Consider the following 140251-nt stretch of genomic DNA (forward strand, 5'->3'; position numbering starts at 1 on the left):
ACCTAGATGGCTCAGTCGTTTGGACCGCCAACTCTTGATTTCAGCTTAGGTCATGATCTTGGGCTCCTGAGATCAAGCCCCATTTTGGGTTCCACGCTCTGCAGAGAGTCTGCTTGAGGATACTCTCTCCCTCTGCCCTCTCTCTCAAAAAAAAAAAAAAAAAACCTTAAAAAAAATAAAAAATAGGGTGCCTGGGTGGCTCAGTTGGTTAAGCGACTACCTTCGGCTCAGGTCATGATCCTGGAGTCCCGGGATCAAGTCCCGCATCGGGCTCCCTGCTCAGCAGAGAGTCTGCTTCTCCCTCTGACCCTCCCTCCTCTCATGTGCTCTCTCTCTCTCATTCTCTCTCTCAAATAAATAAATATCTAAAAATAAATAAATAAATAAATAAAGTTTTGATGGATATCATACAGTATATGAGTGTATCTGTTTCCCTAGATAATGGCTAACACTGGGTATTACTTTCAACTTTAAAATTTTGTCAGGTTTAGCTATGGCCACCACTGTATTATGTATACCTGTATTCAAATGTTCTGCCATTACCATAATTGATGTTTACAGATCTTTCACTACACTGTTAGCTTCTTGAGGACACAAACTAAAGTGTATTTCTCTTAGCATTATACTTGGCACACAATACTCAGCAAATACTCACACAATACTCACACAAACTCATAAATCTCAAAGTTGAATTTAAGGCTTTGAGATGTCACTCAACCAGGAGTCAGAAGAGCTGGTTCAACCCAAAAAACCTGCCCCTAATTTTTCCCTAATCCTCTCTGGCTTCCATTTCCACATTTACAAAATGCACATGTAATACTAGATTTCTTGGGGCACCTGGGTGACTCAGTCGGTTGACCGTCTGGCTCTTGATCTCAGTTCAGGTCTTGATCTCAGGGTTGGGAGTTCAAGCCCCTCAGCATGGAGACTACTTAAAAAAAAAAAATACTAGGTTTCTTTTTACAGTCCTTTTCAGACTCCAAATTATATGCTTCTAAGAAGGAAATTAATGTTATTCATCTTGTGATCTCTTTACGTACCAATTCAAAATTCAATACTGTATGTAAACTAATCACTAGTCCTAAACCACACATTCACTGTATTTTTAGTACCAACATATGCTTTCCAGTGGAAGTTATTTTTTAAAATATTAAGGTATCAAAGATTTTGAATATCAGTCATAGGTAAATCAATCTTCAGAATTTTTCAGTAGTAAAATCTACAAACACTTCAAGTAAAAGGTATTTGGTTCCAAGATCCTTATTCTCTTAAAATCTAGACCTGAGGTCATCATAGTTTTTTCATCATCTCTTGGGCTAAATTAAATAAGCAAGCTAATTAAAGTACTATGCAATTGTTAAGATATTTTAAAATATTGGTTATTAAAAATTATTACGGAGTTATCAGCTATCTTCATTATTAAACGGTGTCCATATATATGTCTATACACAATTTTTTGTTCCAACAGATCTTTATATTATTTTCATACCCACTTGTTTCCAAACATTGAATCAACCACAAACATGAGGTCTAGCTATGTTGATAGGAGTAACCTCACAAAATGTCCTAAAAAGTAGCTTGTCATACTCATGCATACCTTAATTTCTGCTTGAGCCCTCATTTTCAGGCAAACCAGATCTTAGCTAACAAGGGATTTGCAGTGTTACTAGTGACATCTTAACAGCAGTCATGACATATTAACATTTTAAAAAACACCTCTTAGCATTGTTTTAAGCTGCTTTAGTTCTTCTCTCCTTAGGTGTTGAATAGTGGTAGGGTAATCTGTTTAATAGTAAATCTGACAGTTTATATTAATCAAAAGTTTATGTTGGCAAAAGAATCCACTGGCCCCCTTTGTGCACATCAATAGCTCTAACCCTCTTTCAGTACCCTTTCTATCACTAGCAAATAATCTTCCTCTTCTGATAGCACTGTTTTTATGGTTTTGCTCTTAGAAGTAATCTCTTTTAAGGGTTAGAACCCACCCAACAGACTCAGTAAATCTTCCTACAACTGGTAAAAGTTCCATCAAAATAAGCACAGAGTTCTTTTTTTTAAATTTATTTATTTCAGAGAGAGAGAGAATGAGAGAGAGAAAGCACGAGAGGGAAGAGGGTCAGAGGGAGAAGCAGACTTCCCCCCGAGCAGGGAGCCTGATGCGGGACTCGATCCCGGGACTCCAGGATCATGACCTGAGCCGAAGGCAGTCGCTTAACCAACTGAGCCACCCAGGCACCCAGCACAAGGTTCTGCATAATAAATTTTCACAGCCTTGGTGGATGGTATGTAGTAGCAAGTGTTTCGATTAGGTTGACCTTGGATAAGTCATTTAATTCCTTGGAGCCTTAGGAAAGGAATGCATTTCTTTAGAAAAATAAAAGCTAGAGGTTATATTAGGCCTGACTTTCCCTTACAACCAATGGTTTGAGAGTTTTTCACTTCATTTATAATGGGGACGTTTTAGGATCAAGAACGCCCATGGGGGCACCTGTCTGGTTCAGTCATTAGAGTGACTGTTGATCTCTTGTGAGTTTGAGCCCCATGTTGGGTACAGAGCTTAGTTTAAAAAACAACAAAACTCCCATGGATGGTTAGCTGCAACCTCCTGAAACTGTTAGAAAAATTTTGAATACACACTTCCCTATAATGAGGGTCTTCAGTTATTGAGCACACTGAACATTTACCATTATCAGGAAGTAAGCTAAGAGTTTCATAGGTTTTCTGACCTAATCCTCATAACAACATTATGAGGTAGAGGTAAATACAATTATTCTATTTTTATCCCCATTTTACAAATGAAGAAATAATCTTAAAATTTTTCTTACTAGCCTTTCCAAAGTTCTGACCTGGCAAGAAGTGGTGTTTAAATAACTCAGCAACAAACAATAATAAATGACTGTATACTGGGTATTACTAAGAGGGCATAATACTTTTTATTAATATATTTGTTATAATATAATACAATTCACAATAAATTTGAGAAGCATTTTGTATAGAGCTTAGGCTTTAAGATCTTTCTCGCACATCTATTCCATTTTCATAGCTGTCCAAGCTTTATATTTGAGGCAACATGGGACAATAAAATATCTCTAAGTAAACTCCCTTGCACCTTTAGTCTCTAACTCTGTAGCTTTAGGCAAGTTATTTGATATTTCTTGGGTCTCAATTCCTATTGTTTGCAGGGTTTTTATGAAAATTAGACATAATGTACTTAAAGCTTTAGTGATACATATTTGGGTCCTCTTTAAATGAGAGGGTATTTCCAGACTGCCTTCTTCACCCAAAGGGACCTGGCCCTTGAGCCTTTTTAACCTTCTCATTGTTGACTCTTTCATTACTTAGAATCATAATTCCATCAACCAAGTTATTCTCACCTATATGTATTTTTCTTCTATTTGGGGGCTCTTCTTCAGAAAGCCTTTTTTTCCCCTAGCAACCACCTTTAATGTTTATGTTCACAATAACCTTATTATTTAGCATTATGTGATTAATAAGTGCCCACTAGACACTTTCATGTTTACTTTATGTAAAAACCAGCCAATTTTATTGAGCACTACTTACCCCAGACAAGGTATTCTTTATAAAATTGTAAGTTCAACACATGTTGCCTAGATGGCAGCCGAAGGATTCTGGACCATCGTGGTCATACACCACCTCTTCTCCATTTGAACACAATATTCCCTCACCAACAGGCCTATGAAGTCTACACACATTCACTGAAAAGTACTGTGTAGAATACAAAACTAGAAGCATATGCCCCCTCGAGGTCAGCTACAGTGCTAAGGGGTAAAGAAAGTAGAGGAGGACAGAAAGTTTGTACTGAATTCAAAGACTTTCAGCAAGAATTTGCACAATTTCAGGCAACTTAGAATTTTAAGTACTTTAAGCAAAATACACTTCATAATGTATTGCTAATGAAAAAATAAACAGTTTGGAAAAAACCGTTACAGATGACAAATTCTGTACAATTTATCTTTTTGAAGATAAAGTGACGATGATATACTACTATTTAAAAACTCTTATTGTTGTATCAGGAATATCGCATCCTACAATTGGGCTAAGTCTTTAGTGAAAGCAGGAATAAGGATTACACAACAAAAGGATTCTGACCATAGATTTTGAAAAACATTTAATATGGCTTTAAACTATCTCCTAGATCAATTATAAAATTTTACCTTTTTGTTTTGACATCTGAAAATTATGAAAGCTGTTAGCTTCGTCTTCTATTATTGAAATAGTTTAGTTGACTTAAAAGTGCAGATGGTTAATATAATGAATATGGAACATCAACAAAGACCTAAATTACATCCCTTAACTACATCACTCCAGTGATGCATGTGTGTATAATCTCTTATACAAAGAAAAATGTCACATAAATCACCATGATCTATAAACAGATTCAAGAGAAACCAGAAAAATGTACTATCCATTAAGATTCTCAATGCTAATTCTTAGAAGTAACAACCTATAGGATCTGTATTAATGGGAGGGAATTATGTGTAGCAGGTAAGAACAATGAGCTTTGGAGTCAGAGAGAACTAGGCTGGAGTCCTTGACTATTTTTCTGTGACCTTGGGCAAGCTACCAAATATCCCTAGGCTTCAGTTTCTTCATCTGTAAACTGAGATAACACTACCTCACAGAGTTGTAGCAAGGACAAAACAAGATAATTCATGTAAAACCAGAGTGCTTAGCACACAGAAAAAGCTAAATAATCATTATCTATCATTATTATGATTATTATCATTTATAGTTGTCCAAGATACATGTATGATTATGTTACACATATTTTTTCTATTTACCCAGCTTGACAGAATGCTCAAATCTTTCCTTGAGCACTAGAAACTAACAGTGGGTCCTAATGGAAGCTCTTCTTATTTCATACATTTTACAAACATAAATGATCAATGAAAATAAACAAAAACTCGTATTTTAAGAATTTTCTTTGTATGTGTCACAAAGATTGCCAATACTTTTATGTGAAAGAGCATCTATATACATTGTTTATTAAACAATTTAACGTTTACACACAATACATAAATGTCTTTGAAACCTCAAAGTTCACTGATAATTGCAGTATCATTTTCAAATAAGCAAGGTACGACCTTAAATATTACATCATTCAGATTATTTTTTAAAGAATAAACCTGTAGGAGATCACTCCAACATAACTGTCCATTAATTATTTGTAACAAAATGGGGTTCCTAGTAGAAGTTTCAGCATATGGATGGTTCCTCTACTGCCTGGGCACCCTCTGTGACAGCTTTGACACATTTGGCCATTGTCTGTGAAGCTCTGCTAATTGAGTCTGAAAGAGATTAAGAAAATGTGCATTTTGATAACACAATTTTTAAAAAAGCACACAGTAAAACTTTCTTGTTGCACACATTCAGGAACAACGAAAAAAAAAGACTATAAAATTCTATGTAACTGTATCTAATGTGAGAAGAACTCCAGAAAATAAGCCCCTTACAAGCTAAGTGCTTTTAGTAAGTACTCCTAGGAATGATTAAATAATTACATATAACCATACAATATGCCAGTATGCAACCCTTACAAATATTATAGAGAAGTACTAAAGATAGGACAATATGTGCACAATACTGTTACTGAAAACAAGTTTATAAAATAGTATGTGTACTAAAATGCACTGAATCCAGGGGCGCCTGGGTGGCCCAGGCGGTTTAGCTCATGATCCCCGGGTCTTAGGATCTACTACCATGTTGGGCTCCATGCTCAGTGCGGAGTCTGCTTCTCCCTCTGCTTCTGCCCCTTCATCCCACCCATGTACGCGCACACATGCATGTGCTCTCTCTCTCGCCCTCAAATAAAATCTTAAAAAAAATAAATAAAATAAAATCCACTGAATTCAGTGAATTTTATGGTATGTAAATGCTATTTCAATAAAGCTGTCAACCCCTGCCCCCAGTAAATGAATAATCAAATCTTTTATTTTTTAAGTGAATAATATATATGTATATCCTTGTATGTATGATTGACAAAATGTTAAAAAATTAAAAGTAGTTATTTCTGGATAGTGGGATCACAGTAAATGCTCTTTGCCTTTTGGGCTTAGGTATGTGTTCTACAACAAACATAACTTTTATAACATAACTAAAAAACCAATTAAAAATAATCTTAGATAAACAAGCTTAAAAATTTTTTAAAATATACTATCTGCTTTTAGGTAGAAAATTATTTAAAATCATGTCAACTACCTCATAACACAGATATTATACCAAGTGCTATATCATGTTACATCAAATGTAAAATCTTCAGTAAATAAGTTTCAGTAAATCCACATTCCTTAAAAGCACCACTAACAATGTCCATCAGAAGCACTCTTTAACATACTTCACATTTAACTGTTTTACTGTTTCTACTGTAATTCTCAGAAAAAACCTTCACGGTTGTCACTTAAAAAAAAAAAATTCTCCCTAAATTGCTATATGGTGATTTTATACAAAACAGTAAATTTTATATTTAAAATCTGCTTACATTTCAGAAACAAAAGAAATTAGAGTAAAATCAGAAAATATAAATTACATTACTTCTGATGTTTCAAAGTTTTCAAAAATTAAATAAAAATATCAAATATTCTCAAACAGGTTGGAATCATAATGCTAAATTAGGTGATCTTATTCCTTCCCACCTTTCATATTTGGCAGTCACGCTAACAAATGCATACCTGTCATGTAGAAGTCTTTTATTGTTAGCTGAGGTGGAACAAGCGGATCAGCAAGAAGCTGCTGGTTCACTAGCTGCAAAAAAAAAGGATTATGAGGTCAATAATAGAACTGAAAACTAACATCAGAGGATACACTACTATGAAAACTGAATACAAGCAAGTTTTTACCTTGGAGAGCTCATTTGCTTGCTGGAAATAATTGGCTCCTTCGACATCATCATATCGAACAAGATTAGGAGAGACTTCTTCCAATCTGTTCCTTACTTGATCCAGAGTATCATATGGAAGAGTCATACCTGCAATCTATAAATAACAGGTCCCCAGAATTGACATAAAGCTTTAGTACTTAAAAAAATTCAAATCATACATAACTGCAACTATAGTGAAATAATGTTGTGCTAGTGAAAATTCTATTGGTGTCCATTTGCATGTACATTAAGTGACTAAGAGGAAAACACAATTGTCAAAAATTCTAATTCATAAACAGCTGTCAGTACATTAGTAATTTCTCTTTAGAAATTAGACTGAGTATGAAATGAATGATTAAAGAGATAATACTATGCTAAATCTGAATGCTTCTGCTAACCCGACATTGATCATATACAAAGTTTACAGACAATTGTATATTATTTTAAATCTCATGCTTTTTCTTTTTTTATAATAAAGAGTTAAAAGAAGTGTTTTTAGGCAAAAAACAAGCCAAAAATAAAAATACCAATGTCAAACGCCCATTTTCTGAATACATTTGTCTTACAGAGATTATTCAAATTATCTCTGCACATCAGGCTTGCATCCTTCTTGACTTTGAAAATCATTTTGAGAAGCTATCAAGTCAAACATCCCATTAGCAGCATCACTAAGAACAAATACCTCAGAGAGGGCTCTTAGAATTTTCCAGTCTTCTCTTGCCAAGCCAGGAGGTGTCACTGCTACTTTAGTCTGCTGAGCTCGGCCCTCAGTATTGACATAAGTAGCAGATTTCTCTGTGTAAGCGGCACCTGGGAGAATAACATCAGCTATAGGAGCGCCAACGTCACCATGATGTCCTGAGAAAAGATGGAAAGGACAAACCATATTTTAGCAAAAAACTGATTAGGTATCATACATGAACACACAAGATATTCTTTTTAAATCCCATTAGGAATTACGAAAGTGTTTGTAAAATTGTAACATACAAAACAATATAAAAAAATTTTAGAATAAAAAGCCCACCTTGCCCACAATTCAACTCCCTTCCCAAAGAAAATTACTGATAAGCATTTGCTATCTTCCCAGATTATTTTTTGTAAATACAGAAATATGTATAATATCATACAAACATGTATCACTGGCAACTAGGTACATTATTTCTCTTGATTACAAAGTGGAAATGCTCAGATGTATGTTAGTGAAATTCAGTAAAACAGACTGAAATGGTGGAGGAACAAAAAATGTAGAACAGGAATGACGGTGGTAATACTGAAAAGAACATAAACAGGGTATTACAGAAAACAGTATAATGAAAGACTGAAATAGTATAATGAAAGTTTTAATAGTTTAACAAAACTGTTAGAAGGAAAAAAAAACCTTGAGTTGAATGAAAGTAAGTTATAGAACAATATATAAAGTCTAATGACCTCATTTGTGTTTATTTTCGTATATAACAAAAAAATATATGAAGCATACATTTCCAAAGCCATCAATGATTATTTCTGGATAGGACTAGGAACCGGATGTAAATTATGCATTTTGATTTAACTTTATCAAACTAAAGATACTAAATATTCTATAATGCTCTTTATGTGCCATGGCAATAAAAAGCCCATTATAAATTTATGGCGTTTATTTAAAATGGAGAGTTATGTAATACTTTTCTCTGTAAAATATCCAGGAATACTCTGGACTCCATTTATTCCAGGGAAACTTAATTATATCTACAATGAGTGAGAGTTCAAGAAAATGAATCAAAAACAAAAAAGCCAAAGATGTACTATCAAATGTATTTCATTAAACGTCCTGTAACTCAGCACTCATGATTTTTATTTTATTTTTTTATTTTTTAAAGATTTTATTTATTTGAGAGAGAGAGAGAGACAGTGAGAGAGGGAACACAAGCAGGGGGAGCAGGAGAGGGAGAAGCAGGCTTCCCACGGAACAGGGAGCCCGATGTGGGGCTCGATCCCAGGACCCCTGGGATCACGACCTGAGCCGATGGGCAGACGCTTAACGACTGAGCCACCCAGGTGCCCCAGCATTCATGATTTTTAAACTTTTTACACTGTTTATGTACAAGTGCTTTCCTCTGATTATATAATAATGCTAAATATTCTTTGAAAAGCTGAATTTTAATGTTACATATTTAATTGTATAAATAAACCATAATTTAACCATTCCTATTAGTGAGGCATTTAGGTTTCTTCTAATTTTTTGTTATTAAATATCATCAGGTAATAATTCTTTTTTTTCCCAGGCAATAACCTTTTTTTTTTTAAGATTTTATTTATTTATTTGAGAGAGAAAGAGAGTGAGTGAGCATGCACAAGTGGTGGGGGGGGCAGAGGGAGAAGTAGGCTCCTGGGGAGCATGATGTGGGGCTAGATCCCAGGACCCTGGGATCATGACCTGAGCTGAAGGCAGATGCTTAAAACTGACTGACCCACCCAGGTGCCCCACCAGGTAATAATTCTTAATAGTATCAACTATATAACGAATAAAACCTATGATTTGGTTTAAAAAAATACTGAGGTGTGTGTGTTGGGGGAAAATTCCTGAATGGAAAATATTCAATCCACTAAATATATTGCCATATAGTTTCTAATAGACATAGCATAGGATTCTTTTCTGTTTCTGGTGTCACAGATGCTACTTACCTTGATAAATAATGAAACAATCCTTTGGCAAATCCTGTCGAGTGATACAACCTCCATCTGCGCCCAGGAGAAACAGCACTTTGGGAGGGTTCTTACGAATTGCTTCCACCCCAGGTTTATACCCAAGATCCAAAGCAGCTACCTGGCTTGCAATCCTGTAAAACAATTATGGATTTTTAGCACACGTGCAGTGTTATCATTATAAAAAATTAAATGTGACTCCTGAAATGATACTTAATCTTTTCTTTTTGTCAATGCTGACAAAAACCTTCCTTCATCTTCTTGACCCATTTTAAAATAGATGTCAAAACCAGAAATGGCAATATTTTACTGTTTTAAGGGTGTCAAACAAAGAAATAAGACGCTTAGAACACTGTCTCTTCATGAGATATTTATTTATTGTTATTTATTAGGGGGAGGGGAGGAAGGGCCAGGGAGAGAAAGAATCCTAACCATGCCCAGCATAGAGCCCGACGCGGGGCTCAATCTCACGATGACATCATGACCTGAGCCAAAATCAAGAGTCAGATGTTTAACCAACTGAGCCACTCAGGCACTCCACTTCATGAGATAATAGTTAATGGAGTAATTCTGGAAACTTTATGCTAATTGAAACTGTCCTAAATTGATTCTTACTCAATAAAGCAAGATATAAAACACGATAAGCCAAAAGCAGTCATTAGAGAAAAGTCGTATGATTTTGAAAACCAAAAGGGAGAAATTAAAACAGCACTCATAAAACTGTAACTTGGAGAAAACAATATAATTAGTACATCTATGTTCTATGAGCATATATTACTCTTATAAGCAGAAAATAATCCTTTAAAAAAAGAGGTCTGCAGGTGCCTGGGTGGCTCAGTTGGTTAAGCATCTGCCTTTGGCTCAGGTCATGATCCCATCATCCCAGGATTGAGCCCTGCATCAGGCTCCCTGCTCAGTGGGGAGTCTGCTGTCTCCCTCTGCCCCTCAGCCCACTCATGCTCTCTCTCTCTCCCAAATAAATAAGTAAAATCTTAAAAAAATAATAAATAAATAAATAAATAAAGGAGTCCAGAATAACTATACTCTGAATAACTGGGAGTCTGGTCCAGTTTGCTATTACTAACTTTCTTTCTAGAAATAGCCATTCTCAGGACCTACTGTATATAAAGCAAGTTGGTGTTTTACCTATTTGTTAGGGGAGGAGATCAGGTCAAACCAACTCCTACTAGATGCTGCTACTCTGTCAAACTCTGGATAACATCAAAAGCATAAAATACTTAAAAAAAACTTAACAATAAATGTAAGATTTATATAATGAAAAGTACAAAACAACTTGAAAGAAATTAAAGACCTTACTAAATGGAAAGACATCCCACATTCATGGATTAGAGCACTTAATGCTGTTAATATGGCAATACTCCCCAACTGAGTTTACAAATTCAGTGCGATCCCTATCAAAAATCCAGATTAATAATTTACAGAAATGGACAAGCTGATCCTAAAATTCATATGGAATGCAAAGGACCCAAAATAGCCAAACCTATCATAAAAGTGAACAAAGTTGGAGGACTCATACTTCCCCATTTCAAAACAAATCCCTCTGCCCCCAACAGTTTTTTTTTTTTAAGCGATTTTTTAAAAAGATTTTATTTATTTATTTATTTATTTGAGAGAGAGAGAGCGAGCGAGAGCACATGAGAGGGGGGAGGGTCAGAGGGGGAAGCAGACTCCCTGCCAAGCAGGGAGCCCGATGCGGGACTCGATCCAGGGACTCCAGGATCATGACCTGAGCCGAAGGCAGTCGCTTAACCAACTGAGCCACCCAGGCGCCCTGTCCCCAACAGTTCTTTCTTAACTTCCCTCAGTTTAAGTTTTGACATGTCTCAAAAAACTGGGCAGAGACTCACATTAACTTAAGACACAGTCTACCTCATCCTGGAAAACAAACTGAGTAAGCTTACGTCTACCTTTACAATAAAAGATATGTGCAGGAACACCTGGGTGGTTCAGTTCATTGAGTGTCTGACTCTTGGTTTGGGCTCAGGTCATGATCTCAGGTTTGTGGGATCAAGCCCTGTGTCGGGCTATGCTCTCAGCGTGGAGTCTGCTTATCTCTCTCCCTCTGCTCCTCCCTCTGCTCATGTGCCCTCTTCTCTCTCTCAAGTAAATGAATAAAAAAAAAAATCTTAAAAAAAAAAAGATAGGTCCTAATAAACTAAAATGAACTTTCATAAAAAGGAAATCTTGTAAGAATGAAATGACAAAAGAAGGTTAATAAATTAAAAATTGTAACAATATCAGTGTTCTCCAGAATGAAAACTCACAAAATGATGGAACAAAATGTAAGAAATTTTCTCTAAACCCAGAGAAAAAGGATATGAGAAAAATTATGAGAGAAAAGAGCCAAAAGTCTGAAGGCCAATCAATGCATAACAAAAGAGGCTTCTGCAGGAGAGCAAATAATTAAGTAAAAATAAACCAATAACCTTTTTCTGAGCTTAAAAGGAAAAAAAAAATCAAAACATTTCAATTTGATAATGGAGAGTCTCTATGATATTCCCAGGCAAAACTAATGACATCTGAGTGTCACCTGCTTAAAATCTGGTAGAATTTTTTTTTAACATCAAAAATAAGGAGCCCAAAGGGTGAGGAGGCAGACATACATATACAAAGTCAGGTCATCCTCAGTGACAAAACAGAGATTACATTAGATCTTCCCTAAAATATTAAATGAAAGTGTGCAGAAATACTTAGTATTAAAGGAAAAAAGACTGTCATCTTTGTACCTACCCAAGTAGTCATTTGTGAGAAGGAATCAGAAATACAATGTTAGACAACTGGGAATTTTAAAAAAAGTTTAATTAATTTTGGTACCCATTCAGAAAAACAAAACTGTATAAATAAAGACATAGATGGAAAAGTGAACTAAAAATAACAAGTAAAAATTGTGGCTAGAAAGGATCCAGAGGTGAACAATGTAAATAAATTCTACCTAAAAAATATAAAGTTTTTAAAAATGTTTACATGATGGAGCACCTGGGTGGCTCAGATGGTTAAGCGTCTGCCTTCGGCTCAGCTCATGATCCCAGGGTCCTGGGATCGAGTCCCGCATAGGGCTCCCTGCTCCTTGGGAGCCTGCTTCTCCTTCTGCCTCTCTCTCTGTCTCTCATGAATAAATAAATAAAATCTTTAAAAAAAAAAAAAATGTTTACATGATGATCTACAATGCCAAATTAAACCAAACAGAAATATAACATTGAAACTGAAATTAATGTTTAAGAATTTACTCAAGGGTGCCTAGGTGGCTCAGTTGGTTAAGCGTCGGCCTTCAGCTCAGGTCATTATCCCAGGGTCCTGGGATCAAGTCCCACATTGGGCTCCCTGCTCAGTGAGGAATTTGCTTCTCCCTCTCCCTCTGCCCCTCCCCCACGCTCTCTCTTTCTCTCTCAAATAAAATCTTAAAAAAAAAAAACCACAATGTATTCAAATACTTTTAAATTTAAAAAATTTGCCTATCATATTTATTTTTTTTAAAGATTTTATTTATTTATTTGAGAGAGAGAATGACAGATAGAGAGCACGAGAGAGAAGAGGATCAGAGGGAGAAGCAGACTCTCTGCTGAGCAGGGAGCCCTACATGGGGCTTGATCCCAGGATCCCGGGATCATGACCTAAGCCAACGGCAGACACTTAACCAACTGAGCCACCCAGGCACCCCTCAAATATTTTAAATATTATTTATCTTCGGTTCTTCTCACACAGAAAATAAAGGTATCTCTTTCACGTCTACTACTGAGACATTGCTAAATATTAAGCTATTAGTAAATCTAAATGTGACAGTATAACAGTAACACATGTACACAAAATTACTTGAATCTTACAGTATATAGAACAATCACTCAACATACCTATGAAGGATATTCATAACTTTCCAATCACCAGCAATACCACTACTCGTCTGAATCTTCTGAGCAATGTTGGAAACAGCTGCAAGAATTGCTGCCCCATCACTTCTCTGGAGTGCAGAACTGCCTACAACCACCATTGGTTTTTTAGCTTCATGTAATACCTATTTAAAAAAAGAACTTTGATTAAAAAAATTTTTTAATTTGCATCTACGTTATCCCAAGTTTTAGTTTTAATGCAGAATGTCTTTGATTTTTAAGAGTCAACATATAGACATATATATAACCAGATTTAACCAAAAACACCTCGCCAATGTTACTATGAAATGGCTAAATGAGTTATCAGATAAAACAGATTTTCTAAAAGTACTGGGAATGAAAGCCTTTTCTAAACATCCTTTGGTCAGAATGATTATGGGTATGTTCCAGAAAAACTGGGCAATGTCACTACAGACATTGAGTTGGTACTAACAGAAAAAGCCACATTCAAGTATCATGTCTACAGTCTTCTATCTACTCACCATGCTCTAGAAAAGGACAAAGAGGTAGGGAAAACAATGAACCCTAGGATTACAATGCAGAATACCTAAAACTTTAAGGGCTCTGCTTTAAAACACAGTAACTTCCTGAATGCCAAAACCGGAGGGGAGTGCCTCCCAAAAGCAAAGGAAACTACAGATTTAGTGGAGGATGGAAAGTTAAAAGTAAAGCAGAAGAGTATAGAGCTCACTCTCCTAACCACCCTCTGTATTATTTAATAAATAACTGGCCCAGGGGCCCCTGGGTGGCTCAGTTGTTAAGCGTCTGCCTTTGGCTCAGGTCATGATCCCAGGGTCCTGGGACTGAGCTCCGCGTCTGGCTCCCTGCTCAGCAGGAAGCCTGCTTCTCCCCTCTCCCATTCCCCTGCTTGTGTTCCCTCTCCCGCTGTGTCTCTCTCTGTCAAATAAATAAATAAAATCTTTAAAAATAAATAAATAACTGGCCCAAATCAAAGAATCAGCATGAGAATTATGCCTACATACTAGAGGAGAATAAATGTCCTCCTTGGGAATTTCCCTAGAATATGTGAAAAGTTCAGAAAAATAGTTCTCTTTTTTTAATAAAACATTTTATTTATTTATTTGACAGAGAGAGACAGCACAAGCAGGGGGAGCAGGAGAGGGAGAGGCAGGCTCCCCACTGAGCAGGGAGCCCAATGCTGGGCTCCATCCCAGGACCCCGAGATCATGACCTGAACCAAAGGCAGACGCTTAACAGACTGAGCCACCCAGGCGCCCCAGAAAAATAGTTTTCAATAGACTCAGAGAAAATAAAAAACACACTTTTTCTCACATGAAAAAAAAAAGCATAAAAAAGTGACACAACAGAGAGTATTATACAATAGAAAGAGCTTTTTGTCACAGAACTCAGGAAAGAACTGGAAGAGAAACAAATTAGAAATGAATACCATTCCAGAAACAATAAAAAACAAAATAAAACATGACCTTAAATACAGGGACAAGGCAGGCTACAGGAAATCATATAAAACAAACTGAAAAAGAACAAAAGAACAAAGTAAAAATGACAGAAAAGTTACAAAAGGGGAACCAATATCTCTGTTTTTTTTTTTTTTTTGATTAGGAGTTCTTTTTGTTTTTTTTTTAAAGATTTTATTTATTTATTTGACAGAGAGAGAGAGCACAAGCGTGGGGAGCAGTGAGCCTGATGCAGGGCTCAATCCCAAGACTCTAGGATCATGACCTGAGTCAAAGGCAGACACTTAACTGACAGGGCCACCTAGGCGCCCCTTGTTAGGAGTTCTTAATGAAGGGAACACCACTAACAGAAAATATATTTAAATCTAGTATAGAAAAAAACTTGTGAAAAACACTGATCATGTTCTGGGGCATGGAGATGGGAATTAGAAAAGAGGAATAGTTTTCAATAACTATTTCTTTTGTATTTTTGATCACTGCAATCATGATAATGTTTTTCCTATTCAAAACAAAGGAATTGGGCTTAGCTGCTTTGTACCACTTGATTACACCTAAGGCCACACCATCTTGGAACCATGAGAAGTTCACTCAAACACACATGAGTAAGCAAAGGCACTGAGGTAGTAAAGCAGGAAGGAATGTCCTTCCTTGATGACATCCTTGGACATTTGCCTACCCTCCAGAACTGTTACGTGAAAAACAGAAACCTCTTACATTTTTTAATAATCAGCATTCCACCACACATGCACAAATACTAACTAAAAAGAGCCTTAAATTTTCACAATGAAAGGTGCTCCATGTCCCATAAAAAAGTGAAGAGAACCACCGTTAATTCTGAAGTTATTAAATTTCAAAGATAAAGAACCCACTATAAAGGTTCAAAAAAAGTATCTAGACAGTTAAAAAAAAAATTAGGACAGGGTTGGGAGGAAATATGACTGACATCAGGCTTCTCCACAGTAACAAAAGGCAGTGTCTATATAAAGTTCAGAGAGGAAAAAAGTGTGACCCCAGAACTTTGTATTCTTCCAAGGCTCTCTTCAGGAATAAAATAGACATTCGCAAGCAAGCAAGAACTCAACGAATAGGGTACTTATGAGCCCCTCTTGGAAAAGTAAATAAAAACCTATTAATACCAGAAAGCAATGAAATGAATGTAAATAAAGTACTCAGTAATGAAAATGTCATTAAAAGGACTCATGAAATTTAAGAATAACTCTTGCAGTAAAGAAAGATTTCCTTTAACTTCAGTTTAATTGCTTCAGTTTCACTTCAACTTGGAGGGGCTTGAACTCACAAACCTGAAATCATGACCTGAGCTGAGATCAAGAGTCAGACACCTAACGGATTGAGCCACCCAGGCACCCCTTACGTCAATTTCTTTTCTGATAATTTCAAGTAAAATTAAACTCTGGTACATAAATATAGCACATATAATATGAGCTCATTTTTGTCAGCTTATCTGTTCATCCATCTTGCTCTATATATGAATAGAGATATGATTATGTTTCATCAATATTTGTTTGGGGGTGCCTGGGTGGCTAAGTTGGTTAAGCATCTGCCTTTGGCTCAGGTCATGATCCCAGGGTTCTAGGATGGAGCCCTGCATCGAGCTCCCTGCTTTGCAGGGAGCCTGCTTCTCCCTCTCTCTGCCGGCCACTCCCCCTGCTTGTGCACACACTCTCTGTCAAATAAATAAATAAAATCTTTAAAAAAATAAAAAATTGTTTGGGTTGGTGGAACCTGGGGTAATGTTTTACTTTTTTCCATTTTTCTTTTCTATATTGCTATAATTTTTAATAGTAATCACGTATCATTACAACAAGAACAATAACTCTTAAAAATAATACTCAAATATCAACAAAAGTAGATATGTATAACTTGAGAGCACCTGGCTGAATGGATGGCTACCGAAAGCAATGTCTTGAAGAATTTTGGGAGAATCTCCCAGATGGTCATATCTATAAGTGAGATCCACTGGGCTGCCAATAAGGGCCACTTTTAAGTCATTGTGAAGCCAGCTGAAATAAAAACGACAGTTTTTAGAGCTAAATTACTAAATTAGCATAGTCACCAGTCTCATCAATGCTAAGGGCTACACCTACTTATGTTACAAATGTTAAAAGCACAAAGCAGTCACAGAACATGTGGCCTTAACAGATATAATTTATTGTGTACCTTTCAAAATAAGAGTGTTGTAAAAATGCACACCAAGGTAAGTCAGTGAATTAATTTCCTGTGAAGAATGCAAACCCTAAGCAAGCTATAAAAACTTTAATTTTAGAATACATGATGTGTAATTTTTATTTTACCATATTTACACAGCAGAGTCAATTATCTCCTAATTATCCATTAAGGTGATTTAAATATAGTTAATGAAAATAAACTACATGACTTTATTCTCTTTGATAGGGAAGTATGGATCCAGCTCTTCTAAAACTAGTTATAAACGTGGTGGCCATATATTCTGTTTGTCTGAGACAGTGCTGGTTTTCATCTGTATCCTGCAGCATTAACAATTCCCCCTTTCACTCTCAACAGTGTCACAGTATAGACAATAAATTATATCAACCTATTCATAAGTCTCGAAGATATGAAAAAATGGAATTATTCTACACAATAACTGCCGGTGCTCTTCAAAAAAATGTCAAAAAAGAAAACTGAAGAGTCATGACACTAACTGCAATGTGTGACTTGAGACTGACTCCTGAGCAGGAAAAAAAAATCATTATAAAAAAATCATTATAAAAGAAATTATGGAAAAACTGGTGCATCGTGAATTATGTCAAGGTAAGAGGACAAAGTATAAAGACCAGCAGGGGGAGAGGGAGGAAATGGACCTGTTAGAAGCTGCACTGCAATTATCTTTTGAGTCTCATTCTCACTAACACTATTAGGAATTAGCTAAAACAGTCATTTTTCAGACATAAAATAAATTATTATATAAACATTTTTAAAATCCTGAATATTACTACTAACCTCTTTCGAATTCTAGCATTAAATAGTGGTGCCTCAAAACGTGGATTTGTACCAACCAGAAGGACAACATCTGCCTCTTCCACACCAGCAATTGTAGTATTAAGAAGATAATTGGAACGCAAATCTGTGCTAGAAATACAAAATAAAAAATGCAGGTTTACTTCAAAACTAATACACAATGATAACCCATGCAATATTCTCATGTCAACAAGCCCATGGTATTCTCAGACAAAAAATTCTTATGAAGTATTTCTAAGTTACATCAAAGTTTCAGATTTTTTTTTTAAGATTTATTTATGTGAAAGACAGAAACACCATGCGCATGCAAGCAGGGGGAGGGGCAGAGAGAGAGAGAGAGAGAGAGAGAGAGAGACAAGCAGATCCCCCGCTGAGTAGGGAGCCTACTCGGGGCTCGATCCCAGGACCCTGAGATCATGACCTGAGCCGAAATCAAGAGCTGGATGCTTAACAAACTGAGCCACCCAGGCGCCATTCAGATACTTATTAATAACTGGGATTCTCCAATAGTTCCTGGCTTGACTTTGGTCTCTAAGTGAAAAGAAACTGGTGGGTATGATGGAGAATCCAAGCTGTCACGTATCACTTATTGATGCCACAGATGTACTTATTTATTTAGGTAAACTCTACCACCAATGTGGGATCGAACTTAGGACCCCGAGATTAAGTTACCCACTCTACCAATGGAGCCAGCCAGGTGCACCAGATGTATTGATTTATACACAACTTGTACAAAAACAACAAAGCAGGCCTAGTTGCTAGCTTCATAGTTCTCACCCAGCTCCTGCAGTGGGGAAGACCTCTTCTGTGCACAAGGTGTCAGAGTCCACTCTATTAAGCAAATCTTTGAGAGCTACTAGGGCTTCGGCATCCACCAAGCCACCTGCAATTGCTGCCACATCATTGCCTTGAAAACTCTGCAACTAGAAATGGATAAAAAGGGCATCACCAAAACACCTCCATTCAGCAAAGACCACTGCTCAGAAAACAAAACAATAGTCATTTTAAAGTATAAAAAAAGCAACAAACTTTTGACTAAAAAGGCTTACACTAATTATTAATCTAAAAGTGAGAAGAAAGGTGTATATGAGGCCAAGGTTAGTAATACCACCAGCTTGGAGGGAAGGTATTTGTTTTAAATTAGAAACAAAGGGGCCTCATGATGAGGTTTGGAGGATGAAGACTTCTTCAGAAGTATCTACCATTCCCTCAAGCCCTTTATGTACATTGCCTTTCTCTGACTAGAAAGCTACTCCCTCCATTTTTGCTCTGGCAAGTTTGCATTCATTCTTAGACTTTGCCTAATTCACCTTATGTGAATTAGGCATCCTTGATATGTTAGCCTGGTTAGGCACTCCTCCCAGGTGCTCTCTCATACATCATTTCTTGCACAACTACCCAAGCACATGATACCTGACTATAGGTCTTACCCTACTACAAGATTGTGGGAAGTAGGTACCCTGTGTTAGTGGTGTCTACATCACTACTTCAAGCATGATATCTGGCATATGGTTCTTAATAAATGTTAAATGGAAGGCAATCTTGGTAAGAGAAAAAAAGAGAGGAGACACACATCCCCCACTCTGCTACAAAGATGTTCCCTGAAAATCACAAATACTATTTATTCTATATTTCAATGTTTTACCATTCCAGCTACACGAGAGAGTGCATCCTCCCAGGAGGTATAGGTTAAAAGCCCCTTTTCGTTTCTGACCATCGGCTCGGTAAGTCTTTGACGTTTTAGCCCATCATAGGCAAATCTAGATAACAGAAATTATACCATTTGTGGAATCCTGCTTAAGAGGCAACTATAGTTTTCAAGTTTAACATCTAAAAAAATGTTATTTAAATATAGTACCAGTTAAAGTGTCAAATAGACTGATAAATACTTGGATACAAATAATTATTCCAGGTTTTTTGAAAGATGAATAAATATTTTATGCACATGATCCAAAACTAAAACATTATCTAAAAAGTTTGAGCTTTTATCATTTGTTTTCAGCTACCTGAATAATCTTAAAATTACAACACAAAAAAATCTGAGAGCTGAAGAAGGCAAATCATTTTTATTTATAAAACTTGAATACTTTTAGATATTTTATCAAAATTATGATGTACAAGCTCTAAGTTACATTTAGCTTTTCTCTAATGAACAAACTGGAATAGATTAAACATCTTAATCCACTTCAAAACTGTAGGATGGATATTTGTCAAAGTTTATATGAAAGCCAGCGATATGCCTAGACTGTTAATTTTGTCCAATTCTCCATATAAAGTCTAGATTTTCAATAGTCTCTATTTATTAACTAATTTGCAAGTATAAAAACGGTGTTTTAAAATTAAAATTACCATAAAATGTACTTCAAATCAATTGCAAAAGTTAAGGAAAACGATGCAGCATATACCTGGTTTTATCAGAGATCCACTCTTCATTGACGTCCTCATGCATCCTCGGTAAAATCCTCATCACCTCTCCCGTTCTTGTGCTTACCACAATATTACTTCCAACCGCATCCATGACATCAATGGATTCTGTCTTTCTAAGAAAATAAACACATACATTTACTATGCTGAGTTTGGCAATAAGGACAAAGTTTCTGTCACCTGATTTATCCAAAACTAAAAAATTTTACAATGACTTGCCTGTCTGAATTTCTAAAAATAGTGGGAACCAGAGAAATTGCAATAAACAAAATTATCCTCATATTTGACTACTTCACACAAATTTCTACTGTAAAAATAAAGCTTTAGGGGTGCCTGGGTGGATCGGTCGGTTGGGTATCTGTTGATTTCGGCTCAGGTCATAATCTCAAGGTAGTGAGATTGAGCCCTGTGTAGTGTGCAGAGTCTGCTCTCCTTCTGCTCCTCCCTGCAATCGCACATGCATGAGCTCACATGCTCTCTCAAGTAAATAAATAAAATCTTAAAAAAAAAAAGCTTTAGAGATTATCTAATACAAAAGCCAATGGTAAGGGTTCTAAATGGCCAAATTTGGGAAATATGATTATCAAAATAAATAGCAACAGGGTAAGATTTCTGGGTATGGGTGATTAAAAAAGCCTGACAAATCCTCCCCACAAAAAGCAAAAATAAAGCTAGACAAAATTAACAAAAACAACCACTTTGGAAATCTACCAAAGGCATACACTATCATGAGAAGCTTTTATGCAGGGAAAAACTACTGAACTTCAAGTAAGAAGGCTGGATATCAGTGGTGGTGTGGCTTGGGGCCTGTTCTCATCTCCTTCCCTACCACCTTGAACAGATTCTGCCAGGCTGAGGCAGGCTGTGGAGATGGAAGTTTCTTTTCTGCTCGCATTATGGGAGTCTCAGAAGAAAAAGAGAAAAATCTCTACTTACATCTCAGCTATGTACTGTGCCCTATCCCCCTAATCCTTTTATACACATAAATACATGGTTTAAAACCTAGAATTGTAAGATACTCCCATATACTCTAGTGGAAGTTTAAAAATGGGAGGGAAATTTAATGGTATGTTTCTAGAACCTTAAATATATTCAGGGGTGCCTGGGTGGCTCAGTTGTTAAGCGTCTGCCTTCGGCTCAGGTCATGATCTCAGGGTCCTGGGATCGAGCCCCGCATCGGGCTCCTTGCTCAGCGGGAAGCCTGCTTCTCCCTCTCCCACTCCCCCTGCTTGTGTTCCCTCTCTCGCTGTGTCTCTCTCTGTCAAATAAATAAATAAAATCTTTAAAAAAATATATTCAAACTTATTGCAACTACCTACTCCATTTCCCGGTTTAGTAAAAAGAATCAGAGATATACAAGAAAATCTATGAATAACAATTTTTAAAAGAAGATATTATTCATTCACTTGAAGGATGGGGAGAGAGAGAGAGAAAGCATAAGCTGGGGGTGGGGGGAGAGAGAGAATCTGAGGCAGACTCTGCCCTGAGCACAGAGCTGTAGGTGGGGCTTGATCTCATGACTCTGAGATCATGATCCAAGCCAAAACCAAGAGTTGGACACTTAAGTAACTGAGCCACCCAGGCACCCCAATAACAATTTTTATCATAGATTTACAACTATACAGAAACAACCTAAATGTCTAATAACAGGAACTGACTAAATAAAATATGATATAGCCACATGGTTGAAAACTTAATATACAATGAGAGGAGACTATAAATCTTAAAAAATCAAGACAATTTTACTCTTTGGAAGAACGAGTGAATAAAATAATTATGTGGTTAGGTACTTTGGAATTAATTTCCAAGAAAACTGTAATTAATTTCCACAGGTTCATCCTATCCTTTAATCTATCTTCTTACCTTCCAGTAAGAAGGTTTTACCTAAAGCAAATCATAAAAACTTAGCAGACCAAAACAATTAGAATACAGGAAAAACATGAATCAAATTTTTTTGAACCGTAGCCAACTAAAGGACAAAAAACAAATTGTCAAAAAATAAAACAATGAATACCTAGTTTCCCAAGGGCGGGCAGTAAAAGCATAGGGCTTAGAGGTCAGGGCACCTACAGGGCAGATATCAATGATATTTCCAGACAGTTCAGACATGAACATCTTTTCAATGTATGTGCCAACTTGCATATCATTTCCTCTGCCTGTTGTTCCCAAATCATCTACTCCTGCAATCTCACTTGCAAACCTGCAAGATAAAAATGTACTGTCAAATGGTCAAATACAGCAAAATTATCTCCCTTCCTAACTATGATCACAAGGAGATAGGATGTATACAATGGGTATATTTTCAATGGTGAGCATAGTCATGAATAAAAAAGAGTTCAATAAATGTTTGCTTATAAGTTAATTGCAGTGTAACACACATATAGAAAATTGCACAAATCATGTATAGCTCAACAAGTTATCACAGAGTTAATGCTTGTAGAGTTTGATTTGTAAACTCAACGGAAGTTGATATTCACTGTAAGTGAACAATTCATTTCACTGGCTTATGCAGAAAACATTAAAAACATCCCTCTTCTACAACCAAAAAAAAGTTGCCATTTTTTCTAGTGTTATTTCACCAAATTTGTGAGTATTAACTAAGTATGTGAATGATAATCCAGAAGAGAGAAGGAAAAGCATTACCTGATGCAGCGAGTACATTGTATACATCTAGTCATGATGGTCTTTACCAATGGCCCAATATTCTTGTCCTCCACAGCACGTTTCCCCTCTAAAAATCGGCTCCTATCACTTCCGAACATCATGGACTGGTCCTTAAGTAGATTGAGAGTTACTCTAATGCTGCTAGTGAAATTAAAACTTGAGACAACCAAAAAAGATTTATGAAGTTAGATGACATACCTGCAGATCACATTCACCTCCCTGGTCACAAATAGGACAGTCCAGTGGGTGATTTGCTAACAAGAACTCCATCACACCTTCTCTGTATGGAAAATTTTAATATACAAAATGATATAAATTTTTGGCACTCAAAATGGTTTGGATATAGGCTATCTAAATAACCTTCAGAGATGTATCCTTTCTTAAAGTATTAATTTTACATTTATTATGAGAAATGCCAATGCAGCCATTATTCTAGTATTAGACACACTATCTAAAAAAAATGTTTATATAAGTCTAGGAATAAAATATCATTACAGAACCTAGAAAATTATGACTTTCAACAATACAAAATTACCAAAAATTGCTAAATGGTCTTCAGAAAACATTCACATTAACTCAAAACAAAAACAAACATATAAATGCACAGCAAAAACAAATAACAGTGTAATATGTTCCTAAAATAATCTCAGTTCAATAAGCCCCAGATTCACTATTCATCACAAGTTTAACAAGTTTTTAAAGAAGAGCTTTTAGGGGCGCCTGGGTGGCTCAGTCATTGGGCATCTGCCTTCGGCTCGGGTCATGATCCCAGGATCCTGGGATCGAGCCCTGCGTCGGGCTCCCTGCTCAGCGGGGAGTCTGCTTCTCCCTCTCCCATTCCCCCTGCTTGTGTTCCCTCTCTTGCTGTGTCTCTCTCTGTCAAATAAATAAAATAAAAAATCTTTAAAAAATAAAAATAAAAAATAAAGAAGAGCTTTTAGTGCTAATTCCATTCTAGGCTCAAAACCATAAACGCCTGACTTCACCTCCTCAATGTGCACTTATTTCCACTGCTCCTATGAACTGAACATGTCAACTTTTTCAGAGCTTGCTATTGAATTTCTCATCTATGAGAGGTCTAAATACTGAAATGAGCAATTTTCTGCTCTAAGAAAAGTTACTATGTTAAGTAGCATTAAAGTACCTGGCTTTCTTAGATTTCTCTGAGTTTGTCAGGATATTCCAACCTTTCATTACTGGCATGGCACAAGCAGCTACAACCTGGAATTTCAATAGAAAAATCTTTTAAGTACTTATATTTACTTGTAATTATAAGCAACCCAACATATAAAAACATTAAGTCATACATCTGAAAAGAAACAAAACAGTATTTTTGAACACTCAATTTTTCAGTTTTCATATTCACAATATGATAACCTGACACTTATATTTCTCTTAGAAAAAAATAAGACATCATACTTTTAAATTCTATTCTCATAGTTAAAGCTACTTTATAAAGAGACTCTGAAACAGAACATCAAATAACTATGTTTTGATTAGCAGGTGCTACTGAATTAAAACTGTATGAAACAAAGTGAAATTAAACTGAAAGTGAACCTCTTCACTGCAATCCCCTTCTCTACCGAAAATGGAACAGCAGAAGCACTTTCAATGTGCTGCTTGGCAATTCCACATCCTAGCTGTGTCATATAGCCATGTGGAAATACTGGCAAGTACAGGAACTCACCTTTAACTTCTAAATCTGTTACAGTTATATAGTGCTTGCATTTATAAAGCACTTTCATCACTGCATTTCCAGTTTTGAAATGAACAGACTTAACTGCACACAAAAAAATAAATTTCCAGATACAATTAAACAGGGCTAGGTTTCTCCACTACAACAATGATTCTAAATAAAGTTTGCTGCAAGATTTAAAGTTTTCTACCTTCTACAGCATGGTGTGGAATTTTAGGTATCAAGTACCTTAGGAGCTTTCTCAATTTCAACCAGGCACATCCTGCAGTTTCCAGCAACAGACAATCTTTCATGATAACAGAATCGAGGGATCTGCATGCCAACCTTCTCACAAGCCTAGAAGACAAAGTAAACATTTTTTTGCATTAGAATAACCTAACCTCATCCTCGTCTTGCCTAAAACACAGAAAGAAAAAAAGTCATCCCCACCTACTTTATTACTCCTATCTGTAAATATCTATACCTTCATTCATTCTTACTTCATTCCTGAAGAGACTTCCCGCCTTCTCTGCTCTTGATTCCTACCTCTGTTTGCTCCAAAGCTGCGTCTTTAAGAATCCTCAGCATACCTACACCTTATGTGGAAGAAACTGAATTAACCAACCTCTCAGATTGTGCTGAAGGTTTGACTCCCCATTTCCACTCTGAACCACTGTCCACAAAGACACCCTTCAAACCCTGTCCCAGTGGTTTCATACTGGCATTTCCTCTTTGCTTAGCTCTCCTCCTTTGGTTTAGACTCCATCTCACAGTGTCTAGTTGGCTATGATCTGCTTCTATATTTGGCTCCATATACCCTACCTAGGACTCATACTCCCACTGTGGTTGAAGCTCTCCTCAGTTACCATTTGCCTACTAAGGGGGATTAGTCCAGCTCTCCTAATTATCACTCCTCCTTCTCGAGGCCTACAAACCTATTCAAATTTCCACTGGGGTTAGTTCTTCCATCTTTAGCCCTTACTCTAAAGCAATTTCCTCAAATTCCAATGTTTTAATTACTTAGCAAAAATGTATTGAGTCTTCCTATGTGCTAGATGCAGAGGGCATAGTAAGTAGCAAGCAAGATCTGGTCCCAACCTTCATACTAGCTCACATTCCAGATGATGATTATATCTAAATCCTCATCTGTAGCCCTGACAGTCCACCACTTCTCCAAGTTTTAGCCTTAATTGGCATGCACATGTGTATGCTCTATAGAGAGTTAAAATTCAACCTATTTCTGTCTCCTATGATACATCCCCAAATAAACTAACAAAGCCAGAAACCACAAAAATTCCCCTGCTCTTCACTGTTCCTAAAAGGCCTGTCTATCTACATCTCACTCTCCCTGAATCTATCCTCTTACTTTCCTTCCCACTGCCACTATCTGTTTTAGGGCTTTCATTTTCTGCTCTACTAATGCAAGATACTTCTCCTTTGTCTCTCACACCAGTCTTGTTATTCTCCAAACCAACATCCTCTATAGTCACTGTCATCTTGCCTAATTGCCATGAAAACTGTTGATGGGTCAAACTCTAAGCTCTTTAGCATGACATATATCTTCTTTCATCATGGATCTATCAGAGTAATTTGATTTCCTGTTATCTCATCTTCTACATACACCTTAAGTCCGAATGATACCAAACTATTTGAAGCTTCTCTGTCCAAATATAAACACTTATTTATCCTTTAAAATCTCCTCAGGGATCACTTGAGATACCCCTACCATCTCTATCACCTCCTATACCTGGCAAAAATACTCTCTACTGTACCTTGAACATATACCTGTTATATACTTATTGTTTACATGTCTGTGCCTGGCAGATAGTCTAGAAATGACTGCTAACATGAATAAAGAGCATTTTAGCTTTTGATAACTCGCAGGTAGAATGAAGCATCACTTGTCCATGACCAACTCTGTTAGGTCTGAAGGAATCTGGAGAAATTATGTATTCAGGGCATGAATTCAAGAACGGACTACCCTCCATTTACCTGCTTTGTAGGACACATTCTTAGAAATGTTATAAAAATTGAGAAGTTATATGAAGTGAAAAGCATCAAGCAGGATCACAACAAAGATTACCTTTTCTCCAAACTTACCTATATTAACTTATAATTAGTTATTCTTGGTAACTTCAAATTTCTAGTAGGTATTTACTTGGAAAGCAGAAGTGAAACGAAATAACTACCATAATTCACCAAGAAAGTCAGAAAAAGATAAATGATATCTCACTTTGAAATGCCAACATTTTAAATCCAACTTATTTTCATATAATTTTACTATCTATAGTTTTTTTATGAGCATGTATCAAGGAATCTTAAAGTTTTTAGAAGTAAACAGTATTAAGGAAATAAATTGATATTCCTTAAAAAAACAGAACAAAAATAAAGAATTAGAACATATGCCTACTTGAAGGACGGTAGTTCCTGGTTCCACCATGACAGGTTGACCATCAACAAATACTTCAATTAAGTTGCTTGCTGCTGTGGCAGTTGTTCGAACTGACCATTAAAAATATTGAGATGAGAAATAAATTAACAGAGTTAAATTTATTATAGCAGAGGATAGTGGATTAACTCTAACCTACAAGCCTAAGATTTTTCCTAATTTTATACCATTTCCCTCTATTTCTCTAGATGCAAACCTATAAAATATAGAATTAGACAAATGCTTTTCCAATCCTGAATACCAGATAGAATATGGCTATCCACTTTTAATGGTAGTTTAAGTTGAAACTTTTAATACCACTGAAAATATGTTCATGAGAATACCACTTTCCAAAAGCAGCATGACTGCTTTTCCATTCTGGCAATGATAGGCAGTTCCTACTACTTTTTATTTCATGACACCTTCTATAAATTGTTTAGTTATATTTTAAAAATTACTCTAGGTCGCCTGGGTGGCTCAGTCAGTTAAGTGGCCTACTCTTGATTTTGGTTCAGGTCATGATCTCAGGGTTGTGAGATCAAGCCCTGGGTCAGGCTTCCAGCTCAGTGGGGAGTCTGCTTGAGATTCTCTCCCTCTGCCCCTCCCCCTGCCTGTGTGCTCTTTCTCTCCAAAATATATAAATAAATCTTTTTTGTAAAGATTTTATTTATTTATTTGACAGAGAGAGACACAGCGAGAAAGGGAACACAAGCAGGCAGAGTGTGAGAGGGAGAGGCAGGCCTCCCGCTGAGCAGGGAGCCCAATGTGGGGCTCGATCCCAGGACCCTGGGATCATGACCTGAGCTGAAGGCAGACGCTTAACGACTGAGCCACCCAGGCGCCCCGTATATAAATAAATCTTTAAAAAAATTATTCTATTCCACTACGATCACTTGTTTCTATTTTATTTAAAACAAATTACAGTTTAGAGTCCTTCAAGAAACATTCCATAAACCAGTAAATTTACAAAGATAGAAAATCTAGTACCACAAGTGCAAAATAAAAATAAAATACTCACCACATCCTTTAGAAGACTTAGAAAGGCCGACTAAGGCCCTTCTTAGAGGTATCCTTAACATACTGCTAAGAATAAAACAAAGAAGAGTTATATTATCATAGGAAAAAAAAAAACCCTAATTACAAACTTTTTGGTAATAGTTCATAAGTATTAAACACTTCACAAACATTATTACATTGAACATTCATGAGTCCTGATGTTTTCCCCCAAATTCTAGAGATGAGAATATTCAGTCTCAGGAGATTAACTGACTTGTACAATGTCAAGGAGCTAAGGAGCAGCTAGTATATAAATCTATGTAAAGGGCAGTGTTGTGTTGTTTTTCACTATCAACAAATGATCAAATGTAAAACATTATGTAGTAAAATAAACTCGAAGAACAACAATGAGCTTACCATTAATACTATGTAAAATAACGACATCTACCTTTTTGCCTTCATTCCTACCAATACGCATTCTAACATTCTATGTTCTCAGCAGTTACCTACTAAATGTTCCTGAGACTCTGAGCTGGCTCACAAGTCCAAGCCTTTTAAGTATCTGGGGTGCCATTTTCTGTGCTTAGTACATTTATCTTACAGATTTGCAATTATAAGTCTGTTCTACCCTCACTGTATTATGAACTTCTTCAATTTTTCCATCTTCAGTGCCTATTTCCAAGGCTGGTACACAGTAAGCTCTAAAATAGTGGTTCTCAACCAGGGACAGTTTCGCTTCCCAGGGAACATTTGTCAACATTTCGACACATCGTTGTCGCAACTGGGGGAAAGCTACTGGCATCCAGTGGGTAGAGGCCAGGGTGCTGTTAAACATCCTGTAATGCACAAGGACAGTCTCCCATAATAAACGTTTGTTGTAGTACTAAAAGAAATGGGAGTGAATTATATAAATAATACTAATTAAAGATACACACAAGCAAACAGAAAAGTTACCTGAACTTTTAGTTTTTATGCGTTCACTTGAACATAAGGACTAAGCATCTGAACTTTCTGTCCACTCACTTGATCAAATGGGCTAAGCATCTGAATTGTAATTTTTCACTTAAAACTTCTAAAAATGGAAATTATGTGATCAGAATGTATCAACGTAGTGACTTTCAAAGTTAGAGAGTGGAAAACAGTCTTACACCTTTTAAGCATGAAGTTTCACATACCAACTACAGAAGAGGTATAACAGAAAATTTCATTAATGCAGACTTTAGTTAATTCATAACATTCATTAATTCAGAACCTGTGATACTAAATTTGCAGACATGAAGTCTATCACCTACAAGTGAGTGATTTTTGGTAAATCGAGTTCCTGCTTCTCTATCTATTGGTCAGGAAGAAAACAATACTTCCTAGGCTATGCATTATTAGTAAAAGTTCAATAAATGTCAATTAAGCCTAAATTCAGTTCAGACAGTACTAGCCTCCGGAGATCAGCTCCGTATCCCCTCTGTACCATCAGCACACGCCGTGTATCCAGCTTTACTATTCTACCTACTAAATTATGTTAGTAATCAATTTTAGTACCTACTAACATGTAAGTTCCTTGAAGAGTAATGGTGCAATTTGGTCATTTCCCTTCTCTGAAGACTTAGCCCTTGAAAAAATAACCACCAAATAATCTTATGACCAAGTTCCAAAATGCGTAGCATCCGTCTTACTAAATTCTTTTGATGATATAAAGGTAAATCTGAATTTGCTGAATTAGAGTAATGACAGACTGAAAATCAACAATCAATATTTCATACAACAATGTAAACACTTTCTATTATTTTGTCTCCAATACAATCTAAAAGTATTGTCCACTTTAGCTAGGAAATCAACGAGAACTAGACTGTCTCTTGAAAATCCAGCATCAAATGGAAGAGTGTGTAGCCCCAACAGAAGACAGTTTTACAAAACTTTAAAATGTACTTTATACGTATTTATCTACCACACAGGAATGGAAATAGTCATCTCTAAATGGGAAAATGTTAATGACCAGAGTGGACACTTTTTAGTATAAGAACAGTACTATTCCACATTCCCCACCGTATATCCTGCATCCATGCACTTCTCTCCTTCCAAGGTACCACTCTACTGTAGACCACCATCATCTTGCCTGGACCATTACAACAGCCCCCCCAGCAGGTCTCCTAGCTTCCACACTGTCCCTACAGCCCCTCCCCTCTCCCCCACAGGCTGTGGCCTCAGACTGAAATGCTCTTCCTTTAGATCTCTCTGGCTTCTTGTCCTTCAGATCGGGGCTTAACACATTCCTCAGGGAGGCTTTCCTTGATCAGCCTACCTTAAATTTCCTAACTACTCCCCAGTCAAATCACCCATTTTATTCTTCTTCATGGACTCATCTTTAGTTTATAATAGACATTCAACACTATTTGCGAAATGAATTCTATCTCAAATTTCTGGCCGAAACTTCCACTTCCCTGGAATTAAAAAGTGCAGGTGCTCTGACAGCCTTTTAACACCCTGCTCAACAATGCACCTGCAATTCGGTGTAAAAAAGAACATTCCCTAAGGAAACAACCTGGATGTTTATTCATCAGAAACAGTTCACGATACATTTTCAATGCCCTCAAACCGTTCTGGAGCAGAGTTGTGTCTGATCCACGGTCTTAAACGGTACATGCATTAGATCTCAACATAGCTAAACAACGTAGCCATGCCGTTCGCAGTGCGACCTTGGGCAAATTTTTAAGTATCATTTTCTTCAGTTTTCCCACCAGGGAAAGGAATAAGAAATATTGTCCAATGCACTCAACGGACAAAAACAAAACAACAACAACAACAAAAACCCAGAGGTGTGGATGGTTGCTAAGGCAACAGCGGCCGGTGTACTACACCAAGTATATGTTAATTTGGGGGGGAGGACGCTCAGTCTTAGGCCTAAGTCACTTGACATACATCCTCTACCAGGGAACAAAACGGCCTCCTCTCCACAAAGGGGAATGTCCTGCATTTCCCTTGCAGAATGAAGGTCACCCACAAACCTGCCTCCGGGCCAGCGCTCCCAGAGCCTCCAGGTTCTACACCTGCTTTTCGCTCCAGAGACCGGAGACCACCGCCAACAGTCCTCACCTGCCGGCCCTAGGGGCTTCCGGGGGAGGCGGGGTGGGACGAAGCGCCCACTCAAGGACAAGAGTAGAATGAGTCACCTGGGCCAGAAGAAACAGTGTCGTCAAGAAATCAACTGCTACGGCAAGGGGAACCTCAGCTTTCTCACGCTCTCACGGCCTCACCTTCTCCCTGGAGCCGCCGAAGCCGCTCTGCAGAACTGCCTGTACCTCACCAACCCCCTCAGAGGCCGGATTGCTTATTCAATATGGCGGCCTTGGCTAACCTCGCCCGCCGGGCCTGAAGAACGGGAAGCCAGGAGGGACTAGAAACTCCAGATTCGACAATTTCCGCTCAGCTTGAGTTCGGCAATTTCCGAACAGGGGGACAGCCTGGACAGGGGGCGGGGCGGAGGGCGGGCAGCCTGGAGGGGGCGGGGGCGGGGAGACGGTTTGGAACCGCAGTTCCGCCGGAAGTGGGCAGGTGCCTGAGGCCGAGCGTCTTCGGTCATCTCCGGCGCTTCGAGGGGCGGTTCCTGTAGTGTTCCGGAGCCGCGGAGGTACTAAGTTAAGAAATACCCCTTTTATTAATTTATTTCTAAACACATAGAGGCCCGCAGATAATTTGTGGGGCGTTCAATTCAGAGCCCCCGAGTTTTTCGTGGAGTAATGAGGGTATTAACGTACTTTGACCTTTAACCTTCGACCCTGTGCGGCCGAGGGAAACGCCTCCGTCTCTATATAAGGCATTTTCCGGCCTTTTGCGGCCCCTTTTTTTTCCCTAGCGCTAGGCGCCGACTACGTCCGCTCCTCTTTTCCTTCGCTGCCGCCCGCTTCGTGGGATCAGCCGACGCCATGGGTTTTGGAGACCTGAAAAGCCCCGCCGGTCTCCAGGTGCTCAACGACTACCTAGCGGACAAGAGCTACATCGAGGGGTGAGGACGGGCCCGGGCTTGGGGCCGGGCCACGTGGCGCGGCCTCTGCCGCCGCCGCTGGGGGAAAGGTAGCGGGGCTGCGAGGGGCGAAGGGTTAAACATGTGCTTTCTTTCCACTGACTTGATTCAGCCAGGGTTTTCCCCTTGTTCACTCAGTTTGTGGAAGTAAGCTTGTAGGTCTCCCGTTAGAGATTGCAAGCTTTGAGGTCCACGAAGTGGCCGGGATTCTCAGGGTAGGGCGGAAAACCAAACGCATGGACCCCGATCTTGAGTTTATTTTAAAAAATAAATACAGCAGCTTAGGTTGCCCAGTAGCAAATGGGCCAGTTCACAGTAGTTTGACGGATGTGCCGTTTGTCATTTATTTGCTGATATTTGTAGATTTTTTTCTTAAAGGCGTGTGTAATTTTTGTATCCTTGGCAGGTATGTGCCGTCACAAGCAGACGTGGCAGTATTTGAAGCAGTCTCCGGTCCCCCACCTGCCGACTTGTATCATGCCCTCCGTTGGTATAATCACATCAAGTCTTATGAAAAGGAGAAGGCCAGGTAAAATTACCTTTGTATTTATCTGAAGAACAGAACGCTTTCTAAGCTTAAATTCAGGATTTTCACATGACAAAATTGGAGCCAGGCTACTTCAGTTTTGTTTGGGATATTGTAAGCTAAATTATCTTTGTGACTTTAGAAGGCCAAGAGACTGAAGTCCTCCGTTTTTTCACAGAACAGGTAGAACATGGACAACAGCAGTTCAACTTTTCCCCACAATGCCCTGACAATGTGCCTCCACCCTGACCCGGGGGGCCCACCTCTGGGGTGAGAGGGTGGCTCATTCATTCAGTCCTTGGCCATTCTTCTGAAACTGCCAACAAGGGTGGAAGTTTGGGGAAGTGGACTCCAGTTCACTAAGAATGGAACTGAGCATACTTAATGAAATCTCAAACAGAAATACTCATACTGAAAGAGTAAATCATAGTGAGTATTGAATATAATGTCTCAACATGCTACTAATGTTTGTTGGGTGAGGAGTTAAACATACAAAAGTATTTACATAAGTATTTACTGTTTAAGGGTAAATTCTTAATACAAAAATGATCTCTTGGTAAATTGTGATGGAAACAAGTTCTCATGTGCTGTCTGCAAAAGAACATACCGACCTAGTGGTGGTGGAACTTAAGTTCTTTTTTTTTTTCAAGCCTTCCAGGAGTGAAGAAAGCTTTGGGCAAGTATGGCCCTGCTAATGTGGAAGACACCACAGGAAGTGGAGCTACAGATAGTAAAGATGATGATGACATTGATCTCTTTGGATCTGATGATGAGGAGGTATGGCATAAATTAATACATACATCAGTGAGCTTAATCATAGGCTCTGTGGTGAAATTGCCTGGATTTGAATTCCGGTTTCACCACTTTATTACCCGACTTAAAAATTCTCATTGGTTACATGATGAATAAAATCAAATCACCATCTTTCGGCTGAGCTTGTGATGGATTTGCTTTTTTCTGAAAAAACTTGGTCTGTTGTGATGGTTCCACTAGCATTAAGCTGAGGAACAACCAGCTTTGTGAAACATACTTAATTTTTCTCTATAGGAAAGTGAAGAAGCGAAGAGGCTAAGAGAGGAACGCCTTGCACAGTATGAGTCAAAGAAAGCCAAAAGTAGGTCATTTTATAATTTGTGCTGATTTAACTTCATTTCATGGTAATGTGAGTAATCTTTTTCTGAAGCTTGATTTCCAAAGTAATTGCCTCTGCATTTGTTAACTAGGTCAGTATTTAAAAACCTGTATAGGTGGTTCTTCATAAAACTTCCACAGCTACTGGTCTGCAGCTGTTCTTATGGTAGCAGTTGTGGCATTCCTCTGTGGGAAAGAAACTGTTAACACAATTAAATACCTCTTTCTTAGCACAACAGAAAGCGGCCATGTGCGTAACAAACATAAGATGTATTCTGTAGTTTTGTTTGGCTGAGGAGATGATCCGTTAGGAAACAGATTAAGATTCTAAAGGTGTCCTCAACTAAAATGAAAAAACATAACTGAGTGTCTGAATAATGCTGGTTGTACCTTTTTTTAGAACCTGCACTTGTTGCCAAGTCTTCCATATTACTAGATGTGAAACCTTGGGACGATGAGACAGATATGGCAAAACTAGAGGAGTGCGTCCGAAGCATTCAGGCGGATGGCTTGGTCTGGGGCTCTTGTGAGTTCAATCTTTGCTTTTAGGAAGTGGCATCTGGAAGTTGCATATTTACAATGTTTGTCAATCAACAGGACTTTGCTAACTAAGATTTTTTTAATGTTCTTTCCAGCTAAACTAGTTCCAGTGGGATATGGAATTAAAAAACTTCAAATACAGTGTGTAGTGGAAGATGATAAAGTTGGAACAGATATGCTGGAGGAGCGGATTACTGCTTTTGAGGACTATGTGCAGTCCATGGATGTGGCTGCTTTTAATAAGATCTAAAATCTACATCATAGATCATTACCCTTAAATAAAAGCTTAAAAGACAGCTGCTGGCTCTTGACTCTTATGTAGGGTGGTTTCCATTTTGAGGGAAGAAATTGAATGGGCATATAATTCATAAAAATAAATTCGGGTCAGCATTGTTAGATATTTAGCCCAAAAAGGAGGAAAATATCTATCATAAATACTATGAATACAGGTAGGTGTTGAGTAGATTTTATAAACAAATTAATAGAAATGGACTCAGTCGTAGTATAGTTTCTGTACCCAATGCACAAGGATGCTGCTCTTAATACCACAGTGTTGCAAGTTTCATATTTGCTTTGTTTTCAAAAGAAATCAGGTAAGCTTCACTTGGGGAAATTTTGGGTTAAGAGTTTCAACTAGATTTTTAGCCCTGTAGATTATAATGGTTCAAACCTTGGGCTTTTTGCAGGGAGTTTTAATGTAATACTGGTTTTCCGCAATGGAAATGTTGGAAGTACCTTGATGAGAAGTGGATCAATACATACAAAGTGCTTAAGACGATAATTGGGCACAGTGTATGTCCTTTGTTTGCTGGAATAGTTAATGAAATACTTGGAAAAAAATGTCGAGATGGATCAATGACTTAAATGACTGATGAAGTAATTTGTTGTTACATAGGATCTTCCATGTAACAACATGGAAGTAACCATGTTACTTCCCAACCCTCTAGTTGGGGGTTACTCCAGATTGAAAAATCACACAATTAAAAATCCCACTTGAAAGCAATATGATACAGGATGGGGTGTGCAACTTCACTAAAGGACACCTAACCCAGAGGAGGGAAGTTAGGTCCAAGGAGGGATTCCCAAAATTTCCAAATTACAAATTTGTCAAGGCAAATACTGCAAATTGAAGATAATGCCTCATTTACTGTTAAGGGAGAACTTGTTTAAGATTTTGTATTTGAGAGCCAGAGCACAAGCAGGGGGGAGGGGTAGAGGGAGAAGCCGACTCCCTGCTGACCCACGAGGGATTCAATCCCAGGACACTGAGATGACCTGAACAGAAGGCAGATGCTTAACCAGCTCAGGCCCCCTGATGGAGAGCTTGATTTGTGCTTTGGGGAATGTGATTTTGAGTAGCACTGTGTCACGGGAAGGAGGTTATACAGGTAACTGATTCCCAGGCTGTGGTTCATAAACCTGGCTTTGGTGTGGAGGTGGGGACTGAGTGGGACATTTTTTTGGATTTGGATAGAAACCTATTGGGGTGAAGGGACTTCAACAATGAGGTAGTGCAGGGTGCCTGGGTGGCTCAATCGGTTGAGCGTCTGCCTTCAGCTCAGGTCATGGTCCTGGAGTCCCAGAATTGAGCCCCACATTGGGCTCCCTGCTCAGTGGGCAGTCTGCTTCTCCCTCTGCCCCTCCCTACTGCTTACGTTCGCTCTTCTCAAAGTTTTAAAAATCTTAAAAAAATGAGGTAGTGCTGTAGCTAAGTAGGTGAAGGCAGCTTTTGGTTCTTAAAGGTCTTGAACTCACGACCTTGAGATCAAGACCTGAGCTAAAATCAAGAGTTGGATGCTTAACCGACTGAGCCACTCAGGCACCCCAGGAATTACTGACTTCTAAAAGTCTTATTTTGTGTTCTCTAATCTGTAGACCAAAAAAGAATAAATGGTTTGTTTGAGGTCAGAATTTTCCTAGCCAAACCAGACAGTTCTATTCTTTTCCTCTCAATCTGATTTTCTTTATATGGGAGACTGCCTTAAATGTGGGAAATTATTAAATTTGAGAGGTAATTTATTTAATTGGTACGAGTATGTACCAATGACTACGATCATCTTCACCAAGTATTTCCAACGTCATGAGAAATTTTCTGGTTGTCAGTGTCATAAGAGCCAGCAGAGGGCAGCACTTAATTTTCTGTAGAACCGGAGCCTGGGGATTCTGGAAATGTTGCCATGGAAAGATCGAGATGTAGCAACTAGTGAATAGTAGCCCCAGATCACTCACAATCATCGACATGTAGCAACTAGTGAATAGTAGCCCCAGATCACTCACAATCATCAACATGTTAAAGGGATTGAGCACCAAATAGCTGGAAGAAGAAGTATTAACAAAAATGATAAAAACTATTGATTAAAAATGTGGTTAAAAGTAAAAAGAGTTAAAAAATTTAGAATGGTTATTTCAAACCACAGCTGTCTTGTAAATCTTAAAATGACAAATGAAGCACATGACTTTAAAAATCTTGACTCTAGGGGTGCCTGGGTGGCTCAGTCGTTAAGCGTCTGCCTTGGGCTCAGGTCATGGTCCCAGGGTCCTGGGATCGAGCCCCGTATTGGGCTCCCTGCTCGGCTCGGCGGGAAGCCTGCTTCTCCCTCTCCCACTCCCACTGCTTGTGTTCCTTCTCTCACTGTGTCTCTATGAAATAAATAAAAAATCTTAAAAAATCCTGACTCCACAGCCTCACATAAATATATTTAGTGGTATCTTTTAATTTTGTATTTAAAAAAATAGATAATACAGTAACATAGTTCAAAACAAGAAGTTATACAATGAAGTCTCTGTGTGTGTCCCCCCCGCCCACTGCCCCCTCTCCCAGGCCTCCCATTTAGCTCCATAAAAGCAACCAATGTCAACAGGTTCTTAGCTCTTTCCAGAACTAGTGTGAGCATATGCATGAAGTAATTATAGCATACAATGCAAACTGTTCTGCACCTTTTACTTTGTCCATAAAAATAGACTTGGATGTCTTGGAAATTATATCTTGAATATTCCATGTCAGTACTTCTAAAGCTTTCTCATTTTCTAACAGTTACATAATCCATTGTCTCATATCTTATTTAACCAGTCTATTTATTGGAGTTTTAGATTGCTTCAGCTTTCTGCTGTTACAAGCAATGCTCACATTTGCATGTGAGCCTGTGTACTGAATAACCTGTTTTTGAACCAATGGGTTCAGAAGGCATAGGTGGACATAGAGAAAGAGAGATTTTTTAGTTTGTTTCTGGCTTTGGAGTATTAACAGAAGATAAAAGAGGCCAGCTTTTTTTTGTATGCCCATAAATGATTACAGTAACTCAGACCATACTTATTTTTCATATTTGGCATCCCTCATACAGGCTGAGAACAGTGTGGGACTTAAAAATGATTCAGTGTCACCATGTTAGAAGCTATAAAAATACAAAAGAAGAGTTAAGAAAATTACAATAGGGAGGTGGCTTGAACACACATAAAATTGTTAAAAATTAGTCATTTTGTGATTAAGCAAGTAATCCAAAAGTTCAGAGGGTCAGGGAAGGCTAGAATCGAAAAATTTTTTGGAGAAATTGGGACTTGAGCTGGGTGGACCTTGATCAGTAATTTGTTAAAAAAAAAAAAAAAAAAAAGGAAAGAAAAAGAGTATTCCAGGAGGGGATAAAACACAGGAATAGAATAGACAAAGCAACATTTACAAGGCAATTAGATCAACTTGGCTGGATTTTGCAGTGTCTGTTTGGGATTAGATAGGGTGGGGTCAGGTGGCACATCCAGGCTGGCTCCTTCTGTGAAAGCAGTGTGTGTATGGGGGGCTGGCGGGGAGAGCCTTGAAGTTTCTGAGCCAGAAAATGACAAAGGCAGACAGCTCTGACCTGGAGGTGGTATGGATGGAAGCAAGTGAATAAAAGGATTGTCACAGTCCTAACATGAATGGAAACGGCTAAATTATGGCATATATACTCAAGGAAATACTTTATAAACAATATAATTAAAAAGTTACAGACTAGAGCAACACTGAAAAATGCTGGAGTTTTTTTCCCTATTATGAAAAGATAAGCTTATGGACAAAGACAAATAAAAAAGTTGCATTCATGTTTTGGGATCTGTATGTATTCCCCCCAACCCCGAACAAATCCAATTTGGCAATGGCAATTATTGTCCTTAGATTAAAAAACTAAAAAAATACAAAAATACATGCCTCATACACATTGTCCATTTTGGACCCCATTATAAGCTATGAGATAAGCAAAACAGACACTTTTATCACCATTTAGATGAGGAAACAACTCTGAAAGATGACTTGCCCGATTATTCACTTAGTGAGAGACAACTGAAACCGGGGTCCTTGGCCAGGTAATGTGTTGGCAATAGAATAAAGAAAGTTCTTCATCCCTGCTTTTAGACAATTTAATCCTATTTCATTGGTGTAACCCTTGCTTCATAGCCTCAATTAGGGAGAGTGAGACGATAAAGTCACATAAGGGTAAATTTAAAATGGAACCGAGACTGATAAACACATTTTGTCATTACACGCTCTGTATGGATGGTAATAGATGCATTCAAGAAATGACCCAAATGAGCATCTGTTGTTTGGAATGCCATTGGCCTGCATAGCTTTCAGTAAAGTAAAAATCAAAGGAAAATGTTCATGGGCTTCTTAAATTCATTCCCCCAAAGAACTGCCCATATGTAAGAATATTGAGGAACTATGGATTACTATTCAAGCTGGACACCAACTTGTGAATCTTCTATCCTCACTCTGTCCCTAGAAAATGGGACTTTTTTTTTTCACTATTTTTTCTGATCATAGCCTGTTTTCCTCTGTACGTTTGCCCCTACTGTGTCACCTACCTGAAAAGGCTCTTTTCTCATCTGCACTTGTTAAAATTGGAGTCATTCTTCAAGATGCACTCCAAATACATCTTTCAACTTTTAATCTGCTTCTTGCCCTTTACCACCTCTAGGCATATAGTCTTTTTTTTTTTTTTAAAGATTTTATTTATTTATTTATTTGACAGAGAGAGACAGCGAGAGCTGGAACACAAGCAGGGGGAGTGGGAGAGGGAAAAGCGGGCCTCCCGCCGAGCGGGGAGCGCGATGTGGGACTCGATCCCAGAACCCTGGGATCATGACCCGAGCCGAAGGCAGACGCCCAACGACTGAGCCACCCAGGCGCCCTAGGCACATAGTCTTTTATACGTACTTACAAACTATCTTGTTTTAAAGTTCTCTGTGTAGCTCCCTTATTCTTCCTATGAAATGTTTATATTCATCCAAGAGGAAAGGATCTAACATTTACTAAGCAGTTACTAGGTCGGAAGATGCCAAGAATTCACTGATTAATACCAGCTAAGTTTGATCGAGTTATTTATAGGTCTAAGTACCCCTCTAAGTGCTTTACCTGCATCACCTCATTTAATTTCAACAACAGCCCTGTAGCGCATACTACTATTGTTATCCCCATTTTGCAGATGGGAGAAACAGGTCTAGAAATTTGAATTAATTTAGCCAAGGACACAGACACAGCATGTGTTCGCGCCTTAGTTCAAATCCAGATATCCTGCCTCTGGAGGCCCTGGGACTTGCCCTCTTCAAAGAGATGCTTTCCATTAAAGAGGCAGGTCTGTCTCCTGGTGTCTATGCCCCTGTCCCTGAGAGCCTGGGATTCTTTACTCTTCTGCCAACTCTGGGCACTGAGCTCCCTCACTTCCTTCCCTAATTGCTCCAGCGCTTGTCCTCTCCTCCAGCCTCTGTCCTTTTAGTCATTCATCCTGCTTTTAATCAGGAGACCCCTGGAAAGCCCCACTAACCAAATTCCAACTGTTAGGGAAGGAGGCTTGGAGTCCCCAGGCCCAGGGCCAGTGCCACTCTTCAGATCTTCCCTCAAACTGAGAATAAAACATTAAGTACTTGTACTGGCTGCTACTTTCCACTAGCAGATTTCTGTTACATCCCCACTATCAGCTATTTTAAAAGCCACTAAAACTAGAGTCTTTAGCCCAGGATCTAAGGACTCTCTGATATTTTATTTAAAAGCATGTTTCTAGGGAGGGGTACCTACCTGGCAGTCACATGCGACTTGAGTCTTGATCTTGGGATTGTGAGTTTAAGCTCCACGTTTGGGCAGAGACTGATTAAAAAAAAAAAAGAAAAAAAGCATGTTTCTAGGGAAAGTACCCATAACCTTCCTTAGGTTCTCAAATGAATTCAGAGTTCCTTTAAGACCTTTGTAGACCTTGGGGCGCCTGGGTGGCTCAGTCATTAAGTATCTGCCTTCAGCTCAGGTCATGATCCCGGGGTCCTGGGATGGAGCCCCACTCCCTGCTGAGCAGGGAGCCTGCTTCTCCCTCTCCCTCTGCCTGCCACTCCCCTTGCTTGTGCTCTCTCTCCCTTGCTCCCTCTCTGTCAAATAAATTAATAAAATCTTTAAAAAAAAGACTTTTATAGACCTTCCTTAAAGCATTTTTTTTCGAAGTTTCTCTCCTCATATCAAACACTGAAACATATTGAAAGTCCATATTAAATATGTTTTTATATAACTGAAATATTTCATTTGACTCATTGACATAAAGGCGTATTTTATAGACATGTGATTAAGTATTTATTAATTTTGACTTTTCAAGTTTCCTTTTTTATATTCTAGAGTCAATAACATTTTTTTAAAGATCTCAAATATTTTCATAGGCCTTTGGTAAGCTCCTGCTTCTTAGGTGGTAACACCATCTGCTCCATTTCCTTCTGCCCTTGGTTGCTTAATCCCCTTCCTGCTCTTCAGCCTTCCTCTTTCTCCCACAGCCTTGAGAATCCCTCCATCTGCTCAAACTAAGGATGAGCCTAAGGAATTCTCTTTGTCTTTGATCCTCCAGCTTTTCTCCTGATCCTGGGAAATCAGGGCCTGTCCCTTGAAGGTGACGGGGAACCCAGAATGGAGTATCTTAAACTCCGGTTGTGGAGGGGACAGACACTCACAATGAGCCTTTCTCTTCTTGCCTTCCCTCCATACTGGGTGGCAGAAATCATGAAATTGGGGGATGACAGAAGTTTGGGATGTGCTGAGCTATGCCACACATTTTTGAGGAATAATTTCCAAAACCAGATCTGATTGTTGCTATGGGCTAATGGGCATTTCCAGAAGCTGAGAGATGAAATAAAAAAGGATATTGATTCAAGAAATAACACAGCCCCCCTCCCAACTTTCAAAATAAAGAAATTACAAAAAATTAAATGCTTTTTAAAATTGAAGAGGTTACTAACTTAAAGGTATTACTTTATTGGTCTTGTACTGGTGTCTATAGAGTTATGGGAATAGAAGGTAGAAATATATCAATGTCATACATGCTTTCTTTTTCTGAAATCATTCTGAAATTAGGCTGGCCTATCTACCATCTATATGTCAGTGTTTTATGTTTACAGCAATCTTATACATATTTGCACATACCCAGAATTTTCCAAGAATATTAATATTTATAGTGATTTCATGAGGGATTAAAGATAGGAGCATATCCACACTGGCAGGTGGAGTTTATGTTGCCTCCCCTTGAACCTGAGCTGGTCCAGGACTACTTTGACCAAGAGAGTACAGTGGATGTGATACTGTGTCAGGGGTGGGCATAGGCTTAAAGAGGACTAGAAATGTCCACTTTGGTCTCTTAGAGCCCTACACTGCCATATAAGAAGTCTGGCCACCCTGAGCTACCATACTGGATGAGCTGTATGAAAAAAAAAAAAGATGAAGAGAAGGGACAGTAGGGCAGAGGAGACAAGCTGTTCCAAAATTCTACCATTTGGGTCATCCCAGTCCAGCTGATGCTCCAGACCTCGTGAAGCGGAGAGATGAACATCCCTTCTGGGCCTTGTTTGAGTTTCTGACTCAGAATTGTGAGACATTATAATAATAAATTGTCATTTCAAGCAACTAGATTCTGGGACACTTCACTAAGCATGAATAGTTCATAATGTTTTAAACTACTATAACCAACTATTACTTTAATTTATAAATGTACATACATAGATTTCATGAAATAAAGAAATGAAGTACATGTTGCATTTGAAAAATATGTCTAATAGGTTACTGGTGCAAAATTAAAGTGAGCTTAAGCACATATGTTAACATTTTTGAAATGAATTTATCATCTATTTAATATTAAGATTTAGGACTTCAAAGTCATTAGGACTTAAAAAATAATAGCTGATACTGCATCCACAGTGGTGACTAATCCACAACGGTATAATTAGCAAGAATGACAGATAATTTAATTTGCAGGGAGAAAAAATGAAGATCTTTCCTACGTTTTATACCCACACAAAAATGTAATGCCACTAAACTGATTGACAGAAAGAGATGGTTATTACCATACCTTGGAACCAAATAATCTGAAAGCATTTGTCAGGGCCCCCCCGCAAAAGCCTTCTACTGATAACTCACTGAGCTGTTTCCAGAAGACATGGGTTCTTGGTCTCAGAGTTCCTGAGCTGTTCGCTCACTGTGCCAGAACAGCTGACCTCCCACAGTGTGTGCTTTAGGATCTCAGCAACTGAGGCCCGAAAGCGAGTTTGGAACTTCTTACTAATTAGGACGTAAAGGATGGGGTTCAAGCAACTATTGAGGAATGCCAAGCCAGTGGAGAGGGGGATGCCGGCCTGAAGCACCTGGTGGAAATAGCTACTGTGGTGGATTGTGAGCTCCCAAATGCTAAACAGGTGATAAGGAGTCCAGCAAATCAAAAAGGCCATGACCACAGCCAGGATGGTCCAGAAATGCTTACTGGAGACCAGGATGCTGCGCTTCTTCACCTTGAAGATGAGACACAAGTAGCAAATGCTCATTGCTAGCAAGGGGAAGAGGTACCCGACAATAAATTTCACCCAGGTCAGAACATGGTGCCTCATCAAAGTAAGGTCAGGATCATGCTCATGGAAATTGTTATAGCAAAGAGTTTGGTTATTGAACTCCAGAGTGTCCCGGAAGTAGAGGGCAGGACCACCCATTAGAGCAGCCACAAACCAAACGGATATAATAACAATCAGGGAGTTCCTTAGGGTTCGGTGCCGATGAGATATGACAGGATGGATCAAGTGGATATAGCGGTCCAGGCTGATCACTGTCAGGAAGAAAACACTAGCAAACATGTTCAACTGGGCAATGAAGGAATTGGCCTTGCACAACCAGATGCCAAAGGGCCAGTGGAAATTCATGGCCACATAGGAGATGTACAGAGGTAGGAAGAGAAGAAAAATAAAATCTGCAATAGCCAGATTGAGGAACCAGAGAGTGGTGACTGTCTTCTTCCACTTGAACCCCGTGAACCAAATGACAGTGGCATTTCCTGGAATGCCCAGAATAAATGCTAAACAGTATAACACCAGGGAGACCCAATGAACAACTCCCAGTTGGACTTTCTCCTTCAAATCAGACTCTGAGGAGTAATATTCCAGGTTATAGGAGTAGTTCTCGAATTCTTCAAATAATGTTTCCTCTAGATCTTCCATGACCTTGTCAAGTGGAGAATGAGGATATCTATAGAAGCAAATTTGAAAAGAAAGAGAACAATTTTTAAAAGAGGAAATGTTCAGTGAACAGGAACATTAGGATAAAAATGTTTCATCTGATGAACTGGATAGAAATAGTACAATTTTTGGTAAGGTCTGTGATTATATTCTAGACATCCAAATCTTGGGGTACCTCGGTTTTGCTCTGATTACTCTCAAAGCCGTGATAGCTCATTTTTGCATAGTATTCAGTAAGTGCTAAATTAAAATGATTGACTCTACAGGTGCAAATCCTCTATCCATAAGGCTTATAGGCCTGACTAGAGAGAATTTAACATTCAACAGGCATTTATTAGGTTCTGACTCTGCATTATTATTTTATGGAAGATACAAAAGAAAACAGAGGAATACTTACGTGGTGATGACTTCAAAGCCCTTAGTTATACCCTGACTTTCTAAGCTCAGACAGAGAGTTCTAACTGCTTCATCAATCCACAAATCCGGATGTCACAGGCAAGACCTGGAGATTTTGACACACTATTTTGCACCCATGGATGTTTTGAATCTATGTTTATGAATGCAAACATGTTCATAAGAATTATATCAGTGTGGAAGACTTTTTAACCAAAAGGTATCTTTTGGAATAAAGTTGACTATGACCGTTTAATTTCTATACCAATTTTCTATAGAGTGCCCTAAATTGTACTGAAATTTTTATTTTATTGAAATTCCTTTGTTTTGAATTAATTTGGATTAATTATCTTATACATTTACAACAAAAATGTGATTTGTTCAGTTTTATTTTATTTTTGCCCATATCAAAATTTATCTATTATAAATTCACCCAAAGTTAAGTTTTCTTTTGTGATCTTTTTTTTTTCCTTCCTGTCAAGACCAGTTTTTCTGGGTTAAGAAGAGGTAAAAATCATTTTTACAATCAAAACAAAGTTTACTGGGTACAATTTTAACTACATCAATTTTATTTTGTGTTATTTCTGTTTGTTAGTATTCAAAATCAAGAAGAAAGAAAATTAATAGTTGTATTCATTTCATGGAGCTACAGTAATTAATGGGGTAAACATATAAGATATGGGATTATAGAGGTGCCTGGGTGGCTCAGTCAGTTAAGTGTCTGCCTTCAGCTCAGGTCATGATCCCAGGGTGCTAGGATCCAGTCCTGCATCGGGCTCCCTGCTCAGCAGGGAGTCTGCTTCTCCCTCTCCCTCTGCCCCTCCCCCTGCTCATGTGCTCTCTCTCTCTCTCTCTCAAATAAATAAATAAGATCTTTAAAAGAAAAAACAGTATGGGATTATAGTAGGGTTAGAATGAAGAGGTCAAAGCATGAGTGTTGCTCAGAGATATCTCACATTAAATTCTACTAACACTGAATTCATCAACCTATCTCAAATTGTTTGAGGAGCCTGGCAGGACATAATTAAAAAATAAAAGCCATTCAATAGCCCCCTCCCAATCCCAGGCCCAGCCACCTTCTCTTTGTTTTTCCAATATTCCCCTTAAGTGCCGCCTTTTCCTGGAAACATTTCCTGACATTACCTTCTCCCAGATAATTACAATAATAATCACTATTATTATATAAAAAAAGGTCAATGTTATTGGGAATTGTCTAGGTGCCAGGCATGTATGGACTAATTTGATCCTCACGAGAATCTTATAAAGTAGGTAAGTAGTACTATTATTCCCATTTATAAGAAAAGATACTGAAGTTTAGGAAGCTTGGTGACTTGCTCAGGATCACACAACCTGTAACTGGAGAATCAGGATCTAGACTCAGATCTATTGGACCCAGAGCCTGAGCTCTTAGTTACCATGATTTTGTATGACACTGTACTCTTATTGTACTCAATGCACTAATAAATTGTCATTGGTTTATCTTCAATTTCTGCCCTACCAAACTCTTAACTCCTTGAGAACAATGCCTGTCATCTCTGATCCTCATGGTGCCTAGTACACGTCTTAACATATCACAGGTGCTTAACATGGGCTAGAGAAATGATTGACTCGGCTACAGATCCTGTTCAGAACCAAATGTAACCGGAGAGTTTGTTTGTTCACCCCTATGTCACCGTCATTGCCAGAATCTCTCTGACCTTGACCCACAATGCCATTCCCAGGATCTTGGCTTTTTTCTTGACACCAAGTCTTGTCCTTCATGTATCCTACTTCACTGAGCAAGAATTGGCTTCCTTCTTGCTGCCCTTTTCTTGCAGGTCTGGGGATCTTACTCTGCCCACTGCTTCTGGTGGCTGAACCTCCTCAATGTCAAATCTTTTCTAGCCTAGCGTCTAACTCCCTGTCTCCGTTTTCTCCTGTGTACTGGGACACCCTTCCTTCCTCGTGCCTATGACCTTTCAGGCTATTAGGAATTCTGAAGCCAAATGCCCCAGGTGGCAGTCTAAATCACCTTACAAAATCCTAAGCAGTAAGTAGAAGGACCTTCATTCTTCAAACACAGAAAGCCAATGGAAGACCCCTAATTGCACTAGAACCATTATCCTCACCAAAAGTCAGAAACCACCCCCTTCTAATGCCGTTACTGAAATGATCACAGGGCCTGCTGAAGGACACCAACCACCTCTCTTCCCAGTTCTCTTGGTGGGGGGGGAGGGGAGGTACCTTGAGGATGAGTGATCTAGCTCATCTGTTTCAGAATCCCTTCAAACAGAAAACCCTGTATCAGAGAGGTCCCCAATCTTCCAGAAAGCAGATGAGTTGATTAGACACAAGGTCCAGTTAGTTAAAGCTTGGAGAAAGATCTTCGAGAGTTGCTGAATGCTGCCCAGCTGAAACCTTCACAGGAAGTATAATCTAGGAATTCCCCTGTGACTTAGAGCAGATGTTTTTGTGTGGTGGCGATGGTGAGGGATATGGGTAGGATGGGAAAAGACAGAAGTAAGGCAGAATGCAGCAACTGTCCCCCTGAGTCCTTGTACAATCACAGTTAACCCTTAGGGACATATTCTTGTTTAATTATTACAGCTTGTTTATATGTTGCTTTGCAGTTTATAGGCACCTCCGGATCTAATTAGGTTTCCAAATCTCACGCCTACGCACATATCTCGTGACTAACTATATGAGTTTCATAGGGCTGATGTGACAAAGTGCTCTAAACTTAAAATTTTTAAATAACAGAAATTTATTGTCTCACAGTCTGGAGGCTAGAAGTCTGAAGTCAGGTGTAGGTGGGGTGGTTTCCTCGTGAGGGATGTCTGTGAGGGAGAATCTGTCCCGTGCCTCTTCCCTAGTTTCTGGTGACTTGCTGGCAAACTTTGGCCTTTCTTGGCTTGTGCACGTGTCATCCTAATATCGGCCTTCATCACCTCATGGTGCTCTCCCTGCATGTCTGTCTCCATGTCCAAATTTCGCCCTTCCATAAGGACACGAGTCATACTGGATTACAACCCACCCTCATGTCCTCGTTTTAACTTGATCACCTCTGTAAAAACCCTAATTCCAAATGAGATCACATCGTGAGATGCTGAGGGTTAAGACTTCAACGGACCTTTTTGGAAGGGCACAATTCAACCCACAGCATTAGCCCAGAGCTGGCAGCCACCATTTCTGAATCATAATCACTCATTCATTTAGCACATATTCAGTAAGTGCCTCCATTTCTCAGGCACTATTCTAGTTAATTGTGCTTCTTCACTAAATGAGACAATTATTTCTTCCCTTTTAGATTTTAGATTCCAGCCAGAGAGAGTAAAAAATAAACATAATAGAAAAGCAAATTACATAGTGTGTTAAAGTGTGTTAAAAGCTGGTAAGTGCTGCAGGAAAACTGGGGAGGGGGGAGAATGGAATAAAGGGAAAAGGAGAGGGGGCTCTAACTTTCAGTAAGGTGGTCAGAGAAGGACTCATTGGGAAGGCAGCAACCACAAAGTCCGAGGGAGGTAAGGGAGTTAGTCGTGTGGATATTGCAGGCAAGAGTGGTCTAGGCAGAAGAACAGCCAGTGCCTTATGGCAGAAGTGCCTCTAACGTATTCCAGAAATAGGAAGGATACCAGTGTGTCTAGAACAGGGTGAGCAAGGTGAACAAGGGAAGAGTAGAAGAAAAGAAGCAACAAGGATGTGTGGGAGGTCAGATATGCAGACACTTGCAGGCCATTGGAGGACTGTGCTTTTTACTCTAAGGGAAACGGGATGCCCTTGAAGGATCTGAGCCGAGCAGAAAAGGAATCTGTTTCTATCATGGTGCAATCCCTCCTTCTGCTACGCTGAGAACAGACCGCTGTGGGTAGTGGTGGCTGTGGCGGTGGGCAAGCAAGTGTACAAGTAGCAAGACCAATTCGAAGATTATTGGAATAATCACGGCCGGAGAGGAGGGTGGCTTGGATCAGGGGGGTAGCAGAAGTGATGAGAAAGGACCGAATTTGGGGTTCCTGGGTGGCTCAGTTGGTTTAGCATCTGACTCTCGATTCCCGCTCAGGTCGTGATCTCAGAGTCGTGGGACTGAGCCCTTCCTTAGTCGGGCTCTGCGCCCAGCGGGGAGTCTTTCCCTCGGCCCCTCCCTCCACTCACATGCATGCTCTCTACCTCTCTCTCTCAAATAAATAAAGAAATCTTAAAAAAAAAAAAAGGACAGACTGAATTCTAATTTATATGTTGAAGACAGAATCAATAGGTTTCTTAGTGGATCAGATGTGAAAGAGAAGAGTAAAAAATGACCCCCAGGCTTTGGGCCCTTGTGTACCAGGGTCTAAGGCCCTCTACTACCCCTTGTTCCCTCTTGTCATTGTCTAGAATATGGATGCAGTGAGGAGCTGTCTTGCACCACATGGATGAGGAAAACATGTGTCTTCGTAAGCTATAAGAAGTGTGGGCCCTCCTGTGACCTCGTGGAGTACAGCTGCCCTGCTTCTCTGGCCTTCCTCCTTCTGGAGGAAGTGAGAACATATTTTCTCTGCTATTCTTTTGGGCTTTTGTTAGAGCAGCAGGACCTGTATCCTAACTCACTTAGCTCCCCTGGGCCTTGCCTTTAAGCACTGTGGTGGAGACCTGGCCATGCCCACGTCCTGTGAAAAGATGCTGCCAGAAACCCTTGAGGAAGCGGCTACTCCTACCAATGGCCATGGCTTCTGGAAGATTCCTGGGAGAAAGGGAGTGGGGGAGCTTCCCTTTGGGGACAACAGAAAGAGAAAGAAGCTGACCTTGTAAGGGGCATCTCTCTACCCCAGCAAGAGTCATTTAAGGAACACCCTTTTCAACCATGGGGACTCGAATATGAGGGAGTGTTTGAAATTGACCATGGTAAGCTGATAAGACTCCTACTTTATAAGGAAATGAGGGGCAGATCTTGAGTTGTGACAATATTAGACCTATACTCTTTTGGCAGAGGTTAAACATCCTCTACCCTCTATTTCAAATTCAAATGTCCCAGGGGCAGGTAACCATAAGAGGTGTGGTAGTTCAGGTTGGGGAGACAATGGGATTTGAGGGAACTGAAGAACAATGGACTCGCCCACAGTGGTCAGCAGCTACTGTACCGTCCTAGCCAAATGTCTCCATGTGAGAAATAAGGGCTTAGTGTTGTCAGAGTTTTTGAAGAATGGCTGGATTTCTATGTTACTAATGTGAAAAGCTTCCAGCTTCCAAACTACTACTTCAGAACAAAACGGCTGCGGACTGCATTCAGACCATCTACAAATTTGTGACCCCGGGGGTGGGCCAACTCTTGAAAACTTTGCGCTTTTAACAGTGAAGGAGGAGGCTATACCTTAACATGGAAATAGAAACTCTGAACTGGCCTCTGCAAATGACTTGCCCCTTGGTCTCAGGGAGGCGACCGTAGATTTAAGACTACTCAACGCCTCTCCAGAGACCCTCACATTAACTTTCTACCAATTAATACAGCAGACTAGCTGTGAGTTGGGACAAAGGAAGGGGAGAGGGACAAGCAGACTCTGTGCTGAGCATGGAGCCCGACATGGGGCTCAATCTCACAATCCATGAGATCATATGACCTGAGCTAAAATCACAAAGTTGGATGCTCAGGTGACTGAGCCACCCCGGCGCCCCTAAAGACGACTTTTTTATTTATTTATTTTTTAGAGATGACTTTTTCAACTTTTAAAAATTGATATTCTGCTGTATCATCAATCGGGTTGTGTTTATCTGTGGTGGGATAAGAGAGAAAGGGCAGAAGGAGATACAGAAAGGAAACACGAGAAAATGTGTCCTCAGTTTAATCATGTGGATACAGCACACACGTGCTTCTGTACACATGCACATATGGCTTAAAAAGTGATGGAAGGATGAGAATCAGACGCAGCGGTGAAACTAGAGAAACATCTGGGCAAGAGAAATGAGCCTTGCTGGGCAGTCACCCGAAATGAAGGTGAAAAGCAAGCTAAGTAAGTCTTTAAACCCAGGCCTAAAGGAAACACTGTCTCTTATTTAACAAGCAGCGTCCATCCATGTTGGCCGGCAGTGACTTTCCATTGGGACCTCGTACAGCTTTCTCGATGTGGAAATGCTTCGAAGAGCACAATAATAACAATGCCAGGATGAGACTTTCGGACTTGACTGAAAAGAGGAAAGAGCTACTGTATTTGTCTTAGGCCATATGTGCTGCTGAAAGGCAAATAAATTATTCCGACTGAGATGAAGACTAACAAAGGTATACGTGACCATAACAGCTTTTGAGGGGCCACTTAAGTGAGTGCTAGGCTGCGCCGTGTGTGAGAACAGACGCAGGCTCCCCCAAGTCGGTTGGAAACGCGTGCAAAACACTCGGCGTGGAGCAGAGATCAGGGAACTGTCCCTGAAGGGTATGGTTTGGTTTCCAAAGAATGTGAAGAGGTTTGTTTACCGCGGGGAATCAGATTCTGGGAGGACCCACGTTATCACATTCCTGGGTGACATTTACCCAGAGACTCAAGTGGCAAATGTCTAGTCCTGGAGCAGAGAACTGTTTTTAAAATTAAATAAATTGGTTTCTGATCTATTCAGATTTAAAAGATCGCAAAGCCTGAACTTTTCTCTGAATAAAGAGATTTCACTGCAAGAGTCCTGGCAGAAAGCGTAGTGATAAATCGTCTGCAAAACCCAGATGATTTTGGGGAAGGACATCTGGTAGAAATGTGTATCATTTTACTTTTAAAGGTGATTTTCAACTTTTCAACTTTTTTTTTTTAAAGATTTTATTTATTTGACAGAGAGAGACACAGCAAGAGAGGGAACACAAGCAGGGGGAGTGGGAGAGGGAGAAGCAGGCTTCTCACTGAGCAGGGAGCCCCATGCGGGCCTCGATCCCAGGACCCCGGGATCATGACCTGAGCCGAAGGCAGACGCTTAACCGACTGAGCCACCCAGGCGCCCCTCGACTTTTAAACTTTTAAATGTGGTTCGGCTATAGAGGGAAGCATTTTGTTTATCTATCCTGACAAAACACAAAGATTCCTTCTGGCAGAACATTTGGTGAATGCAAAGGGGTTTAATTTAGTTCCATAGTGATGAGTTAGATGGATTTTTATGGACAATTGCAAAAGTCTTAAGAAAAGTTAGTCTCTAATCTACTTGGAACAGAGAGAAAGATTTGATGTTGCTGATCTTTGTCTATGAGGATTGCCCTTGTAGAGTTCCCCCATCAACCCTGGTAAAAAATGGACCTGAGAGCTGAATGTGCCACCTGTGAAAACCTTGAGGGAACATGTATTTTGCTTCTGAATGAATGACAAGAATGAGTAGAAAGAATCAACTGACATGACAGAGAAACTCTGGTGAATACCAGAGATCTGTGACCCAGCAAACTTTATTTTCCAAGGGTTGTCTTCTTAGGGAAGAGAGATTTTTTTTTTTTTTTAAAGAATGTGTGTGTGTGTGTGTGTGTGTGTGTGTGTGTGTGTCTGTGTCTGTGTGTCTGTGTGTGTCTGTGTGTCTGTGTGTCTGTGTGTGTCTGTGTGTGTCTGTGTGTGTGTGTGTCTGTGTGTCTCTGTGTGTGTCTGTGTGTGTGTGTCTGTGTGTGTGTGTGTGTGTGTGTCTGTGTGTCTGTGTGTGTGTGTGTGTGGAGGGGGGGTTATTTGGAGGCATTGCTCAGTATTTTCCACTAGCTATCAAATATAAACTCTATACCACACCCCAGGTTGTACTCAGGATGTTTGACACCGGCAGAATATTTTGCTGCCCTTTGGGTGAACAGTCTCTACTTGGAAGATGCTGTAGTATCGCAATGTTTTATAAAGATACTCTGTTGATTCGGTCAAAGGAAGCAAAGGAGGTGTAAATTGGAACAAAATGTTGGGTGGTTCCAGTGGGAGGTGATGGAGCAGTGATTTTCATATCACTTCTCCCACCCCAAGCCCTGGCATCACATAGCCATTAATAGAGAAACATCTCACTTATCTGTAGCTCTTATGTCGTTTATTACTTAATGTCAGACATTAAGATAAATAACAACTGTCCTTGGCATATTAGGAAGATGGAAGTATTTTGGTTTGGCTCAAAAAAGACAACAAAAAAAGGGGAGTGTTCTGGTAATGAAGCTCTTGAATGTCATGTTTAGTTATTTGGATTTTATTCCATTGCCAGTTGGGAGCAAATAAAAATGTTTGTAGCAGGGAGTGATACCACTGAACCTTTGTTTTTGTAAAGATCATCTGGCAGTGGTTTGGGAGAATGTCACCATGACTGAAGCCAAAGATGGAAGGGCCTTAGGCATGAGAGTGAGAATAAAGATGAGGGAGACATCTTTGATAGACTTTCACCTGGGAAATTAATAGACACTTTCAGGAAGCTAAGCTAAACTGAGTATAAACTTCACAATAATTTTTTTATTGAGTTGGCATTAAAATGAACTTCAGATAGGAAAGCTAACTAATTTTAGGCATACAAATGTTTTATTCACTTTTAAAGGCAGTGGGGTTGGGAGAAATTTCTTCCTTTATGTGAAAAAAAAAAAAAGAAAATTGAATTAAGTGGAAACGAAATGATACCTATTTTCACTCTGTTGGGGTCCAGGTCTTTTCATAAAAAGGCACCTGCAAGCTGATTGTAAGTCTAAACCCCAGGTTTCGCTTGAACAGTTGAAGAGGACACAGCACATATTTGCAAAGTCAACACCTACTTACGTCTCCGTTGTTTCAACGCTTCACCGAGAAATTCGTGTCCGGAGTCGTACAATCCGTATGGCTCTGTGGATTGCTCAGAGAAAACAGTGAACGATTAATTTTGGGTCAGGGAGAAACCTGCAGGCTTAATTTGTTTATGAGACTTTGAGCTAAGGAACACACAGGTATAACTGAAATACTCAGCAATAAAGTGGTCCCTGAGCTCTGGAATCACAATGCTTGTTATCTGATCCCAGTCCTACCTCATTCTGGCTCTGGAATCTTGGACAAATCACCTCCTACCTCAAAACTTCAGCTTCCTCGCTTGTAAAATGGTATAGGAATAGCACTAACTCACAGGGTGGCTGCAATCATCACGTAAGGAAATCCTCAAAAAGAGGTCTACTCAGGATCTGGCACATAAAGCATATTCATGATTTGATTATTGATTATTGCCAGTTCAGGACTAAATCCAGCACACAGTGGAGGGGGAGGTAGAATGGAAGAGGACCTGTTTGTGTTACTTCATGAAAAATGTGAGAAGAGGGCCTCGGGGGTGGCTCAGTCGTTAAGTGTCTACCTTCGGTTCAGGTCATGATCTCAGGGTCCTGGGATCAAGTCCCACATGGGACTTCCTGCTCAACAGGGAGCCTGCTTCTCCCTCTCCTCCCAGCTTGTGCTCTCTCTCGCTATCTCTCTCTCTCAAATAAATAAATAAAATCTTAATAAAAAAAGAAAAGTGTGAGAAGATTTTAAGCAGAGATTTAAAAACTTGTTTTGGCAGAGGAGACCCTGGGTGGCTCAGTCTGTTAAATGTCCGACTCTTGATTTTGGCTCCAGTCATGATCTCAGAGGGCCTGCTTAAGAGTCTCCCCCTCCCTCTCCCTCTGTCTCTGTCTCTCTCTCTCTCTCTAAAAAATTAAATAAATAAAATTAAAAAAAAACTTGTTTTGGGGGTGCCTGGCTGGCTTAGTCAGAAGAGCAAGCCACTCTTGGTCTTGGGGTCATGAGTTCAAGCCCCACGTTGGGAGTAGAGATTACCTAAATAACTTTTAAAAGTATAAATAAATAAATACTTGCTTTGTTTTGGGGCACCTGGGGGGCTCAGTCTGTTAAGTGTCTGCCTTCGGCTCAGGTCATGATCTTAAGGTCCTGGGATTGAGCCCCACATCCAAGCCCCACAACCAGCTCCCTGCTCAGTGGGAAGCCTACTTCTCCCTCTGCCGCTCCCCCTGCTTATTCTCACACACTCGCACTCTCTCTCTCAAAGAAACAAATAAAATCTTTTTTAAAAAATTTGTTTTGTTTTGTGGGCTTCATATTTTTAAAAAATATTAAATCTGTATGGAGTTCACACATTGTTAGATGCACGCCTTCTGAAGGTGTTTGAGTTGGGGGCCCCCCTGTGTCTAGCCCTCAGATACCACTATTGTCCCCATATCTGGCCAAGAGTGGTGAAAAATGGATACTATAGAGCATTATATTCCTCTTACTTCTCTCTTTTAAATAAGCTACCTATTTACTTTTGAATAAGGATATGGTCTAGGCCTTTTTACTTTTTTCATTCTTTTTAAATGTAAGCTCTACGCCCAACATGGGGTTTGGACCCATGACACCGAGATAAAGAGTCATGACCAAGACTCACATGTTCTACCAACTGAGCCAGCCAGGCACCCCAACACAGCCTAGGTCTTTACCTCACTTCTTTCCAAATTTTACCCAGAGTCTGGGAGAATCACCACCATCAATAATGTAATGTTTCAAAACCTTGGTCATAGCAAAGAGAAAACCCCAAATCAGTATTTCCTTGAAAAGGGATTTTTCAAGTAATTTCTTAGCAGAAGGAATGCGGGTACTGAATTTGAAAACCTCGATGGCACAGGACTTGTGTAACTTTATTTTTGTAGGGCATATGACTACACAGCTGCTAGAGATCCGAATTTTCCCAATTTATGTTTTGGATATTTTCATTCACATAAATGGTCAACACTAAAGCTTTCATCTTTTTAAATGTCTTCTGACAGTGTTATGTCTCCTGAAGAATTGATTTTGGAAGCAGGAGTCACAACAGGGCACCTCACCGATTACAAGACCTCTCATAAGTAGACACCACCCATGGTTTAAATTCCGAAAAGTCAGGGGCACCCAGTATAACTCCGTGCAGCCTACCATAACATACCGGTTTTCTATTTCATCATTACTCGGCACTGAAGATGTCTTGCTTCTCAGTCACATATTGTCAATGACATTTACAGAAGTCCAAGGGGAATACCCGATTTAGGGTGGAAATTGAATGGGCAGCCACTGGAGTCTTACTTTAATTTATACTAAGACATTTCCTTTCTTAAGGAGAGAGAAGGCCAGGGTGCCTGGGTTGCTCAGTCAGTTAAGCGTCAGACTCTTGGATTCGGCTCAGCTCGGGATCTTATAGGTCCTGAGATGGAGCCTCGTGTCAGGCTCTGCTCTCAGTGGGGAGTCTGCTTGAGATTCTCTCCCTTTGCCCCTGTCCCCACTCGCATGCTCTCATGCTCCCTCGCTCGCTCTCTAAAATCAATCAATCAATCAATCTTAAAAAATAGTTTAAAAAGGAGAGAGAAGGCTATTCTAAAGGAGAAGGAACAAAAATCAAGGGACTTGCAGAATAGACTGAATTTGTAGCCACTTCACAAAACAATACTGTGTATCACTGGGAGAGGTAGTAAGTGAACTTGGTCAAGGAGTTGGAAAGGAAACTTGTTTTGGTTGCAACAGTAAAGTTTTTTCAACAGCCAGCAAAAATGTGGGGGCTGGAGGGAAGGGCAACAATTCTAGAACTTCCGCCCATTCATGTAAGATTATGCCTGACAATATTTTTGCCTTTTTCCCTCCCTGGGAGGACATGGGAGGGGGTGTGGGATAAAATGTAGTTGCAGAAGATAAAATAAAGCCTAAGTTGAAAGTCTTGCAACTGATCATTATCAAACAGTTGGGCTCCAGAACCGTTATTTTGGTGGTTTAGAGCCGTTCGTCATGAACATTTAAAATTATTTTATGGCAGTGAAAACAAAGCTGGCAGCCTCAGCCCCATCTTGTCATGGTCAATCCGCCTTAGGAGGAGTTTGTTAAGGTTGGCAAAACAGATTTCGAGAAGACCATTGGAAAGCGAAGGCAGCGTAAAAGGAAGGACTCAGGAGACTGAGGGGACTCAAAGTTATGTCTTTGTTGGCATGTTTGAAGCAAGCTAGTGAGAAAGGAAAACTGAAGGAGTCTGATAGCTGTCTGCAGATACTCGAAGATGAGGAAAAAGTGAGACATTTACTCTCTGTGTTTCTCATGTTGGAGCTAGGGCAAAAAAATGTTGGCGTAACAGCCAGGAAAATTTTGGCTTAGTAGAAACAAGAATTTATAGCTGTTCAAAACGGAGAATGTTAAAAACCTACCAGCCAACAAATCGAGCAAACAGATGCATAGCATTGGGTGGGCACTGAGGAGAGGGTTCGGGCACAGGCTGACTGCCTGATGGGGAGGCTGCAGAAGGCACAGAGGCATGCACGAAGGGGGGGTCTTTAATTTCATCTTTTAAGAGCAAGAATCTATGACAACTGTTCTTGAGATTATTTTTGAGCCCTTATTTTCTATCTACTGATTAGGACACTGAAGATGAGGAAAATTGCTGAACTTGGAAAAACCATCAGCCAGCAAGCTGGCATGGTTCAAATTCTTATCCAAATTTGTGAATGTACATGTTCTTAACCTTTAGGCACCCAAGGCACAAGAAGACTTTCTCAGGCAGGAGAGATTCTGAGAATGACACTGACTTTAGAGAATAATTCTACTTTCCTTTACTAGAGCTATACCTGTGGCTAAATGAAAAAAACGAAACAAAACAAAACAAAAAATGAAGCAGGCTTCCCTACAAACGAGGATTACTAGATAGGAGGAAGTTGAGAATGACATGAGAGCTGCTTGGGTTCTTTCTTAGACTTCCTCACCACTCACCACCTGCCACCCCCACCCCTAGGCCCAGGGGACCAGCCTGGGCACACAGGTTGTAACTCTGAGCTCCTGTTGCAGATGCATATTAATCCTGTGTCATAGGCCCCCGTCTACCCAGAAGCTATTCTGTTCCCGGGGCTGGTTCTGACTCTGCTGTTAAAGTCCCTGAAAAATATGGAAAAGTGAAGAACCAAACTGTCTGACCAGGAACCTAAACCAACTCCCACATAGCTCCGTGGCTGGATGTCTGAGGACATTCAGGCAAGTGCATTAGTCTTCACGGCTCTGTAGCAGGTGAAGTCTCTCTTGGTGAACTGGACCAGGTATGAACCTAGAGGACTGAATGTGCCAAAGGCTTCTCCTTTCCTCCTGGATTCACTGGGATTTCTTCTTGGCTTCCTAAGGGCAAGGGTACTTTCAAATGGCATGTACCCAGGTCCTAGCTTACCGCTTCGGGCATAGGACATGGATGAGAGAGAAGAAAATCAAAAAAGGGGAGGAAAACTTTTTTTAAAAAGATTTATTTATTTATTTGAGAGTGAGAGAGAGAGAGACAGAGACAGTACAAGAGGCAGAGGGAGAGGGAGAAGCAGACTGCCCGCTCAGCTGGGAGCCTGATGCAGGGCTCGATCCCAGGACCTGGAGATCATGACCTGAGCTGGAGGCAGACGCTTAACCATCTGAGCCACCCAGGCGCCCAGGGAAGAAAACTTTTAACCCAGTTTCTACTTCTGATCAAAGCCCTCCAACCAAACCTCACTGTGAGGCTCCATTTTTTTCCAGAACCTTTGAAGGGAACTAGGTTCATTATGGAAACAGTGTTCCCTAGATGTTAGCAAGACCCACTGTCACATCTCGAGTTTTCTTGTTTCTTTCTTTTTTCTCTTTTTAAAAGATTTTATTCGGGGTGCCTGGGTGGCTCAGTTGGTTAAGCACCTGCCTTCGGCTCAGGTCATGATCCCAGGGTCCTGGGATCGAGCCCCAAGTTGGGCTTCTTACTCAGCAGGGAGCCTGCCTCTCCCTCTGCCTGCTGCTTCCCCTGCTTGTGCATGCTCTCTCTCTCTCTGACAAATAAATAAATAAAATCTTAAAAAAAATAATAAAACAATTGTGAGCCATTTTACATCAATACACTACTGTGGATAGTTTGTGATCTATCTCCGAACTTTGGGGCATCTCACTCTATACATTCAAGGATTCCATTACAACTTACAATATAATAATAATTTACTACTATCCCAGCCATGGGAATATTTCCTTATTGTTTGCCCCCTTAGCTCACCCAAGAGTTCAGCCTGCATGATGTAGGGCCAAGATCAGAGTAAGGCAAGTGAGGCAGGGTCATATAAGAGCAGGGCCAGATCCTGACTTCGCTTACAATTTTGATATTTTTTTGTTCAGCAGATGTTTTGCATTCATTTTGATTAATGAGATTTTTGGTACCTATGACAATTTTGTGTCAATTGCTTCATCCTATAGTGTTGGCCCTGCCATAACACTTGACCCCATTTAAGTCCACAGGTACCAAGTAGCCTGGTGTGTTGAAAAAGCTTTGGAACCAAGGAGAGATGATTGTAAGTTTTAGTTCTGCATGTTACTAGCTTCATGACTCTGGATGAGTCACCTTCCCACTGGGGACCCCAGGGGTCTCCTCTGGAAAATACAGGGGACATTTAATTTTAAACTTTTATGAGAAGCGCAAAGATGGCAGGACAACAATGTATTCTAGCTCTTTTAACTACCCTCCATGCCTCCAAGTAGCACCAAATCTGGTGCTTTGCACAGAGTGGGCATTCAAAAAATGTCTTCTAGTCAATGTTTTTTGCACACTGAAACAAAATTATAGACCAAGGTCCAACAGGAAAAGCCCACACAAATTAGAAACATTCCGCAAATAAAACCGAAACCTCCCCGAACAAGAACATTGTCCCTCCCTCTTTCTTCCCAGAAAAAAAAAAATTAAAATAATTGCTCTCTGATTTATTTAATTACGGCAAATTATTTTTTTTCCGGGAAATAGTCTATTGAAATATTTCAGGTTTTGAGTGAAGCAGACTTGCATAATCATCCAGCCCTCAGGGATTTCCTTCCATCTAAAGATACTAGTACCACCCTAATGAGTCAGATTTCATAAAATGTAACATCTGTGAGAAAAGGTTATAAACATGCAGTAGTGCCCAAAACAGCTGTGGGACCGCCAAAGAAATAGAATCTCCACTGCCTAAGTAGTTCTTCATATTTGCGTTTGCATAACTAGAAGGTAAGCTGAGAGAGCATTTACATATTCCCCTCTTCCTTCCTTGACTAAGAAAGAAAAAAAACATAAATGAAGAAGGAAGGAAGAAAGGAAGGAAGGGGGAAGGAAGGAATATCATCAGATCCTGGTCCAGTGGTAAAACCTAGGACTGTATTTTAAGAGCTTTCTTTTTTTCTTAGTTCATCTTACAAGAGGCAGCTTTGCCATTTATTTACTGTCTATAGTGGTAGAAATGAGAGGGATGAACCACTTCTGAGGCCTCTTAACTATATTATTTTGTAAATTGGTTCTAGACACAGTAACTATACAATAAAATAGTCTGCATTTATTTAATATCTTTCTTTCATCTTTGATATGATTCACCTTGTCCCAGAGATGGAGGTCTGGTACTTGAGGGAAAGAAAAGGGATCTTGTGAAAGTCATTAAATACAGTGGTATGGGAGAAAGAATGGACGTATGCATATATCTGCACTGTTCCTATCGACTCAGTACTTGGAGAACTCAAAAGCTAAGTGCTTCACCTGGTACTCAAATCAGAAAATATCTTGGCACCTATACAAGTCCTATAATATATCTTCAAAGAAACATAATATAAGCAGTTTGTTTCCTGGCAAGGAACTTAGAAGGAACTCCGTAACAAACCACTTGGTACAATTAAAAAAAAATTTTTTTTTTAATTTTACTTTTAGCAAAAGTTCCTGTAACTTTTCTGTTCATCATAGATTTCCTCTAACAAGGCAAAGGTAGACAAACCGTTTTAACCTGAAGTCCAATTACAGAAAGTTATTAAAAGCAGAAAAAGCAGGCGCCTGGGTGGCTCAGTCAGTTAAGCATCTGCCTTTGGTTCAGGTCGTGGTCTCAGGGTCCTGGGATCGAGTTCAGTGAGGAGTCTGCTTCTCCCTCTGCCCCTCGCCCAGCTTGTGCTTTCTCCCTCCCTCTCCCTCTAATAAATAAGTAAAATCTAAAGCATGGCAATTCTAAGTTCATCTTTAAAACCACCATACAAGAGTGCCTGGGTGGCTCATTCAACTAAGTGGCTGCCTTCGGCTCAGGTCATGATCCCAGGGTCCTGGGATGGAGCCCCGCATGGGGCTCGCATCGGGCTCCCTGCTCAGAGGGGAGCCTGCTTCTCTGCCTCTGCCACTCCCCCTGCTTGTGCTCTCTCTCTCTCAAATCTCTCACATTAATAAATAAAATATTTAAAAAAATAAAACCACCATACAGAGTCATATTAATAGTAACCACAGAGGGTTTGAGTTGAAGACACTTTAGTTTTGCTTACATTCAAGATAGTCAAGTTTTGAAGGTTCTGAGAAGAGATATTCAGAATGGCCTTCCTATTACTTCTTAAAAAAATCTAATTTCAGGGGGGCCTGGGTGGCTCAGTTGTTAAGTGGCTGCCTTCGGCTCAGGTCATGATCCTAGGCTCCTGGGATCGAGCCCCGCATTGGGGTCCCTGCTCCGCAGGAAGCCTGCTTCTCCCTCTCCACTCCCCCTGCTTGTGTTCCCTCTCTCGCTGTGTCTCTCTCTGTCAAATAAATAAAATCTTTAAAAAAAAAAATCTAATTTCACCATACTGACCTGGAAAATAGGACTTCAAGGCAGTGTCCAGAATGTTCGTTAGAAACTACCTGACTTCTCTCACTTCAGAATTCACTTGCTAAGCAAAACCTGCGTTGAACTTCGTGCCAGTTACTGTATAAAACAAATCATCTCCTGACAGGTTTTCCTAGTTGGTAATGTGCTTAGGCAGCAATTACAGGCCCTGAATTTTTTTCCTAAGATGGGTTTGTTAAGCCTACATCAAAGAGATAAGAGAAGATGGGCTAATGGCTTGTTCAGTGCCTTTTTATCATCCAACAGAAGGGAATTGATGTGGTCTGCCTGGGCGGGGTCCCAGCCCACTACCTCCACTCACATTTCCACGATATGCACCATTCACCAAAGGCACTGTGACTAGTGTCCTGTGGCAATCTGTTCTGACGTTTAGACGTGCTAAATTTCTGCACCAAACTAACGCTTCTCCTTGACCGTGAGCTCTACGTGAGCCCACAAAGGGATGTGACTGCTTTAAAAAAAGGGGGAAAAAAGGTGAATTTGTCCTTGAAATGTTCTAATAGAATTAAGGGAGTGTTGTCCAACTCTGCTTGAACTGGTCAGGTTGCACCTGGGAGTACTGTATTCTTTTCTGCGAATTACAGTTTCAGAGGAACAATGATAAACTGGAGCATGTCCAGAAAAGAGACAACAGGACAGAGAGAAAGCTTAAAGTTACACCATGTGAGGAACTGAATGAATTGGTGGAAGGGATTCATTCTAGAAAAGAAAGGAGAGGATAATTTTTTTTTAATTTATTTTTTTGGTAATCTCTGTACCCAACATGGGGCTCAAACTCACAACCCTGAGATCAAAAGTCCCATGCTCTTCCGACTGAGCCAGCCGGGTGCCTCAGAGCAGGGTAACTTTTTTCAGAAGGTTCAAGGTCTGGTATGCAGATGAGAAAACTTTTATCTGACCAGAGAGCAAAACTAAGGACATGAGAAAAAGATACATTTTAGCTCAACATAAGGCAAAACTTTCTAAAGATGATGGTTGTTAAGATGTTTATTCATTTTAACAATATTTGTCAAAAAACATTTTAGAAAATATTTATTGAGCATCTACTATATGTTCTAGGCCCTGAACAAATAGTAGTGAATAGCAGTGAATAGAACCCCTGGAGCTTTCATTCTAGTGCAAAGCTGTGTCAGATGATGGCACATTTCTCATGCGTGGAAGTGTTTAATGCGGCAACCACGAATTGAGAGTTTTGTAGGAGGAAACCAGGAATTAAGTGTGACCGGGCTTGATGCTGTCTAAAGTTCTGCCAACCTTGAAACTCTAATGCTATACCTGATGCAGTTTGCTGGCTCTCCTGGCCATCGGTCAGGATGTACAGTTTTGATTCTGTGGCTTAGCCATAATCTCCTGCCAGTACATGCGTAAATGCAGTGCCTCCTTCACTAAGTGGTTTTGGAGGGATGGGGTGCCAGGAAGGATAAAAGTATGCCATGTAATGTACCATGATGGGAAACAATTTTCTTATATCTCATTTTCACCCCCAAAGATGTAGCTGCCATTTCTCTTTGTTTTCATCTTTTTCAACTTGCCCTTATTAGTTGGAGAAAGGGAGTTCTCCCTTTACAAACCAATTTCTGTTCTTTAATCTCTTTGAAAGAGGGTGAAGTTAGTATGGCCAAAGATTATAGAATTATTGGAGTGCCTGCATGGCTTAGTCTGTTAAGTGCCTGACTTTTGATTTCGGCTCAGGTCATGCATGGAACTTAACCAACTAAGCCACCCAGGCATCCCAATATTAGTGCTTCTGTCTGACTTTTGATTTTGGCTCAGGTCATGCATGGTCTCAGGGTTGTGGGATTGAGCCCTGCATCGGGCTCCGTGCTCAGGGGGAGTCTGCTTGAGATTCCCTCGCTCCCTCTCCTTCTGCCCCTCCCCCTGCTCACACGCGAGCACTTGCTCTCTCAAGTAAATAAATAAATCTTTAAAGATCACAGAATTATTGTCTGGTAAAGATTGAAATGAGATGTCAGAGACAATTTAATCTAGTCCCTTCATTTTATATGTGAGAAAGAGAGTTAGTAGAACACATAAATACCTGAATATGGAGTGGTGGGGGTAGAAAAAAAAATCCCTGAATACCTAAGACAGAAGCACTAATAATTACTAGGATTTTAGGCAAAATATCTACTTTGGGTCCAGAAAGTTTTATAAAGAATCATGCAGAGCTTCTAGAAATTACACAGTTAATATTTAAATTTATTTTACTGGATGCATAAAGTAGTAGCTTAGACCCAGTCAAAGGGAGAATGTAAACTAGAAGATATATCTGAAGAGGGTACCTAAAATGTAGCACAGCGAGACAACGAGATGGAAAATGGGAAAGAAAGGCTAAAATATAAAGGACAGAGAGTAAAGCGGTCTAACATATTATCAAATCAACGTGGCAGAAGGGAATAAAGCCTTGTGCTAACAGAGAGTAAAGCGGTCTAACATATTATCAAATCAACGTGGCAGAAGGGAATAAAGCCTTGTGCTAACCAGGGGGTTAAAAGTAGGACCACGGTCAAAGTCTAGTTGATATGTGGGTGTTTTGAGCATCTAAAAATAGGATTATAAAATAATGCCCATAATATTCCTTTTTAAAAAAAAGATTTTATTTATTCATCAGAGAGAGAGAGGGCACAAGCAGGGGAAGTGGCAGGCCGGGGAAGAAGCAAGATTTCCGCTGGGTAAGGAGCCCGAGGCGGGGCTCGATCCCAGGACCCTGGGATCGTGACCTGAGCTGAAGGCAGACCCTTAACCGACTGAGCCACCCAGATGCCCCCATAATATTCCTGATCAGGACAGAGGATGACTGATTTGGGGATCATTCAATCTGGCGATTCTGGAGAAGGACAGGGACACCTTTGTTCTGCCCTGATAGCATCCATAGGCCCTTCCATCTTCAATTTAGGAAGAAGGGTCATGTTTGAAGACAGGATCCCTTTGGCCTTCCCCAAATATGGAACAACTCCCTAAGACAATAAAATTGGAAGACAAAAACTCATTCTAGAAGGAAATCAGGACCATGATTCTAAGACCTTTTGTAAAATTATGAAATGCTTGGAAATTTCTTATACAGATCATGTTTTTGGTATCTACTATTCTCCTCTAGTAATTAACAGTAAAAAATTTAAGGTAAAAATAAATGTTTGTGGAGCAAAGAATACAGCAGTTGGACAGATGTGCAACAAGAAAAGTGGGTAGAGTCAGCTGCTGAGGGAGAGGGAGGTGTCTGAGTTGCTGGGACCCCTCATAGATAAGGAGAGAAAACAGGAGCTGCTTTGAGCCTGGCTCTGAGACTGAACAGCAGAAAAAGACAAGTGGGATCCTCCAGCAAGGCAATCAGTGAAATCTACAGGATTTCTTGTGCCTTTATAGATACATTCAGATGTGAAATGACGGGGTATGCAGATCCCTCCTAATAGCTCAAAAGCTGGGTGGAGTTATGTTTCTGGCAATATGGTACTCTAGATACTCTAGGTATTTTTTAAACACTTTTCACTACAACACCTTGAAAAACACTGGATTAAACATAACGAAATCATCTTTTTAAATGTATGGCTGAGCTGGCAAGAAAGTAAGGAAATTTCTTAGTGGCCTGAACTGAAATGGGGGGAATCAAGAATGCAGAGAAACATCAAAGCCATGGCTTATGCAACCTTTCCTTTGTTGTTACCACCATGCAAAGCTCAGAAGGTATAATGTAGGACCCAGAAATTTCCTTAAATGCCTGGAACCAATAAGTCTCTTAGTTTTTAGTGAGGGGCACTGATGCATCTTGGGGGCATACTTTCAACTCTGCCTTAGCCTTCATTTTCTGCTTGCAGAACCTTCAATTTCATCCAAGGTGAAAGCTTAGGGCCTTTTCATGGCTTTCTTGGAAATGCACAGAACCCTGGGCACGAGCACAACCCTATATTTGCATGTGGCCTTCTTGATTCTCAGGTATATGTCAGAGCTTATCAAAGCCTCTCGGTATGTCTCATTCCTCAAGTCTTTATTTTAAAGCTTTTGGTTAGGGGTGCCTGGGTGGCTCAGTCAGTTAAGCATCGACTCTTTGTTTGGGCCCAGGTCATGGTCTCAGCATCTTGAATGGAGCCCTGGATTCAGGGAATCAGCTTCCTCCTTCTCCCTCTCCCTCTGCCCCTCCCCCCCTCATGTGCCCATGCACTCTTTCTCAAATAAATGAATAAATAAATATTAAATTTTTTTTAATAAAGCTTTTGGTTAGTCTAATGCTTTCCCTCAACTGGTATCCGTCTCCTCAGGCAGCTGCAAAGCTAAATAACTGCCTGTTATTATTTTCGATAAATGCTTATGGGAAAAAGCTTTCCACCGTAGGTGAGCTGACTTGTATCAAATATGGATAGTCTTGCAAGTGAGGCTTTGCAGGGAGCCACCAGACAGGTACATAATAATTCTCTGGGAATGAAGCTCTTAAGGAGCTCCCAAACGACTTTCTGTTCCTTTCAGTTGCTACCAGGCTGCTGGTCTTCAGAGTTCTGAAAAAGTCAATTCAGACCATTTTGCCAGTTTCTTATTGCTTTGTGGAGGACAGAGTTTTCTGAGGTCCTTACTCTGCTAGTTTTGCTCATGTCACCTGGATAGGGAGTTTGAATAGGCGTATTTTGTGCATATGGAAACCACGTGGCTCAAAAAGCATGGTGTTCTTTTAAAAATTAGGCTTAGGGGTGCCTAGGTTAAGTGTCCAAATCTTGGTTTCAGCTCAGGTCATGATCTCAGGGTCATGAGATCAAGCCCCGAGTCAGGCTCTGTGCTCAGTTCCGAGTCTGCTTGAGATTCTCTCTCTCCCTCTACCCTCCTGCTCACCCTTGCTCTCTCTCCCTCTCTCTGAAATACATAAATCTTTAAAAAGAGTTAAAAAGCAAAAAATTAGGCTTATTAAGTCTAAGAATAGTAATATAGCCCACTTACTAGTTAAACTCCTATGGAAACATGTATATTTTCCCACCACCTTCTTCTCCTTCCTAAACTTGCGTTAGTTGTAGAGACTATAAAAGTGAATGAATGAGTGAATGAGTGAATGAGTCAAATTTGTGACTCATCAAAGGGTCCAGTACAGGGACTTAAACACAAAGAATATTCAAGGAATGGTGCTGAATCAAAACATATGGGCTCAAAATAGGCAAAATCGACCAATTCTCTATTATACTTTATCCTCACATAACACTAAATCTTTATCTTTAAAAGTTGTAAATTTTATGTTGATGATTTCCCACTTCCTTTAATGTTTATGGGATAGATCTTTGGGTGGAAAATGAGTACTATGATATAGTTTTAGCAGTAATTCTTTCCATAAAACAAGGGAAAAAAAGAGAGAGGAGGGATGGAGGGAAGGAGCGGGGAGAGAGGAAGATACTCCTGTCCCTTGTCAAGGTGGTGGCCACTGACAAATTTTGAAAGTATTTGACTAATACCTAGCAGAGATAATTATTTTCCATCAGAAAACTTATAACTTGTTCAATTGAAGGACATTAGTTAAAGAAGCCTGTCTGGAAATAATCTGAAAAGATCTTTGTGTCTCATGTCTTCCTTAATTTGTTATAATGAATGAGTCATAATATTTTAAGAGGATTAGAGCTGCTTATAATGAGTGCTACATTTAAAGGACTAAAGAAGCTTTAGTAACAATATAATATAATATGATTATGGTACAACATAATATGATGGGACAAGATAATATGATTATTTCATTTCCTGTTTTCACTAGCAAATTACAGAAAAAACACAAAGCAGCTTTTTGTTTCGTTCTTTGCTAGAGAAGAAAATATGAAGGTTAAGTAGTATCTGGCTATATATACACACTCAGGCACAAATACTGAGTTAACTCGATTTTATAAATATGTAATAAAATTGGTGTCATAAATCATTTTATCTCTTCTCTATGATTCTCCTTTATTAACAATGAATATAAAAGTGGGTCTTCAATGACTCTGCTAGCAAAGATAGTCTACATCTTTGAAAATTGTTTCATCTGTATTAATACTTAAATCATTGAAGTAAAAGCCAATCGTATTTTCCTCAGTTCTTGTGACTTAATTGTGTGTCAAAACACTGAAAATTTGAAAAAACAGGAAGATTCTTCAAGACATCAGACCTGTTCTGTTTAGCCTTTGTCAAGGAAAAACAAAAAGAAGGGTAGTTCCAGATTAAAAGAGAAAAGAGGGGTGCCTGACTGGCTGTGAGTGCAACTCTGGATCTGGGGTCACGAGTTCAAGACCCACATTACATGTAGAGCTTTCTTTCTTTCTTTTTCTTTTTTAAAGCTTTTATTTATTTATTTGAGAGAGAGAGAGCACAAGGGAGAACACGAGCTGGAGGGAGAGACAGAGGGAGAAGCAGGCTTCCTGCTGAGCAGGGAGCCCACATGGGGCTGGATCTCAGGACCCTGAGATCATGACCTGAGCCGAAGGCAGATGCTTAACCCACTGAGCCACCCAGGGGCCCCTAGAGTTTTCTTTAAAAAAAGAAAAAAAATGTAATCTGTGACAATTTGTTAGATATTGATTTTTTGCCTTTATCTTTTTTTTTTTAATGAGGTACAGTTACTACATAGTCTAGATCCCAAACTTGTTGCCTGAGCTTGTGGGAGAGCCATCAAGAGACAGAGTCCAATTAGCAGCCCTTCAGAGGCTGCTGATACTACATAGAGCTCCTTTCTGGGGCCATGCCCTTCTAGAGTAGCTCACCTCCAGTGAGGATTGGAACGGAAGTAGAAAGACCTGGCCATGGTGGCCCGGTGGGGGGAAATTCTGATGGGTCCATTTTAGCTTCACAGGTCCACCTCTGGCTATGGTTGCCAGTCCTACCTTGCAGCTCAATTTCTCCCCCTGCGCAATTGTCTTTCCACCTTCCACACACAGGTGTTGATCCTAAGGACACAATCTAACATCCAATCATTAAACTCTTCTCTGAGTTTTCTTCTAGAAGAACTCAACCTGTGACACGAGATGGATATCAGACAACCTCTAGGAGCGCCTGGGTGGCTCAGTCGTTAAGCGGCTGCCTTTGGCTCAGGTCATGGTCCCAGGGTCCTGGGATGGAGCCCCGCACCAGGCTCCCTGCTCCGCGGGAGGCCTGCTTCTCCCTCTCCCACTCCCCCTGCTTGTGTTCCCTCTCTCGCTGTGTCTCTCTCTGTCTGTCAAATAAATAAATAAAATCCTTTAAAAAAAAAAAAAGGCAACCTCTAAATGAGGAACTTTTTTTTTTTTTTAAAGTGTTGTTTTCTTTAAAAATGCCAGTGTCATCAAAGACAAAGAAAGGCTATGGATAGGTTCCAGATTAAAAGAGACTAAAGACACATGGCAACTAAATGTAATATATGATTCTGGACTGCATCCTATCTCAGAGGAGAATAAAACGCCAAAAAGGACATTATTGAAGCAATTGACAGTACTGGGACATGGATTAGGGATTGGCTAAAAGTACTGAATCAACTTAAAATTTCCCGTGATTATTAAGTATACAGCGATTAAGTAGAAGAATGTCCTTGCTCTTAGGAAATAGACACTAAAATATATAGGGAGAAGGGAGCTGGGAGGTATGCAACTTCCTTCCAAATGATTCAGAAAAACTACATACACACATTATACAGACAGAACATAAACACAAATGGAGCAAAAATTTAACAATTGGTGAATAGAGGTAAAAAGGGATTTGAGAGGATTCTTTGAATTTTTCTTGTAACTCTTTTGCAAACTCGAGATTATCTTCAAATAATAAGTTGAAAATATATAAATAATTACAGGTCAACCAGATATGACAAAATATTAATAATTGATCTAGATTATAAGTATGTAATTGTTCTCTGTACTAGTCTTTTGACTTTTCTGAATGTTTGGAATTTTCATAATAAAAAGTTGGCAAGAAACACGGGCCAGGATATTTGCTATGTCTCAACTCTTTAAGGCGTGCAAGACTATACCTTTTGGAACACTGTGCCCTGATTTCAGGTAGGGGCCACAGATTTAATGGTTACTTTATCTGTGATTAACTGAGAGCATATATTAGCATACCAATTAGACGCTGAAAGTTCTCCCCTCTCTAAAGTAGAGCTCTTTAAATCATTATTTACCTCCTCTCTCTAAGAAACCCCATTAGATGTACACTGTAAGCTCTGAGTACCCAAACTTAGTCTTTTTTTAGTCTCTGCTATATCCTTAGTTGCTAGAACAATTCCCAGAACATGAAATATGCTCAATAAATACCTGTTGAAAAAACAAGTGAGGAAGATCTTAGATAAATATAGACTTGGGTGTAAGTCAATAATTTTACCTATGAAACATCAACCTCTATCATTATCGTCAAAATTTGCTTACTTTCTCCTTCTTATTGCAAGTTGGGACCATCAGAATTCTGGAATTATCTCAGCAGCCAAGTCGTTTATCTGGATAAACCTGAGCCAGGAAATAGCTTGAGGTAGTGCTGCTGGGCTCCTGGAGGGACAGCAGAGCCTTGAGGAAGCAAGCCCGTTGGGGCAGGAAGTGTAGAGTGACCTTGAGGAAGGAGGTGCAGCCGCCGCCACTGCTGGGGACCTGCCAGGGGAGAACTCACCACACAGGACAGAGCTGACTCGGAGCCCAGAGAACCGATGTTGCACCACATGTGGAGGAATGAAGGCAGCCAGCTAAAGGAAGCTGCGCGTCGGAGAATGTAGCTTATTTATTAGCCAAGGATGGACACTCACTCAGTAAGACCAGAAACAAAGAAAGCTGCAGGAGCCGGATCAGCCAGGAGTCAGAATGCAGAAATCATGACTGGAGCAAGAACCAAGAGGAACCTAAACAGATGTGGAAATAGCAGTAGCCTGGCCATCAGTTTTGTCTAATTTGGATGTTTGCCCGCATGGAGCTGGGTGGAAGTGTTAACCACGGAACAACAGCCTTCCCCTGATCACGTCCTCCTGGCAAACCACTGGTGCTCGCTGATGGTCCTGGTGGCTAAGGGGCTCGGTCCCAGCTGGCAAGGGTCACCCTGGGACGCATGCTGCTGTTGTTTCGGGGCACCCTTTAGATTCTACTTGACTATAATGTATGGACTATTTCTACTCCCAGCTCAGAGTTAGAGCACTTGGAGAAAAGTATAACCAAAAGCCTTCGACTTTTCATCCTTTATCCCCCTGTCAGTACCCACCTTCTCATTTTCAAATCTAGAAAGCTGCTTGCTTCCTAGGCAAATTTTATTTAAAATAATTTGTTCAGGGGCACCTGGGTGGCTCAGTCGTTAAGCGCCTGCATTCGACTCAGGTCATGATCTCAGGGTCCTGGGATCCAGCCCCCCATTGGGCTCCCTGCTCGATGGGAGGCCTGCTTCTCCCTCCCCCGCTCCCCCTGCTTGTGTTCCCTCTCTCGCTCTGTCTCTGTCAAATAAATAAATAAAATCTTTAAAAAAATAAAATAATTTGTTCAGGGGCGCCTGGGTGGCTCAGTCATTAAGCGTCTGCCTTCAGCTCAGGTCATGATCCCAGGGTCCTGGGATCGAGCCCCACATTGGGCTCCCTGCTCCACGGGAAGCCTGCTCCTCCCTCTCCCACTCTCCCTGCTTGTGTTCCTGCTCTCGCTGTCTCTCTCTGTCAAATAAATAAATAAAATCTTTTAAAAAATAAATAAATAAAACAATTTGTTCAGGGGCGCCTGGGTGGCTCAGTCAGTTAAACATCTGCCTTCAGCTCAGGTCATGATCCCAGGGTCCGGGGCCCCAGCCCTGTGTCAGACTCCCTGTTCAGCAGGGAGTCTGCTTCTCACTCTCCCTCTGCCCCCTCCCCTCAAATAAATAAAATCTCTAAAAAAATAAAATAAATAATTTGTTTAAATTTGTAATTAGTTATTTTACACTGAATAATAAAAAATTATCCATTTAACTAACAGACCCAACAAATATCTAAAGTGTTTTCCAGGTGACATCTTATCATACTGTTTACAAACACACACACACACACACACACACTCCTTAACCTCTTGACACATTAAGTGGAACATTAGAATTAAAATCAGTACAGTGGTCTTAATACAGAAGTATACTGTAAGACATGATTTGTGATATGTAGGTGTCCTGAAAAATACGATTTATGGTTGTTGTGGTTTTTCAAAGATTTTTTAAAAATGTAAAGTAATCTCTACACCCAACATGGGGCTTGAACTCACAACCCCAAGATCAAGAGTCGCATGTTCTTCCAACCAAGCCAGCCAGGCCCCGCTGTGGTCGGCTTTTATTTCAGAGATTTTACCCATTTACAGTGACAGTACTACATGTTTCTTCCATTTTTGTTTTCCTTTGATCTATTTCATTAGAAAATACTCAGCCTGCTCTTTTCCGTCTCCGGCTATCGTAGCGAGAGGAGCAGCCGCCATGTCCGCCCACCTGCAGTGGATGGTCGTGCGGAACTGCTCCAGCTTCCTGATCAAGAGGAACAAGCAGACCTACAGCACTGAGCCCAACAACCTGAAGGCTCGCAACTCGTTCCGCTACAACGGGCTGATTCACCGCAAGACCCTGGGTGTGCAGCCGGCGGCCGACGGTAAAGCCGTAGTGGTGGTCATGAAGCGGAGATCCGGCCAGCGGAAACCCGCCACCTCCTACGCTCGAACCACCATTAACAAGAATGCCCGGGCCACCCTCAGCAGCATCCGGCACATGATCCGCAAGAACAAGTACCGCCCAGATCTGCGCATGGCTGCCATTCGCAGAGCCAGCGCCACCCTGCGCAGCCAGAAGCCTGTGATGGTGAAGAGGAAGGGGGCCCGCCCCACCAAGAGCTCCTGAGCACCTGCCCCTGCCTCCAAAGCAATAAAGATGTCAGCCTCCTCCTCAAAAAAAAAAAAAAAAAAAAAAAAAGGAAAATACTCAGCCTATTGGCCTATAAGAGGACTTTACTAAAGATGTCACCAGTGTGGCCAAAAGCTGAGTTGTCATGGGAGGAGTTATTACTCCAAAAGCGGACTAAGTTAGTATACCTGTAAAGCAGAGGCAGTAAAACAACAAAAAGGTTTAACTTCCATGGATTAATGTGTCATTTTGCAGTAAGAAAATTCTGGAAAAAAATTATTTCACTTTCATTACGAAATTTATGAGTTTGGCTTAGTGTATATATATATATATATATACACTATATATATATATATATACACTATATATATATATATATATATATATAATGTTGAATTACATATGAAGAGGGATATAAGTTTTTCAGCATTTAGGGCCTGTCAGGAAAAATTGTGAAGGATACTGAAATGGGAAGACAGATTCTGAGTATCCTACCTCGTGTGTGTTTTCGGGTTCTCTGCCTGTTACTGTCTGAATATTTCACAATTGTTCACATTGTCGACAACTTATAATAATGCAAATGATCCTTGTCCACAGAAATATGAATGGTGTCCAGTGGAACGCAACTGATTATTGCCCTGTGAATTACTAACCAGTTTTGCCAATTTTTGCAACTGTTTATAAACTCATTTCAACACTCCTGATGGCCTATATATGTGTGATACTTTGAAATTTCCTTTTAACCCATGGCAACATCTTACTGATTCTATCATGCATTAATGAGTTAAATAAAACATTTGAGACATGTTAATTTTATATTTGTATATGAGTCATGATTTATCTGTTTAAAAAATTATCTTTTAATAGATCTGTAGTGCAAAAGTGTTGTTCTGACCTTGAGAGGACAATGAAGAGGGAGAGGAAGATGAGGGGGAGGCAAGGTTTTTAAAAAATGTATATGAAGTTTCTGTCTGGTCCACTCAATTTCCAAAACCTAAATTTACCTCCCACTCCTAGGATAATGATGGAACTGAACATCAAGACGGGGAAGCAGTCCCTCAGAGGAAAGGAGGGCTAAGTGGAATTCCAGCCAAGCAGGGAAAGGCTTCAGGAGAGAAAATTCTGATAGCACCCCAGGTTTGGTATCGTGGATGCAAATTCTTTCTTTAGGGAGTCCCACACTCTCTTCCCTGCACCCCAACCTGTCCTCTTCAAAGACTGTGTGTTGGAAGCCAGGTCCCTAATAGGACTGTTGGAATCGAGAGACCAATAAGCAAGATTAATAGAATTGCTTTGCACAGCCAGAACATTAACACAGTATTCAAATATGTACAGCTTTCCGTTTATCTCTCTCTCTCTCTGTCTCTCTCTCTCTTTTTTTTTTTGCAGTCAGACTGAGGCTACTTGAATCGCTGCTGCAGCTACCCTAACCAAGGAAGGGAGCCAAGCCCAGGCTCTAGCCGCCCCCAAACTACAGATAATTGGTTAGATGTGGCGTTTTGCCTGATCAACGCTGCAGTTCCAGAACACAGAATGTCTTCCTCGGCCCGAGGACACGAATCTGGCTCACCAGTGTGGGATGAAGAGAAGTCATGGCAGCCCCCAAAGACACTCCAGTTATGTCTCATCTGTCACTGCCCTTGCTCCCAACTCTCTCTTGAGATATCTAAATATATCTAGGATGTTTAAATAGAGTTGAATTTTATTTTATTTTTATTATTATTTTTTAAGATTTTATTTATTTATTTTTGCGCACACGCGAGAAAGCAAGAGAGCGAGAATGAGCCGGGGGGGGGGGAGGGGCAAAGGGAGAAGCAGACTCCCCGCTGAGCAAGAAGCCCCATGTGGAACTCGATCCCAGAACTCTGGGATCATGACCCGAGCTGAAGACAGATGCTTAACCGACTGAGGCACTCAGGCGCCCCGAGTTGAATTTTAGTTCTCCGTTTCCTTTCCAGTCTTCCATGTCTGTCTTCTCTCTCTGTCACCCTCATCTCTTCGGTGGTTAAACTGCCCTCTTTCCCACCAGCCCATCCTCACCACATGCTTTGATGAAATCCACAATCACAAGCATTTCTGGGCAGTATTTTATGGTAGTGAAGGATTAGGGCCCTGGAGTCAGGCAGACCCTGTGGCTTCAAATTGCAGTTCCACTTATTACCTACCTGAGTGGCCTTGCGAAGTTAATCAAAAGTTTCAAGCCTCAATTTCTCCATCTGGAAAAGAGGGATAATAATAATATCTACTTGACTGGGTTGCTGCGGGGGGGGGGGGGATGAAATGAGGCAGTCAAGTGACGCTCACTGTCTGATACAGAGTCATCTGCTACTATTACAATTTTTTTTCCTGCCTCCAGACTCCTGTTTCCCATTTTCCCTCTATTTCTAATGTACTTCTATTTCCCATGGGCTTATTTGTAGGTACTATTTCACATTTTTTTCTCTATCCACCAGAGATACTGATAAGGTACAGGACATGCTACCCCAATATATGGCCCCTTGATATAATGAATAGCTTAAGCAGAAGGAGTTTGAGAAACAGCAGGTTCAGGAAGGACTCTGACTTTCCTGGTCTCCTTGGAGCAGGTCATCTGAGTCTCACGTGAGAGGTGCCTTCCGTATACCCTGAGGGAAGCATCCTTACCTCTGAAGAAGGAGGGACTCTGAGAAGAATCTGAATATATTTCCCCCACTGTACTACTGTCTGCTCCTAACCCTTTGACCTAGCACATTTTCCACGACTCCCCATTTTTGGTCAAACGTAGTATAAAAACACTCAGGTTTAACTGTTTCCTCAGGTCATTTCCTTATGAAGGCTCCCATGTCAGGTAAAGTTTACATTAAAAAATCTGTATGCTTTTCTCTGGATACTCTGTCCTTGGTTACAGGGGCCCCAGCTGAGAATTTAGAAGAGGAGGAGGCAAAGATTTTTTTTCGTCCCCTATATTGGCAAATCAAAGACAGTGGTCATATGTATCACATCATTTTTTTTTTATTACAATCAGCTTGAGTTTCTTCATCTGTGATCTGGGGAGAAAGCCCATCAGTAAACCGTTGTTGGGTTGTTTTAAGAATTATACAAGATACATTTCACACAGATAGCACTCTCACAAACACGGTGACCATTCCTAAAACTGCCAGACTTTCTGTAAGAAGTGTGGCAAACACCAACCCCAGAAAGTGACACATTACAAGAAGGGCAAGGATTCTCTGTATGCCAGGGAAAGCAGTGTTGTGACAGGAAGCAAAGTGGCTACGGTGGGCAGATGGATTTTCTGGAAAAAGGTTAAATCTATAAAGAAGATTGTGCTGAGGCTTGAATGTGTTGATCCCAACTGTGGATCTAAGAGAATGCTGACTATTAAGAGAAGCAAGCATTTTGATAAGAAGAGAAAGGGCCAAATGATCCAGTTCTAAGTGTCATATTTTGTTTTATTAGAAGACAATATAATCTTGAGTTTATGTTTCACTTAAAAAAATCATATAAGATATGTATGTGTCTCTCACAGCACCTGGCTTATAGGAGGAGCTCAAGAATTGTGAGCTATTATTATTATCTTACTTCAATTAATCTTTTTATTAGGGTGTATTATGAAATAATTCACATAACATGACTCTTGAAAGGTAGCAAATTCGTAGGCTTCCAGCTAATGTAATGATCACTGGCTATAATCAGAGAGCTCGTTTGGTATTATTCGTGATTAGTTTAGCTAACATTTTGGATTTATGTTTCCTTCTAAGAAAACATGGGCTGAAACATACCACTGTGAGCAACAAAATAATGGTTTCCTGCTGTTACTGTAAAGCTACATTGTGTTCATTCCTTCCTTTCCAAAGTAGGACATTCTGATCCTGTGATAATGTTCTACTGAAGGAATTTATTTATTTTGCACCAAATGATTCGTGTAGATGAGTTCATTTCTTATGATAAAAACGGGTACAACATAGCTGGACTTCTTGCTGTGATCTCACTGACTTGCTGTAATCCAACTGGCTAGAAAACACAGTAATTGTCTGGCTCAGCAAGAAGAAAACCAGCTTTTCCAAAGAAATTCTTTTGGGGCATTCTCTCAAGTTTGATGAATAAGTTATTTACCGATTGCTTGAGAAAAATGTAAAATGGATGAAGTGGTATTTCTTTAGGAAATTACTGAAGACCACTCAGTGGATTTGAGCAGATTCCATTGGACATGGCAAAAAATAGATCTAGTTTTTTTAAATCAAGCTTTTGTTTATTTGAGGCTGAAATAAATGAATGTGAATATTCTTTTTTTAAATTTTATTTATTTTAAGTAATCTCTATATGCAACATGGGACTCGAACCCAAGACCCTGAGATCAAGAGTCTTATGCTCTTCCAACTGAGCCAGCCAGGTGCCCCAGGATGTGAAGATTCTTGTAAATTTTTTTTTTTTTTTGAGAGAGAGAGAGAGAGAGAGTGGGGAGGGGCAGAGGGAGAGGGAGAAAGAATCTGAAGCAGAATCTGCACTGAGCACAGAGCCAGATGTGGGGCTCGATCCCACAATCTGGAGATCATGACCTTAGCGGAAACCAAGAGTCAGCTGCTCAATTGACTGAGCCACCCAGGTGCCCCTGTAAATATTCTAATAAAAAGTTAAAATGGACAGGCACTCTCTGCAATCATTCCCCCCACCCCGACCCCATGTTCTGGGAGACACAATGCCTTTCTGAGGAAATCTTTTATACAGTGGTTGGTATGTTATAATCCTTCCTATGAGATAAGCAATTTTAAGTGTGTGCTGATGTTCCCCCTTCCTTATTCAATCTCTCAAAAAAAAAAAAAAAAGGCAAACCATGGAGAAATGGCATGTTTATACATTAAATACCACTCCAGAGCAAGGCATCTCTCCCAGATAAGGTAAGAAGAACTTAGTCATTTTACTGTCTTCTAAATTTTCCCCATCTTCTTGGTTAGTTTATGTGAAGGACTGTACTGAAGTACACATTTTGCGTGTGAGCGTGTTGATAATGAGAAAATCACCTCAGAGGTGAAGGGCTTTATTTTGAATACGGTTAATGAATTGAAACCTATGTGGGACAAAATGTCAATCAAACAGAAAAGTCATGTTTAACATTAGGTATCTGATTGGCTAAGAGTAAATAATTTATATCAGCTTAGTATTTTTCGTAAATGTAGCCAGAAAATTGATTTGACTAAGCTTTTATTTCCTTATAACATAAGAATAAAACAGGTAATTATATATATAAATATCTTATTTAGTTTTGGAATTTGGGAGAAAATTGCCAGCTCTACTCAAGGGTAAGCGGTATTTTCAGATGTTACTTTTTTTTAAAGATTTATTTATTCATTTGAGAGAGAGAGGGAGAGAGAGAGCGTGCACAAGGCGGGCGGTGCAGAGGGAGAGGGAAAGAGAGAATCCCAAGCAAACTCCCGGCTGAGCACAGAGCCTGACGTGGGGCTCGATCTCACAACCCTGAGACCACAGCCTGAGCCAAAATAAAGAAGTCGGACGCTTAACCCACCGAGCCCCCAGATGTTACTTTCCTAAATGAACTCTTCCCTGACCACCACCAGCCTGTCCCTCAGTCTCAATCAAGGTCACTGGTCTCTACACTTTACTTACAATTTTTAGTTATATATTTGCATACTTATTTTATAAATGTCTCTCCTCCAGCAGGCTGTAGTTTTTGCTTGCTTTTATACCCTCAGATCCTAGCACAGCGCCTGGCAAATAGTAGAGCTCAATAATATTTACTGACTGGCAGGAAGACGACTTAGTGTCTTTTGATAGAAGGCATTTATGACCGTGGCATCTCAAAAATAACTAAGAATAATTTTTATCTGAGAAGGCAAAGGTGAGTTTGAGGTGAGGATGTAAGTTTTTGATTATCATCAAATTCATTAGTTCCTGTGTTCAGGTCCTCTTTTTTATTACAGATATTAAAAGAATGTCGAGTACTTAGGAAAGATAGCCTCTCTCCTGAGGGATGTGTTACATCTGTTCAGCCAGTTAATTAGACAAGGACTTTTGGTTGACAGTGGGTCTTACTTCCAGGGAAAGGTGATGAAAATCTTACCAAGAGCAAACTAGTTCACTATTAACCATATGGTTGTCTAATCATGTATTACTCATAATTAAAACCAGTTCACCTAACCACATGCAAAAGGAAGCAAATCCCAGGCACACCTAATTATATAATAGCATTTAACACAGTATGGCAATACCTAACATTTCGCACAGACTTGTTAACTACAACACAATACTAAGCAATTTTTACATGCATTTTCACATTTAATTCTCACAACAATCCTGTGAAGTACTATTATTATTTCCATGAGGCAAAGTGAGGTTGGCTATTTAGCAATAGTGTTGAAACTTAGACAAGACTCCTGGGTCTGTCTGACTTCAGAGACTTCCTTCTTAACCCTATACACCACCTCGGTAGTAATTATCTGTGGATGTGTTTATCTCCTCTACTAAACTGGGAGAGCCTCAAGGGCAAGGAATATGCTTTTCTCATCATGTGTCAAGCACAGAGCAGAGTGCAGAAAACATAACAGGTGCTCAATAAAGGTTTAGTGAATGAAGGAGAAAGTGCTTTCTCAGTCTATACAAAACTATAGTATGTTTAAATGTTAAATATAGTTAACTATATGTATATAAATAAAATACACAAATCAAATATTTACATAATAAAACAAGTAACTATATATGTATATAAACATCTTACTGTTCTTATTAAATGAGTAATCCATGTTTTCTGTTAAAGCATAAGAAACTGCCATTTTGTTAGGTCAAAAATGGTCAAGTCAACTAATAGGATTTTATAGGGTATAACCTAATTAAAAAAACAACTATGTCGACTCTACATAATTAAGCAGAATATTCCATTACCATATTTTTTCTATTCAAAGTTTGTCACTATAAACCACCAAAGAGAAAGTTTTATGAAAAATTAAGCACTTCGTTCCAGCTCCAGTGATACAACTTTATATACAAATCATTTTTCATGCCATTGGGGACAGCGTGGTCCTAATGAAAACTGAACTGCAAACGCATTTATTAGACTTGGTTTGAATTTTTTTCCAAGCTGCCAGGTTGCATACCTCCTTTCAAAATCCTTCTCCATGAAGTCCTCCCTTTTTTAATAGCAACTCTGCCTTTATCCCAAGCCCTGATACACCCCCTAGTGTTCCTCAAACACTTTTGTAATGATTACATTACATGTGTTTGTAATGATCACTTTTTGTTGAGTAAGGAGGTCTGTTACATGCAATTATGTAAAACATTTGAAATGGCAGAACTAAACCCAACTGATTCAGTTTTTATACTAGATGACTGACTGGTTGACCATAGATAGTTCTTTAATAACATATTTGTTGTTGTTGGCATATTAAGAAACACAAAATTAGAGCTTCAGAGAGTAACCCTGGAGGCCATTTTAAGCACGAGTGAAATCTGCTTCCGCGATTCCTAAGGGAACACTATGACCTCTCCTCACTGAATTCTTTGTGTTAAACTTTATGAAATGAATTACTTTCTTGACTTTATCTTACTTGGAACTTTGTAATCATGAGATTGCCTTTTTGACAGTAATACCAACAAAGCCTCCAGTTTTTTGGTGTTCTAAAATGTCCGCCTAATGCACTGATGGGCCTGAATCCTTTTCCTACTCTACTTCTGTCTTCAGTTTAGAAAGTACACTCAAGGGGCACCTGGCTGGCTCAGTCGGTAGAGCCAACGACTCTTGATCTCAGGGGTGTGAGTTGGAGCCCCACGTTGGCGGTAGAGAGGACTTAAACAAAATAAAATTTTAAAATAAATAAAAAGTAGGGGCGCCTGGGTGGCTCAGTCGTTAAGCATCTGCCTTCAGCTCGGGTCATGATCCCAGGATCCTGGGATCCAGCACCTCATCAGGCTCCTGCTCGGCGGGAAGCCTGCTTCTCCCTCTCCCATTCCCCCTGCTTGTGTTCCCTCTCTCGCTGTGTCTCTCTCTGTCAAATAAAGAAATAAAATCTTAAAAATAAATAAATAAATAAAATAAAATAAATAAAAAGTATAAATAAATAAATAAATAAATAAATAAACACTCAAAACAAAGTCCGCTCTGGAATTTCCTGTTCCCAGTTGGGTTAGCCTGACTTTGAGCCCAGCTGTATTACCAGATTGGTTAAATTCTGAAATACTTCACACAGCTCAGCCACACTGGTAATACAGGTTTTCAGGACTTACGTGAGAACCTTCAATGCAGAATTGAGTTAGATGCGCGGATTCCCGAGGACAGTAGTCAGAAGTATTGCTGAAAATAGCAGAGAAAAAAATCACGTGTTCTAAAAATATATTTCTACTGTAACCTGAAAACTTCCCCAGTTGACAGTGGGCACAAACGGGGTGGTATTGAGCTTTAATTCAGGACTCATTGGGGTGTCTCCATTGGCTGATGTGGTACTCACTGTGTTTGCCCAATAAATACATCACACGTGAGAAGAGGTCACAAAAAGTATTTCCGGGACCTCCAGGAAGTGAATTGCCTGTGTTTGTGTACAAGTTTTCGCCTCCTGGGCGCCACGATTCCATCAGGTGCGTGGCTGGAGCCCTGGGATGCTTGCCCTGTCAAAGCTGGGTGGAGCTTCGCGATGAAGTGAGGGTAGTGGAATGGAGAATTCTCTTTCGTGGATATTTTTTTTCTTAGAGGAGATCCCAGATGGGGCTTCTGTGCCCTGATGTCTTAGTGGAAACAGCTCTTTGCTTTTCACTTGCATGCTCTCTCAAACCCCTTCTCCTCTTGAGGGTCAAAGGTTTGTGCTCCTCCCTCCTAGCAGGTTCTTCCACAAGCTCCTCAGGCTGAGGAGGACTTCTGGTGGGTAAACCCATCAGTTCCTCAGTCAAGTCCAAATCTTGTCATCTCACTTTGACTCATGGTGGGACGCTGATATCCACCTATCTCACTGTCTCACTTCCTCCATCAACGGTTAAGTTGCATACTCCTGTTCATATCCCTCCCTCCCTTTTGTGAACCACCTTCTCTAGGAACTCCACACTTCTAAACCTTTTTTTAAAAAAAGATTTTATTTATTTATTTGAGAGAGAGAGAGCAGGAGCAGGTGAGGGGCAAAGGGAGAGGGAGAAGCAGACTCTCCTCTGGGTGCAGAGCTGGACTCCTGAGCTTGATCTCAGGACTCAGAGATCATGACCTGAGCTGAAGGCAGACCCCTAACCTACTGAGCCACCCAGGCGTCCCAATTCTAAACTTTTCTAGTTTAGGGCACCTGGCTGGCTCAGTCAGTAGAGCAGGCAACTCTTGATCTCAGGGTTGTGAGTTTGAGCCCCATTGAACATAGAGATTACTAAAAAAATACAACAAATAAATATTTTTAGTTGAATGACTTCATTCTGTCCCCCAAGCAGCACAGCTTTAAGCTTACCAAGGGCAGGGATCTTCCTTTAAAAATCTTGTGCCTTCCACCACAGGAGCCGAGGGTTCTGTTGGTATCTGCTTGACTGAATAGGACATGTACAGGCAGCTTCTCTTAATGATAAACAAATAACCCCTCTCTCCTCCACAAAATGAAAAATAGTAGACTTCCAAATAAATAACCAAAATTTCCAATCTCCAACCTTTTTTTTTTTTTCAGATTAAGTAATCTCTACACCCAACGTGGGGCTCAAACTTACAACCCTGAAATCAAGATCCTGGAATCATGAGATGGATCCCTACAATGCTTCTGTCCTCAGCAAGGAGTCTGCTTGTCCCCCTTGCTCCCCCTCTGCCCCACCCCCTCTACTCGAGGGTGCACTCTCTCTCATATAAATACATACATACATACATACATACATACATAAAACCTTTTAAAAAAATTTAAAGAAGAGTCACATGCTCTATCAGCTGAGCCAGCTAGGTGCCCCCCATCTTCCATCTTCCACATGGAGGTGACACAGAGTAAGACACAACAAAAGTATATTTAAACCATTCGGAAAGTCTTAATAGACTTTATTTATTTGATCTGGTGAATTCCTTTGTCACAAACCAAGTCTTTATTTGCACACATCCTGCAGAGAGCTGCTGTATGCAATATTGCACATACTCTACACTCAAGTTCACATGGGCTAGTTGATTGTTGTTTTCACAATGAACAAAGGCCAATGAGACCAAGATCAACAGGTTGGCTCTCCCCTGGGTCAGTTTCCTTCATGGAGAGAAACTCTTCCACAGTCAAAGCCAAGCCCTATTTAACCTCTGCCCTCCACCCTCTAATTAATCATCTGACCAATATATTAATTTAGCTGAAGGGACAACTGCATAATTTCTAACAAAATGTTTGTGCCTGAATCATGTATACTTGGTTCCAACTGACACTATTGTCTTTAACAATGAAGAGCATTTTTCATCTTATTTGAGTATCAGTGGAATAATCAAAACATACTATAATAATTGAAGAATATGAAAAAACGGTTTGAATGAAAGGGTTGTCTCAACTAATATTTATTAGGTACCTACTGTTTGTGCTAGGTACCCATTATACATGTCAGATTGAGCAATGACTTAACCAAAAATTCAAGAAGAGAGGGAGGTAGGGTACTTGGGTAGGCTCAGCTGGTTGAACATCTGAGTCTGAGTGACAGGCAAAGTCAAAATAGCAAGGTAAAGATATTGTGCAATCATAGATTTGGACATTGTCTGATTTCAGAGAATGCTGTTAGTAATCTTCATTTAACTAGTTATGTTTTTTCTACCAAGTTTTATACTATAAGTTTTTATTGTATTGTCACTACTTTCATCAGAAGTTTTATGAGGCAGGGCACCTGGGTGGCTCAGTTGTTAAGCATCTGCCTTCAGCTCAGGTCATAGTCCCAGGGTCCGGGGATCGAGCCCCACACTTCCCTGCTCGGTGGGAAGCCTGCTTCTCCCTCTCCCACTCTCTCTGCTCATGTTCCTGCTCTTGCTATCTCTCTCTCTGTGTCAAATAAATAAAATCTTTAAAAAAAAGAAGAAGTTTTATGAGGCAGAAACCTTTACTAAAGTCAATGTCATCAAAGAAACCAGGTGAATTAGAACTGAAGAGCTCCCATGAGATCAAAGGATTTAACTTTTTGTGGGTTTTATGAAAATTGAAGACTAAAGAAAAAATAGGAATTTTCAATATGATAGAGTTTTTAAATGATAAAAGTAATAGACTATTAGAGAAAGTTTAGGAAAAAAAGAAGAGATGTATTATATAAAGGGTCCGGCATACACCACTGTGGCATAAAAATTATTTTGAGCAGAGGCATTTGACGTCCCCAAATAACTCAATTGTCATAAAGCCCTTCCTCAAAAGCAACCAGAGAAGATTGACTCCTCACCAGAGGCGAGAAGTCTACACACCACACCTAAAGAGACAACAGTCGCATCTATTCTTTTAAGGGCCGATCTTTCTAAAAAGTCATTTGTTTTCCCATAAGTGGCCTTTCTTCCCTTCCCCTTCCTTTATTAAGATGATACATAAACCCAAAATTCTAACCATCTCTTTCAGTCACATTTTTCTCTGAACTCCTCTATAAATGTTAATACAAATACGTAATTAAATTTGTTATTTTTTCTTACTAATCTGTCTCTAGTAAGTTTAATTCGCAGAGCCTCAGAACTGAACCTAAGAGGATAGAGGGAAAGTTTTCTCTCCCTAACATACCATCGGCACATCATCACATCATAACCTCAGTTTTGGCTTAACACAACTATTTCAATTTTTCATATTTTCTTCAGTTTTCTCAGCTGCATTTACTTTTTACTAATTATAATCATTGTTAATATTATAAGCACCCATTCATGATGCAACATAATCCTCCAAATTATGATTTCCTGATGACTGCAAAATATTTCAGTGAGATGATATATAAGAAGTTCCTTAACTAGCCTCTTACCATTGGATATTTGCTTCTGATTTTTTAAAAATTATAAATAATTTTGAAAAAAAATGTTGAGCATAAAGCTTTTCTCCTTTCAAAATTACTTCCATGGGTTATCTCCAACTGCTGTGGCCTTCGAAAAGGGAATGTTGACTTAAATATCCATCTCTGACAGATGACAATTAGTAGTAAAGTAACACAAAATATGTGACATTGTTATAAATTAAATGCCTAAAGTCTCAGGTAAAAGTCATAAAGGCCATGAAAAAACTTAAAAGGCATTTAGCATTTAGTGTCTGGAAGATGTGCAAACGTGATGAGAATTTATTCAGTAAGAGGAATTACTTGAACTAGAATTAGAGACCCGGAGAAAGGTCCCTTGGCCTTTTTTTTTCTTCCCCCCACAAAACAAACAAAAAATAGTGGTGGATTCATTGAGCAACAAGTCTGTGGAAGCTTGGACAAAAGAGTTTGTTTTAAGTGAAAATGGCCAATCTGAAAGAATAATTGCTGGTGAAAGTTATCAACTTTTCATTCGGTTTTCATTAGCTTTCACTCGCAGGGAAGGATCAACTATTAGACAGAAAGCAATTGGTGCTCACAGTTATCTGCCTCCCAAAAGAACAATCAAGTTTGCTGAACCTTTTCTCCCAGCGATTTCCTTGCATTTAGCCATTTGTCCTTCATTAGGGGAGCCCAGGTACCAATTATTCTCACAGGCAATTGATTATGAGATTTCAAAAATGCAGCAACAACAAAGAAATGTTTGCTTTGATGAACCACAAGCTATTCATCTTTAAAAGAGAGGGAAAAAACCAACCAAACCACATTACAGCTCCATTTAGAACTTTTCCCCTACCTTGTCATCTAAGGAGGGCAAAATCAATTTTCATTTGAGAGCACCATTTCCTCCTACCAGTTTTCTCTAAGTGGCCTTTCCACAAATGATGTTTGATTATTTCTGAGTCACAACTACTTAAAGTCCACATTTATGAGCCGTAATTTCCTAGGTAAAAGCTGAGGGAATTACTGAAAGTTCTCTGTGCCCTCCCCCTCTCCCCCCAGCAACATCCTCATGTTCTCTCTTTTGGTGTTTGAGGTTTTAATCAGCAGCTGTAGCAAGCCCGGGAATGACCTTCCCTAAACGCTCTGACAGGACTAAAAATATGAATCAGCACACAGAGCTTTCCCTAAACTATCAGGAGTCCTTTTTCTTGTTTGCCAGCTGGTAGTTTGTCATAGTACTGTTTTGTAAATAAATCACCTGCAGAAAATCCTCATCAGGTCAGCTGCAAATGTGTCAGTCTAAGGAAAACAAACAAGAAAGCACTTACCAGTTAATTTACTTTGAGGAGAGAAGCTATTCTGATGCCTGGGTGTGACCTCCCGGCTCCAGAATGAAATGGAGGGTGGTTTTCAGAACGGCTACATTGGACACTTTTTCCCAGCCTCCTCATTTGGCTTTTAATCTGGCTTTTGAAATGACACTGTAGAAGGAGAGTGATGTTGGGTTTCGTTTGAATGTGGTTCTTCCCTTCCTCCACCACCCTCCATAAAAATTCATCATGTATTCCAGGAGAAAAGTAAGCAATGAACATACTGCACAAATTAATTCTTTTGCTCAGCGTGTATGTGCGTATAACTGAGTTTGTGTTTTGAATGGAAATCTTTGCTATTGGCTGCAGTACTGCAGGCTGCAAAGTGAAGGGGGGGCACTGATCCTTCCTTTGTTTGGTGGGCTTTTGCTTATGAAAAGTCAAGTTAAATTTCTTTCCAACGAGGGAATGAAAAGAACCTTAGAATGTCAAAGGAGAGCTCTTCAATTGCACAGCAAACTCTGTGGGGCTCATTAGGAGAGAGATTTCACTCACTGGGTTTCAGTGTGTTTCTGAGAGTGAAGAATGGTAATCACACATTAATTACGTGTTTTAGTTTTCATTTCTTTGCCTAGGTAGGTTGAGAGAGAACTCTCTAGGATCTGAGGCAATTAAAGGATTGATTTTTTTTTTTTTTTTTTAATCCCTCATCTCCTTCTGGGGTTCTGGCAGATGTGAGCACATCTGCGCATCTGAGGCAGGGCTCAGAATTCAGAAATTCACAGGATGAGAAACATGGAGGCTGAAGGTAAACAAGCCTTGATGTGGTTAGCTTCTCACTGCAGAGCTAACTTGATTTTTGTAAGCTCTAACATCAGCTCTATCATGTGATATTGGAAATTGAACATTATTAGGTCATAAAACATTGTTAGGCCGGCTAATTGAACATCGTTAGGTGAGCTGCCAGAGAAGCAAACGATTTTGTATTTGACTGGAGGGTAGCTGAATATGCCACCCCAAAATATGCCTCTTCGACATAACGATTATTTTGAGCTGATTATTTCTAAGAAACTGCAGACACAGAACAGAAGTTACCCTTTTGTGAGGGAAATCTATATTTATACAGGGAATTTACATTAGAAAGGGGGCCTGTATCAGGAAGGGAGCTATTACCAGAGATGACTTTTTCACCTGGGAGACTTAGCTGCTTGGCCAGGCAACCTTTGTTTACCAAACATTTCCTCTTCTCACCTTCCCGTGAATTGCCTTCCGGTAAATGGCCTTCCCATGCTTTCAGCCCCAGGCCCCTATCCCTTTCCTTAGTTCTGGATGGTACGTAATCCTCCATCTTCTGGGCTTCTGAGTCTCATATTCTAGTGGGGCTCCTGTACTTATGTAATTAAAATAGGTTTTTTTCCCTCCTCCTGTTAATCTTTTGCTGTTGTTGTTTAACAGGAGGGGGTCTTAGCCAAGAACAGAGAAAGGTAGAGGGAAAATTATTTTCCTCCCCTACAAGACCAAATCTAGAAAATCTAAAGCAGTCATCCTCGTGTGGGGGTGGGGTGGGCTGGGGTGGGAGCATATCAGAATAACCCCGGGGGATCGTGTGCCCACACCTTTTCAAAATACAAATATCCCTCAGCCCCATAAGGACGTACACTCTCCTGCATTTGCCCCCTAGCCCTTGACTCCACAGAAAATAACCACAATTAACAATCTTTCCATATTTCTTTTCAGTATTATCTGAGCATAGAGATGGTCATTGAAGGAGGTAGTAGCCGAGTGCTCTGTGGGAGACTCCTGTCTGCTCACCAGTTCCTACTCCTTTGCATCAGCAATATTACTATTTGTTAATAATCATATGTAATCGGGGCACCTGGGTGGCTCAGTTGTTAAGCGTCTGCCTTCGGCTCAGGTCATGGTCCCAGGGTCCTGGGATCGAGCCCCGCATCGGGCTCCCTGCTCCGCGGGAAGCCTGCTTCTCCCTCTCCCACTCCCCCTGCTTGTGTTCCCTCTCTCGCTGTGTCTCTCTCTGTCAAATAAAGAAATAAAATCTTAAAAAAAATAATCATATGTAATCTTCTGTAATCACACCAAAGCACAGTTTCATCCACAAAGATATTTTGAGGAGAATTTCAGGAAGTTCGGGTTACTTTACATAGTTTTGACTTAATTTTTGGTGGTAGAGCAGGAAGCATTGAGTAGCAAGGGGGAGAGAAAGAAGACAAAAGAAATGACAGCAAGCATTTACTATGTACCAAGTGTAGTTTAAGCATTGAAACCCAGGGCATTTTTTAAAAAAGATTTATTTTGGGGGCGCCTGGGTGGCTCAGTTGGCTAGGCATCTGCCTCTGGCTCGGGTCATGATCCCAGGGTCCTGGGATCGAGTCCCACATCGGGTTCCCTGATGGGTGGGAAGTCTGCTTCTCCCTCTCACCCTGCCCCTCTCCCTGCTTGTGTTTGCTTGCTCTCTCTCTCCCTCAAATAAATAAATAAATAAATAAATAAATAAATAAATAAATAAAATCTCTTAAAAAAAGATTTTATGGGTGCCTGGGTGGCCCAGTTGGTTAAGCAAGTGCCTTCGGCTCAGGTCATGATCCTGGAGTCCCGGGATCGAGTCCTGCAACGGGCTCCCTGCTCAGCAGGGAGTCTGCTTCTCCCTCTGACCTTCCTCCCTCTCATGCTCTCTCTCTACCATTCTCTCTCTCTCTCAATAAATAAATAAAAATCTTTAAAAAAAAGATTTTATTTTTAAGTAATCTTTACCCAACATGGGGCTTCAACTCACAACAGAGATTAAGAGTTGCACACTCCACTGACTGAGCCAGCCAGGTGCCCCAGTGTAACCATTTTTAGTTTAATGTTTTAGTTAGCACCCAAAACAACAGAATTGAAACATATGCTTACTTATCTTTGAAATTGGTCCCCAAAACTCAGGAACAATAGATAAAATCCCTTAGCTAATGAACCTTATAGTTTGCCGTGCATTTGAAGACCTCCCCTTGAACACTGTAAGGTATGCCTTATAGTTGATCTGTTATTTTAAAGTAGTTGAAACTGAAATGCTCAGATGTAGTAGAGATAACTTACTTGCCACCCTAGCTTACAATAGGGGCAGTGGACATCAGCCAGGCCCCTGGGTGCGTTGGTTAAGTGGGTGACTCAGTTCACTGGAGACGGGTCAAGAAAGCCTCTACTGTAAGTTGCATTGTTGTTCAGTCCTGGGCATTCTGACTCCAAACACCATGCTCTTAAGAGACTTGACCATTAGAAGGGAAGCTGGCTGGTTCAGTCGCTAGATTATGTGACTCTTGATGTCAAGGTAACAGTATGGCTCTCTCTAAAAGTAGCTTTTTGGGGAGCCTGGGTGGCTCAGTCGGTTAAGCATCTGCCTTTGGCTCACGTCATGATCCCAGGGTTCTGGGATCCAGCCCCGCGTCTGACTCCCTGCTCAGTGGGGAGTCTGCTTCTCCCTCTGCCCCTCCCCACCGCTCAGGTGTGTGCTCTCTCTCTCTCAAATAAATAAATAACATCTTAAAAGTAAAATAAAATAAAAGTAGCTTTTCTTCACTGATGCTTGAAATTTCACTGTTAGGGAGTTGTTCTTTGGAAAAGATGACATTTTAAAAGAAAAGCTTTGGGGTGCCTGGGTGGCTCAGTCAGTTGAGTGTCTGCCTTCTGCTCAGGTCACGATCCCATGAGTCATGGGTCAGACTTCCTGTTGGGAGGAGAGTCTGCTTCTCCCTCTCCCACTGCCCCTCCATCCCCCAGCTTGTGCTCTCTCTCTCTCACTCACTCTCAAATAAATAAAATCTTTTAAAAAATTTTAAAACAGAAAAGCTTTGTATTAAGCTAGTGAAGCTCTAATAGTTAGAATGGATTGGGCAGTTTTAAGATAGTCATCCCCTCTTCCCACCTCAACGCCACCAGAAAAAAAATTGGGATCAGCAGCTTAGTCTCCCCTGTTTTGATATGATCAAAATCATTATTCTTTTCCTTTCCTGTTTGTTGCTAAAATAGCTTACTTGCCCCAAACACCTGAATACTCCTGATGATGGAACTTTTAGAAAGAGACATTTGGGAAAACACAGTCAGGTCACATTGATTTTTATTAATGATCATTTCTAATCTTTTTGCTATCACTTGTTTATTTAAAAGAAAAAAGAAAAAGAAGAATTCAGCCTAGAACACTGGAAAAGAGATAATATGCAAGCAGACATTTTCTTATTCAAGAAGCTGATGTGCGAACAATGGGAAAACTTCACTTCTTTTCACTTTTTTCCCCCTCTTGTCATACAGGGAGACTACAGTTGCTTTGTGGAAGTGCCTTTCTTAGGCCAGTCTCTTCAGGGTCAGAGATTAAACTTTGGGGCTTTATTGGGTTGAACGGTGTGGCTGGAACCATGCAAAGCTTTTCCTAGACACTGAAAAGGACTCCCAGGCGCAGACTGGGTGGCTCTAGGAGGTCGCAGGGAGGAGCCAGGCTCACCAGCCCGGACAGGGCAGCTTGCCTGCCACTTAAAGCAGACAATTCTGAAAGGCCATTGAGGACAAAGCCCTTCTCCAAATTCTTGCTTTTAATTCTCTATGGCCCCTGCAAGCCTTGAGGATGCTCAGGAAGTCTGTTAGAGGATTTAGCTATACATCTTTTTAATTAAAACACACAAAGCTCTAATTACCTGCGGAAATGTGGGGAACAGCTTCCATTGTTATCTCTAATGTGAATGAACCTTCTCTTTTAATATGGCAAATGCCACATCAAATGAGAGCTCATCAGAAGGATTTAGACTGGTTTTCTTAACTACAAATCTCGGATGCTCAAGGCCTGAAAGCTTTTGGAGGGCAGAGCAAACACCTTTCCAAAGGTACCTGTGTCCTGCAGCTGCAGGGAGGCAAGTGGGCCAAGGCAGGGCTCTGTGCTCTCAATCATCTTTATGGTTCCTAATTTCTCTGGCAGAACTGGTCGCAGCACCCCTGATTCTTGGAAGAAGTATTTCCTCTTTTTGTAACCAAGGGAAGTAAATAACCTTTTAACTTATTGCCCTGGAAAAAGAAATGTGGTTTGCCAGTGGTTAACTAAATCTGTTGTATATCACTTAGTCAACAGGCATCTGGGTGACACCATCCTTGGTACTCATTCAAGAGAAAGGACCGCTCTGGGAATTCAGGCCACTCCCAGCTATCTACTCTAATTATGCTACTTTGCTCGTTAAACTGCTGATTATGGGTATGATGTAAGTACATCTGTATTTTTCTAAAATGTCACATTTTTGGGAAAGGGAAAGGATCAGAGAATAAAGCATATTTTCTCGACTTCTGTAACTGGTTCAATCCCTATTTGCATTTTTCATTAGGAAATTGGTAGCCTAGGGGCGTACTGCAGCTGGAGACGTGTTTTGTTTGTGCTGCACAGTGTTTTCTAGAGTTTGAATTAATTTCCATCATTTAAAAATCAGGAGATCTTACACAGCCATCCTGATTATCATCTCCTCATGAAAAAATGGACAGATCTGGGTAACAATGGGCCTGCGTCCCGAAAGGATGCAGTTGCAGGAGGCTGAGTAGTGGCTGCTCCCAGAACCATCCACTCACTTTGGGCAGAGCGTTGCTGCCCGTTCCGTCCCTTTCTCTGCTGCCCTCCTAACTCCTGGACAATAGCCCATCTGACCCTCCAGGAATTTGCCCTTTCAACCCTTGTGCTCCTTTCTAATTCTTTTCCTGTTGAATTTCTTCAATTTAGGAAAATTGAGTACACAGAGAGAGAAGTCATTGGGCAGACATTTTTTTGCATGAGGAATTTTTGTTTTTTTTTTTTAAATAAAAAACTAATCCTCCGCATTTCCCTAGCAAAACCTGAAAGCATTATAAAATATGATGAAATTAACAAAACCAACTTTAGCCAGCTTAACTGTGGAACAGCGGTATGCCAAAGGAGGTGCATTGGGGCACCATCTGCCCAGGTGCAGGCAATAAAGGAGTGCCCTGTCTGTAGGGAATTTAAAAACAATAATAAAACCAATTAAAGCCCTTCTGCTTTTTTGTGTGATCACCACGTGCCAGCAATTCTAAACAAGGTCAGTGATGAAATACTCCTCCCCTCAAAAAATCTTTTGTTGGCTTGAGGTCTAAACAGTTGCTTTGAAAACTGAGTTTTAATGTATATATATATATATATATATATATATATAAAACATATTATATGATTATATATATACACATACATTTTATTTTACAAGGTGTTTTACATGAAACTTATTCTTAGTTATTCTCATTTTAATTTTTGTTACTTATTTTTTAATAGACAATGTAGTTTACATGGAAGTTAACTGAAAAAAACTCCCTATTGTAGAGACGCCCCGTGTCATGCATGCACTCAGTGCTTGCTTTAGAGATTAAGTTGGTAATGCTTCCAAATCATTGGTAGCTCGTGTTTCCCCACTGTGATACTACAATGCTTATATTTCAGTATAAACACACAGCGATAGCACATGGTAAAAATGAAGAAACGAAGCTTAAGTCATTTCAGTTTCTTCATTCCAGGGTACCACTTGAATCTGTCATTCTATTTAAAATGTGAAACAGTAAGACAAAAGGAGAGCTGCAAGGTGTGCTATTTTTTTATTTGGCAAATGTAAATTTTAGTCCACAAACTTTTTTTTTCTTTACTGAATTTGGATAGTATTTCTAAAATTGAAAATCATTTTTTAAAAATATTTTATTCATTTATTTGGGAGAAAGCACGAAAGGGGTGAGGGGCAGAGGGAGAAGCAGGCTCTTCACTGAGCAGGAGCCTGATGTGGGGCTCCATCCCAGGACCCTGGGATCATGACCTGAGCTGCAGGCAGATGCTTAACTGACTGAGCCACCCAGGAGCCCCTTGAAAATCATTTTTTTAAAAAAGATTTTATTTATTTATTTATTTGACAGAGAGAGAGAGAGATAGTGAGAGCAGGAACACAAGCAGGGGGCAGTGGGAGAGGGAGAAGCAGGCTTCCCTGCGAGCAGGGAGCCGGATGCGGGGCTCAATCCCAGGACCCTGGGATCATGACCTGAGCCGAAGGCAGACACTTAACGACTGAGCCATCCAGGCACCCCGAAAATCAATTTTTTTGAAAATCATTTTTAAAAATTGTTTTGAGGGGCGCCTGGCTGGCTCAGTCAGTGGAGCATGTGACTCTTGATGGCGGGGTTGTGAGTTTGAGCCCCACATTGGGTGTAGAGATTACTTAAAAATAAAATCTGGGGCGCCTGGGTGGCTCAGTTGGTTAAGCGACTGCCTTCGGCTCAGGTCATGATCCTGGAGTCCCGGGATCGAGTCCCGCATCGGGCTCTCTGCTCAGTGGGGAGTCTGCTTCTCCCTCTGACCCTCTTCCGTCTCGTGCTATCTCTCATTCTCTCTCTCTCTCTCAAATAAATAAATAAAATCTTTAAAAAAAATAAAAATAAAATAAAATCTGAAAAAAAAATAAAACATTAGAAAAATTGTTTTAAAACAATTTTTGAAAGACTGATTCAAGAAGTAAAAGCATTACAGCAATGATGTGATTTAATTGTACCCTCTGTAGACATATCGGTTTCATTGAAATTCAATTATTAATTGCTGCTGTAGGAGAGGAAAAGTATTGTTTTCTCCTATCCTTGTAAGTGGAGCCCCTGTAAGAAAAGACAGATTAACAAGAGAAAAGCATACACATTTATTTAACATAAGTTTTACGTGACCATGGAAGCCTTCATAAGGAAATGAAAACCTGAAGAATGTTTTATGCCAGGTTTGATGAAGAATGAAAAGTTGTTAATAAATGTGGTAGGACAAAGAAGGGTATGAGCTAAGTGTATAAACTGGGGGAACAGCCAGGCCTGTTTGTTCAATTTCCTCCTGGTGTCATGGGTATAAGGATGCTCCTTTCCTCAGGTGTAGTAGGGAGGGCACCTCACACATGAGGGTTTTAGGACAGCTTCAGGAGAAGTTCAGAAGGCTCTTCCTGCACATGCTCTTTCTCAAATCCCTTCATGATTAAAATATTCAATATGTCCAGGTGCCATATTTAGGGGTAGCATGTCCTGAGCCTTGTCACTGGACAATTATTTGCATAAAATACTATTATATCAGACTGCAACCAAGGACTCTACAGTCAAACTGTTAATTAGATATAAAAAGAAGCAGGGGCACCCCAGTGGCTCAGCTGGTTAAGCGTCTGACTCTTGATTTCAGCTCCAGTCATGATCTCAGGTTTCTGGGATCAAGCCCTGCGTTGGGCTCTGCACTCAGCGTGAAGTCAGCTTGGGTTTCTCTCTCCATCTCCCTCTGCACTCTCTCTCTCTCTACCTCTCTCTAAAATAAATAAAATCTTAAAAAAAAAAAAAGAAGCCATTAGGCCTGGGAACTTATATACCATTTTAACAAAGGGTGTTACATTGAAGAGAAGCAATGGACAAAAGAAGAGGGGGAGGTGGGCTTCTAGGGGTGATAAGTCTGGGGAAGCCGACCAGGAAACACATGGTAGATAAGGGTTGTTTAGTAAGTGCTATGGTCTGAATGTCTGTGTCCCCGCCAAGAGTCATGTGTTAGTATGAAGTGATAGTATGGGGGGGACTTTGGGAGGTGATCGGGTCATGAGGCAGAGCCCTCATAAATGGGATTCGTGCTCTTATAAAAGAGCCCCAATGAGCTCCCTTGCCCCTGCCACCACATGAGGACACAGCAGAAAGTTCCCGTTGTGAATCAAGAAGAGGGCCCTCGCCAGAACACAGCCAGGTTGGCGCCTACCTTGGGCATCCCAGCCTCCAGAACTGTGAGAAATAAATTTCCATTGTTTATACACTACCCAGTCTGTGGTATTTTCTTACAGCAGCCTGAAGGGACTAAGACAGTAAGGTTTGTGAATGCAGACTCAAGTCAGTACCATTGCTAGTGATAATGGGCATGCTCCTCTTGGTGGTACATGAAGGGGGAAGTTCACTTATGCCCTGCTTTTAGGCAGGAGGGAGAGCAGAGAATTCCTTCTGGGTCTGCTGTTTCTTTTTTTCTTTTTTTAAAGATTTATTTATTTATTTATTTGACAGAGAGAGGCACAGTGAGAGAGGGAACACAAGCAGGGGGAGTGGGAGAGGGAGAAGCAGGCTTCCTGCGGAGCAGGGAGCCTGATGCGGGGCTCGATCCCAGGACCCTGGGACCATGACCCGAGCCGAAGGCAATCGCTTAACGACTCAGCCACCCAGGCACCCAAGGGTCTGCTGTTTCTTAATTGCCTTCAGGTCAAAATAATCCTTATGCCAAAGTGACATATTTTGGGGTGGCATAAGTTTCACTAACCTCATGGACTCAGCAAGATGTGTTCAGAATCACTGGGCTTTCTGTTGTTGTTGGAGCTGTTTGTACTGATTTTTTAACAATTTTTTTTAAATTGTGGTTAAAAAACCACATAGCATAAAATTTACCAGATTAACCATTTTTAAATACACAATTCAACAGTTCAATATTCACACTGTCATGAAATAGATCTCCAGAACTTTTTCCACTGTGTGTGTTTCTTTTTTAATTGAAATGTAGTTGACACATAGTGTTACGTTAGTTTCAGGTGTACAACACAGTGATTCAAGTCTATGCCCTATGCTCTGCTCAGCTCAAGTGTCGCTCCCATCTGTCACCAGGTAACACTATGACAGTGCCGTCGACTATGTTCCCTATGCTCGGCCTTTCATCCCCCTGACTTCATTCCATAACTGGAAGCCTCGACCTCCCAGTCCCCTTCACTCCTCTTTGCCCCTCTTCTCACCTCCCTCCTCTCCGGCAACCACCAGTTCTCCGGATTTATGGGTCTGTTTCCGCTTTTTTGTTTGTTTGTTCGTTTGTCATGTTTTTTAGATTTCACATGTAAGTGAAATCCGATGGTATTTGTCTTTCTCTTCTGACTTATTTCACTTAGCATAAAAACCTCAGGCCCATCCATGTTGTCACAAATGGTAAGATCTCATTCTTTTTTTATGGCTGAGTAATATTACATTGTGTGTGTGTGTGTGTGTGTGTGTGTGTGTGTGTGTGTGTGTGTGTACCACATCTTCTTTATCCATTCATCTGTGGATGGACACTTGGGTTTCTCCCATATCTTGGTTATTGTAAATAATATGGCCCTAAGCATAGGGGTGCATATATCTTTTCAAATTTGTCTTTTCATTTTCTTTGGTTAAATACCCAGTGGTGGAAAAGAACTTTTAAAGCTTCCAAATGTGCAACTCTATACCCGCAAACGGCATTTCAGTGGACAGGTTAGGCAGAGAAGGGACCTCAGGCTAAGTAACCAGCATGAAGAAAGGCAGGGGGAGGGGCGAGGGTACCAACCTCAGCAGCAAGGTGCATAGAAAGGACGATATGAGCAGGTCCTGCCAGGACAACCTGACTTGCTGGGAGAGGCGGAGGTCCGGGTGGAGTTCCTGGAGAGGCCAGAAAGGGGCCCAGGCCATTATTTTTACCATAGTCTTTGAAGATGCTTGGTATCCTTGGACTGAAACTGTCCATGGAATGAGGTATCAGCTGCTTTGTTTAGGCTTTATTGCTCTGTAGTCAGGGTCATGCCACAATACCTTCCACCCACCTATTCGAAGTAACTGCCAAGCTAATTAACTTTTTTTTTTCAATTAAAGAAGCGGAACGCTGGGGTGCCTGGGTGGCTCAATCGGTTGAGTGTCTGACTCTAGATCTCGACTCAGGTCACAATCTCAGGGTTGTGAGTTGGAGCCCCACGGCTGGCAGCTGGCGCCCCACGGCGGCAGCTGGCTGGTGGGCTCTGGGCTCAGCAGGGAGTCTGCTTCTTTCCTTCACCCTCTCCCTCTGCTCTTCCCCCCCTCACACGTGCACCCTCATGCTCTCCCTCTCAAATAAATAAATAAATCTTAAATAAAAAGTAGAATGCTTACCATAGTATTTTCAGAGAATAGAAAAGAGCATAAAATGACAATTAAAATCATCCCAATATCCATCATTGACGGAAGCAAACCCATGATGTTTTGTCATAATTCTATACTTTAATTAATTATTGTAAGTAATCTCTACCCCCAATGTGGGGCTTGACCTCACCACCCTGAGACAAGAACTTAGCTGAGATTAAGAGTTGGATGCTTAACTGACTGAGCCACCCAGGGGCCCCCCAAAATGTATTTTTAATGACTGCATGATATCACAGATGTTCTTTAAGGCATTTTAAAAAGTGGCAATCTTATTGCCATCCTAGAACACAAAAGTTGTGGTGCTGTCCTCAAAGCAATTCCTGGTATCTTATGCTGAAATAAAGCACTATCAAACTGGATCCCAAAGATAGGCATATACTGAAGTGAAATATAAAATCCTAGCATAGGGGAAAAATAAAACCCCACAAAACCCTAACATAGGCTGCAATTTAAGCAAATAGAAACGGAATCTGGTACTTTCGCTGTCAACAAATAACTTAGAAAGCTTTTCCATAAAATTAAATAATGATGTGATGTGTTATCCACTACATTTGTAGCAGCATAATTACAATAATGAGACACATTTAATATAATGAGGCTCTGTATTTTAAAAATGCTAAGTCACGCCAAGCATGCTATTTGGTGTTGCCCAGTTATTAAACCATTTAATATTTCCATTTAAATTTTATGAGGTCCAGGAAGCAAAGTGAGAAGAAATTTTGTTGAATTATAAGCATATTAGATGGAAAAATGAAAGCTTCTCCTGCATCCTCCAGAGTCAGTTAGCAACAGAGTTGCAAGTTTATAGCTTCAGTTAGAGGTCCAGGAACCCTCGCCAATGAATACAAATTTATGGCATTTTAAAGAGTATACTTAATGTTTTATTTTCTTTCCTGTCACTTCAGTTATCAAAGTGTTGCAGTAAATGTCACACTTGGAAACTTACCTGGAAAACTTCCCCCAAATCATTATGGTACCAATACACGTGAGGGTGGTAAATGCAAAGAGCAGGGCACTTATAGCCAAAACAGAATGTGGAAATGGTGTTGACAAAATTGCTCGCTGGGAGAAAAAGCAGAGTCAGATTGATCAAGTAACATTGCACTTTGAGATAAAGGGTCCTGCGAAACGCTTTTCTAGGAGAGGTCTCTGCTCTTTAGAACAGCGCCTCTCGATTCTGTGATTGGCCACTTGGTTCAGGGCAAGAGGGGAAACGACCACATACTGACGGCAAAATCTGGGCTTTAGGAGAACCTGGATTCTAGTTCTGGCTGTTTTCCCACTGACTGGCTGAATGGCTTTAAGCAAGTTCCTGAAATTCTCCAAGCCCTGCTTTTCTTATCTGGAGAATGATAACGGCATCACCTACATCCTTGTAGGGAATGATCACAACATCATTGTTATGAGGTCTCCATAAGACAGTATACATAAAGCACAGAACGAGTAAGGTCTCCATACATGTTTATGTTATGATTACCTGCCATGAATCGTCCCAGGTACTTTCTAGTTATATTATCTGTTGATGAGGTGCTTTACCATCTATTTACTTTGTAGCAGTGACCACAATTGCCTTCTCAAAATCCATTCCTTCCTTCTTTCTCATCATCAGAACCACTATTTTATTTAGGACAGCAGTGTATCCAGATAAAACACTACCCTTCCCAGCTCCCACTGAAGCTGAGAATGGCCACAAGGATTTAGGTGGAAAACTTTGGCTGGGGCTTCAAGGAAAGCCCCTCTCCTTTGGAGGTATGCCTGGAAGGTCAACGAGATGACTGAAGCTTCAGCAACGTTTTGGAACTGTAAAGGAATGAGAAATGCAGGGCAGAAGTTTAAAAAGTCCAAAATCCTAGAGATCTCAGCCTTGAAATTCTTGAGGCACTAAAGTGAAGCCAGCAACATCCTACCTCCAAGCTTACTGTTTCGTGAGAGATATAAGCCTTTAATGAGTTTGGGTCACTATTACTTTGAGTTTGTTGTTGTATGTCACCAAATCAGATTGTGACTCACATAAACCACGCCGTATTAGACTCCTTGAAAAATGATGACACCTTCATCATTCAAGGTATCATTATAACAAAGTCTCATTGTATAAGGTAACCCAGGTAGGTTTGTTTGTGAAACAAAGAAAAAGCATAACTGACTGAAAATCTATCTCCCAATGCTGTTGTAGGAATGGAAGGAAAGGGAGAAAAGCACGTAAACTGACTGTCTAATACAGTCCCTGGCATGTAGTGATTATTTGGCTTATATGGGCTACCACTATAGGGCTATCGCAAAAGAAAACAAACTAGACAAAAATCTTGCTTTGTCTTTGGAATAGAAACCAAGGATGATCATTTTTATAGCTCATCAGTTGATATTCTATATTATTATTATTTTCCTAAACTCATTGTCTGATGAATTCATTATTCAAGGAAGATTTCAGCTCAAAAGCGACTGAGAAGGCAAAGCATGAAGGAAAGTCGGGGAACTTTCCTCTTGAGACTAGAAGCACAAAAGGAATAACGTCTACTTGCCAGGCAACAACGTGTAATCTCCCGATGTTGTTTCTGGGATATGAGAGAAATCATATAATTGTACCCTATCTCTAAGTTCTAAACTGTTGATGTCAGGTAGGATGTATATTTAGAAAAGTGCAGCTGTGCCCAGTCCTGCTGGCTTGGCTCATCATTTCCTGATTCTCTACTCCTATTTGCTGGTGTTACAACTACAGTGTCACAACACAAAATCGGGATGAACTCAGTGGCTCTGGGTGAAATTTTTGAGTGGTGGAAACACACACAAGGACCTTCACCCGAACAGTCAATGTTACTAAATCGGTGACTCTGAAACCTTCAGGTGGGTATCACTGCCAAGAGCCCTGAGTGAGGTCCCAGTTCATATGCTGAGGAGCATTTCTGTATTGGCCCAGTCTGTGTTAACATCAACTTTCTTTTAGTTAAACTGTCAAAGAGCAATAAAATGTCAGAGACAGCTCCCAGACAATGTATATTTATCTCATCTTAAGTTTAGTCTCGCTGGACTTTGGAGAGAGGCTTCTCCGAAAATTCTTGGCAGGGTCCTAAGACATCTTATTGTGCAGCCCCAGTGTCCTAGATGATGGACAAGACACATACAGGATAAGAGTACTGCTTTCCCAGCATTTTGCCTTGCTTATCCAAACTATGACCTAATTTAAGTGGAAGGAAACATTTTCTATGGCAGTCATTCATAGAAACGTCATACATACATAGTGTAGGATTGGTAACCACTAAAATTATAAATCATTTCGTGACATTTTACAAGCTAACTCAATGCTATGCTATATATGAGACACACCTATATCAAAGAGATGATGCTACTTTTGCACAATGGAGTCTTCTGCGGGTGAAAAAGGATTAAAGATTATCTCTATATAGTGACAGAGAGTGTTCAGCAAGATAGATTTGAATATGAAAAGATGGGTCCAGAACTGCATTAGAGTATGCTATCTTTTGAGTAAGACAGGGGATGCGTGTATGTATGTATGTATATATTGACAAAGATTCTTTGCTTGACTAAACTTTACTCAGGCTCCCCTGAACCTTCTCCTCAATACAGATTCTTCTTTGTAGAAGCCAGGTTTAGCAAGAATCCTGCTGAATCAACTCCGGAGAATTCTCCACCATGATAAATAGCTAGTACTATATGTGAAACTAACAAACTCTTCTCCAACCATTCAAGAAACCCAAGCAGTTTCCAAGCCTTGGGACTATGCCCCTAGGTCCCATTTCAAGGCCCTAGACCCTTGGCGGTATTATTCACCCTCCTCAAGGAAGAGAACTTCTTTAGGATGACTCTTAGGGAAGTCATAAAAGAGATCTGCAAGGCCCAGATAACAACTTCCTATCCATTCAGAAAGAATTGGGTAGGAAAAAGCTGGATGTTTAATCCACTTAGATGGACTTCGGACACACCAGGACGTCTGCTTGGTTGCTTCTAAGTCTACCTCTCAATTCCTTGTGTATGGTTTACCAGCATGACTCACCATGGAAAGGACAAATTACAGGATATACTAGACAAATAGCGGTTTGGACCCTTCCCATGGAGGTTGAGGCACTCTCACCAAGCTGATTTAGCAGGGTTCTTGCTAATACCAGATTTTATAAGGAAAGACACAGAGGGTCTAGGAAAAGTTTCAGGAGTCTGACTAAAGTTTGATCAAAGAATCTTTGTTAATAACTGTTTTTTATAATGAATTGAATGGAATCAAATGAAAAGAATATTTGGGGAGGAAAAACTATCTTTTTTGGGTCTCGAGCTGTGTCTAAGAATTAAACTGACAGAATCCTGAAAGATTAAGAAGAGAAAAGTATAAAATTTTATTAAGTTTTTGCACTTACATGGGAGCCTTCCCAAGGGAATGACGACTGGATGTGACCAGAACAGGAAATTTTTATACCTTTTAGACAACATAGCTAGAAATTTATGAAAAACTGGCAAGACAAAGGGTTTGGGCCAAGGGTAGGAAATGGTAAAGAATTAACTAGGAAGACAAGAGTTAGTTTAATAAGGTTTGTCTGTACAGATTCTTGGCCCCAAATTCCCTGCCTCTGGTAGGAATGTCTTCTCTTCTTCCCGGCACAGGGAGGGCATCTTTCACATGAGAGAGAGACCTCCTGCTTTTAGGAGGACATAGGAGAGTCAGAGAGTTTTTCTTGCACTGGCTCTTATATGCCTTTAATTCAAATTATTCAATATGTCCACAAGGCCTATTTTGGGGTGGCATATTCTAGTTTCCTTCAAGAACAATCCTTAAAGGGATGCTTAGGTGGCTCAGTAGTTAAGCGTCTGCCTTCGGCTCAGGTCATGATCCCAGGGTCCTGGGATCGAGCCCCACATCGGGTTCCCTGCTCTGCGGGAAGCCTGCTTCTCCCTCTCCTACTGCCACTCCCCCTGCTTGTGTTCCCTCTCTCGCTGTCTCTCTCTCTGTCAAATAAATAAATAAAATCCTTAAAAAAAAAAAGAACAATCCTTAAAAACTGGAAACAAACCGGGGTGCCTGGTGGACTCAGTTGGCAGAACATGTGACTCTTGATCTCGGGGTTGTGAGTTCACATTGGGCATAGAACTTACTAAAAAAAAAAAATTGAAAACACACTAACACTAATGAACCTAACTACATATCAAGTTTGTAGCATATCCATACAGAGAAAAAAAGTACAGTACTTTAAGAGACTTTAAAATACAATATTTTGCCTGTACATCCTTGTGGAATATAATTTAAGAACTGTGAAGAAGGCTTATTTTTTTTTTAATTTTTTTATTTTTAAGGATTTTATTTATTTATTTGACACAGAGAGAGAGAGATCACAAGTAGGCAGACAGGCAGGCAGAGGGAGAGGGAGAAGCAGGCTCCCTGCTGAGCAGGGAGCCCCATGTGGGGCTCGATCCCAGGACTCTGGGATCATGACCTGAGCTGAAGGCAGACGCTTAACCGACTGAGCCACCCAGGCACCCCCAAACCTTTCCTGTTTCAAGTCACTGACATTTTTGAGGTTTCTTGTTATTGTAGCAGAACTCAGCCCATTTGACTTAGGAATGCTTTTCTTCTTTTTTTTAAAGTAAATTCTACATCCAAGGTGGGCCTTTAACTCACAACCCTATCAAGAGCCACGTGCTGTATGGATTGAGCCAGTCTGGTGGCTCATGGGATACTTTATAATACACTAAAATATAAAAGATGCTTAATGGATTTTGACAGCAGCTTTTCTCAGTGAGACATTGGTGACAACACCTTCCCAACGTGGCTGGGGGAGGAGTTGCTCTGGTCCACTGTGCATCCTCCGTCTCTGTGTCCCCTAGTTGTCTGTGTCTCCTGTGGCAGGAACAGTGGCAGGTAATTGTTGACTTGTGTTTGTTGACTCCGGGAACAGCTCTATTTGTTCCTTGAGTATCTGCACCACTGTTCTATGTTTTCAGAGAAGGTTTCTACATATCTGTTCACAAGAATGAAAACAATCGCTGGATGAGGCACTCCAAATTTTAGGAAGTCAATAGAGGACTTGGGAAATATTCAAAGAACATGATTAACAAAAGGAAATATTGGAAAATCTGACCCAGTCCAGGCCTGGAATCTCTGAGAACCAAGCAGGATGGAATATTAGGAACTCCTTCCCCATCTTCAGGCCGGATCTGGAATTTGTGACCTGCCTTAATCTTGCTGACGTCATTCAGGCACTGCAGTGGTAACTTAGCAACTCTCCTCAGAGCCCACTGCGCAGGAATGTGATTAAGTTGCCCATGGCACAAAATCCTAGCTAATGCTTCAGAGGACCAGGCTTTGTCTTAGAAATATTTTCCAGTGCATAGAAAAACAGCTCCTTCTGGCTCACTGCAGGGTCTGTCTCTGAGCACTGACGGAAGTGCTGATCGTGTGGCCCCGCCAGAGGCTGAGCCTGTTTGCCCCACAGGCAGGTTTGCAGGCAGGTAGCAGGGAGTCCTCCTCAACAGCCTAAACTGGTTTCATCCAGGATTTGGACTTGCTGTGGCCTGATCTGGGGGGCTGACCTGTGCCAGGCCAGGAGGCTGGTCTTTGCATTAGGAGCCTCATGGAAAAGAAATTCATGGATTCAGTTCAAAGACAGGGAGAGGGCAAGTGTTGGGGGACAGGGGCTTCTGAGGACAGCATGGGGGCGCTGCCACTCAGATTGTCCTCTGTGGCTGCTCCCTGGGCTGCACTCCTGGGTCCTGGGAGGAGAAGTAGCTGCGATAGACATCAAGTGCACATGCAAAGAGCTGTCCCATTTCTAACATCTGGAAGGTGCGTGAAGGGTTGGGAGAAATAACCTCGAAGCCTCATCTGAGAGCACCTGCTCTTTTGATGTCCGTGGGCTGTTCCCACGGCCCCCTCTGACTCCTGCTCCCATAGCACTCCCTATCCACCCTCCGCTTTGGTGGCCCGTCACCCAGCAGGCCCTGCGCTCTACCTCAAGGCCCCAAGTGCTTTGCTGCCTAAAAGGCTTTCTCAGGTCCAGGACTGGGGTGGAGGGGACCTAATTCACCAGTGCCAACCCCCAACTAATGAAAGGCACAAACAGGTAGGTAAATGCTCTAGCTTCCCAATCCTGCGGTGGGACAATTCCGGGGCAGTTCTGCACAGCTCCTCAGGGGTCCCCAGCGGGACTGGGACGAATTTGCCCATGCCGGTAATGCCCTCATTAGCATATCTTTCATTGGCTCTCACTTAACTCCAGCCTTCTCTTCTGCTTCCTAGCAACACCTCCCAAACAAACTGCCTGCACCTACGCCGCTCCCCAGGGGCTGCTTTTTGGGAAAATGTAAACCAAGACACCCACTCTCTGTATTTTCCTGCCTTGCCACCCATTTAAATTCTCTAACCTCTCTTCACTCTCCAAGCGTTTCTTCTTGGAGCTGATGTCGCATTCATACCTCCGCTAAAGCCATGCACCACCTACTTGGTAACACGCTGCTTAGCAACCTAGAGATGCTGTGTCTTTGAAATTTCAGTGTTGCTTTTCCTCTTTCCCCCACCAGCGTCTGCACGTACAAAGAGGCAGTGAAGACATTCCTTTGTCTCTTGACAGGAACTGTGCACGTACACAGCCCCTTGAAAGGCAGAAGTCACTGCTTTAAGCTTGCTTTTAACTATTTTGACTCCCACCCAAAAGGATATTTTTTCCTCATTGGATGCTGTTGGAGCAGGCAGTGGACACAGTGACTCACGGGGTGAGAGCGGGAAGGACGTCAGGCCTTGGCAACATCGTGGTGGCTTCAGAGGCCCTGGACCCCGATATAACTGCTGCACGTGGACGGTTGCTCTGAGGGTACATGCAAGGCACCCACCAGAGATGAGCAGCACCCTTTGGAAGGAATTTGAGGGAGGGCTGGAATTCCCACAGCATCGGCGAGAATGGAATCAGGGCTATTCTTCTAGACCATGTCTGTTTTGACTGGTGAGGGCTGGAGAATGATGCATTATACTAAGACCGCTGTGATTATTCCCCATGTACTCTAAATTGCTTCATTTGGCTGAGTGGATACACGTGAATACATTCACTGGTGAAGCAGACACAAAGGGATAGTTCCCCATAAAGCAAAACATGATAACAGGTATTAATGGGAGATTGGAGATTCCCTTGTACTTGAACTTGGGTAGAACCTTGTAAGTCGGAATGCCACAGAAGTAAGGGTTCCCTGGAGTCTTGAAGAAAGCCTAGAATTGCGAATGATTTGAAGAGGTAAATCTGCTAAGAAAAATTCATCCAGGAGATAGTGTGACTTAATTCTTTAAAGGAATCAAATTCATGGAGAGCTACTCTAAGACCATGCAAGCTCCTAGAACCTTAGGTCTCAGTGAAACACAAAGAAATAACATTTGTTGAATGTGTTCTTGATGTGGGGACATAAACTCCCTAAAATTGAATGCAACTTTTTCATAGGAAAAGATCTGTAGTGAAGGGAGCCTGACTGGCTCAGTCAATGGAGCATGCGACTCTTGATCTTGGGGTCGTGAGCTCAAGCCCCATGTTGGGAATAGAGATTACTTTAAAAAAATAATAAATATAAATCAAATAAGAAAGAATTTGTAGTATCATCAGATTCTCATTGGGGGATCTGACCCCCAAAAGACTAAAAACTATTGGTGTATTTTAAGAAGAGAAATACCGTGAGTCATATATAGCTACCTACATGCAACCTCTATCTTGTTACTATTCTTGCATGGATTTGTACTTAAAACAACCATGATAACAGCAACAAGCCTCACCACTACCTCCTAGGGAGCCTGAGAATCATGACTGCCAAGCAGACTTACATGCTACTGTATGTATGGAAAGCATGGGTTTGTACTCAAATGGTAATGGGCTCACATTCCAGTTCTGCTATTTAGTAATTAAATGACCTTAACCCAGTAACTTCATCCCCTTTTGCCTGTTTTCTTTTCTCTCAAATGGAAATGCTACCTCATGTGTAGCTGTGAGTATGAATATATTTGACCTCCCTGGAATTCCTTCTTTACTCTCAGAGCCCTTTTTTATGGGATGTAGATAGGTTGCTGTAACGATTGGGGTTCATTGATAGAGCACAGAATCTACTCCAGCTGATTTACATAGAAAAGTAGTCACAATTCGGAGGGCTGGGGAAACAGGTTCTATGCTGAACCTTTAGAAGGGAATCTCAAAACCACACTGGAGAACCAGGACACCAGGGAAGCTGCTGGAGATTCTAGTCAGGAAGCCATTTACCAAACTGGGAAGCCGCCACAATGATTGTTAACCATGAAGTCATACCACCACGAATTCCTTTGGGAAGGCATCATGAATAGACATCTGCCTCCACAGCTACCAGCTTCAGAACCACACCACACCCGTGATAGTAAACCCTGCCTTTTGTCAGCACTGCCTGGATGCTGGGACCTTTGCTCATGTGCCTGCAGATAAGCCACATCCCTTTGCAACCATTTTATTATTTTATTTTATTTATTTATTTTTAAGATTTTCTTATTCATTTATTAGAGAGCGAGAGAGCGCACACAAGCAGGGGCAGAGGGAGAGGGAGAGAGAGAATATTAAGCAGGCTTCCGCCTGAGTGTAGAGCCTGATGCGGGGTTCCATACAGGACTCTATGTGGGGCTCAATCTCATGACCCTGAGATCGTGACCTGAGCCGAAACCAGGAGTTGCACACTTAACAGACTGAGCCACCCAAGTGCCCCCTTAGTGACCATTTTCAAAACACAAACAGAGAGGGGCACCTGGGTAGCTCAGTCAGGTAAGCGTCTGCCTTTGGCTCAGGTCATGATCCCAGGGTCCTGGGATGGAGCCCCACGTCTGGCTCCTTGTTCATTGGGGAGCCTTCTTCTCGCTCTCCCACTCCCCCTGCTTGTGCTCTCTCTCTCTCTGTCAAATAAATAAATAAAATCTTTAAAAAAAAACAAAAACCAAAAAACCAAAAAAACAAAACAAAAACCAAAAAAACCCAGAAACATAGAAAGAACAAAAGCAGGACTCTTACCTCATGATCTGATTTGAGGAATCTAAACCATATCCAGGGTTTTAGCTGCAAGGGGGCTTGGAAATGTGGGATTTTTCTTTTCCTTTAATCTTTTTATTGTCTGATATAGGAGGGCACGCTAGAGATTAGAATGTGTCCAGAGCACTAATCTGCCATATGCACTCCGGTATGTTTTGTCAAGGTAGTATTATTTTTTTTTAAGATTTTATTTATTTATTTGAGAGAAAGAATGAGATAGAGAGAGAGCATGAGAGGGGGGAGGGTCAGAGGGAGAAGCAGACTCCCCGCCGAGCAGGGGGCCCGATGCGGGACTCGATCCCGGGACTCCAGGATCATGACCTGAGCCGAAGGCAGTCGCTTAACCAACTGAGCCACCCAGGCGCCCAAGGTAGTATTATTTTTTATCCTTTTATTGTTTTAAATTATAAAAGTAATACATCAGTATATTCACTTTGCAGAAGATAAAACAACACAGAAATTTACAGAGTAAAAAGTGAATGTCCATCTCAGTTCCCACCTTATTTCCCAGAGGAAATTACTCACGCCAGTTTACCTTCTGTCTGCCTAATCTTTTGTATCTATATGTATCTCTCTGTGTAGGTACACAAAGATCTGAGATTGAAAAAAAACATAAGTATGGTAACTGCAGTCCATAACTTTGCTTGGAAATCTTTCCATGTCAGGACATAAAAATCTTAAGGGTTGGGAAACGTTTTGTGAAGGACCAGATAGTAATAATTTTAGGCCTTATGGGCCACATGAGGTCTCTGTCACTTCTTTTTTGTTGTTGTTATTGCTTTTTAAAAATTTTTAATTTTTTTTACAATCATTACAAAATATGAAAAACCTTCTTAGCTTAGAGGCCACACGAAACAGGCCACATAAAAAAGATGGCTTGTGGGTCATAGTTTGCTGACCCCTGAGCTAACCTCATTCTTTTTAATGGCTGAATAGTGCCCTGTGGTATGAATACACCACAGTTTTGGGTAGGGGGTCAATTTTCTTACTGAAATTATTGAGAGACTTTATAGTTGTTGTTTTTTTTAAAGTTTTTTTTTATTGGGGTGCCTGGGTGACTTGGTTGAGAGTCTGGTTGGTTGAGTTGTCTGACTCTTGGTTGACAATCTGACTCTTGGTTGAGAGTCTGACTCTTGATTTTGGCTCAGGTCGTGATCTGGGGTTGTGGGATCAAGTCCCTCGGCAGGTCTGCTCTCAGCGTGGAGTCCTTCTCCCTCTGCTTCTCCCCTAACGCACTCTTTCTCTCAAATAAGTAAATAAATAAAACCTTAAAAAAAGAAAAATATTTTTCTATTTATCTGAGACGGAGAGAAAGAGAGAGCAAGAGGGGGGAAGGGCAGAGAGAGAGGGAGAGAGAGTCTCAGGCAGATTCCCCGCTGAGCATGGAGTTGGATGCAGCGCTCGATCTCATGAGCCTGAGATCACAACCCTGAGATCAGGACTTGAGCTGAAACGAAGAGTCAGACGCTTAACCGACTGCACCGCCCAGGTGCCCCTACCGTTTCTTTCTTTTTTTTAATTGCAATGTTTTAGAGAGAAACACCAGCATAAATTTCTCAGTGCATGTGTGTGTAAATGTTTGTACCTAGGTCTCAGAAGTGGAATTTCTTGTTCAAAAGGTGTACACAGCCTAAAGTTTCACATACATCACCAAATTCCCCTTCAGGAAAGCTTTTCTAATTTAGACTGACACCAGCATTATATGAGAATGCTTGTTTTCTACCACTCTTCCCAGTCCTCAGTATTATTCTGTTAAATTTTCATTAATTGGATGGGAAATAAATCACACAGAAAGAGTATTCTTTTTCTCAGTAGTGCATTGAATTCTTTTTTCTTTTTATTTTTTCTTTATTTTTTTAAAAGATTTTATTTATTTATCTGAGAGAGAGAGAACGCACAAGCAGGGGGAGGGACAGAGGGAGAGGGGGAAGCAGGCTCCCTGCTGAGCAAGGAGCCCGATGCGGGGCTCGATCCCAGGACCCTGAGATCATGACCTGAGCCGAAGGCAGCTGTTTAACTGACTGAGCCACCCAGGTGCCCCTTGAATTTTTGTAAAGACAGCTTTAGGAGCGCCTGGGTGGCTCAGTCGGTTAAGCAGCTGCCTTCGGTTCAGGTCATGATCACAGGGTCCTGGCTCCCTGCTCAGCGAGGAGTCTGTTGCTTCTTCCGGCCGCTCCCCCTGCTTGTGCTCTCTCTCTCTCTGTCAAATAAATAAATAAAATCTTAAAAAAAAAGAAGACAGCTTTATTGAGGTGTAATTGATATACAAAAAATTGCAAATATTTAGTATATATAATTTGATGAGTTTGGACATACGAACACACCTATGCACCATAGTAAAGGTACCTAACATACCCATCACCTCTAAGTTTCCTCATGCCCCCTGCCTTTTTTTTTTTTTGTGATGCAAACATTTGACATGACATTTACTCCACGTTTAAATGCACAATACAGTGTTTTTAACCATAGGATGTTGTACGGCAGATCTTAGAACTTACTCATCTCGCGTAACTCAAATTTTTCTATTCAACAACATCCATCCCTGCCTATCCCCAGCCCCTGACAACTACCCTCTGCCTCTATAAATTAAATGATTTTAGGTACCTCACATAAGTGGAAGCATATAATATTTGTCCTTCTGTAAGAGAATTATTTCATGTGGCATAATGTTCTCCGGGTTCATCCATACTGTTACATATTTTGAAATTTCCTTCTTTTTTAATGCTGAAAAATATTTCTTGGTATGTACATACCACATTTCTTTATCTACTCATCTGTCAATGAACATTTAAGTTGTTTCCATATCTGACTATTGTGAGTAATGCTGCAATGAACACGGGGGTGTACATACCTCTTCAAGATCTTGATTTCAACTCTTGGATATATACCCAGAAGTGGGATTACTGGATCACATGGTAGTTCTATTTTTATTTTTTTTAATTTTTAAAAAAGATTTTATTTATTTATTTGACAGAGAGAGACAGCGAGAGCAGGAACACAAGCAGGGGGAGTGGGAGAGGGAGAAGCAGGCTTCCTGCTGAGCAGGGAGCCCGTTGTGGGGCTCCATCCCAGGACCCTGGGATCATGACCTGAGTCGAAGGCAGACGCTTAACGACTGAGCCATCCAGGCGCCCATGGTAGTTCTTATTTCTAATTTTTTGAGGAACGTCGATACTGTTTTCCATAGTGGCTGCACCATTTGACAGTGTTCAAGGGTTCTAATTTCTCCAAATCCTTGTCAACACTTGTTATCTTTTGTTATTTTGATAACAGCCATCCTGACAAATGTGAGGTGCTATTCCATTGTGGCTCTGATTTGTGATGATTGAGCATCTTTTCATATACTTGTTGATGTTGAGCATTTTTTCATATACTTGTTGGCCATTTGTACGCTTTCTTTGGAGAAATGTGTATTCAAGTCCTTTGCGCATTTTAAAATCAGGTTATTTGTTTCTTTTGCTATTGAGCTGTGGGAGTTCCTTATATATTTTTGATATTAACCCTTTCTCAGATGGATGGTTTGCAAATATTTTCTCCCATTCCATAGGCTGCCTTTTCATTCTGTTGATTTTATCTTTTGCTGTGCAGAAGCTTTTTAGTTTGATGTTAGCCCCATTTGTTTATTTTTGCTTTTGTTTCTTGTGCTTTTGGTGTCATATCCAAGACGAACGTCAAGGAGCTTTTTTCCTATGTTCTCTTCTAGAAGTGTTATTGCTTCAAGTCTTACGTTTAAGTCTTTCATCCATTTTAAGTTAAGTTTTGTGACTGCTGTAAGATGGTGCAATTTCATTCTTTTATGTGAATATCCAGTGTTCCTGACACCATTTATTAAAAAGCTTATCTTTTCCCTATTCAGTTCTGGACTCCATTGTCAAATATTAATTGACCGTATATGCCTGGATTGATTACAGTGCTCTTGAATTTATTCTATTGGTCTATGTATCGGTTTTTATGCCAGTACCATATGATTTTCATAGCTTTGTGGCATAGTTTAAATCAGGACGTGTGATGCCTCCAGCTTTGTTCTTTCTCAAGATTGCTTTGGCTATCCGAGGTCTTTTGTTCTAAAATCCTAAAATGAATTTTAGGATTGCTTACCCTGTGAAAAATAAAATTGGAATTTTGATCAGGATTTCATTAAATCTTTGGATGATTTGGGGGTGCCTGGCTGGCTCAGTTGGTAGAACAAGTGACTCTTGATCTTGGGATCATGAGTTCAAGCCCCATGTTGGGTGTGGAGATTACTTAATAAAATCTTAAAGGGGCATCTGGGTAGCACAGTTGGTTAAGCGTCTGCCTCTTGATCTCAGTTCAAGGTTATGAGTTCAAGCCCCTCATTGGGCTCCATGCTGGCTGTGGAGCCTACTTAAAAAGAATATTTATTTAGCGAGAAAAAAATCTTAAAAAAATGGGAGGCACCTGGGTGGCTCAATCAGTTAAGCATCTGCCTTTGGCTCAGGTCATGATCCCAGGGTCCTGGGATTGAGCCCCACATCTGGCTCCTTGCTCAGTGGGGAGCCTGTTTCTCCCTCTTCCTCTGTCTGCAGCTCCCTCTGCTTGTGCTCTCTCTTTCTCTGTCAAAAAAAGAAAAAAATCTTAGCGAGAGTATGAGCAGGGGGAGGGGCAGAGGGAAAGGGAGAGAGAGAGAACCCCAAGCAGACCACGTTGAGCCTGAAGCCTGACTTGAGGCTTGATCCTGTGACCCTGAGATCATGACCTGAGGAGAATCCAAGAGTCAGATGCTTAACTGACTGAACCACACAGGTGCACCTAAAATAAAATCAAATCTCAAAAATGTAAATTAAAGTCATAGATGATTTTGGGTAGTATGGACATTTTAATAATATTATTTCTTTCTATCTATGAACATGGGATGTTTTCCCATTAATTTGCATTTTTTCTCAATTTCTTTTATCAGTATCTTATGGTTTTCATTGTACAGATATTTCACCTCCTTGGTTAAATTTATTCATAAATATGTTATTCTTTTTTAAAAAATATTTTATTCCTTTCGAATCTATTGTAAATGAGATTGTTTATTTTTCTTTTAGATATTTTATTGTTGGGGCACCTGGGTGGCTCAGTGGTTAAGTGTCTGCTTTTGGCACAGGTCGTGATCTTAGGGCATGGGTTTGAGTCCTACATTGGGCTCTCCTTTCAGTGGGGAGTCTGCTTCTCCCTCTTCCCCGGCCCTGCTTGTGCTCTCTCACTCTCTCTCTCTCCCTCCTTCTCTCTCAAATAAATAAATAAAATCTTTTTAAAAAGATATTTCATTGTCAGTGTATAGAAATGCAAAAAATTTTCATACATTGATTTTGTATCATGCAACTTTACTGAATATGTTGATTAGTTCTGACCGTTTTTTCAATGGAGTCTTTGCAGTTTTCTGTGTATAAGACCATGTCATCTGCAAACAGAGACAATCTAACTTCTTCCTTTCTGACTTGGACGCCACTGATTGATCTATCTATCTCTCATCCATCTATTTATTTTTGCCTCATTACTCTGGCTAGGACTTCTAGTACTATGCTGAATATGAGTAGTGAGAGTGGGCACCCTTGTCTTGTTCCTTATTTTTGAGGAAATCTTTCATTGTTGAGTATGAGGTTAGTTGTGGGTTTGTCATTGGGGTCTTTATTATGTTGAAATATGTTCATTCTATACCCAGTTTTTAAGAGCTTTTATCATGAAAAGGTGTTGAAGTTTTGTGAAATTTGTTCTTCTCTTTTGAGAGGATATGATTTTCATCCTTCATTCTATTACTGTGGTGCATCATGTTAACTGATTTGCATATGTTGAAACATCCTTTTATCCCAAGGATAAATCCCACTTGATCTTAGTGTATGATCCCTTTAATGTGTAGTTAAATTTGGTTCAGTAGAATTTTGTTGAGAATTTTTACATCTATATTCATCAGGGATATTGGCCTCTAGTTTCCTTTTCTCATAGTGAGAACTGGCTTTGGAATCGTGATAATGCTGGCCTCATTAAATGAGTTTGAGAGTGTTCCCTCTTCTTCAAATTTTTGGAGGAGTTTAAGAAGAACTGGTGTTAATTCTTCTTTAGATGTTTGGTTGAATTCACCAGTGAAACCATTTGGTTTGTGCTTGTCTTGGTTGGAAGGTTGGGGATTATTTCTTCAATCACCTGAGTCATTATTAGTTGTTCAGGGTTTTGATTTCATCATGATTCAGTCTTGAGAGACTATTTTTCTAGGAATTTATCCATTTCTTCTAGATTATCCAATTTGTTGGCATATAATTGTTCATAGTCACCTCTTAAGACCCTTTATATTTCTGTGGTGTCAGTTGCAATGTCTCCTCTTTCATCTATAACTTTGAGTCCTGTCTTTTTCTTGGTTAGTCTAGCTAAAGGTTGATAAATTTTGTTTATCTCTTTGAAACTTCAACTCCAAGTTTCATTCTTATTTTCTGTTGTCTTTCTAGTCTCCATTTTATTTATTTCCCAGTAAGGCAGGACTATCACTCCGGTGGATCCAGTTGGCCTCGTGGGCAGAGCATGGAGCCAAAGATTATTCACGAGCCTTCAGTTTTAATGTTGTTTGCCCTGTTGGATTTTGCACTTCCTTGGAAACCATCACTCCTTCCTTCTTTCCTATTTCTCCCTTTTGGAATGGGAATATCTACCCTATGCCTGTCTCACCATTGTATTTTAGCAACACTCAACATGTTTGATTTCACAAGTTCACAGTTGGAGAGGAATTTGCCTCACGCTGATTTAGATGGTATTTAGAGGAAATTTTGGATTTAGACTTTGGACCTAACATTTGGTAAGGATACGAATCTTTGGAGTCCAGAGGCAGAATGCTATGGATTGAATTTTTGTGGCCCCCCCAAATTCATATGTTGAAACCTAACTCCCATTGAGATGGTACTTGGAGGTGGGACCTTTGGGAGGTGATTAGATCATGAGAGCTGAACGCTCATTAATGGGGTTAACGCCCTTAAAATTGTTGCCCCAAGAGAGCTCCTCTGCCCCATCTCTGACATGTGAGAACACAGAGAAAAGATGACTGTCCAAGAACCAGGAAGTGGGCTCTCATCAGACACCTAATTAGCCAGCACCTTGATCTGGACTCCCCAGATTCCACAACTGTGAAAAATACATTTCTGTTGTTTACAAGCCACCCAGTCTGTGATTCTGTGACCACAGCCTGATTGGACTAAGACAGGAATTACAATGTTTTCCAGCCCAAGCTTCCACTTCCATTCTCCCCTGGGATGCTAAACTGTGCCAGACTGGTCAGAGCCTCAAGACTGGCAGACAGAAGCTGGTCTTTGGGGAACCCCCTTGGGAAACTTGGGAGCTGGGCAAAACTGGGAGCTAAGGGGTTTCTTTCTGATCATATGGCACTGTACAGGGGGCAGTGTCTCTGTCCTGAATCTCCTCACCAGCTTTGAGGAGAGTGGCTTTATTCTCTCCAGGGGTGGGAGCCTTTCCACTAGTTTCTGATTTCTCACAAAGGGGATTATTGATGAACCAGTGTGTTTTGGGGGGAAGGAGGTTCCAGAGCTTCTTACTCCTCCATGTTGCTGCCTCCATGTGACTTCCTCATTTAATTTTTTAATTGTGTTATGAATTTGGCAAGTTCTTGATCCTCTTTGAGCCTCATTTCTTTTTATAAACCTACAAAGGGGAGGTGGGGTTGTTGCAAATATTAAGTGAGGTAATACACGTATTTCCTGTGGGTTTTACTGGTTCCCATTCCCAATGGGGCAGAAGCCCAACTCGACTTCATGGAGCGGCCAAGAGTGTCAACATCTGCTTAACAACCAAACTGATTAATTAAAACTTGGCTTAAGGGTATGTCCATCGACAGATGAATGGATAAAGAAGATGTGGTATATATACACAATGGAATATTATGCAGCCATCAAAAGGAATGAGATCTTGCCATTTGCAATGACGTGGATGGAACTGGAGGGTGTTATGCTGAGTGAAATAAGTCAATCAGAGAAAGACATGTATCATATGACCTCACTGATATGAGGAATTCTTAATCTCAGGAAACAAACTGAGTGTTGCTGGAGTGGTGGGGGGGTGGGAGGGATGGGGTGGCTGGGTGATAGACATGGGGGAGGGTATGTGCTATGGCGGGTGCTGTGAATTGTGTAAGACTGTTGAATCACAGATCTGTACCTCTGAAACAAATAATGCAATATATGTTAAGAAAAAAAAGAAGAAGAAGATAACAGGAGGGGAAGAATGAAGGGGGGGAAATCGGAGGGGGAGACCAACCATGAGAGACGGTGGACTCTGAAAAACAAACTGAGGGTTCTAGAGGGGAGGGGGGTGGGGGGATGGGTTAGCCTGGTGATGGGTATTAAAGAGGGCACGTTCTGCGTGGAGCACTGGGTGTTATGCACAATGAATCATGGAACACTACATCCAAAACTAATGATGTAATGTATGGTGATTAACATAACAATAAAAAATTAAAAAACTTGGCTTAAGAGTGCCTGGGTGGGTCAGTTGGTTAAGCGACTGCCTTTGGCTCAGGTCATGATCCTGGAGTCCCGGGATCGAGTCCCGCATCGGGCTCCCTGCTCAGCAGGGAGTTTGCTTCTCCCTCTGACCCTCCCCCCTCTCATGCTCTATCTCATTCTCTCTCTCAAATAAATAAATAAATAAAATATTACAAAAATACTTGACTTAAAAGAAACAAAACAAACAAACAAACAAAAAAACAAACCTTGGCTTTAGCCATGGTCTCCCTCTCCTACTCTGGGCTGTCTTTTTTGAAAACCACCACTTTGGCTCAGAACTGCTCACCTTTCTCCAGCAACTACTTTCTCCTCTGTCTCCATACACTAGGCATAGGCTCTCCTCCAGGCACACTGCTGGCCTGCACCAGGATGTGAACCTTCCCATAACCTACAAACAGGCACTTTCCAAGGAGCTGAGAAGTCTGATCTGTGTCAGGTGGCAGGTGTAGAGAATGCTGCCTCTGTCTGTCTGTTAGGGATATGGTAGGAAAGCAGGGCTACTTATGTGCCACATCTTCGGGCACATATCGAAGCCCTGTCTCCTAGTCTTTCCAGCTTCTTCAGGCTCCTTCCTTTGTGAAGGACTAAGTCTGTGTAATTTGACAAACCTCATCATCTCTGCTCCCTTCCTCATTAGGATCACTTTTCTCCCAGAAGTGCCTTCATTGCCTTCTGCATACATTTTCCGGCAAGTGCCCCGTGGTTTTCTAGATCCACGTAAGCATGTATGCATCAGAGCAGAAAGGCACTGATGAGGTGACTCAAACGGTGGGTTCTGCTGAATAAGTAAAGCATCCAGCCTTCAAAATTGGTAAAAAGCACTAGTTCGGAGCTTGACTCAAATCATCTTTAACTGGGGCACACAGAGTAGGGCCATTCCGAAGTCATTTACACCTGAATTTGGACTCCAACTCTACTGTTTTCCTGATTCCATACTCACTGATTTCTGATCTAATTCTTATGATTTATTTTATTCTGCTTACTTTGGATTTAATTTGCTCTTCTTTTTCTAGTTTCCTAAAGTGGAAACTTAGATCGCTGATTTTAGATCTTTCTCTTCTTCTAACTAATGCATTCAATTGTATACATTTCTCCCCGAGCTCTGATCTCACTGCATCACTCAAATAGTGGTATGTTGTGTTTTCATTTTCATTTAGTTCAAAATATTTTCAAATTTCTCTTGAGATTTCTTCTCTGACCCATGTGTTATTTAGAAATGTGGGGTTTGTTTGTTGTTGTTTTTTTTTTCATTTTTTTTTTTAGAAACAGTTGATTTTTCTGTCAACCTTAGTTACATTTTCTGTTTACGAGTCTGTGGAAGAATAGGCAAAGTAGCCTCAGTGGCTGTTCCTACCCATTCAGTGGCCTGAGCAGTGGGAGCCACAGACCAGCCCTCAGTGGCCGGCTGTGTGCTACAGTCTTCCTGAGGGGACTGTTGAAGAGGTACAGAGGGACCCTCAGACCCATCTGTGACCTTAGGTTGAATAGCAGCAAATTCGGGACCTGGAGAAATCTATTCACCCAGAAAGTTCTCCCTGGTCACAGCCTTTTCATCAGTGGCCCGCTTTTCTTTTCCAATCTCTTCAGGATCTCTGTAGGGGTAGAGATCATGTATGACCTCCCATGGGTGTTTACGGGAAGTAGCGCTGTGCATGCATAGAATTTCCTGGGTCAGCATCCACCACATCAGACTCACTGAGTGAGCTCTCTAGTTTGTAGGGGTGGCAACACTATTTAGCTCAGAGGAGAGTCTGTGTTACACAGAGCGGTGGGAGGTGGGTGACCATAAGACACCTCTATGATGGGGCGCCTGGCTTGGTTGATTGAGCGTCCGACTCTTAGTTGCAGCTCTGGTCATGACCTCAGGGTGGTGAGATCGTGCGTCCAGCTCCATGTTCAGTGGGGATTCTGCTTCAGGATTTTCTCTCTCCCTCTGCCCCAACCCGCCCTCTTTCTCTAAGAAAAAAAAAAGACGCCTCCGTGAGAGGCTGGTGATCAGCCCTGAATTCAGTAAGCACCGTAAGTCGTGGCTTCCAGAAGGCTGTCTGGAGCTGGTTAGTGAGTGTTCCAGGAGTGAAGCACCAGCAATAGGAGTGGCCCCGGACAGCAGCAACTTCAGCACAGCCTACTGGCCAGGACTCCTGGATGATATGACTGACATCAGCTGGGTTTTTAAGGGCACAAGCTGCCCGCAGAAGCTCCTTTCAGCTTCTCTTCAGACTTAGGATGAAGATGCTGTCGCTTTTCCTTTTATAGATGTACTGTTCCATTTGGAAATCATGGTTGGTGCCACCTAAGTGGGTTTGTACTGCAAGGAATTTGAAGACATCCTCCTCCTTCATTTTCAGGACATCAAGGGCTCCAGACATCATGAATTTTTTCCCTATAGGTTACAATAGAAACCCAGAACAATGCTGTATGGATCCCTTACTCTGGGTAGCACAGAAAGGCTAGAAGTGTATTTTTTAATTTCCCCACACTTCCTAATTTTCCAGTTATCTTTGTAATTGATTTCCAGTTTAATTCCATTGTGGTCTGAGAGCAGACACTACATAATTTCTATTCTTTTGAGTTTAGTAAGGTATGTTTTATAGCTCAGAATATGATCTGTCTTGGTCAATGTTATTTTATTTTATTTTATTATTTTACTTTAATATTTGTCAGAGAGAGAGAGAAGGAGAGCACAAACAGGGGGGAGCAGCAGAGAGAGGGAGAAGCAGGAAGACCAATGCAGGACTTGATCCCACAATCCTGAGATCGTGAGCTGAGCTGAAGGCAGACACTTAACCGACTTAGCCCTCCAGGCGTCCCTCTTGGTCAGTGTTTCATGTGAACTGGAGGAGAATGCGTATGCTGGTGTTGGATGAAGTTGTCTATAGATGTTGATTATATCCAGCTGATTGATGGTGTTGTTGAGTTCAACTATGTCCCTACTGATTTTCTGCCTGCTGTATCTGTCCATTTCTGATGGAGGGATGTTGAAGTATCCAACTATGATAGTGGATTAATTGATTTTTCTTTGCTGTTCTATTAGTTTTTGCTTCACATAGTTTAATGTTCTGGTGTTAGGTACATACTCATTAAGGGTTGTTACATCTTCTTGGAGAATTGACCCCTAGTACCCTTCTTTATCCCTGATAAATTTTCTTGCTTTGAAGTCCATTCTGTCTGAAATAAATATAGCTACCCTTGTTTTCTTTTGGTTAAGGGTAGCTGGTATATTTTTCTCCATTCGTTCACTTCTTAAAAAAATCTTTATTTATTTTTTAAGTGATCTCTATGCCCAATGTGGGGTTTGAACTCATGACCCTAAGATCAGGAGTCACATGCTCTATCGACTGGGCCGGCCAGGTGCCCCTATTTTTAAAATTTTAATTAATTAATTAATGATAGCTTTTTCTTGTGAAAAGTTTATTGACTGGACTAGCCCTTGCATAGAACCAGGTTTTGTTTCTGGGGTGCTGTCTTACACATAATTGTTCAGATATAAGCAAGAAAGCACACCAGCTCCTAAATGCACAATAGAAATGGGTTGACTTTATGAACAAACAATGAATCATGGAACACTACACCAAAACAAATGATGTAATATATGGTGATTAACATAACAATAAAAAATTTAAAAAAAAAAGAAATGGGTTGACCAAGGTGGGAAGAGAGTGGAGGAGAATTAAAATTATCAAACATTTTAGAATAAGAATGGCAAGCAATCACACGAATTTTTCATTCATGCAATTATCTAACTCCCTCAGACTGCATTTTTTTAAAAAGATTTTATTTATTTATTTGACAGAGAGAGACAGAGCGAGAGAGGGAACACAAGCAGGGGGAGTGGGAGAGGGAGAAGCAGGCTTCCCGCGGAGCAGGGAGCCCGATGTGGGGCTCGATCCCAGGACCCTGGGATCATGACCTGAGCCCAAGGCAGATGCTTAACGACTGAGTCACCCAGGCACCCATAAAGATTTTATTTTTAAGTAACCTGTACGTCCAGCTGGGGCTCGAACTCACAACCCTGAGATCAAGGGTCCCGTGCTCTATGAAAGGAGCCAGCCAGGCTTTCCTCTAAAGAAAACTTTGAACACTTCTTGCAGGCAGGTCTACTAGCCCCAAGCTCCATTTTTGTTTAAGAGTGTCTTTATTTCTTCATAAACAAACTCCTTATATACCTCTGGGTTGAAGTACCAATCCTGACCACATTGGGCTCGAGCTCCTTAAGAGGTTGTACACCAGCACAGAAACTGTCCCAGATGCTTGAAGGAATAGTAGGGAGGGCATTCCCTCACCTCTCGGCAGAAGCTGGTATTTGACTCAGAAAAAGAGAAAGTGAAAAGTGGTTTTTCAAGAGCTCCCGGGAGCACATAGTGTGGAGAAAAGCTTGAGCACTAAGTCTCAGACTCTTGACCCTGTAGCCTCTGCATCACTTGTGACAATGTTCTGGGCACCTTATGCAGATCTGTGCGCAGGACCCAGGGCGGGGAGCACGGGGTGTGGGGGGCACCCTAAGCGGCTCTCTGCGTGGTAGCTCGCGCAGTCAACTTTTGGAGCTTCTCAATTTTAGGCTGGGAAATCATGGTAATATTCTGTGAAAATCAACCCAATGCCCTAGCCATCAAGTGACAAGGTTGGCAAATGACTAGCAGATCCCTTTAGGCAGTGGCCCCTGCTTGTGGGTCCAGTTGATGAGCCCAAGCAGTCCAGGATAGATGTAGCATGTCCATCTGGTGCAAACTATTCTGCTAGCAGCACCAATTGTTCTAAAAACATGCTCTGGACTCGTTTTGAGGAGAAATAGTAAGACACACAAACACCAAAATGATTGCAATTGAAGGAAAATGTTTTCTATTATCGTCATGGTCCCCTGGAAACAAGAGACACTGGCAGTCCTGGCCGGGCGACCGGAGAAGCATCCAGCGGGCAGAGAGACCGAGGGAGAACTGTCTCTGGGAGCCTTTGTGGAAGTGCTTCTTGGGAAGGAATGGGTGAAGCAGGTAAGCAAGGGGGTACAAACTTATAACTTATCCATTTCTTTTAGATATCCAGTTTGTGGACATATAAATTATTTTAGTAGTCGCTTATAATCCTCTGTATTTCACTCATACCAGTTACAGTGACTCCTTTTTCATCTCTGATTTTGAGTCCTGGCTTTTTTTCTCTGTTAGTTTAACTAAAGTTTTGCCCATTTTGTCTATTTTCAAAACATCAACTCTAATTTTATTGATTTTTTTTCCTATTATCTTTCTAGTTTCTACTTCATTGACCTGTTCAAATCTGTATTGTTTCCTTCTTCTGTTAACTTTGGGTTTAGTGCGTTCCTCTCTCTATTGTTCCTTGGATTAAAGTTAGGTTGCTTATTTGAGATCTTTCTTTATTCTAACATAGGCATTTAGTGTTAGAAATGCCCCTCTTAGGATTGCTTTCGCTATATCTCATAAGCTTTGTTATGTTGCATTTTTATTTTCATTTGTCTCAAGATACTTTGTGATTTCCCTTTTGATTTCCTCTTTGACCCATTGGTTGTTCCGGAATTGGGGCTTATTTTCCACATGTTTGTGAATTTTCCAATTTTTCTCCTGCTAGTAATTTTTTGGCAATACCCGACGAAAACAACAAATGCACTAGCCATTAGGCAGCAAGTGTGCCAACAACCAGTGGTGCCCCTTAGGCTGTGGCCACAGCTGTTGGGTCCAGTTGGTGAGTCCAAGCAGTCCAAGGGCTTATCGTCTCCTTCTGGAGAAACCACCTGCTGACTGCACCAATTGTTCTAATAATGTACTCTGGACTTGTTTTGAGCAGAAACAATAAGAGACAGAGACATGAACATGACTGTCATGAAGGAAGAATATTTTTATTATAATTGTGGACTGGCAGCATTGCGGGCCAGGCAGAGCAACAAGGGAAGTAGTCTGCAAGATCAGCAGGCAGAGAGAGAGAAGGCAATGGCTGGTGGGAACCTTAATGGAGGTTTTTTGGGGAGGGAATGAGTGAAGCAAGGTAGGTAAGAAATATGAACTTATGATTGGAGAATTTGAAAAGTTTGGGCACACTCTGGGCTAAGCCTGGTTCCCCTGCCATGTAAAATCTCATCCCACAGAGTCTGGAGATCTCTAGGGAAATCCGGAATCTCAGGACTCATGCTATGGTGGCTACTTGCTTCTTGTCCCTGGCACCAAGCTATAGCTTGGAGCCCATGAGGCAGAGTCTTCACAGTTCATTATCCCATTGTTCTATGTCCTTTATGCTTTTCTTTTTTAAAAAATTATTTTTTCATTGTGTAAAAAGTACATAGCATTAAATGTACCATCTTAAGTATTTTTAGGCATTTGGTTAATCAGTGTTAAGTATACTTACATTGTTGTTCAACAGCTCTCTAAAACTTTTCATCTTGTAGTCCTGTAACCAACAAACACTAATATCCCCTCCCTTCTTTTCTTTCCATAATTTTCATAACTTTGATATTTCATAGTGGTGAGATAATATAAGATTTGTCATTTTTGTTACTGGCTTATTTCTCTTAGCACAATCTTCTTCAAGTCCATTCATGCAGTAGCATGTGACAAGATTTCTTTTTTTCTTTCTTTTTTTCTTTTTTTTTTTTGACAACAAATGTTGGCGAGGATGTGGAGAAAGGGGAACCCTCTTATACTATTGGTAGGAATGCAAGCTGCTATAGCCACTCTGGAAAACAGTATGGAGGGTCCTCAGGAAGTTATAAATAGAGTTACTCTACGACCCAGCAGTTGCACTACTGGGCATTTATCCCAAAGATAGAGATGTAGTGAAAAGAAGGGGCACCTGCTGGGCGCCTGGGTGGCTCAGTTGGTTAAGCGACTGCCTTCAGCTCAGGTCATGATCCTGGAGTCCCGGGATCGAGTCCCACATCGGGCTCCCTGCTCGGCAGGGAGTCTGCTTCTCCCTCGGACCCTCTTCCCTCTCATGCTCTCTATCTCTCATTCTCTCTCTCTTGAATAAATAAATAAAATCTTAAAAAAAAAGAAGGGGCACCTGCACCTCAATGTTCATAGCAGCAATGTCCACAATAGCCAAACTGGAAGGAGCTGAGATGTCCTTCAACACATGAATGGATAAAGAAGATATAGTTCATATATACAATGGAATATTACTCAGCCATCAGAAAGGATGAATACCTACCATTTACATCAAGATGGATGGAACTGGAGGAGATTATGCTAAGTGAAATAAGTCATTCAGAGAAAGAAAATTATCATATGGTTTCACTCATATGTGGAACATAAGAAATAATGCAGAGGATCATAGTGGAAGGGAAGGAAAACTGGGAAGAAATCAGAGAGGGAGACAAACCATGAGAGACTCTTGACTCTTGGAAACAAACTGAGGATTGTGAAAGGGGTGGTGGGTGAGGGGATGGGGTAACTGGCTGATGGGCATTAAGGAGGGCATGTGATGTGAGGAGCCCTGGGTGTTATACACAACTGATGAATCAGTGAACACCACATCAGAAACTAATGATGTACTATACGTTGACTAATTGAATTTAAATTAAAAAAAAGATGAAAAAATATTTTATTTATTTGAGAGAGAGCATGAGTAGGGGGTGGGGGCAGGTGGAGAAATAGGCTCTCCACTGAGCAGGGACCCTGGGATCATGACCTGAGCCAAAGGCAGATGCTTAACTGACTGAACCACCCAGGCACCCCATGACAAGATTTTTTCTTAAAGCTATATATTAGTCCATTGTATGTGTATACCTGATCTTCTCTGTCCATTCATCTAGCAAAGGACATTTGGGTTGGTGCACCTCTTGGTATCGTGAATAATGTTGCAAAGAACACGGGGGTCCAGATATCTCTTAGAGATCCTATGTTGAGTATTTTGGATGAATACCATAGTGGATTGCAGGATCATATGGTATTCTCTCTTTTTATATTTTTGAGTAACCTCCATACAGTTTTCTATCATGGACCACTACATTCACACCACAGTGCTCTTGTGTTCCAACTTCATTTCCTGCAAAAATCATCATTTTCTGTTCTTTTGATAATAGCCATCCTGATATACCTGAGGCATTATATCATTGTGGTTTTGATATGCATTTTCCTGGTAATTAGTGATGCTGACCATCTTTTTAAAAATTTTTGAATTTTTAATTTTTTTAAAGTAGGCTCCACCCCAAACATGGGGGCTTGAACTCACAACCCTGAGATCAAGAGTCACATGCTGAGTCAGCCAGGCTCCCCACGTTGACCATCTTTCCATATATATGTTGGCCATATTTACACCCTCTTTGGAGAAGTGTTTATCCAATCTTCTGCCCATATATTTTTTTAAAGGTTTTGTTTATTTATTTGAAAGAGAGAAAGAGTGAGCTCACAAGGGTGTGGGGAGGAGCAGAGAGAGAGGGACAAGCAGAATGTGCACTGAGCATAGAGACCAATGCACTGAAACCAAGAGCTGGACAATTACCTGACTGAGCCGCCCAGGAGCCCCTCTTCTGCCTGCCTATATTTCAATCACGTTGTTTTTTTAAAGTTTCTATTTAAATTACAGTTAGTTAACGTACAGTGTGATATTAGTTTCAGGTGTACAATAGAGCAATTCAACACTTCCATCCAACGCCCAGTTCTCATCACAAGTGCACTCCTTAATCCCCATCACATATTTCTCACACACACACACACACACACACACACACACACACACACGCACGCACACACACACACCACCCTACTCCCCTCTGGTAACCGTCAGTTTGTTCTCTATAGTTAAGAGTCAATTTTCTGTTTTGCCCCCCTCTCTCTCTTTCCTCTATCCCCCGCTTTGCTTGTTTGTTTTATTTCTTAAATTCCACATACAACTGAAATTATATGATGTTTGTCTTTTTCTGACTGACTTATTTCGCCTAGCATAATACTCTCTAGCTCCATCCATGTCATTGCAAATGCAAGATATAATCACATTATTTCTTTTGTTTGTTTTGTTTTTTACTTTCAAAGGTTCCTGAAATGTGCTGGATAGGAAAAAAAAAAAAAAAAAGCCTTAGGGGCACCTGGGTGGTGCAGTCAGTTAAGCATCGGATCTTGGTTTTATATCAGGTCATGATCTCAGGGTTGTGAGATCAAGCCCTGCGTTGGGCTCCTGGCTTGGCAGGGAGTCTGCTTAAGACTCTCTCTTCCTCTGCCCATTCCCCCCTGTAGCTCTCGTTCTGTCTCTCTATAAACTTTTAAAATCAAATCAAATCAAAACAAAACAAAACAAAAAGATCCCCTTGTTTTCTATATGACTTGCAATTATTATCTCCCATTTTAGTAAGTTGCCTTTTACTCTGTTGATTGCTTCCTTTGATATGCAGAAGTTTCAGAGTTTGATGTAGTCTCATAAACCAATTTTTTTCAAAAAATTTATAAGAACAATACATGGTATATTTCTTATGCAATAAATATTATAATTGATTTCACATTTATTACTGTAATAGTTTTATATTGCTGGGTAACAAATTGCCACAAACTCAGTGGCTCAAAGGAAACCCATTAATTCAAGTTCTGTGGACAGAATTGTGTAGACTGTATATGGAGCTAAGCCCATTCTCTCCTCCAGTCTCAAATCCCAAATGAAGAGGTCCCTATTGCTGAGGTCCTGAATAACACCTTACTTGTTATCTTAACCAGTGCAGCAGGGCGCCTGGCAGGCTTGGTCAGTGGAGCAGCTCTTGATTTCCTGGTCATGAGTTTGAGCCCCGCATTGGGTGTAGAAAGTACCTAAAAAAAATTAAAGAATAAAAAGCAAATATATGTTTTCTGTAAAGTGGCACTGTATGCGACACTGTACCGCCGATCTGCACGCAGCACCAACTTCTGCATTTATGCAGCAGTAGAGGGGGACCGTGCACCACACTGTGTGTGGTGGCTACCTGCACAGTGATTCCTAACACCCTAGTGCACCAGACCTCAGCCACCGCTGTGACAAAGGTTTTTGGTTTCCCATAGCTTAGTTAGGCTCCTGAAATTTCTCATGGGCTCACCTGTGCATGTCCTTGTAAAGTCTAGTTTTAGCAAGAACCATAGTAGCTTAGCTTTGAACAGAACCCACACCAGCCACATCCAAACACCCTACCTCTTTTCAGAAACAGCCTTTACAGTTGCTTTAACCAGAATCCCCCTTCGTTTCGTCTTAGTAATTTTCCATCCACTGTCCCTGACCTTCCTCTTTAGCCATAATTCTCACTTGACCCTGCTGTAGTTGGAGTGAAGGGCGCTGTCTCCAAAGTGAAGTCCCAGTTGGAGGGGTCTCTGTACCTATTGCTATGATCCCAGTCATACCTGCCTTACCATCCTAACAGACGTCATGGAATATTCTTTATCCCTGTGGACTTTTTCTTGGCAACAGCGAGCCGCCTGACCGCACCGCGATGCTGTGCTCAGCCCCATCAGCGCTCCTTAGCTACACTGTATGCGGCTGCTTTAGGGGCTCGTCTGGGTCCCCAGAGGGGCTCTGTGGGGCTTGGCGCTCCTCACCACACTCTTTGAGGCAGCTTAGGGGGACCCCACTTTCTAGGAGGTGCCCGCTGCCATTGAGTTCTGTCTGTGAGCCCAGCCATCCAGGGTGTGTGTCCTCGGCTCTGTGTGGGCATCCCCGTGCCTGCAGGCCCCTTGTCCGACCTACATGGCCTGCCGTTGTTTTGGGCAGGAAGAGAGAGAGAACACAGGCAGGAAAACGATTGCCCTGAAGGAAGAGGTTCGTATTCTGCTCGCGGTCCCCTAAAACAGGAGAGGCGGCAGGGCGGGCTGGGCCAGCGGGGAAGCAGCCTGCAAGGTCAGCGGGCAGGCGGGGGTGGGGGGGGTGGGAGGGGGGCAGGGCACTGCGGGACCGAGTCTGGAGGGAGGATTTGTCCGGAAGGAGTGAGCAAAGCAAGGTCAAGGAGACGCACCAACTGAGGATCTAACTGCTTCTTCCAGGCTGTCCTGTTGTGGGCATTGAATTGATAGAGTCATCTCTTCTGCCGCTTTGTCCTTCTGGTTGCAGTAGAACTGCCCCCTCTTTCGTTCCTGATGGTATTAATGGGAGTCCTCCCTCGTTTTGTCTTGGTCAGTCCCAAGAAAATTGTTAATTTCGTTTATCTTTATTCAAGGGAAATCTTACCTGTTGTCTGTCTTTTGTGCTTCTATCTATACATCCTCGATTTCTGCTCCATCCATATTATTTCCTTCCTAGAGCTAATTTTTGATTCAGTAGGCTGTTTTTACTATTCTTCACAGAGACTAGAATTAGGTTGTTTTTGAGGGATTTCTTTATTCTTAGCATAGTAGTTTTCAGTACAAATGTCTTCTGAGAATTGCTTTCGCTGCATCTCATAAACTGTTAGGATGTGTTTTCATTTAGTGTGTATGTGTGTGTGTGTGTGTGTGTTCATGATTGCTTGTGTCAAGATAAACTGTGTTCCATTTGGTTAACAAGTTTCATCTGTTGGTTGTGCTATAGTTGTGGTTCAATTTCCATGAGTTTGTGAAGTTTTCCCTTTTTCTCCCCATAGGAATTTGTCCCTTCACACCAGTGTGGCCAGAAAAGAACACGATGTGATTCCAGACGTGTCCCTCTAGCCTACAGGGTACCGTTAGGGGCTCTCTGTGTGGCGCGGGAGGCGTCACTGTTCTGGGGTCCTCGCGTGTGGCTCTCTGTATGACTATATGACCACTCAGCAAACACTGGACTTTTCAGCCTCCCCATTTTTAGGCTGAGGAATCACGGCGATACCTGGGAAAAAGCAACAGAACACAGCTGCCATTAGACAGCCAGCCCGCCAACCAGCAGCGGCGCCCCTCAGGTGGTGGCCGTGGTGTTGGGTCAGTGAGGAGCACCAGCCGCCCATGGGTGCAGCCCGTGCAGCCGGCGTCAACCAAGCTGCTCATTGCACCAAATGCTCTGAAAATGTACCCTGGACTTGTTTGTGCAGATACAAAGATAAAAATGGACACAAACACGTTGCCATGAGGCACAAACTTTTTGAAAACTCAAAGCCCCCCAGAAACATTGGCTGCAGAGCCCAGAAACGTCACTGGGAAAGGGGCTGCATGGTCAGCGGGACAGGGGAAGTGTGGGAAACAATGGGCAGCAGTCTTATCTTATTAAGCAGGATCCACACCCAACGTGGGGCTTCAACTCATGGAAATAATGCTGTGATGAAGATGGGGGTCCATGTGTCTCTTTAGGATCCTACTTTGAGTAGTGTTGGGTGAACACCACTGGTGGAATTGCAGAATCCTATGGCATGCTCTCTTTTTATATTTTCAGGCACCTCCATACTGTTTTCCATCCTGGGGCACTGTTTACACCCACAGCAAGGGCTCTGGTGTTGCACTTTCTCCATTTCCCCCCAACACTTGCCAGTTTCTTCTCCTTTGGTAAGGGCCATTGTCATCCACGTGAGGCATTGCGGTTTTGATGTGCATTTCCCTGAGGGTCGGGGAAGTTGACCATCTTTTTATCCATGTGTTGGCCGTATTTATATCCTTTTTGGAGAAATGGTTACACAGTTTGGGGCCTATATTTTACTCAGGTGATTTGTTTCCTTCTGGTGGAGCAGTAGATGATCCTGACATGGGCTGGATGGGCAACTGCCCAGCAGCTGCCTAAGCAGCAGCAATTATTACTTCCTATTCTGTGGGTCACCTTTACTCAGATGATTGCTTCTTTGGACATGTAGGTGTTTAAAATTTGTTGTGGTCACATCTGTCTATTTTTCATAATTTATAAGTGCAGTATTTATGTATTGCTTGTGTAATGAATATACTAATTGATTTCATATTGATTACTGTAAATGATTTCTATTACTGGGTAACAAATTGCCACACACTCAGTGACTTAGATGTAATCCATGTATTTGTTCAAGGTATGTGGTCAGAAAAGCAGGATCTATTTGGAGGTAAGTCCAGTCTCTTCCCCAGTTTCAAATCCCAGTGGCACAGGTCCCTATATGTATTGCGAAGAACCTGAACAAAACCTTTCTCACCATCTTAACTTGTGTCATCACACTTTTGTTTCCTCATCGAGTGGCCTGCATGAGGAGTTGCTCTGGAATGCACTGCAGCTCTGAAAACAAGCTCCTGACCCAGCATTAGCTGGGTGCCTTACCTGGCTCCGTCCCTCAGCTCTGCACTTTGCCCTACTCAGCACCACACCTCAGTTCCATAGGTCCCACGAAATGCGGATGGTTTTACTTACCATACCGCAGCTCTATACCAGGTAGTCTTTGGTGACAGAGATTCTTTACCTCAGTATACTTTATTCAGGTTTCTAAAACCTCACTAGGGCTCATGTGTGCACTTGTTTGTAAATCGAGTATGAGAGAACCCTGATATATGATTTTCTTCCAAACGTCCTATCTGAGCACCCTGGGTATGCAATCAGGATCCTCATTTCTCCCCATGTCCTAGGTGACATTTGGTCACCCCCTTCTGTCTTCAGCAAGACTCACGTTAGATGGGTTTAGCCAGAAACCCCCTTACCCTGATGTTCCCTCTTAGTAATATCCATGCACAGTCCACACGGCTCCTTCTCTCCAAATGCACACTTGCCCTGCTGTATCCGGAGGTGGGCCAGTCATTCCCGCACTGAGAAGCGCCAGTTGGAGGGGTCCCTGTACCTAGTGCCAAGGTCCTGAAGGAAGCCTGCAATTCCCTTGTTTAACAAGGTCATTGAATACTCCTTTCCTTTACCAGGGTCAATGTGATGCGCTGCTGCTAGACTCCAGGGCGATGTCGCTCCTCCGAAACTCTGTGCGACTTCGTGGGCAGCATGATACGCAGCCCTACATGTGCGCCCCTAAGTGGTTCTGAGGCGGCATCGTACCTCGGGACCAGAAGTCAGTACCCTGCCTCAGGATCTTACTGCAGCTGTACCTCTGCCCGATACCTCTCACTGCACTTCCAGGCCTTTCCAGGTGCTGTTTGGTGAGGACAATTCTTGGTTCACCCTACTGGGTCAGGCAACTGAACCATCTCTTAGACTCTGTGCACTTCCTTGTCAAATCGAGTTTAAACTCTCACCTTGCTAAGTCTGTTGAGCCAGAACCAGCACCCTCCACTTCTGATCACTTGGATATGTGATTGGGTTTGTCAATCTTACCATCTGCCACTCTTACCTAATCACCTGGACCTGTCTTCCACAAGAATCCTCAGTGGAGGCTCATCCAGAACCCTCTTTTTTTTTCTGATATATTTTTTTAGGATTTGATTTATTTGACAGAGCGAGAGAGAGGGAACAAAAGCAGGGGGACCTGTAGAGGGAGAAGGAGAAGCAGGCTCCCCACTGAGTAGGGAGCCTGATGCAGGACTTGATCCCAGGACCCTGAGATCATGACCTGAGCTGAAGGCAGGTGCTCAAAGACTGAGCCACTCAGGTGCCCCATCCAAACCCTTTTTATCCTTGATGTTTCCTGTTAGGATATTCGATCAACCCACTACCTCTAGTCCTCTCTCCTGCCCCTGGCTACAATTGCACACAAAGGCAATAAAAAAAAAAAAATCACTGAAACAATTGCACATTTGTTCTTGCTATAGTCAGAGTGAGTCCTGCCTCTCCCTGCATGTAAAGTCCCATCGCAGAGGTCCCTATACTATTGCAGTGCTCCTGAGTGAAAGCTGCATTACCATTTTTAACAAGTGTCATGAATGTATTTTCTCTTTAACCATGGCACCGTATGGGAAACCGCATCGCGGTACCACCGTACCGTGGCGCTCCTCCCTACACTGGCCAAGTTACCAGTAGTACCATTGTTTAAAAGAAGTGGGGCAAACAGATTTATCCCTCTTGTGACTGTGTTGTTTTATTGAATGAAATATCCTTGATGTGCATTCATGCCATAGTATCTGAAAAGTTTGTTGTTGTTGTTGTTGTTTTCCTGAAGGCAGCAGAATATTGCTTTGTATGTATGCACCCCATTTTCTCTCTACATTCTTCTGGCGATTTCTTTTGGGATACTCCATCTCTTGCCTATTTGAACAATTTTGAAATGTACATGGGGGTCCAAATGTGTTTCTAACACTACTTTCAGTAGTTCTGGTTATTACCACAAGTGGGATTCCTGTATCATGTGATAATCTCAATTTTCATAATCTTGAGTAACCTCTATACTGTTTTTATCAAGGGGGGGTATACAATTCACGTTCACACATAGAGCATCTTGTGTTCTTAACTCAATTCCATCCCCCCCAGCAATAGTCATTTTTTTTGTTCTTTTGATAGTGGCCATCCCGATACTGAACGATAAGATATCACTGTGGTTTTGATATGCATTTCCCTGATGATTAGTGATGCTGGGTGTCATTCATATGCTAGTTGACAATTTGTATACCTTCTTTAGAGAAATGTCTATTGAATCTTCTGCCCATATCAATGGGGCTATTTTTTTTATTCTTGTTGAGTTGCATAAGTTCCTGCCTTATGCTGGATAGGAAACTGTTTTCCAGATATTTGATTTGTAATTATGTTCTACTTTCCTCTAATTTGCCACACACTCCGTTGATGCTTACACTCGAGTGCAAAAGTCTTAAAGGTTGATATAGTATCCTAGGTCAATTTTTAAAAATTTCTAAGGGCAATATTTGTTTATTGCTTGTGTAATAAATACAACAATTGATTTCTAATTGATTACTGTAATTTTTTTATTACTCTGTTGTGGCACAAACTCACTGGCTAAAGGAAACTCATGTAACTTGATGTATCAAGTTCTGTAGTCACAATTGCCCAGGCTGTATTTAGAACTGAGCCAGTCCCTCCCCAAATCAGGAATCCCAAAGTAAGAGTTCCCTATATAGTGCTGAGGTCCCTTATAAAGCCTGTGTCACTATCTGAATGAGTGTCAGTGACTATTTGTTCTCTATAAGTGGCACTGTGTGCGACACAGTACCGCCGCTGTGCACGGTCACTAACTTTTGCATAGTGCGCACAATACAGGGGACCATGTGCCACTCTGTACGTGGTGTCCTACGTGCACAGAGACCCTTAGCTCCCTGAAACTTTGTGCTGTGCACCGTACGTGGGTCTCCTCCGTGACAACGTTTTTGCTTTCCCATACCTCAGTCAGGCTCCTGAACTTTATCCGAGGGTCATCTGTGCACTTCCTTGTAAACTGAGCTTTAGGAAGAACTCTGCTAGGTGAGCTTTGGCCAGAACCCCGTCTTTCCATCTCGGTACACCCTAGATATCTCCTCAGGATGGCCATCCTTCCCCAGATGCTGCCAGATCCCTCTGGGCTGTCCTTAGCAAGAACCCTGTGTGGTCGCCTTAACCAGAACTCCTGTTCATTTCCTCTCAGTATTTTTGATCCACTGTCAACTTTAGAAATTATTCCCACTTGCCCGTGTTGTAGTTGGAGTTCAGGGCACTCTCTCCCTGAAGTGAATCCCAGTAGGAGGGTTCCCTCTATCTATTGCTATGATGAGAGTCATACCTGCCTTACCATCCTAACAGGCGTCATGGAATATTCTTTATCCCTGTGGACTTTTTCTTGGCAACAGCGAGCCACTGGAGTGCACTGAGATGCGGTGCTCAGCCCCATCAGCGCTCCTCGGTGGCCCCCTCGTGGCACCGCACACAGCCGAGTTAGGGGCTCATCTGGGTCCCCTGCGGGGCTCTGCAGGGGTTGGTGCTCCTCACCGCACTCTTTGAGGTCGCTTAGGGGGACCCCACTTTCTAGGGACCTGCTGCTGTTGAGTCCCTTCCATGAGCCCAGCCGTCCAGGGTGTGTGTCCTCGGCTCTGTGTGGGCATCCCCGTGCCTACAGCCCCCTTGTCCGACCTACATGGCCTGTCGTTGTTTTGGGCAGAAAGAGAGAGGAACACAGGCAGGAAAACGATTGCCCTGAAGGAAGAGGTTCGTATTCTGTTCACGGTCCCCTAAAACAGGTGGCAGGGTGGGCAGGGCCAGCGGGGAAGCAGCCTGCAAGGTCAGCGGGCAGAGGAGGACAGGGCACTGCGGGACCGAGCCTGGAGGGAGGATTTGTCGGGAAGGAGTGAGCAAAGCAAGGTCAAGGAGACGCACCAACTGAGGATCTAACTGCTTCTTCCAGGCTGTCCTGTTGTGGGCATAGAATTGTCGTACTAACCCTAACTTTGTCCTTCTCTGAGAGGAGGTGAAGTGTCCCCTCTTCGTTCCACATTGTACTAATTGGAGTCCTCCCTCGTTTTGTCTTCGTCAGTCTAACAGAAATTGTGAATTTCGTTTATCTTTGGTCAAGGCAGCCCTTATCCGTTGGTCTTTCTATTGTGCTTCTATCTATACATCCTCGAATTTTGCTCCGTCCATATTATTTCCTTCCTAAGGCTAATTTTTTTTAAGATTTTGTTTATTTATTCATGAGAGACAGAGAGAGAGAGAGAGAGGCAGAGGGAGAAGCAGGCTCCCAAGGAGCAGGGAGCCCGATGCGGGACTCGATTCCAGGACCCTGGGATCATGACCTGAGCCGAAAGCAGACGCTTAACCATCTGAGCCACCCAGGCGCCCAAGGCTAATTTTTAATTTAGTAGTTGTTCTCACTAATCTTCACGGAGACTAAAGTTAGGTTGTTTCTTGGGGGATTTTTTTATTCTTAGCATAGTAGTTTTCAGTACAAATGTCCTCTGAGAATTGCTTTTGATGATCTCAAAACTGTTATAATGCGTTTTCATTTAGTGTGTTTGTGTGTGTTCATGAGTGATTGTGTCAAGATAAATTGTGTTCCATTTGGTTAACAAGTTTCATCTGTTGGTTGTACTGGAGTTGTACAATTTCCATGAGTTTGTGAAGTTTTCCCTTTTTGTCCCCATGGGAATTTGTCCCTTCAGACCAGTGTGGCCAGAAAAGAACGCAATGTGATTCCAGATGTGTCTCTGTAGCCTACCGGGTACCGTTGGGGGCTCTCTGTGTGGCATGGGAGGAGTCACTGTTCTGGGATCCTCGCGTGTGGCTCTCTGTATGACTATATGACCGCTCAGCAAACACTGGACTTTTCAGCCTCCCCATTTTTAGGCTGAGGAATCACGGCGATACCTGGGAAAAAGCAAGAGAACGCAACTGCCAACAGGCAGCCAGCCCACCAACCAGCAGCGGCGCCCCTCAGGTGGTGGCCGTGGTGTTGGGTCAGTGAGGAGCACCAGCCAGCAGCGGCACCCCTCAGGTGGTGGCCGTGGTGTTGGGTCAGTGAGGAGCACCAGCCGCCCATGGGTGTAGCCCGTGCAGCCGGCGTCAACCAAGCTGCTCATCGCACCAAATGCTCTGAAAATGTACCCTGGACTTGTTTGTGCAGATACAAAGATAGAGACACAAACATGTTGCCATGAGGCACAAACTTTTTGAAAACTCAAAGCCCCCAGACCCATTGGCCGCAGAGCCCAGAAATGTCACTGGGGAAAGGGCTGCATGGTCAGCGGGACAGGGCAAGTGTGGGAAACAATGGGCAGCAGTCTTATGTTACTAAGCAGGATCCACACCCAACGTGAGCCTTCAACTCATGGAAATAACGCTGTGATGAAGATGGGGGTCCACGTATCTCTTTAGGGTCCTACTTTGAGTAGTGTTGGATGAACACCGCTGGTGGAATTGCAGAATCTTTGGCATGCTCTCTTTTTATATCTTTCAGTCACCCCCATCCTGGGGGTGTTTTCCATCCTGGGGCACTGTTTACACCCACAGCAAGGGCTCTGGTGTTGCACTTTCTCCATTTCCCCCCAACACTTGTCAGTTTCAGCTCCTTGATAATGGCCATTGTCATCCACGTGAGGCATTCGTTCATTGCGGTTTTGATGTGCATTTCCCTGTGGATCAGGGAAGTTGACCATCTTTTTATCCATGTGTTGGCCATATTTATACCCTTTTTGGAGAAATGGTTACCCAGTTTGCTGCCCATATTTTACTCAGGTGATTTGTTTCCTTCTGGTGGAGCAGTGGATGATCCTGACATGTGCTGGATGGGCAACCGCCCATCAGCTGCCTGAGCAGCAATTATTACCTCCTATTCTGTGGGTCACTTTTACTCAGGTGATTGCTTCCTTGGACATGCAGATGTTTAAAATTTGTTGTGGTCACAATTGTCTATTTTTCAAATTTTATAATTTCAAATTTATGTATTGCTTGTGTAATGAATATACTAATTGATTTCACGTTGATTACTGTAAATGATTTCTATTACTGGGTAACAAATTGCCACACACTCAGTGGTGAACAAACCTATGTATTTGTTCAAGATATGTGGTCAGAAAAGCAGGATCTATTTGGAAGTGACCCCAGTCTCCTCCCCAGTTTCAAATCCCACTGGCACAGGTCCCTATATATATTGCAAAGGACCTGAACAAAGTTTTTCTTACCATCTTAACGTGTGCCATTACATTTTTTGTTTCTCATTGAGTTCCGTGCATAACAAGTAGCTCTTTAATGCACTGCAGCTCTGAAACCACGCTCTTGACCAGGCATTACCTGGGTGCCTTATCTGGCTCCATCCCTAAGCTCTGCACTGTCCCCTACTCAGCACCACACCTCAGTTCCATAGGTCCCACAAAATCCAGATGGTTTCCTTACCATACCGTAGCTCTATACCAGGTAGTCTTTGGTGACAGAGATTCCTTACCTCAGTACACTTTATTCATATATCTAAATCCTCACAAGGCTCATGTGTGTACTGTTTGTAATTTGAGTATAAGAGAACCCTGATATATGATTTTCTCCAAAACATCCATATCTGAGCACCCTGGGTATGCAATCAGGATCCTCATTTCTCCTTACCTCTTAGGTGACATTTTGTCACCCCCTTCTGTCTTCAGCAAGACTCATGTTGGATGGGTTTAGCCAGAAACACCCTTACCGTGACGTTCCATCTTAATAATATCCATGCATAGTCCACACGGGCTCCTTGTCTCCAAATGCGCACTTGCCCTGCTGTATTCGGAGGTGGGCCAGTCATTCCCGCACTGAGAAGCGCCAGTTGGAGGGGTCCCTGTACCTAGTGCCAAGGTCCTGAAGGAAGCCTGCAATTCCCTTGTTTAACAAGGTCATTGAATACTCCTTTCCTTTACCAGGGTCAATGTGATGCGCTGCTGCTGAACTCTGGGGTGACGTCTCTCCTCTGAAACTCTGTGCAACTTCGTGAGCAGCATGGTACGCAGCCCGGCACGTGCGCCCCTAAGTGGTTCTGAGGCGGCATCGTACCTCGGGACCAGAAGTCAGTACCCTGCCTCAGCACCTTACTGCAGCTGTACCTCTGCCCGATACCTCTCACCGCACTTCCAGGCCTTTCCAGGTGCTGTTTGGTGAGGACAATTCTTGATTCACCCTACTGGGTCAGGCAACTGAACCATCTCTTAGACTCTGTGCACTTCCTTGTCAAATCGAGTTTAAACTCCCACCTTGCTAAGTCTGTTGAGCCAGAACCAGCACCCTCCACTTCTGATCACTTGGATATGTGATCGGGTTTGTCATCCTTATCATTGCCACTGATGTCTCATCACCTTGACCTGTCTTCTTCAAGAATGCACCGGGGAGGCTCATCCAGAACCCTCTTTATCCTCAACATTTCCTGTTAGGATTTTGATCAACCTACTACCTCTAGTCTCTCCTGTGTTTGGGTAAAATTGCTCACATGGTCAAATAAAAAATCACTGAAACAATTGCACATTTGTTCTTGCTATATTCAGAGAAAGTCCTGTCTCTCCCCCAGGGTAAAGCCCAATTGCAGAGGTCCCCATACGAATTGCAGTTCTCCTATGTGAAAGCTGCATTACCATTTTTAACAAGTGTCATGAATGTATTTTTTAAAGATTTTATTTATTTATTTGACAGAGGGAGACACAGCAAGAGAGGGAACACAAACAGGGGGAAGTGGTAGAGGGAGAAGAAGGCTTCCCGTGGAACAGGGAGCCTGGTGCAGGGCTGACCTGAGCCGAAGGCAGATGCTGGACGATTGAGCCACCCAGGCGCCTCAGCATTACCATTTTTAACAAGTGTCAAGAACGTACTTTCACTTTAACTCTGGCATCATATAGGAAACCGCATCGCGGTACCACCGTACCGTGGCGCTCCGCCCCGCACTGGCCAAGTTACCAGTAGCACCATGCTTTAAGGAAGTGGGGCGAACAGATTTATCTTTCTTGTGACTGCGTTATTTTACTGAATGAAATGTCCTTGATTTGCATTCATGCCGTAGTGTCCGAAAGGTTTTTGTTGTTGTTGTTTTCCTGAAGGCCACAGAGTATTGCATTGTACGTATGCACCCCATTTTCTCTCTTCCTTCTTCTAGCGATTGACTTTTGGGATAGCTCCATCTCTTGGCAACTTTGAACAATTTTGCGATGAATGTGGAGGTCCAAATGTGTTTCAAACACGGCATTGAGGAGTTCTGGTTAATACCACAAGTGGGATTCCTGGATCATGTGATATTCTCTCTTTTCATATTTTTGAGTAACCTCTATACTGTTTTTATCAAGGAGGGGTTACACAATTCACATTCACACATAGAGCGTCTTGTGTTCTTAACTCTCAATTCCATCCCCCCCCCAGCAATAGTCATTTTTTGGTTCTTTTGATAGTGGCCATATAGATACGGTATGATAAGATATCACTGTAGTTTTGATATGCATTTCCCTGATGATTAGTGATGTTGAGTGTCATTCATATGCTAGTTGACAATTTGTCTTCTTTAGAGAAATGTCTATTGAATCTTCTGCGCATATCAATGGGGCTATTTGTTTTGATCTTGTTGAGTTGTAGAAGTTCCGGCAATATGCTGGATTAGGAAGTCTTTACATATATTTGATTTGCAATTATCATCTTTTTTTGTACGTTGCCCCTTACTCTGTTGATTCTTGCAATGAAGTGCAAAAGTATTAAAGGTTGATATAGTATCATAGGTCAATTTTTAAAAAAAATTTGTAAGGGCAATATTTGTGTATTGCTTGTGTTTTAATATAACGATTGATATCAAATCGATTACTGTAATTTTTTTATTGCTGTGATAGAAATTGGCACAAACTCAGCGGCTAAAGGAAACTCATGTATTAGTTCAAGTTTTGTAGTCACATCTGCCCATGTTGTATTTAGAGCTGAGCCAGTGTCTCCCCAAATCAGGAATCCCAAAGTCAGAGTTTCCTATACTTATTGCCAAGGTCCCTGATAAAACTTGTCTCACCATGAAATAGTATCAGTGACTATTTGTTTTCTGTAAAGTGGCACTGTATGCGACACAGTACCGCCGCTGTGCACGCGTCACTAACTTGTGCATTGTGCACAGAGTACAGGGGACATGAACTTTCTCCGAGAATCATCTGTGCACCTCCTTGTAAACTGAGGTTTAGGAAGAACTCTGCTAGGTGAGCTTTGGCTAGAACCCCGTCTTTCCATCTCAGTACACCCTAGATATCTCCTTAGGATGGCCATCCTTCCCCAGATGCTGTTTGATCCACCTGGGCTGTCCTCAGCAAGAATCCTGTGTGGTCGCCTTAACCAGAATCCCCATTCGTTTCCTCTGACTTTTTTTGATCCACTGTCCACTTTAGAAATTATTCCCCCTTGCCTGTGCTGTAGTTGGAGTGCAGGGCGTTCTCTCCCCAAAGTGAAGTCTTAGTTGGAGGAGTCCCTGTATCTATTGGTATGATCTGAGTCATACCTGCCTTACCATCCTAACAGGCGTCATGGAATATTCTTTATCCCTGCGGAGGCTCATCTTGGCAACAGCGAGCCGCCCGAGTGCATCCCGATGCTGTGCTCAGCCCCATCAGCGCTCCTCAGTGGTCCCTGTTAGGACTAGATGTACCTCTAGTCCTCTCTCCTGCTCTTTGTCTACAATTGCACACATTGCAAAAAAAAAAAAAAAATCACCGAAACAATTGCACACATGGTCTTGCTATATTCAGTGAGTCCTGTCTCTCCCCACATGTAAAGCCCAATTGCAGAGGTTCCTATACCTATTGCAGTGCTCCTGACTGAACGTTGCATTACCATTTTTAACAAGTGTCATGGAATGTACTTTGGTTTTTACCATGGTGCCCTGTAGGAAACCACATCGCGGTACCAACCGTACTGTGGTGCCATTGTCCGCACTGGCGAATCTACGAGTAGTACCATGCTTTAAGGAAGTGGGGCAAACAGATTTATCTTTCTTGTGCCTGGGTTATTTTACTGAATAAAATGTCCTTGATGTGCATTCATGTCATAGTATCTGAAAAGGTTTGAGGTTGTTTTTCTGAAGCCGGCAGATTATTGCATTGTACAATGCACCGCATTTGGTCTCTCCATTCTTCTAGCGATTGACTTTTGGGATAGCTCCATCTCTTGTCTATTTTGAATAATTTCACGATGAACATGAGGGTCCAAATGTGTTTCTAACACTACTTCCTGTCTTCTCAGTGACAAAGTTTTCTGGTTTGCCATACCCTAATCAGGCTCCTGTACTTTCCTTAGGTTCATCTGTGCACCTCCTTGTAAAATCCAGTTTTAACAAGAACCAGGCTATGTCAGCTTTTACCAGAACCCACACGTTTCACAACTGATCTCCCTGTCCTATTTCTAGCAAGAGTCCTTTTCAGTTGCTTTAAACAGAATCCTGCTTAAATACCTCTTAGTATTTTTCATCAACTGTCCCTGACCTTCCTCTTTAGCCATAATTCTCATTTGCCCCTGCTGTAGTTAGAGTGAAGGGCACTCTCTCCAAAGTGAGGTCCCAGTTGGAGGGGTCTCTGTACCTCTTGCTATGATCCCAGTCATACCTGCCTTACCATCCTAACAGGCATCATGGAATATTCTTTATCCCTGTGGAGGCTCGTCTTGGCAACAGTGACCGCCTGAGGACGCCGCAATGTTGTGCTCAGCCCCATCAGCGCTCCTCAACCACACTGCATGTGGCCACTTTAGGGGCTCATCTCGGTCCCCTTCAGGGCTCTGTGGGGCTTGGCGCTCCTCACCGCACTCTTTGAGGCAGCTTAGGGGAACCCCACTTTCTAGGAGGTGCCCGCCTCCTTTGGGTCCAGTCTGTGAGCCCAGCCGTCCAGGGTGTGTGTCCTCGGCTCTGTGTGAGGATCCCCGTGCCTGCAGACCCCTTGTCCGACCTACATGGCCTGCTGTTGTTTTGGGCAGGAAGAGAGAGAGAACACAGGCAGGAAAACGATTGCCCTGAAGGAAGAGGTTCGTATTCTGCTCGCGGTCCCCTAAAACAGGAGAGGCGGCAGGGCGGGCTGGGTCAGCGGGGAAGCAGCCTGCAAGGTCAGCGGGCGGAGGGGGGGACAGGGCACTGCGGGACCGAGCCTGGAGGGAGGATTTGTCGGGAAGGAGTGAGCAAAGCAAGGTCAAGGAGACGCACCAACTGAGGATCTAACTGCTTCTTCCAGGCTGTCCTGTTGTGGGCATGGAATTGTCGTACTAACCCTAAATTTGTCCTTCTCTGGGAAGAGTAGAAGTGTGCCCTTTTCGTTCCACATTGTACTAATTGGAGTCCTCCCTCATTTTGTCTTGGTCAGTCTAATGGAAATTGTGAATTTCGTTTATCTTTGTTCAAGGAACTCATCCGTTGGTCTTTCTATTGTGCTTCTATCTATACATCCTCGAATTTTCTCCATCCATATTATTTCCTTCCTAAGGCTAATTTTTGATTAGGTTGTTTTTGCTATTCACGGAGACTAAAGTTAGGTTGTTTTTTTGAGGGATTTCTTCATTCTTAGCATAGTAGTTTTCAGTACAAATGTGCTCTGAGAATTGCCTTTGCTGATCTCAAAACGGTTATGATGCATTTTCATTTAGTGTGTGTGTGTGTATATGTTAATGAGTGATTGTGTCAAGATAAATTGTGTTCCATTTGATTAACAAGTTTCATCCATTGGTTGTACTGGAGTTGTACAATTTCCATGAGTATGTGAAGTTTTCCCTTTTTCTCCCCATAGGAATTTGTCCCTTCAGACCAGTGTGGCCAGAAAAGAACACGATGTGATTCCAGACATGTCCCTCTAGCCTACAGGGTACCTTTGGGGGCTCTCTGTATGGCGCGGGAGGCGTCACTGTTCTGGGGTCCTCGCGTGTGGCTCTCTGTATGACTATATGACCGCTCAGCAAACACTGGACATTTCAAGCTCCCCATTTTTAGGCTGAGGAATCACGGCAATACCTGGGAAAAAGCAACAGAATGCAGCTGCCATCAGACAGCCAGCCCGCCAGCCAGCAGCGGCGCCCCTCAGGTGGTGGCCGTGGTGTTGGGTCAGTGAGGAGCACCAGCCGCCCATGGGTGTAGCCCGTGCAGCCGGCGTCAACCAAGCTGCTCATCACACCAAATGCTCTGAAAATGTACCCTGGACTTGTTTGTGCAGATACAAAAATAAAAATGGACAGAAACATGTTGCCCTGAGGGGTAACTTTTGAAAACTCAAAGCCCCCCAGAAACATTGGCTGCAGAGCCCAGAAACATCACTGGGAAAGGGGCTGCATGGTCAGCGGGACAGGGGAAGTGTGGGAAACAATGGGCAACAATCTTATTTTACTAAATAGGATCCACACCCAACATGGGGCTTCCATTCATGGAAATAATGCTGTGATGAAGATGGGGGTCCACGTATCTCTTTAGGATCTTCTTTGAGTAGTGCTGGGTGAACACCGCTGGTGGAATTTCAAGATCTTAGGGCATGCTTTTTTTATATCTTTCAGTCACCCCCATACTGTTTTCCATCCTGGGGCACTGTTTACACCCACAGCAAGGGCTCTGGTGTTGCACTTTCTCCATTTCCCCCCAACACTTGCCAGTTTCTGCTCCTTTGGTAAGGGCCATTGTCATCCACGTGAGGGGCATTGAGGTTTTGATGTGCATTTCCCTGAGGGTCGGGGAAGTTGACCATCTTTTTATCCATGTGTTGGCCATATTTATACCCTTTTTAGAGAAATGGTTACCCAGTTTGCTGCCCATATTTTACTCAGGTGATTTGTTTCCTTCTGCTTCTGGTGGAGCAGTAGATGATCCTGACATGTGCTGGATGGGCAACCGCCCATCAGCTGCCTGAGCAGCAATTATTACATCCTATTCTGTGGGTGGCCTTTACTTAGGTGATTGCTTCTTTGGACATGCAGATGTTTAAAATTTGTTGTGGTCAGGGCGCCTGGATGGCTCAGTCGTTAAGCGTCTGCCTTTGGCTCAGGTCATGATCCCAGGGTCAAGGGATTGAGCCCTGCATCGGGCTC

At 41.3% G+C, this 140251-nt stretch overlaps 4 protein-coding genes and 2 non-coding genes across 14 annotated transcripts; 4 read left to right on the forward strand and 2 right to left on the reverse strand.

Moving 5' to 3' along the window:
* Positions 1-2901: 2901 nt before the first annotated feature.
* Positions 2902-31483, reverse strand: NDUFS1 (NADH:ubiquinone oxidoreductase core subunit S1). Of its 6 annotated transcripts, none has more exons than XM_027589951.1 (19): positions 31333-31483; positions 28107-28171; positions 27071-27162; positions 24910-25017; positions 24130-24206; positions 23184-23265; positions 22965-23095; positions 22336-22521; positions 20303-20437; positions 19543-19657; positions 18675-18820; positions 17880-18008; positions 16792-16921; positions 13429-13589; positions 9539-9693; positions 7560-7735; positions 6858-6992; positions 6690-6762; positions 2902-5309 (listed from the first exon to the last, which is right to left on the reverse strand). In XM_027589951.1, exons 2-19 carry the CDS (start codon positions 28165-28167, stop codon positions 5218-5220), a joined length of 2184 nt encoding a protein of 727 aa, XP_027445752.1. In that variant the 5' UTR covers positions 28168-28171; positions 31333-31483; the 3' UTR covers positions 2902-5217. The 6 variants fall into 6 exon arrangements, with proteins under 6 accessions (XP_027445752.1, XP_027445753.1, XP_027445751.1 ...); XM_027589952.1 differs by having other exon boundaries at positions 28107-28168; positions 31333-31482; XM_027589950.2 differs by having other exon boundaries at positions 31249-31473.
* Positions 31484-31588: 105 nt separating this feature from the next.
* On the forward strand, positions 31589-34592 carry EEF1B2 (eukaryotic translation elongation factor 1 beta 2). Its single transcript, XM_027589677.1, has 7 exons — positions 31589-31706; positions 31932-32081; positions 32506-32628; positions 33276-33402; positions 33673-33739; positions 34157-34282; positions 34392-34592. The coding sequence occupies exons 2-7, from the start codon at positions 32002-32004 to the stop codon at positions 34544-34546; spliced, it is 678 nt and encodes a 225-aa protein (XP_027445478.1). The 5' UTR covers positions 31589-31706; positions 31932-32001; the 3' UTR covers positions 34547-34592.
* Positions 33516-33594, forward strand: LOC113921188. The gene has a single exon (XR_003519584.1). It is a non-coding gene; the product is annotated as a small nucleolar RNA SNORD51 (small nucleolar RNA).
* Positions 33890-34023, forward strand: LOC113921193. The gene has a single exon (XR_003519589.1). It is a non-coding gene; the product is annotated as a small nucleolar RNA SNORA41 (small nucleolar RNA).
* A 6068-nt stretch (positions 34593-40660) lies between the features above and the next one.
* Positions 40661-69531, reverse strand: GPR1 (G protein-coupled receptor 1). 4 transcript variants are annotated; one of them, XM_027591533.2, is made up of 3 exons: positions 69004-69531; positions 52851-52913; positions 40661-43792 (listed from the first exon to the last, which is right to left on the reverse strand). In XM_027591533.2, exon 3 carries the CDS (start codon positions 43762-43764, stop codon positions 42697-42699), a length of 1068 nt encoding a protein of 355 aa, XP_027447334.1. In that variant the 5' UTR covers positions 43765-43792; positions 52851-52913; positions 69004-69531; the 3' UTR covers positions 40661-42696. The 4 variants fall into 4 exon arrangements, with proteins under 4 accessions (XP_027447334.1, XP_027447336.1, XP_027447335.1 ...); XM_027591535.2 differs by having other exon boundaries at positions 52847-52913; XM_027591534.2 differs by having other exon boundaries at positions 52851-52923.
* A 1468-nt stretch (positions 69532-70999) lies between these two features.
* Positions 71000-71485, forward strand: LOC113920149 (60S ribosomal protein L28-like). The gene has a single exon (XM_035726740.1). It carries the CDS (start codon positions 71033-71035, stop codon positions 71444-71446), a length of 414 nt encoding a protein of 137 aa, XP_035582633.1. The 5' UTR covers positions 71000-71032; the 3' UTR covers positions 71447-71485.
* The last annotated feature ends 68766 nt before the right edge of the window (positions 71486-140251 follow it).

This window comes from Zalophus californianus, chromosome 3 (assembly GCF_009762305.2).
Source record: "Zalophus californianus isolate mZalCal1 chromosome 3, mZalCal1.pri.v2, whole genome shotgun sequence".
Lineage (NCBI taxonomy): Eukaryota > Metazoa > Chordata > Mammalia > Carnivora > Otariidae > Zalophus > Zalophus californianus.

Coding starts and splice junctions, on each gene's coding strand:
- NDUFS1 (XM_027589951.1), bottom strand. CDS start 28,167: ATGTTAAGGATACCTCTAAGAAGGGCCTTAGTCGGCCTTTCTAAGTCT. Junction 24,207..24,909: donor AAATTGAGAAAGCTCCTAAG/GTACTTGATACC, acceptor TTGAAATTCCAG/GTTGTAGCTGCTTGTGCCAT. Junction 23,266..24,129: donor GAGAAATCTAAGAAAGCCAG/GTACTTTAATGC, acceptor TTTTCCATACAG/AGAAGGTGTGATGGAGTTCT.
- EEF1B2 (XM_027589677.1), top strand. CDS start 32,002: ATGGGTTTTGGAGACCTGAAAAGCCCCGCCGGTCTCCAGGTGCTCAAC. Junction 33,403..33,672: donor TTGGATCTGATGATGAGGAG/GTATGGCATAAA, acceptor TTTTCTCTATAG/GAAAGTGAAGAAGCGAAGAG. Junction 34,283..34,391: donor TGGCTTGGTCTGGGGCTCTT/GTGAGTTCAATC, acceptor TGTTCTTTCCAG/CTAAACTAGTTCCAGTGGGA.
- GPR1 (XM_027591532.2), bottom strand. CDS start 69,033: ATGGTCCCAACTTGCAATAAGAAGGAGAAA. Junction 52,924..69,003: donor CTTGCAATAAGAAGGAGAAA/GTAAGCAAATTT, acceptor GTTTTCTCTGAG/CAATCCACAGAGCCATACGG. Junction 43,793..52,846: donor TTGAAACAACGGAGACGTAA/GTAGGTGTTGAC, acceptor TTGCTTCTATAG/ATATCCTCATTCTCCACTTG.
- LOC113920149 (XM_035726740.1), top strand. CDS start 71,033: ATGTCCGCCCACCTGCAGTGGATGGTCGTGCGGAACTGCTCCAGCTTC.